The sequence below is a fragment of the Phyllostomus hastatus genome, unplaced genomic scaffold (genome assembly GCF_019186645.2).
Source record: "Phyllostomus hastatus isolate PE091 unplaced genomic scaffold, TTU_PhHast_1.1 phas_scaffold_93, whole genome shotgun sequence".
Classification (NCBI taxonomy): domain Eukaryota; kingdom Metazoa; phylum Chordata; class Mammalia; order Chiroptera; family Phyllostomidae; genus Phyllostomus; species Phyllostomus hastatus.
In genome coordinates, this window is record NW_025334042.1 from 22,429,203 (window position 1) to 22,570,129 (window position 140,927).

The 140,927-nt window shown below is 42.3% G+C and overlaps 3 protein-coding genes, 1 long non-coding RNA gene, 1 other non-coding gene and 1 pseudogene across 9 annotated transcripts; 4 read left to right on the forward strand and 2 right to left on the reverse strand.

The window, feature by feature from the left end:
- Positions 1-12,327: 12,327 nt before the first annotated feature.
- LOC123812866 lies at positions 12,328-90,045 on the reverse strand. Its single transcript, XR_006784629.1, has 4 exons — positions 89,970-90,045; positions 21,662-21,737; positions 14,677-14,784; positions 12,328-12,426 (listed from the first exon to the last, which is right to left on the reverse strand). It is a non-coding gene; the product is annotated as an uncharacterized LOC123812866 (long non-coding RNA).
- LOC123813133 lies at positions 36,112-36,212 on the reverse strand. The gene has a single exon (XR_006784649.1). It is a non-coding gene; the product is annotated as a small nucleolar RNA SNORD16 (small nucleolar RNA).
- Positions 61,591-97,193, forward strand: LOC123812863 (tubulin alpha-1B chain). 2 transcript variants are annotated; one of them, XM_045829763.1, is made up of 4 exons: positions 61,591-61,732; positions 95,144-95,366; positions 95,523-95,671; positions 96,049-97,193. In XM_045829763.1, exons 1-4 carry the CDS (start codon positions 61,730-61,732, stop codon positions 97,027-97,029), a joined length of 1,356 nt encoding a protein of 451 aa, XP_045685719.1. In that variant the 5' UTR covers positions 61,591-61,729; the 3' UTR covers positions 97,030-97,193. The 2 variants fall into 2 exon arrangements, with proteins under 2 accessions (XP_045685719.1, XP_045685718.1); XM_045829762.1 differs by lacking the exon at positions 61,591-61,732 and adding an exon at positions 93,625-93,775.
- Positions 62,169-65,871, forward strand: LOC123812865 (annotated as a pseudogene).
- Positions 97,194-111,775: 14,582 nt separating the features above from the next.
- LMBR1L (limb development membrane protein 1 like) lies at positions 111,776-124,702 on the forward strand. 3 transcript variants are annotated; one of them, XM_045829726.1, is made up of 17 exons: positions 111,778-112,189; positions 114,738-114,822; positions 115,840-115,873; positions 116,903-117,042; positions 117,225-117,328; positions 117,927-118,050; positions 118,503-118,571; positions 118,713-118,777; positions 119,062-119,134; positions 119,210-119,293; positions 119,390-119,466; positions 120,013-120,090; positions 120,238-120,311; positions 120,546-120,636; positions 120,737-120,803; positions 123,767-123,928; positions 124,117-124,702. In XM_045829726.1, the coding sequence occupies exons 1-17, from the start codon at positions 112,118-112,120 to the stop codon at positions 124,182-124,184; spliced, it is 1,467 nt and encodes a 488-aa protein (XP_045685682.1). In that variant the 5' UTR covers positions 111,778-112,117; the 3' UTR covers positions 124,185-124,702. The 3 variants fall into 3 exon arrangements, with proteins under 3 accessions (XP_045685681.1, XP_045685682.1, XP_045685683.1); XM_045829725.1 differs by having other exon boundaries at positions 111,776-112,189; positions 119,062-119,293; XM_045829727.1 differs by lacking the exon at positions 115,840-115,873.
- Positions 124,703-126,120: 1,418 nt separating this feature from the next.
- On the forward strand, positions 126,121-131,089 carry DHH (desert hedgehog signaling molecule). Of its 2 annotated transcripts, XM_045829758.1 has the most exons (4): positions 126,121-126,182; positions 126,841-127,196; positions 129,849-130,110; positions 130,375-131,089. In XM_045829758.1, exons 2-4 carry the CDS (start codon positions 126,894-126,896, stop codon positions 130,998-131,000), a joined length of 1,191 nt encoding a protein of 396 aa, XP_045685714.1. In that variant the 5' UTR covers positions 126,121-126,182; positions 126,841-126,893; the 3' UTR covers positions 131,001-131,089. The 2 variants fall into 2 exon arrangements, with proteins under 2 accessions (XP_045685714.1, XP_045685713.1); XM_045829757.1 differs by lacking the exon at positions 126,121-126,182 and having other exon boundaries at positions 126,717-127,196.
- The last annotated feature ends 9,838 nt before the right edge of the window (positions 131,090-140,927 follow it).

Below are 140,927 nucleotides of genomic sequence, written 5' to 3' on the forward strand. Positions count from 1 at the left end.
ATTGCATGCTCCCAACCAGGGAACCTGGCCTGAAACCCAGGCATGTGCCCTGACTGGGGGGTCAAACCTTTCTGTTCACAAGCCAGCACATAACCCACTGAGCCACACCGGTCAGGGTTGTTCTTTAAATATATTTTTTAAAGATTTTATTTATTTATTTTTAGAGAGGAAAGGGAGGGAGGAGGGAGAGAGAGAGAGAGAGAGAGAGAGAGAGAGAGAGAGAGAGAGAGAGAGAGAGAGAGAGAGAGAGAGAGGGAGAGAAACATTAATGTGCGGTTGCTGTGGGTCATGGCCTGCAACCCAGGCATATACCCTGACTGGGAATCGAACCTGCGACACTTCTTCTTTAAATATTTAATTAGGATCCACCAGTGAAGCCATCTGGGACTGGGTTCTTCCTTGTGGAAAGATTTTAAAATACTAAATCTTTTTTTTTTCACTTGATGTTAGTCTTTTTAGGTTTCTATTTCTTTTGAGTTGACCTTGGTAATATGTATCTTCCTAGGGATTTTTCTTTTTTTAATTGTATTTTATTGATTATGCTATTACAGTTGTCCCAGTTTTTCTCCTTTTGATCCCCTCCACCCGATTCCCTCAGACAGTCCCCGCACCATTGTTCATGCCCATGGGTCATATGTATAAGTTCTTTGGCTACTCCATTTCCTACACTGTAGTTTACACCCCCAGGGCTATTCCATACCGATTTGTACTCCTTAATCCCCTCATCTCTTTACCCATTCCCCCACAATCCCCTCCCATCTGGCTACTGGCAAAATGCTCTGTGTCCCTGATTCTATCTCTGTTATTGTTTGCTTAATTTGCTTTTTAGATTCAATTGTTGATAGATATGTATTTTTGTCATTTTATTGTTCATAGTTTTGATCATCTTTTTCTTAAATAAGTCTCTTTAATATTTCATATAATAATGGTTTGCTGATAATGAACTCTTTTAGTTTTTTTTCTTCTCTGGAAGCTCTTTATCTGTTTTTCAATTCTAAATAATAGCTTTGCTGGGTAGAGCAGTCATGGCTGTAGGTTCTTGCTTTTCATGACTTTGAATATTTCTTGCCATTCCTTCTAGCCTGCAAGGTTTCTTTTTAGAAATCATCTGACAGTCTTATGGGAACTCCCCTGTTGTTGGGAACCTCCCTGCCTGGTTTCAGAAGCTGTAACCCCCACCAAGGCTAAGGCTGAGGGAACAACCTTGGACCATAAGCCACCAAGGAGACAAAAGCTTATCTCCCTGGCAGGAGCACTGCTTCTGCTCCTTTTACTTCATTCATAACTGGCCCCTAATGCTTGGTCGGTTAGCCAATGATGAGTAAGATTCCCCAAGGGGGGAACAATCTAAGACAGGCATGATCACGTGAGAGGCCCCCAAGGAAGGACTTTGGGGGCTACAGCAAAAGGGGGTGATGGACCCTCTCCCCTCGGCTTTGACAAAGCCTGAGTCCTCACTGACTGCGACAAATCTGCTAATCTCTTGGCTGCCTCACTTCCCTTGCTCCACCTAGGCCTGAAACAATGACAGAGGGTGGTACAGCCCTGTGCTGGAAAGGGCGGGTTCCCCAGGCAATCAGGCCTAAGAAAGAAAATGTAAAATCCTGTGAAACCTGCTTTGTTTAGAATGCTCTCATTTAAATAATAAGGGTCCAAGCAAGAAGTAAGTTTGTTCCTCAACATTTTACAGCTCTCTAGCTATCTGACTCTGACTCAAAATAGGCCCTCAGAGTTCTTTGTTATCTATTGTTTGATTTTTACTGCCTGGCAATGATTAATGAGCTTTACCTGAATTCTTGTGTAAACGAACCCAATAAAAGCCCACTGAGGAACAGACTCTTGGCCCTTTTCCTTTGAGAGATCTTCTACCTTTCCTCCCCAAGCAAATCATGTCTTGGTAGACTTATTCTCATCCACGGTGGCTGGGGGAGGCCTGTGGGCAGAGCCCCCCGACACCTTGTAGGTAACTACTATACATTGTCATGTACAATGTGCACCCACAGCTTTATGTGCATTATACATGGGATTATATACCCATTATTACACCCATGGTATATAATCATTATACCCATATATAATGCATATCCTTATTTTTCTTTCAAAAATTTGTGCAAAAAGTGCACATTATACATAGCAAAACATGGTAATTTCTTTTCTCTTGCTGCTTTTAAGAATCTCTTTATTTTATTTTATTTTTTTAAAGATTTTATTTATTTTTAGAGAGGGAAGGGAGGGAGAAAGAGAGAGAGAGAAACATCAATGTGTGGTTGCTGGGGGTCATGGCCTGCAACCCAGGCATGTACCCTGACTGGGAATCGAACCTGCAACACTTTGGTTCACAGCCCGAGCTCAATCCACTGAGCTACGCCAGCCAGGGCTAAGAATCTCTTTATTTTTAACCTTTAATCTTAATTATGATGTGTCTTAGAGTGGGCCTCTTCACATTCATCTTGCTTAAGACTCTCTGTGCTTCCTGGACTTGCATGTCTATCTCCTTCACCAAATTAGGGAAGTTTTCTTTCATTATTTTTTCAAATAGATATCCAATATCTTGCTCTCTCTCTTCTCCTTCTGGCACCCCTACGGTGCAAATGTTGGACCTCTTAAAGTTGTCACAGAGGCTGCTTATACTATCCTCATTTGGGGGGACTTTTTTTCTTCTTGTTCTGATTGGTTGTTTATTGCTTCCTTATGTTCCAAATCATTGATTTGATTCTTGGCTTCAACCACTCTACTGTTGTTTCCCTGTAAATTGTTCTTTATTTCAGGTAGTGGATCCTGTGTTTCTGACTGGATCTTTTTTATGCTGTTGAGGTCCTCACTAAGTTTCTTGAGCATCCTTATAACCCATGTTCTGAGCTCTGCATCTGATAGATTGCTTATCTCCATTTTGTTTAGTTCTTTTTCTGGAGTATTTATTTGCTCTTTCATTTGGGCCATGTTTCTTTGTTCCCTCATTTTGGCAGCCTCCCTGTGTTTATTTCTATGTATTAGGTGAGCTGCTATGACTCCCTGTCTTGGTAGCATGGCCTAATATGGTAGGTGTCCTGTAGGGTCCAGTGGCACAGCCTCCCCTATCACCCAAGCTGGGTACTTGAGGTGCGCCCTTGTTGTGGGCTGAGTACACCCAACTCTTGTAGTTGTGCCTTGATTACTGTTGGCAGGTCAATGGGAGGGATTTACTCAGGCCAGTCAGCTATAAGGACTGGCTGTGACCACTTACTACCAACCTTTGCCCTCTGTGGAGGGTCAGCTGTACAGGGGCTGGGGATGGCACTCTGACATGGTCTATAGTTGTTCACTGGGTATATAAGCTCTGGGTTTTCCTGGGAGGTGCAGGCCAAGGTCAACCTCCACCTATGTTTTGCCTAGGGTTCCCTTGCCTGAGCTATAGAGCAATCTGAGATGGCTGCTACTTGTGCTGGGCTTGGAGATTCCCAGGTGAAGCCAAGTTGTGAATCTAGGCTGGTTGCTGCTAGTGCAGGCTGCTGGGTTCCCTTAGCAAGAGGTATGGGGGCCTGGGGACTCACGGAGGCTGGCTATTGCTTATTTGATAGGATTTAGGAAGTTGTCAATCATGCAAGCTTGAATCAAGACCAGTCATTCATATGTAAAAGCGGCTTGGGTGGGGCACAGTCTCTGGGGAATCTCCAGGGTGCAGCCAACAGTGTTAGCTGGGTTGATGGAATTTCAGTTATGGTGCCAGCTTGCTTGCTCTGTGGCACTGTGTAGACTCAGAAAAGGGACAATGGCCCACCTTTCTGTCTGGGAGAAGGCTGTTCTCCAGCTCTTATCTTTTTTTTTAAGATTTTATTTATTTATTTTTTAGAGAGGGAAGGGAGGGAGAAAGAGAGAGAGAAACATCAATGTGTGGTTGCTGGGGGCCGTGGCCTGCAACCCAGGCATGTGCCCTGACTGGGAATCGAACCTGCAATACTTTGGTTCGCAGCCTGCGCTCAACCCACTGAGCTATGCCAGCCAGGGCTCCAGCTCTTATCTTGATGCCAGATACTTCAGGTCCCCCCTGTATGACACTGGTGCCTTTCAAGCTGCTACACCAGTGCTGGAGCTCAGAGGGAGTGAGTCTGATTAAGTCCATATGTGGGTTCCTCAAGGGGAACTGCTTGGGACTCTAGCAGCTTCTTCCACCAACTCAATCCCTGCTGGTTTTTGCATCCACAAGTTATGGGGTCTCATCTGGCACTGGAACCCTGGGCTTGGTGGCCTAGTATGGAGCCGGAACTCCTTACTCCAGGGGTATCCCTCCCAAATTTGTATCCACCATGCGTGGATGTAGGACCTGCATGTTCCACATCCACCCCTCCTACTAGTCTGGATGGTTTGGTTTCTTTAATTCTGTAGTTGTTAAACTTCCATTCAACTCAATTTCTGATGGTTCTAAGTAATGGTTGTTCTATATTTTAGTTGTAATTTTGATGTGGTTGTGTGAAGAGGCAAGCCATGTTTGTGCTGCCATCTTGACTGGAAGTCTAGGGATTTTTCTATTTCATTTAAGTTGTCTAACTTATTGGTATAAAGTTATTCATAACATACACTTATTTTAATTTTTGTAGGCTGGACACTTATGTTCCCTTTTTTATTCCATATATTGGTATTTGTATCTTCTGTCTCTCTCTGTTCCTCTCCTTCCCCCTTTGGTTAATCTAACTAAAAGTTTGTTGATTTTGCCCTGGCTCTGTGGCTCATTTGGTTGGAGCATCATCCCATACACCAAAAGGTTGTGAGTTCAGTTCCTAGTCAGGGCACATAACTAGGTTGCAGGTGTGTGTGTGTCTCTCTCTTCCTTCCCCTCTCTCTAAGTCAATAAACATATCATTGAGTGACTATTAAAAAAAAGGTTGTTGATCTTTTCAAAGAACCAATAATGCAGAAGTGTTTTTCTGTTTTTTTAAATTTCATTGATTTCTCTTCTAATCTTTATTTCCCCTTTTCTGCTTGCCTTGGGTTTAATTTTCACTTATTTTTATTTTTTACTTTCTTAAGGCAGAAGCTTAGGTTACTGATTAGGTTACTGATTAGGTTACTTCTTTTTTTCTGACATAAGACCCTCTGTAAAAGCACCTCTTATCTGTATTCCAAAAACTGTTATATGTTCTGTTTTCATTTTTATTCAGTTCAAAATATTTTAAAATTTCCCTGGTGATATCTTCTTTGACCTATGGACTATTTAGAAATCTGTTTAACTTCCAAATACTTGGGGATTTTTCAGATTTCTTTCTGTTGTTGGTTCCTAATTTAAGTCCATTGTGGTCAGAGGACATAGTTTGTATGATTTGAATTACTTTCAATTTATTGAATGCTAGTTTTGTATCCTGAATTATGACCTCTTCTGGAGAATGTTCCATGCACACTTGCAAAAATGTCTATTCTCCAGTCCTTGACTGGAATTCTACAGATGTCAATCAAGTCAAATTGGTTGATAGTGTTGTTCAAGTATTCTCTATCCCTGCTGATTTTCTTCTCTAAACATTTTCTTTTATTAATTGCCCAGCCAATCTGACTCAGTTGGTTGGAGCATTGTCCCATACACTGAAAGGTTGTGAGTTCAATTCCTGTTCAGGGCACATACCTAGGGTGTGGGTTTGATCCCCCGTCAGGATGCATACAGGAGACAACCAATCAATGTTTCTCTCTCCTTTTCTTTCTCTCTCTAAGCAATGAAACAATGTTCTCAGGTGAGGACAATTTTATTGATTGATTGATGTGAGAGGGAGAACCATTGATTTGTTGCTCTACTTATTTGTGCATCCATGGGCTGATTCTTGTATGTGCCATGACCTGGGATCAAACCCCCAACTTGGTGTATCAGGATGACACTCTAACCAAATGAGCTACCCAGCCAGGGCTATCCTTGTTGATTTTCTATCTGGTTGTTTTATTCATTAATGAGAATGGGGTATTGAAATCTCCAGCTATCATTGTTGAATTTCTCCCTTCAATTCTGTCCATTTTTCTTCTGTATTTTGCAGATCTGTTTATATATATATGTGTATAATTATTAAATTTTCCTGATGAATTGATTTATCATTATTAAATGTCCCTGTTTATGTCTAGTAACATTTTTTTAAACATCTTTTTTTTAAAAGATTTTATTTATTTATTTTTAGAGAGGGAGGGAAGGAGAAAGAGAGAGAGAGAAACATCAATGTGTGGTTGCTGGGGGCCATGGCCTGCAACCCAGGCATGTGCCCTGACTGGGAATCGAACCTGCGATGCTTTGGTTCGCAGCCCACACTCAATCCACTGAGCTACGCCAGCCAGGGCATAGTAACAGTTTTTAAACTATTTTGTCTACAATTAATATAGCTATCCAGCTCTCTTATGGTTACTATAGCCCTTGTATATCTTTTTTTCATCCTTTTAATTTATCTATGTAGTCAAATCTAAGGTGTCTCTTATAGACATCTCATAGTTAGTTCTTGCTTTCTTATCTACCTGTCAATTTCTTCTTTTTTAAATATATTTTATTGATTATGCTATTACAGTTGTTGCATTTTCCCCCTTCATTCCCCTCCACCCTGTATACCCTCTCCCACCCACATCCCCCCCTTTAGTTCATGTCCATGTGTCATACTTGTAAGTTCTTTAGCTTCTACATTTCTCATACTATTCTTACCCTCCCTATATGTATTTTCAACCTACAATCTATGCTATTTATTCTCTGTACCTTTTCCCCCCTCTCTCGTCCTCCCACTCCCCTGTTGCTAACCCTCCATGTGATCTCCATTTCTGTGGTTCTGTTCCTGTTCTAGTTGTTTGCTTAGTTTCTTTTGGTTTTGCTTTAGGTGTGGTTGTTAATAATTGTGAGTTTGCTGTCCTTTTACTATACATGCTTTTTTTTAATCTTCTTTTCTTAGATAAGTCCCTTTAACATTTCATATAATAAGGGCTTGGTGATGATGAACTCCTTTAACTTGACCTTATCTGAGAAGCATTTTATCTGCCCTTCCATTCTAAATGAAAGTTTTGCTGGATAGAGCAATCTGGGATATAGGTCTTTGTCTTTCATGACTTGGAATACTTCTTTCCAGCCCCTTCTTGCCTGTAAGGTCTCTTTTGAGAAATCAGCTGACAGTCTGATGGGAACTCCTTTGTCCCCTTATCTCTTGCTGCTTCTAGGATTCTCTCCTTCATTTTCACCTTGGCTAATGTAATTATGATGTGCCTTGGTGTGTTTCTTCTTGGGTTCAACTTCTTTGGGACTCTGAGCTTCCTGGACTTCCTGGAAGTCTATTTCCTTTGCCAGAATGGGGAAGTTCTCCTTTATTATTTGTTCAAATACGTTTTCAATCTGTTGCTCTTTCTTTTCTCCTTCTGGTACCCCTATAATTCGGATGTTGGAACGTTTAAACATGTCCTGGAGGTTCCTAAGCTTCTTCTTGTTTTTTTTTGAATTCTTATTTCCCCATTCTTTCCTGTTTGGTTGTTTCTTTCTTCCTTCTGGTCCACTCTATTGTTTTGAGTCCCGGATTCCTTTCCATCACTATTGGTTCCCTGTGCATTTTCCTTCATTTCTTTTATCATAACCTGCATTTGTTCATCTAATTTGTGACCAAAATCAACCAATTCTGTCAGCTTCCTGATCACCAGTGTTTTGAACACCCGTGTTCATCTGATAGGTTGGCTATCTCTTCCATCACTTAGTTGTATTTTTTCTGGAGCTGTGATCTGTTCTTTCATTTGAGCCTCCCCCCCGCCCCCGCCCTTGATGTGCCTGTTATGTAGCAAGGGGCGGAGCCTTAGGTATTCACCAGGGCAGGGCAACCCATGTTGCTGTGTTATGACACTGTGTGTGGGGGCGGGGTCCAAGAGGGAACAATGGTGCTTGCTCCACTCTGTCGGATTTCAGTCACTTCCCCCACTTTCCACAAGCAAATTGGGCCCTTCTGGTGCTGATTCCTGGGTGGGTGGGTTTGTGTACATTCTAGGACCCTGTGGGTCTCTCCAATAGACTCTCCCGTGAGGCTGGAAATTTCTCCCACTGCTGCCTCAGCCCCCACAGGTATTTTCAATCAGTGGTTTGAGGCTTTATTTCCCCAAGCTGGGACCCTGGGTTGCTCAGTCTGTCCCGCTCCCCAGTTGTTTCTCCCAGTTTATCTGCGCACAAATGTGGAAATGCCCAGTTGGCAATCCGCCGCCTCACAGGGTCTGCCAGCCACTGCTTTGCCATGAGTCCTCTCTGCCTGGCTGCCCATCTCCACCCCTCCTACTGGTCTGGATGAATGTTTCTTCTTTAACTCCTTGGTTGTTGGACTTCCATACAGTTCGATTTTCTGTTCTGTTTTTTTTGTTTGTTTGTTTTTAAATTGTTGTTGTCCTTCTTTTGGTTGTGCAAGGAGGCACAATGTGTCTACCTACGCCTCTATCTTGGCTGGAAGTCCTTGTCTTGTTTTTATTTTAAAATCTGGTTTCCTGCAGGTCACCCCTGGGTCTAAGTGGCCTAATGGTCAGCCAATGATGGGACAGAAATTGTGCTCAAACACCTCAAGCTAGTAAGAATTCCGTCCTCTGATAATGGGTTAGTGTGTGGGCAGGGGAACATATTCAAAGTTCAGGCTGTTTTCAATTCTGTTTGGGCTTTTACTTTTACTGTCCACTGGCCCTTTCACAACTCCTGTTTGCATGAACCCTCAGGGTTAGCCAGGAGAATATGGCTATCTTACACCCTATGTTCCCAGCTGTAACTGTGTACAAACCTCAGCCAGGAATACACTTGCCCCAGCCACAACTGTAACTTCAGGCCAGTAGAATCATTGGCCCTTTCCCTTGTTCCAAATCAAGTGACCCCTCTTTGACTGTGGCAGCAAAGCTGTTGGTCCTTACAGCAAACCCCCACTGGGCAAAATCTTCATGCTGACTGGACTGGGGGGAGGGCCAGGAAACAGGAAAATTCCCAAGCAAGGATGCCACAGATTCCTGTTGTTATTACTGAACTTCAGTAGCTGTTCAAGCATGAACACTTCTCAGATTATTGTATGTCCTTGGCTGATTTCCAGAATATTAAAAATGGCTGTTTTCATCATTTTTATTTTCCAGCTCTACAGTTGCTTCCTGGGGGAGTGGATTTGCCCACTTCCTCATTTGCCATAGCTGGAAGTCCCACCCTCCTCAATAAACATTTGATAAGTAAGTAAATAAAGCCCACATAATCTTTCTTCTACTTCTACCACTCTACTGAGACTATCCCACCAAAAATTATCAGTTGTTACCTAGGCATTAAAACAGGCTCTGGGTAAGACAGGCCTGTATTGAATTCCAGCTGTCCTTAGTAATTGTGCAATTGATAGGTATACTTATCTTATCCTAGTCTTGTTTTTTTCTTCTGTTAAATGGCTAAAATAATGCCTGTGGTGTTACTGGGAGGAGGGTGGGGTCTGAGTAAGTGCCTGGGTGGGCACTGCAGGGTTCTTTTCCGACATAGTGTTTACTAGGAGGCCTGAGCTCCTGTTCAGGCTGGGAGTCTGGGTTGTCTCTCGGCCTCTGTTATCACCCTTACACTCAATGGAGCCATGGCTGGTGGGAAGGCAAGGGTAGGATCATGGAAATCCTTTGAGACTGGATCTATTACACACAACTAAAAGGTATTATTATGCCTTATTATGAGGTTCTTTGGGAACTTTGTAAAAATCCCCCTCTTTGGGAAATTTTGGTCAGAGTAGAATTTCTAAAAATAGGGAAGCTCCTGAAATTACTCCCCTAACTTCCTTTTTCCCTGGATATTGTAACCATTATAATGTTGAGATCTTCTGAAAGACCAGGATTACAGAAGTAAATCCTTCTAAATCACCAACTCACATTTTTAGATGTTTCTTTTTCTAAGAACTAAAATACATCGCCCCCCAGATCAAAAATAAAATGTCAATTTAGTGGTTAAAAATGGAGAAGGAACATGACCAAACAGAATGCTTGGAATTTGAAATAAAAATAGTGTAGTGAGGCTATCACCATTTAGGGCCTTGCTGGAAATTCATCTTTTTCTGCAGGAAATGCATGTTTAAAAAGAGAAGAAAAAACAATTGTTCTTTGCATGTTCCCCGAAATTTCTTCCTTACTGTCCTTTCTTTAAGTAGCTATGCACCATGTACCATGCACTATTGTTACTCGTTTTCTCATGAGCAGCCAGGCGGTCAGCTGTGAAGGCAGGCATGGTAGTTCACTCTCTGCATCCTCCTCGATGCCTGGCACTGGCTCTTGCTATCACCTGCAGTCAGCAATTTCGCTCATTTTTACTTCCTTACTCAGAAACCTTCGGTGGCTCTATACTGTCCCTAAAAGTGGTCCTCGAATTTTTTTTGGTTACATGTGCCTATCACTAAACCAATGTTTACATAGCCTCTCTAATACACACATAATTTATTTTGAAATTATTCATATACTATTATACTTTAATTTTATGTAAATTATAAACATTTACCAAAATAGAAAGTTTGAGAGGATGACATGGAAAAGTATAAACAGTTTGTAATATTTTCTCTCTGTACCTCTTATAGAGCCCACTCATTAGGATAAAATCCAGGTTCTTTAGAACCAGTCTTCAAACGTGAGAGTACACAGCATGGATGGGACTAAGGGGCTCAACTTCCAGATTGTGAACTACCAAATGTCCCCTCTTCTTGAAGTGAGCTGCCTGGGAACGGTGGGCATTGAGCCGATTTCTCTTTTCCAGCCGCCCTTTCCCAACTGCTCTGGCTTTTCATGACAGAAAGGCAACCCTCAGCCACCCTGAACTGTGCTTTGTCCCCAGAGGACTGGATGACTTGAGAATGCATCACGCCTGAGGGAGAATCTCTTGAGAGCCAAGTAAGAAACACTGGCAGGGCAGTGCCTTATTTCATTCCCTGGACAAATTCCTGGCAGGCCTCTGTGCCTTGGACAATGCTATCTTAGAATTGGAAGTCACTAGTGAGGTTGTGGAAGAACCTGTAGTAATATAGTGTTTTTAATTATAAAATGAAGTTAAACTTTTTCTGATACAAAATAAGTTTAATTAACTGATTAAGTTGACTCTCTGTATAGACTGGTTTTGCCAATTAAGTCATATTTTCTACCAGTGGAATGGGCTAGATCTATGGCTCTACATTTTTTATGAAAATATATGCAAAACACATTGTTAAAGCAACTCCTTTGTGAAATCAGCATTTTGACTGTAAGAGACATATATACCTAACCCTAGGGTCCAGATACAAATGATATACAATATACCAGAAATGTCATCATTTGCAACTATTTCAACTTCTGATGACCACTACCTTAAACTAACATTCACAATATTCAGAGCCACCTCAGACTCCTTCCCGTCTGGCCTCCTCTCAGGCCCCTCAGGCCCCTCAGGCTTTGGCTGACCCACACTCATGCTCCTAGGCACTCCACCTGCGCATGTGTTTAAGCCAACTCGTCCATCAGAAATACTGTCCCTCCCTTCTCTGTGTGTTGAATTCCTACCTAACACTTGCTTGATCTGTGGTACTAATTAGGCACTGAGGATGCAAAATGAATATAATAATAGCCTTGACCCCATTTTCATAGGTTATAAGATTCTAGTATGGGAGACAGACAGATAAGCATTGACAATGTGGTATTCCAGAGCTATGATGGGGAACCATGAGGTGTTAGGAACTCAGCAGAGAATACCCCCTTTTTTGGGGGGGATATCACAGAAATCTCAGAGGAGTGGCCAAAAATCCAAGACTTACTAATAATGTGCAGGAGTCAGCCTGACGTTTTGCAGGGAGGGGAAAGAAGACTACTGGTCTACGCTGAGAGAACAAAAGTGAATTGAATTGGCACTGCTAAAGCAATTCCTCTGTGAAATCAGGGTTTTGATGGTAAGAGACACACTTTCCTAACCCTGGGGTCCAGATATAAATTTCTACCACTTCAATCTATGCCATGTTTTTGAGAGAATTGTCACATTCTAGCAAAGGCCCGATTTAGAACAGGCCAAAAGTCAAGGGAGAGGTCATCTCTAGAAAAATTTTCCCTCACTATTTGCCAAACACAAAATATCTGAACCCCAACCTCGGTTTCTGGGCAAATGGGTAGTCTTTTTATATTGGGTTAACCAGAAATAGCACTCAGTGAATACTCTCAGGACATCTGTGAAGAAACTGACAGGTAGTTTGTATATGTAGCTTGTTCTGAGGGTGGAATCACCCCCTAAACAAACAAAATGAAGTCAGGAGAAGCACAGAAGAGAAAGCATTTGGTTTCCAGGAACTGCCTTGGGCCGTACCAGAGAAAGAGCCTGGGAGGACTCAAGGTACCTGGTTCTCACTGCCGCACCTCTGATCCCCAAGCACGAGGCCTTGGGAGCGCCTTCCGTGAGATGTGCAACTCTCCACTTCATGCCATCACTGACGGTGCTGGTTTGCTATCGAGCTACTGGTGTCTACGAACGACTCTCCTCTACAAATACATTAATAGAAGAGAGATGAGATAGATGTAGCATCAGCCCTCAAATATTTTCTTTACTGCTCATGATTTGGTACCCAGTGACTCTGTTCATTCAAAATAAAAAATATACTTGCTTTTCTAGTTCTCTATACAGACCACCCATGTATTATCACAATGGAATTTTATTTTATTTTTCATCCTGTTTTCTTAGTTATCTTCTTCGAGCACCCACAAGGGTTGACATTTTCTCTGACACTATTCACCGTGGCAGTAGAATCACTAGGTCTCACTCATAATGGCTTAGTTATTGAAGCATCAAAGGATATCTTTATATATGCCGACTGTACAGGGTCCAGCAGAAGTTAACACCTGCTTGAGTGTGGCTGGTAGGGCAATAATATGAGTGTAGTAATTTGTAGCTTTAATTTGAACATTTCACCTAAAATGTTATATGGTGTGCTTGAGTGTGATATTGCTATGTTACAGAATTACATGTTACAGAATTGTTATTATAAAAATTACATGCTTATGGTATTGTAATAAAAGGCTTTGTAATAAAAAAGGGGTGTTACCTGTGCCGGACCCTGTATATGGAAATCATGTGGCATGGGCCCCAAGGACTACATAACCAGTGAGGTCCCAATAGGCTAAATTGTTGGTAAAGTTACTTCTTCTCTTTCAGGAAAACCATTATAAGCTCATTCCAGAACACAAAAACTTACTTTTGTTAGAAAGTTATTATCAAGTTTTAAGGGTCAGAACCATGTTTGATAACATTTCCACTACAAATGTTACCATCAGTAATACTACATTTTTCCAGATGGGTGGGCCAACTGTAATTCTGCTTTAAAATTCTGATTTCTACTAGTTCCCCAAGCATTTCCTGATTATGACCTTTGTATTTTTTTCATTATTATTTTTTTAACACTGAAAGCCAGGGCTTTATTTTGGTCATTAGCATCCAGTAGCACACCCCTGGGTAAGGGTCATGAGTCTCTCACCTCTTCGATGGTACACATTTGATATTAGTACACCTGGGAGGCTAAACCTAGGTAACAAAGGATAATACAAAGGACAGATGATGGGCATCCTTTCAGCCCACAGCAGAGTCCCATACCCCTTGTCTCACTGCTGGCCCCACCAGCCATGCAGTCTGTTTGCTATGGGGAGGAACATGGAGGGACAGATGAGGCCTGACCAAGTGGGCTGGAATCAAAACCAGGTAATCGTGCCTTAAAATGGGCTTGGCTTGGACTTGGGAGATTGGTTCCTCCTCCTAGCACACCTGACCAGCATCTCTTCTAAGTTTGGACAGCTAGCAGCAGAGAGGGCCAGGGCAGGGGTGAGGCAAATTCTGCCCACCAGTGGGACTCAAGAACTCTTCTGACATCCTCCCTGGGGTCTAAGAATTCAGTGAAAGTGAAGGACCCAGAAACATGCACATTCATATAAGATGGGGAATATACGCTGCAAATCCAAGGGGGGAAAGCAGCCAAATTGGAAGCCAATGTCGGGCAGTACAGGAGGAAAGGGATTCCTTTTCTTTTCTTTTCTTTTTTTTTTTTCAGTTTTATTGAGATCATTGACATGCAGCACTGTATAAGTTTAAGGTGGACAGTATAATGGTCCGACTTAGGTGTAGTATGAAATGATCTGATTATGGCCTTTGAAAAGTTTGCAACAATGGTGAAGGCAGGTTTATGTTGATGTATATAAATGTGTTTGCAAATGGGCTTAGACCTTTGTGTGGAAAGGGTCTCAAGTCTCCTAAAAGAAAATCCTCAAGTAGATCAGAACAGACTTAAGTGTTTGGAAAACGGTAGCAGAGATTAGTGACTATAACCATGGCCATGGACACCTATTAACACCTCTTCGGTCCCAGATTAATTTTGTTTCTGTCACCCTTTTCACTTTTAAAAGTGCTTTCATTCAGCAAAATCAGTCCCATTCAGGAGAACAAATACACTGTGACTTGTGTTCCTAATACTTTTCTGTGTACAGTGATGAAAAATACAGTTTCAGTTTCAGCCTTGCACCTGATAGACATGTGGGTGTAACGAAATGAATTATGCCTCCTCTTCTCCCAAAGCCTCAGGTTTTCCTAAGAAGACACCTAAAAAACATGTCACTTCATTTACGCCCAAGGGCTCCTCAAAAATGACGTAATTTTCCTGCAGAGGTTCAGTTTAGTCTCATGTTTGATGGGTTCATTGCAAGTGAATGCTACCGTGGTGCCAGGGTCTTACCCCGCATGAGCCTCACCTGCGACACAATCTCTCCTTCCTGGGAGGGGCCATGCAGCGTCGCAGGGCGTCCAGCAGATGGCGTCGCAGCTGAATTTACGGGAGCTGCTTTCTGTGCTGGCAGAGTCTGGAATAAACAGGAAGGGGAATTTTTATAAAGCATTCTAATTTTCAACACATATTGCCTTTTCTCTCTTTCTCGAGTCAGAGGTTATATTTATTTTACTAAGTTGAAATTAATTTGAGTTGTTTAAAAATTCAGTGATTACACAATCCCAAATACTTTATTTATTTATTTATTTTAGAATTTCCACTCTTTCAAAGCACCCAACAAGCAAGTTTTCAAGTATCAGAAACTATCACAAAGGCATAATGGTTCAGAAATGTTAGCAGGCAGTGCTGGCTGCCTTAAAAAAGATCAGCAAGGCGTGCCAAAACACAGCTTCGCTGGGCCACAGCGGAAATGACTTCCGTGGTGAGCAGGGCGGTGGCAGGGGAAGCCCGGGAAACAGCGCCGTCTGCTGGTGGAAACGGGGAGCCAACGCCTGCAGCGTGCTCCTGGCCACGGAACAGGCCCGCCAGACGTTCCAAACATGGTTGCACTCCAGGCGCAGCACGGTGTGCCTCCACCAAACAAAACGGAAAGTCATGGGCCCAACCAGAGTAGCCTTTGTGTTGAGAAAAGAAACCTGGAGGTCCATAATGATTTTAGTATACAACGTTTCAAAGGATTTGATTGTTTTTAATGCTTCCTAAAGCTTATTAAACAGGGTGGATTTGATTTTTGTGGTATAATAATTACTTAGGACAATCCTAAAGGAGAGTCAAAATAGAACCTGATAGGGAGTCTCTTTTATTTATCATATCCTGCTTTAAGTTATTTACAAAATATTGAAAGAGATTATCAGGAGCAAAATGGGAAAAAAAAAAAAAAACCCAACAGGCAGGGGTTTGAGTTTTAAGGTGGTTGTGCTTATTTCTCACCATGGCCCCTCATTTTTATTCCAGGACTGTTGCAGTGCCATTTTAGAGTCCCTCCTTCTCTCCCCACTTCCTTGTTCTCTTCACTCATTTGACAGGAGCCTCTGCAACCATCTGCTTAGAACACGTCATCACCATCCACTGGGAGAGAATTGTGGTACCACCCTTCTCCCCCTATGGCTGAGCACACAGAAAGATGAATTGCGCTTCTGCTCTTGAGCCAGCGCGATTGTTGGGAATTGTAACCTGCAAGATGATGCCAAAGTGCAGCTTCTCTGTTTTTATACTGCATAGAGCTTTACGTTGCCCTTCATTAAGCTGATGCTTTCTTTTACAAAGCTCTGTCCTTCAGCTTGCCCAGATGATGTGCTGATACCTTCTTGCCCCTTCCACATACAGAGACTCAGTGCATTAAGGGTAAGAATCGTCCATCTGTTTTTCTTCTAGTAAGGGATAGAAGACCAATGAGTGGACATGTTATAGAAAGCTACCTGCAAGAAAGCCATGGGGGCCCGGATCCTAACACAAAGCCAGAATAACAGCATACCGTTTCTCCCCCCATCAATGAAAACACAGGGCTAGGAATCCTTTCCACTGAAGAACCGATATGATCAGGCTAAAGGAAAGTCCCTAAAACTGCACTGTGCAGTAGCTCTTAAGACTACATCCTTTTGAGCTATCCCGGGTGGAGATTTAAAAGGCTAATGAGACACGTACAGTCTCTGGGCATGAAGACCCGCTGCACTTTCGCCGGCTCACCAAAGGAGAGACCTGAAAGATCAACCAGGGAACGGACTCATCCAGGGCTTAGTGTTTCTCTCTCACATCACTGTTTTTCTCTCTCTTTCTCTCTCTTCCCTTCTCTCTAAAAATGAATAAATAAAATCTTTAGAAAAATAACGCAGCCTCGGCAGAGGTTCAGGAGTCACATCCGTTTTCAGTGTGCACTCCCTGAATGCATCAAGGTTTGGTCTCTTCCATCTAAAAGCCTAATGAACATTTTCTGTTCTATCATCACCTCCCATGATTTATATCTGGAGAAAGACAAGACCCTACACTTCTTCGGTTGGTAACAATTTGGACTAGTCATGCTGTTTATCATTTCTTCGTTCTTTGACATGAAGATTCCCGTCTCCCGAGAGGGCATAGCTGTAGGCATGAATTATAGGCCTTGGTTCAAAACAGGTCCCTCTCCCTCATCCAGTAGCACAAGAAACACCATAATTAGGAGCCCAGCTGGACCTGAAGGCTTCGAGGCTGGGCTCCCGTGTCCTGTACGTGACCACTTAGGCTGTAGTCTTCACAATCTGGATCCAAGCAGATGAGCATGGAGAACTCAATGTTTGGAGGACAAAGAGGAATGGACATATAGTAACTTGGTGAATCAGGGTGTTAAACTAAAATTTTAACTTCCGCAGCTGAAAGCCTATTTAAAAGAAAGGGTTTATTATGCCATTGGTAGCAAAAGAAGAAAGAGGAGAGGGAGAAGGAGACTGATTTTAGGGCATAGACTCTAAACCACCAGTAGTCTGGCTAATAAAAAAAACAGTATGATCATTATCCTGGAGTTTTGCAGATGTCTTTATACATCAAGTATGCAGGAGAAAGATGTAAGTCATCCTGAAAAGATTTACATTAGTTATAGACAAAGGGATGGGAGAAGGTGAAGTGGGGCTAGTTCTAGGGTAGGTGTGGCAGAGTCCTCAAGGAAGCAGTGTCCACGCCTGTGAATTAGCTGTGGGTAGCAGATTGGAAAGTTTGTGTGTAAATAAGTGTAAATGAGAAGCGGAGGCTCCTGGGGTTCAATGGCACCTGGCTATCCTCTCTTTTGGATAATCTCAGAAATAACCACCTAAAAATAAATCATAAATTTCAACAGCTATATAGGAAATGTGAGCAGTCTTTTGTCAGAGCTGGTCTATAGCTATTAACAGGCTAAATATTCTGTCTCTCGCTCTCAGGCCATTGTAATTTTAATTTAGAATATCTCTGATGGTTTTTTTTTTTCCTTGTCCTGAGACAGGACCCAAGACAATGCCTGACATTTGCTTATTTACAGGAAACCTGAAGTAAAGGAGAGGAATGTCTCCCTAAGTGTTACTATATTATGAAAGTGTCCTTTGGAAGAAGAGACATGAACAGGGCAGCTGATAACAGTAATATTGAGCAGGCAGGCACACATCTTCCCACATCCCCAGGATGGCTAAGCCAAGTGTTACTGAACTAATCCGTGGGGACCCAGCTCTAAGCCTCTCCTTGCTGCAGTCCTCAGAGGGAGTCGGCTCAGACAAAGCAAGCCGGCTTCTCCAAGGGGGAGGGGTGCCTGCCTTCTCTTTGTTCTTCCTTAGAAAATGGGCTCTCTCTCAAGTTTCACACACCAGGTACATTTACCTCTTGCAAGAGGGCAAAATAAATTCATTGCTAATAATGATTTGAAAAGCATATTTCAGGGGCCCTGAACTCTTGCCTGTGAAAAGCAGGGCTGATCTTTACAATTCTAACATGCTGTACATTTTTATTCTGGGTTTCAAGGCAAAAATTTCAGAAAGTTGCACCTCTTTACCAAATAAAGCTAAAAACAAAAAGATTACCTGTTTTCAGAAAGGGTGGTAGAATCCCAATTAACCTAATCATTACATGTCCTGCTCCTTAGACTTAAGAATGTTTTCTTCACAGAGGTATGATTTAACGAGTGGATTCCTTTGTCCACTAAGAAATCCCTTCAGCAGTAAAAGGGCTCTCTGAAAAATAACACCTTTTCACACTGTGATTTTTTTTTCTCATAAGAATGATTTAACATAGCTCCTTTAAACAATAAGAACAGTCTATCCCCAATTTAGGTGTGGAATTAAGACAAAGGGTGCTTGTTCTTACATCAGCAATAAGCCTGTCACTCTCAAGCACTCAGAGCATCTGCTGCCTGGACTGATTCTTAAATCAAAAGCTACATGTGGCTTCTGCGCTTGGCAGTTGAGGTGGTGCTTTATGTCCAGCTAGGCCTTCTGGAATGGGTTACACACACAATGGAAAATGGGCTCTGTGGGTCTGAGAAAGCGTCCTGGACTGAGAGGGGTGAGGCTGAACTTTTGGAAATACTGTAGGTTTATTTCCTGGGAATATACCATCCCCCACCCCCAATAGGACTTTTCAGTCCCTTTCATGTGGCATCCTCAGGCACTTAATGACAGTTCCTACTCTTTGGGGATTTTAATCCACTCCCTAAATACCAGCTATTTTCTCTGGAATAACAGACTATCTGCACGTTTCTACTCAACCAAGCCTTAGACTGCGTGGGGAGCAGCTGCTCACCAGCTTCTGGCGGCCGCGCTTCCACACTCTCGAGGGGAAGTGAGAGCAACCCCCAGCCAGGAAACCAGCCCTGTGTTTGCTTATTATCTAATGGTTCAAGTACTTCAGATGAGACCCAGGCTGGCTTCTAAAATAATTCTGAAGCTAGATAAGGAACACATAAGCAGGAGTTCAAGGTAATTAGTGGAAAATTTTCATAAAATAGCCACTGGGCATGCATAGCCATAATACCACCCTGTGGTTATGTTATTATCTGTCAGCCAGAGAGCATATTACAGAATGTCTCTCATTTAACAGGTACAAAGTTCTTCCCAGCGCTACCCTCGTACAGTAAGTCCCTTCACTGTGATTCCTGTGAGCACTCCCTTATGTTTCACGCAGTACTCAGCAAGGTATTAGACATGCAGCAGGCACTCAGGGAATACTTGTTTTTTAAAAAACTATGGACTGAAGGAACAATGAATGGCTGTGCTTTAATCCTGAAATTAGGCCTTTCTTTATTGTCACATCTGAGGAACCTGGAAGTGATACTTTATAGACAGAAAACCGAAGTGAGTGCACTGCGACTTCTCTGACTGACTTTCCTATGTGCCAGAAATTGTATGAATCCTTTACATGCATGACCTCCTTTAAACCTCACCACAACTCTACAGGCTAAGTTTACTATTATTACTACCCTTATTTTACATATGACAAAACATCACCCAAGTCACACAACTAATAAACAGCCACGTCAGGACTCGAATCCAGAGACCTGTCAGTCTCCAGAGCCCCTGCCTTTAGGCACATTCCTGCTCCAGAATATCTAACACAACATTCCTAGCTCCACGTACCAACCATCCTTCTTTGAGGAACTGCTTCCCAACATGATATCTGAAGAGGGATGGAAGGAGGGAGACAGAGAAAAGGGTAAGCAAACACAATTCATACATGTGAATTCATACATTCATACATGTCTCAGTATACGTGGTTTTGGTGGTTTTTCCTCTGCATTATCATTTCATCTTCACGGCACCCTGTCAAGTATGTTATTACTATTTCTTACATATAAGAAATGTATTTCTAGAGAACTGGTGGGTTAAAAAAAAAATAAATGCTAAACTTCTGCACCTGAGAGGTAACAGATCTGCTGAGGACACTGTATCTGCCCTAGGCTCTCTCCTCAGCTCGGAGTGCTGCGGTCGGTGCTTTTTACATTTCCTTCCTTCCCCACTTATTAACACTCCAATAAGCCAGAAAGCTTATGCCCATCTCTACGTACCCCATAAAACAACCATGGTTAAATGCTGGCTTGTGTCACTAAGGGATTTCAAAAGCAGAGGCGATGTAGAGAGGGAACAGTAAAATGACAGCACATAGGATGCTATGTAACAGTTGAAAACAGTGAATTAGTTGTAAACACACTGCCGTGAAAAGATCTCCTGGAGGCACAGTAAGTTAAAAATTAAAAAAAAAAAGGCACATTGCAGAATAGGAAGTACAGCATGGTACCATATGTGTGTTTAAAAGTCACACACACACAAATGATGCAAACACACAGCGAAAACAAGTAGGTTATACCCCAAATTGATAACTGGTTTCTCTGGGGAGAGGACTGGGTCCAGGGTGAGGTGCACAGCATTGGCAGACTCTTCCTTTATCTCTATATAGGATAATTTATTCAAATATGTATGTGTAAAAGGAAAAAAAAAGGACAGAAAAGAAACGAGTGATGCTGTTAAAAAATAAAAGGTGAACAGCGTGCAGTAAAGGTAAGTGGTACAAACACACCACACTGAAATCCACCGCCTCATCAGGTCCATAAAAGATCAAAGATTAGAAGAGAGTTCTCATGGTGGCATTATTATAATAAATTAGATGGTGTTTAAAGTGTGATATTTCCTGACTCCACCAGAAATGCAGTGCTGAGAAGCACTGGGAGCCAGATGATCTGGGTTCAAGGCCTGAGTCTGCATTTCTCTGTATCCTTAGGCTAACTTCCCGGGGCCTTACTATCCTTAGTCTATGGAGTGAAGGTAACAGTGACATACTTCACAGGGTTCTTCAAGGATTAAATGAGATAACACATAGGAAAAAATAGCAAAATCATGCCAACTGAGACTTATAACTTATAAGTTGTTTGTGTTTACTCTTTTCTCATTCCTTCTCTCCCACTTCAGAGAATTTTTTCTCTCACACTTTTACGATGTCTGAGCGCCCCACTCCGAGGCACTGTTAAGTGAATAAGCCATTAGTCTTCAGGATAAGGTTTCCTGATGACAGACAGGCCTCTGCTATTTGAGTCTTTAGATTATGCACAGACAGAGCTTTTAAGCTTCAATAACCTGTATTCAGGTATTTTATTTATCTTAGGGAAGATATTTTATTTGATTCCATTTATAAAATATGCCCTTTTCCTGTGAAACCCACTTCTCATGCAAGAACTAAAATATCCAAATCAGGTAGGCCATTGAAAAGCTGAAAATAAAATTTAAATTTTTTGCATTTTAAATTAAGCTTATTTGTGGTCTTACTGAAACTTCAGGCTGCTCTGAAATTTCAAGAATCCAGTTATAAGCCTTTTAATGAAAAGGGTTATGAAAGTAATAAGAGAAATGTTAATACTACCAATATAATTAAACACAAGAAACATGAACAAATTAATAAATATAAGTTGCATGCACGCAGCACAATGTCACACTACATGATGTAACTATTTTCAATTACAGCCTCACCTTTGAAACACAGCCATGTCCTCTTCTGCTTTTTCTGGGTGTACATATGTTAAAAAGCTCAGGGACCTGAAGATTCCTGGTGTAGTAAATAAGAATCTAGTTTAAGTTGTCTTGCAGTTTGAGTCCAGCAAAGATACATCTGAAGGAACCAATTCCAAGCACACAAAGCCCACAGCCCTCCCAAGCTCCTCCACCCTGTTAAACTGAGCTGTCATTTTAGAGCTGGGCGCCCATTGTTCACTTTCTCCTACTCTAATTAGACTTGACAGATTGCTCTTTCTAGCTAGGCTGGCTATTACCAAGAACAGACAGAAGAGATGAGGCTGACCTTGTCATCATGCCCTTGGGACTGGTGCCCCCTCCTCTCAGCCTAGCCCACAGACACTGAAATGCAGAGCCAGCAGCTCAAATCTGTTCCCCTTCTCCTCCACCAGCCTCATTCTTCTATGGCCCCTGGCAGTCTCAGCACAAATGACTTTTCTTACTTTCAGTACTGTGAGACTCAAACCCTCATAGGCTATGGGAGTAGAATAGTGTGCTCTAATATTTTTCATGTTAATATTCTGACCTTGTATTTTTCTGTAAGCCTTGGGAACAAAGCAGACCAGCTTTTCTAAAGGGAAAGATACTGCAGTTGCCCCTGGAGCCAAGAAGTATTGATTGCTAATGAAACAGGGCTCGGGAAACACTGAGACCCCTGAGCTGCCTTCACATGTCCCTTGCCCTGCTGCCCTCAGTTTCCACATCTGTAAAATACCATAGGTAATTCTTAAACCTTTACCATATCAAACACATGTTATAGTGGTATTACATAAGAATTAGATAATAAAATGATAGAGCTGGAAATGATCTTAGAGATCATCTACTCCAATATCTTCACTTGGGAGATTAAAAAACACAGGCCAAAAGAGGGAGGTGACATGAAATTAGTTCACAGACTTTAAACACCTGGCACTGAACAAATAGCCTGCTAATCAGCATTTTTCCAGTTATGCTATTCTTGACAATAAATCATATTGGCCAGGAAAGCAACTTTGTTTGGGAAAGAAGTTCTCCTTATCCAAGGACTATGTTTTCAGAAATGTTTCCCCTTACTGAGAATCCATGGTCTTGTAATAGAACCTGAGTCACCCAAAGCCACAGGACTCTCGTAGGCACAGTATGCAACTCCACAGGCTGGAGGTCTGGGGCCCTGCTATGTGAGTCTGGCCTCAAGAACTGTGAGCAGCCTGGCTAGTGTGGCTCAGTGGATTGAACACTGGCCTGAGAACCAAAGGTCGGCAGTTCGATTCCCAATTAGGGCACATGCCTGGGTTGTGGGCCAGGTCCCAAGTTGGGGGATGAGTGATGTCTTACACATTGATGGTTCTCTCACTCTCTTCCCCTCTCTCTAAAAGTAAATAAAATCTTTAAGAAAAAAAAGAGCTATGAGCAGGAGACACTGTTAGGAATTTCTTCTGGGAACAAATCTATTATTTCCCAGGTTGCAATGTAAACCTATTCATTTATTGTTAATTCACCTACTCATAAGCATTTATTAAATGCCCATTTTTTTCCAGCACACCCAGGGGCTGATAAGACTGGTACAACGAATAGGACCCAGCCTTAAGGGGCCTCAGAAAGAGCCAGCAATGCAAACACTTATGTGCAGCTGGACACTGGGGGTGCCAGGATGGAAGAAGGAGATGGTCAATTTTCCTTTGTTGGAATTTAAGGAATCAGAAAAACATCATAGTGGAGGTGGTACTTGAGCTGAGCTTTGGGAAGTAAAGGTTGTTTTCCAGGTGGAAGTGAGGTAAATAGATGGTATTCAGACAGAGAGTGAGCCCCGGGTTTTGAGGGCAAAAAGTATTTTGGCTTGCAAAGTATGAGGACAAAGATGAGATTGGAAATTTAGGTAGGAATCAGTGAAAATATTATATGACAAAGGAAAAGTCTGAATTTTATTGTGGCAGTTCATGGGAACCATTGGAGAGTTTCAAGCAGGAAAGTAGCATGATCCAAACTACATTTTGGAGAGGTGGCTCTGATGGCAGTGTGGAAGACTGACTGGGGAAGGGGTGGGAAGGAGCAAGACCCAAGGCAAAGAGTCTGTCCGACTGCAAAACCCGAGGTAAGACGAGACAGCTGACCTGATCTCCTTAACAAGTCAAGGGGGAGGGTCAAAGGAAGAGACTATTTTTGTTTCCTCTTGGAAACTATGTGCAATGTGTGGCCCTTGTTTGGATCCTAATTCAAACCAACCAACTGTAAAGAGAAAATTTGGAAGACAGAGTTTTAGATACTATTAAGGCATTCTTGTTAATGTTGTTAGGTGTGACTATGGTAATATAATAAAATAACATAGTGAAGTGTTTATGAGTCAGATGTCACAATGTCTGGATTTGCTATAAAATACGGTAGAAAGAATAGATTAATTATGGCAAAAGGTTAATAATTATTAAATCTAGATGATGGAAATATAGAGTTCATTATATTCTATGCATATTTGAAATTTTTCAAAATGAAAAACTAACCTTTTATGCAAAAGGTAATGAGAACCTAAATTAAATAAGTTACAGTGAAAATGGAGAGGAGGACAGAACTATGAGAGAGAAGAAAGGCAGAATTAACAACACTCAGTGACTGGTTAAAAGTGGTCACTGAAGTTGGGAGTCACAGTGACTTCTGGGTTTTGGTTTGGGTGCCTGGGTAGATGGAAAAGGGTCTACGCTGTTGGGAATGTGGAATTGGAGTTTCAGTGAAGCATTGAGTTAGTGCTGTCCAGCAGGCAGTTGGACTCAAAAGTGTGAAACTCAGGAGAGAGCCTGGGGCTGGTAGCGTGGATTTGTGAGCTGCCAGCTCACCAGCTCATAAGAGGTGAGTCAAACCATTGGAAGAGCATTGAAGGTGAGAAGGGAAGACAGCTGAGGAATAAGTCCAAGGCATACTTACATTTAAGAGGTGGGGAAGAGGAAGAAATTGCGAAAGAGACTGAGAAAAAATGGCCAGAGGGTTATAAGGAGAAACAGGAAAAAATAATTTCTAATGAATCTGTCAAGAAACAATGGATCACACCTCATGGTATGTCTCAGTTGGTCGGGTGTTGTCCAGCAAACAGAAAGGTTGCCAGCAGGTTCAGTCCCCTACCAGAGCGTGTATTAGAGGCAACTAATCGATGTTTCTGTCTCCCTCTCTTTCTCCCTCCCTTTCCTTCTCTCTAAAAATAAATAAATAAATAAATAAATATATTTTAAAAAAAAGAAACAATGGGTCGAGAGAAGCAAATGCCCCAAGTTAAGACATGAAACCCGATGGATTCAGCATCTAAGTGACAACTACCAAAGAACTTTCAGGAGAGTGTAATGTGTTAAAAGTGAATGAGGGGAGAGTAGTGAAGCCTGGAAGATGGGGGAGGGCTGGACTGCATGTTCCTCACAGGAAGAGGGAGTTGGCGGGGAGGGGCTAGCAATGGTTGGCAAATGGGCAAGCTCTGAGTCCAATGGGATGACCAATGGCCTCTGCTCAACAGAGCTCAGTAGAAGTGGATCGCTGAGCAGGGATGGGAGTGGGGCTGAGGGAAACTTATAAATTTCAGTCAGTTAAGGCAAGGAGGAGGAGGAGGGTAAAGAGGTTAAGAATACAGGGATGGTACAAATGAAACCGTTCCAGAGGGCACTGTGGAGAGCGTTTACAAGAGTGCCAGGAGTATATGAGAATCCAGAGGGCAGAAGTGTATTCTTTTGACCTCTGGCTGGTGTACCTTCACAACCTCTTCAGTGGTCTTCCACATGCAGTTTTCTCCACTCCATGTCATCTTGCAGGTATTAAATCTGGAAAGCACAGCCTTTCTCATGTCAAACTCTTGCCCCAAAACTTTCATTAGCTGAATTAAGTATAATACAGATTTTGAAAGCCCTTCCATAATCTGATCCCAACCTGCCCGATCGTTTTGGGTTTGTTTGCTTGTTTTGTTCTGTTTGCTTTTTCATGAATCTTCCTTCAAGAATGCCAGGCTACTCACTATTCTCTGGACATATTAATTACATAAAGTACAGACAAAGTTTGAGACGTGTCTAGCATATATATGTTAGTTTTTAGATACTGAACTATATGATGCCCCTCCAACCATTGCATGCGGTTTTCTTTGTCCTAAAGTCTCTTTTCACATTTCTCCACGTCATACAGGAAGATCAGCCCAGGTGTCACCTGCTCGAGGAAGTCTTTCTTGGGTTCTCAGGCTGGGCTGTGGGTGCCCTTGTCTGGGCTTCCTGCAGCACTCCTACCTCGCTTGACACTCAGCCTATTTGGGCACTTATATGTCTGTTTCTCTCATTAGAGTATAAGTTTCCTGAAAACCAAGGCTGTTTTTCAGTTTGTTTTACCGAGCACAATACATGCTACTATATATAGTTAAAAATATATATGTATAAATGTGTGTGTGTATATATATATATATAAAACAGAACTTTGTTCCCTTTTCTCTTTTCTTTAACTGCATTTTTATATAATGTATGATAATGTTTTCTTATGTGATATTCTCACTCTACTCCTGGATGGCAGTGGACATTATTTTTGTCACCCCAGTGTCCCTTCCTGTTCTTCTGGCAAAAGGCCTGATTTTCTTTGCTAATTCTCTGCTCTTGGTCTTTGTGATCTGGATGGGGCTCCTCCCACCCATTGCCCTCCAGGGTGGAGGACAAGACACACACCTAAATCAGCCAGTTATCGTCCATTCCTGAGGCCTCACTGATTGGTTTAGGTGAGCATGAGCTCTAAGCTTTCCCAATCCCAGCAAATCACAAGACTTTCTTCAGAGTTACTGGAAGAGGGGTTCTCTTCTCTTTCTCTTTCTGCCGGACAAGGATGGAGTGAATAGGAGGGCAGGGCTGCTGTAGTCATTTTGATGCCTCAAGGAATAAGCTTGTTTGAGAACGAAAGCAATATTGGAGAGAAAACAAGCAAGAGAAAGAGAGATGGAAACAGACTCCTAGTGATGGAAATAGAGCTGAATTCAGCCATGAATTCAGGGGGAAAAAAACCCCCACCAAACTATTGCTTGTCAGTTTGTGTTGGGTTTTCTGTAATTTGCAACGAAACCATCTTAACTGATAAAACATTTATGGATATCTAGTACATTGCTTGACACATGAGGCACATTTAATGACTTGTATGTTTAATGGATAAATAAGTTGTTGTGAGGAATAACAATTATTTATTTCTATAGGACAACTTGGCAATATGTACCGACAGCCTTAAAAAAGATTATCCGAATATACTTAATGCCACTGAACCATATACTTAAAGATGGTTAAAATGGTGAACTTTATGTTATACAGGGGTTGGTGAAAGTAGGTTTACAGTTGTAAATGACATTCTTTTGAGTTAATAAAGCTATTGTAACAATCATAACTTGTATGTCTTTTTCCATTTGAACATCTGTAAATCTACTTTTACCCACCCCTGTATATTTTATCACAATAAAAAATAAGTAAAGAAAAGGGTTATCATTAGACCAGAAATTAAGGCTTATAGTCCAGCTGGTACATGAAAACATAAGGTAGGAAAGCTTGCTGCACTTGACCAGTAATACTAGTAATTATTCTCTACTGTTAAAAATGTATCATAGGACAACAGTGCTGGCAAGGATGTGGAGAAAGGGGGACTCTTCTGCACTGTTAGTGGGAATACAGATTAATGCAGCCACTGTGGAAAACAGTATGGAAATATCTCAAAAAATTAAAAATAAATCTGCCTTTTCAGCCAGCAATCTTACTCCTTGGAATATATCCAAAGGAACCCAAAACAATAATTTGAAAGAACATAAGCACCCCTATGTTCATTGCGGCGTTACTTACCATCACCAAGATGTGGAAGCAGCCCAAGTGTCCATCAGTAGATTAGTGAATAAAAGAATTATGGGACATTTACACAATGGAATACTACTTGACCGTAAAAAAGAAGAAAATTTTACATTTGTGACAGTATGGATGGACTTGAAGAATATTATACTAAATGAAATAAGCCAGTCAGAGAAAGACAAATACCATATGATTCCACTCATATGTGGAATCTAATAAACAAACTGAACTAACAAGGAAAATAGAGACAGACTCATAGATAGAGAGCGGGATGACAGCTATTGTGGTGGGGAGGTTAGCAGGTAGAGGGATCGAGCAAAAAGGAAAAGGACTCATGGACATGGACAACAGTGTGGTGATTGCTGGGGGGAAGGGGTACAAGGGGACTAAATGGTATTGGAAAAAAATACAATAAAATAAAAAAGAAAAAACTAAAAAAAGAAATGTATCACAGGGAAATAACTATATAAATATACAAAGTATGTTTATCTAAGCATTATTTATAACATCAATAGGGATTGGCTAATAAAATTATGATACATTCAAATAATTGAATATTGTAGAGTCATTAAAATGATTAAATAGATTTATATATAACTTTTTATGAATATACATATCAGATGTTAGAAATATTGGAATTATATTAATGTCAAATTATTTCACAAAAATAAGGCAAAACTTCTTATAAGATTTATGAATTGGAGCCAAATGGTTGGAAGGAAGGACACCACTTAGTAATTGGTAGGTGGTAAAATGCTCATTCAGAAAGAACTTCCTGTGTTTCATTGAATTTTAGATACCATTGGTTGTAAGATGCTTCCTGGTTTCAGGGCTGTTAAAAAGTGAAAGAGTATATATAATAGAAACAACCAAATATAATACATTTAGGGGAAGAAAACTATGCGTGGACATGAGTGGGACAGAGGCAAATGGAACGTGGAAATGATTGGGTAAGGCACACTCAAGAATAAGTGTTTTAAGGTTTATAGAATAAAATTATTTCACACCTAGTGAAAAGAAGCTAGAGAAAGGCTTTGGGGAGTGGGCTATAAAATGGGCACAGAAACGTGCACTGAAGGTTAATTTTGTAACTAAACTGAAGGAAGCAAGCAGCTCTCCAGCTAATTTGGGTAACAGTGAGTGTTAATTCACCTCCTTTTGTGAGGTTTCTTTCTCTATTTTTGCTTAAGTGGAAGCCAGGCTTGTAATTTTAGTTTCCCCCTCCCCTGTTTCAAGAAGGGGTTTGACAGCTGATGAGAGATAAAAAGGCATGGGAGCAATGAATGGCTACTACTCAAGGAGAAGGATTATACTGTATGTCTATAGAATATAGGGAACTCAAGACTTCCTCTAAGGAGTGTTCTGTATCACTTCCATCTTATGCAAAGCTTTCAGTGAGCATTATTCTGTTACAAAACTACTTCTATCCAAGCAGCCTCACAAGTTAGGAATCTGACCAGCTGTTCATTAGGAAGTGGGTTAAAAAAATGTCAAGCATTCCTTCTCCCTCACCCTCTCTGCCTCCCTCTCACAGATTTCAGGGCTTAGCAATACACCATATATATGCTATTTACTCACAAAGTCTGTTCCTTATTTTCAGTTACTTCTGTCTTCTGTAACATGGAAAGCATTAGGGAAGACAAATTGCTCTTAGTTATTACTGACTCATAGTGAGTTCAAGCCAGGAGCCCAGGGCCACTGCCTCCAGCAACTGCTGCATCTAAAGCATCATCTTAGGGTCCTACTACTTGATATAATTACTGACCGCAGACAGAGGGACTTAAAAAGCCACAGGTGTAGCTCTAGGCAAAATGCATTGGTAAATAAATTTACCTCATAGGATGTCAAGCCTAGAAGGAAACCTAAAGAACATGTAAGCCCTGAAATTTCTAATCTTTTATAGGTAACAGACTCACATTAGGAGCTTTTGAAACATCTCAGATAAGGTCTCAGGTTATGTTTTTTTCAAAAAGCTTCACAGGAAATTCTGCTGTACATTAAAGGCTGAGAATCACTGTTCTAAACCTATTCCTCTTATTTTACAGATGGTAACCTGGGGCCCAGAGAGCCTGCTGGCTTGCCCAAGATCACATACCTGGTTAAAAGCAGAACTGAGACTAGAACTCAGACTTCCTGATTCCTGGCCCAGGATCTTAATTCTCACCCTAGCATCCTGTCCCACTGACTGTTCCCCATATATTTACTATATTTACTACTATTATTCCTTCCTAGTACATTTCAAAATATATAGTTTAACCATTGGTTATTTAACCAAATCATAGTTTCAAATTCAAGTCTAGTATTTTTTAAAGAACCAGTCTCAAAAGACCATGTACTATATAATTCCATTTATATTGAAATGTCCAGAACTATTAATTCCATAGTGAGAGTGATCATTAAATTACCAGGAGCTATGGGGAGGGGATGGAAAAGGTTTTCTTTTTAGGGTAATGAAAATATTCTAAAATTAATTGTGCCCTGGCCGGTATGGCTCAGTTGGTTGGAGTATCATCTCATAGACCAAAGGGTCGAGAGTTCTATTCCCCATCAAGACATATACCCAGGTTTCAAGTTCGATGCTTTGTCAGGGTGTATACAAGAAGGCAGCCAATCAGTGTTTCTCTCTCACATTGATGTCTGTCTGTCTGTCTGCCTCTTTCTCCCTGCTTCTGTCTCTGGAAGCAATGAAAAAAATATCCTCGGGTGAGGATAAAAAAATTAGTTGTGATGATTGCACAAGTCTGTGGATATACTAAAACAACATCGAATCATATGCTTTTAAAAAGTGAATTATATGGTATATAAATTATATTTCAATAAAGCTGTTTAAAATCTAGCACTAACTTCTCACTGGATTCTGAAAACTAATTTAAAACTTTTATTTCTTTCATTCTTCAACACTTCTCTAAAAGTACAGTCTCCAAATGAGTCTTATTCTTAAGTTTTGATTCCTACTTAGGTCCATTTCCCAGCACTCTATACCCCAGCAACAGATTAATCTTTCTAGAGCTTAGTCTGGCATTTAGGATCCTTGCTATTCATACCCCCAGGCTCTGTGCCTTTTCCAAAATTGTTCCCTTCACAGAGAAGGCCAATTTGTGTGTTCAAGGCCCATGCCACCTCTTCAAGGGCCTTTCCTCTCCACCAAACCGGAAGTGGCCTGCCTCCCAGCATAGAAATGGTGACTTTTTGACCAAATGTTTTGATATCACGTAAAAAGGATCATTAGCCTTCCAGCTTGAAATCTTTGGGCCCTTACCACCCATTAGTGACCCCTTTCAGTAAGTTAATGCCACATTCAATTTTTCTTATTTCAGCACCCCAGTCTAGCACCAAATTCTGTATCTGTTGTTTTGTTTGCTTGTTTTTTACTTTCTTCTGCCCATTACGCTATCCCTTATTGCCTTTTTCCCACTCTCTCACTCCCATCCCTCTTCCTACCTCCCCCTTTCCAATTTGGCTGACTCTTGCTAAGTATTAGGACTCTGGGAAAATGTATCCTTTCTGGGAAAGCTTCTCTGACACCTCCCCTCACCCTTAGAATGGTGGCCAAACTAAAGTACTGTAATGGCAAGGGAAGTATAGAGAAACAGGTAAATTTAAAAAGTATTAAGGAGACAAAATTGGTAGAATTTGTTGATGTGAAATAAATGTAAAAATAAATCATAAAGCCCTGCCTGGTATGGCTCAGCAGATTCAGCACCAGCCTGTGAGCCAAAGGGCACCAGTTTGATTCCCAGTTGGGAAGAATGCCTGGGTTGCAGGCCTGGCCCCTGGTTTGGGGGCATGCAAGGGGCAGCCAACTGATGTTTCTCTTATATATCGATGTTTCTCTCCCTCTCTTTCTCCCTCCCTTCCCCTCTCTTTGAAAAGAAATAAATTTTAAAAAAGATTAAAAATAAATAAATAAATCATAAAGATCAAACTGAATAAACAGTGACTTGGGAACAAGAATTGGTAACAATTTAGAGTAATTTCATAGTATGTTTTTCCAAGCTTTATGTCATCTAAAATTTTAATAAGATAGATGAATCCTCTCTATCCTGCCAAACACATCCCTTTCCTAATATTGCTTTATTGATCCAAGGCGTTTAATGACTCCTTGCTAATGCACCAAGCCTAAACTCTGCTTTGCTTCAAAGGTCCTCAGAGCTGGTCCAGCCCTTCCCATTGGCTCTCCCCAGCTGTGGCCAGGCTGGCTGCTTCATCCTCCTGTACAGGTCTTGCTCACTCCTGTTTCTAGCACTGTTTTGACCCCCTTGCCTGGGCAGTCCTTTCCCTACACACATCTCAGGGACCATTCAAAACTCAGCTACATGAAATCCTGCCTGCCAGGTCTATGCTTCCCTGTGCCTCTGAACTCCTGAAACATTCATAGTTGATAGCATCCAATTTAGCACTTAATTATATGTGCTCATCTATCATAGTTTACAGCTGTTTTAATGTGAGTTAGTCATGTTTCCCCAACTAGATTATAAATTTATTGAGGGTGGGAACCATGAATTATATTCTTTAAGACCCTAAATTCTGGTATCAAACTATGCTCAAATCCCAGGTCTTCAGCTTGTTAGCTATGTGACATTAGACAAATGGCTTAATTTCTCTATGACTTAGTTCCAAATATTTAAAATGGAGATAATAAAAAGGCCCATCTTATATGGGGTGGCTGTATGACTACATGAAGCAATTTATGTGCAGTGCCCAGCAGATGCCTGACACATTGTAAGAACTCAATAAACATTAGCTATTACTATATATTATCTCTTATATTACTTAGCATATCATTGAACATTGAGTAGATGCCTAAAAATTATTTTTGGTTCATTTAGTAGGTTGCATATGCATCTCTTTTAGATGTCTAAAAGAATCTGAGCCCTGGCCAGGTAGCTCAGTTGGTTAGAGCATCATCCAGATCACTAAGGTTGGCAGTTTGATCCTGGCACATACAAGAACCAACAATGAATACATAAGTTAAGTGGAACAGCAAATCGATGTTTCTCTCCTTCTCTCTCCCTTCCTCTCTCTCTCTAAAAATTAATAAGTGAAAATTTTAAAAAAAGAAGCTTGCACTGACTGATGTCACTCAGTTGATTGGGTGTTATCCCACAAAGTGAAGGGTCGCTGATTTGATTCCCAGTCAGGGCACATGCCTGGGTTGTGGCCTGGTCAGGGCGCATGCGAGAGGCAATCGATCAATGTTTCTCTGACACATCCATGTTTCCCTCCCTCTCTTTGTCTCTCCCTTCTCTTCTCTCTAAGAATAAATAAAAATAAATAAAATCTTTTAAAAAACCTGAAACTCTTGTGTTTGGGCATAAAGGGTGCGTTTGTACAGACGATAATTATTTCTAAATGTTTATCAGGACAATTTTACTTTCCAAGTTTTGAGGAGGATCTTATCATTGCTTTCATCTGTTCCATCACCTGGGTCCTGGGGCCCAGTGAGGAAATCAAGAGGATTATCTCCTTCACTTCCTAAGGAAACAAGGGATGGGTATTAAATGGCAAGATAGAATTCAGGTGCCTCGAGTATTCTGGGTGTCAAGTACGAGTTGTCTGCTAAGAGTCTCCATTTGTGTAGTTTTCTGTGTTTGATTGTATATACCTCAAAAAAACAAACATAAATTGGCTTGTTGGTAGCTGAGGCGACAGTATGTCTAGTAAAGTACAAGACAATAATCAAGGTGAGAAGATAATTAAAGACCCAAGACAGAGCTCTAGACACACACTATTATTATATTTTATAATATACCAATTACCATGTATGCCCCTCCCCCAGTATGCTACAAATGAAATGGCTTCAACCTCTTTATCTGGAAGAGCCTAAGCCTGAGTCCAAGTAGTCCCTGGAAGCATCCTGGTAAAATCTTGGGACTCAGATTGCTATGGAGAAAATAAATTATCATTATGGGGAAGGAATAGGAGACTACAGCAGCTGCTACTGCCTAGACAGTCATCCATACTATCACAAAAGATCACAGAATGTGAATTGCTTGGTAAAAAAAATTCTTTGTTCTTTTCCTCTTCTTTTACATCTAAGTGTCATATTTTCCAAATGAAAGATTAAAATGTAAGGGCTGATTGGAAAATGGAACTGATTTATTTACTTTAGGATGTGAAGATGCAAGGCACCGTAGCTAGAAGGCAATTGCACTGAATCACAATCCCACCTGCTGCTGATGGTTCCCTTTGTCCAGCACCTCTTAAAGTGATGGATGAGAGGCCACAGCTGTTGTGCAAGGTGCGAATCGTATGCATATATGGGCAGAGGCTAGAGATATCAGGAGAAGAGTGAGCACACCTGGCATCCAGCTTGGTTCCGTCACCAACCTGGTGTTGCCTCTTTGGATAGGTCACTGAACTTTTCTGGCCCAAGTTTCCTCATCAGTAAGATGAGAGTGAGAAACAGGGATATTGTCTCTAAAGCTCTTTAAGTCCTGGTATCTTATGATTCTGTTGAGTCGAAGAAAATCTATGCATTATTCTGCACTTTAGATTACTATTTCCCATCCACCTTTCTCTCTCCCCTCCTCCCCTTTCTCCCCGCCAAACCTTCCCAGCAGTCACACCATGTCCCCTTCTCCCTTTGATTTCAGTTCAGAATTTCAAAAATATTTCCAAGCCTAAAAATATTGGTTACAATGATGTGCTCCTTACAGTTTTTCCCGCTGATGTTGTCTAAAAAGCATTTAGTGGAATTTGAATTAAAATTTTTACTTTCAAATGAACAGAGTGGATGCTGACACTGAATGGCTAGCCATGGAACTGTCTCAGGGCAATTTCCGTACATGAGCTGAGCAGTAGTTCCACACAAAGCTAATGAATATACTGCTTCTCTATCTCCCTTAAAATGGTTCCGTAGAATGAGGATTTCTCTAAAGTCTCCATAATTGTTCTAAACCATACTAGGTCTTTCAATACTGTCCTCTGATGTAATTTCTGAGCAGGCAGTCAGCATGAAAAAGGACTAGGTCAGCTTTCTTTGTGTGTCAGTGCTTGGCAGCGCAGCTCCTTTGGGATGTCTCCTGGCGTCCACCCAGCCTAGCTATCAACAATAAAAGCTTCTCTTTGTGCTTCCAGTAAGTCATAAATAAATCTCCTCCATCCCACCTGTTTTCTGAGAAGAGCTTCAGTGTGTCCTTTACTTTGGATTAAAAAAAGAGACATGATTGCTGCTTTAAATGTCCACTAAGCAATTATTCCTTTTCATTGTTTCCCTACTCCCAACATTTAGATGTGTAATTTGAGTTACAGTCCCTTTGGTGGCCAGGTTCTGAGGCTGGACTGCTTTCCCACTTTATGCTAATTGCCTTTTTGAAGCTGCTCAGCCCTAAGCAATCCCCCTGTGCATGGAAAGTGTTCATTGTAGAAGAAGGGCTCGTTACCTGAGCAGCCAGGAAGGCATACCCTTCAGTGAGGCAACACCACACAAGGAGCTGGGGCAGTGACCTACCTGGCAATGGCTCCGAGAACTCTAGTAAACATCCCCAAAGGGTGAGAAGGCCAGGACTATTGGCCTCCGAGGGAGTACCAGGCACCAGGCCGGTATTAAAGGAAGAACAAAATAGAGTTCCTGTTTAACTAAACAAGAAAATAGTCAATCTGAGTTGCAGCCCAAACAGGTTGGATTTCTTAAACACCTTTCATGAAAAACCTCCACTGAAACATTAAGCCTCACATTACTATTCTGAGGTAAACATTAATCCTATTTTCCAGCAAAATGTAGACTGAGGTCAAGAACATTATTTTCTACTGAAGTCAATATTGGAATTAAAGAGATCTGCTGAATTAATTCTCCATACTATATAAATTAGTCATTCCAGCTGATTTAACGTTGCGGTCATAGGAGCAACATGTTTCCTGCGGCATTAAAAATGAAAGCAGGGGTTTTTCCTCCCTCTATCACATTCCACCGGCCAAGTAAGGGGCCCAGAAGGACCAGAAGTTAATATTACCAAAGAAAATCTCCTTCAATCCCTATAAAGGGAATAGATTTCTGTGTTTGTCCATACTTCCTTGTCTTGTAATGCCAAACTTTGCAAGAACACTTTGCACACATTCCCACAATTCAGACAGATTTTTACATGATCTTTTTAAAAAAGATTGTCTTTATTTTTAGAGAGAAGGAAAGGGAGGGAGAAAGAGAGGGAGAGAAACATCAACTGGTTGCCTCTTGTATGCACTCCAACCTGCCCAGCCAGGGACTGAACCAGCAACCCAGGTATGTGCCTTGATTGGAATCAAACTGGCAACCTTTCGCTTTGCAAGACAATGACCAACTAACTGAACCACACTAGTCAGGACAATATGACCTTTTTAAAAGTTATAAAATATTTTATATAAGCAAAAGATATAAGTAATATAAAATACTTTTTTTTTCTCAGTAAGAATTTTCGTCACCCGCCCTGGCTGGTATAGCTCAGTGGGTTGAGCACGGGCCTGCGAACCAAAGTGTTACCAGTTCAATTCCCAGTTGGGTCACATGCCTGGGTTGTGGGCCAGGTCCCCAGTTGGGGGGGGGGTGTGAGAGGCAACCACACATTGATGTTTCATTCCCTCTCTTTCTCCTTCCCTTCCCCTCTCTCTAAAAATAAATAAATAAAATCTTTAAGAAGAAAAAAAATATTTTCATCACCCTTCTGAACCAGCTTACTGACAGCAGGCAACTGTCACTGAGAACAGAGTAAGATGCAAATTATGACATCATAGCAAATAAAATTCATTTTAAATCATAATAATAAAACCAGTGTTCATGAACCCACCACTATCTCAAGAGGTAAATCACGAAGCTCCCTGTGGTTTCCCTGTATGGCACCCCCTGTCTCCCCCACAGAAGAATGTGCTTCTCTGCCTCTAAATTGTTGTTGTTCTAATCTTGGTTGTGCGTGGAGGTACGGTGCATCCACCTTTGCCTCCATCTTGCCGGAAGTCAAGAATGTGCTTCTCATTGTCTTGCTTTTCTTGGTATCTTTGATACATATATATGCATCCCTGGACAAAAGTGTTTAGTTATGCTTGTTGTCTGTATTAGTTTGCTAGGACTGTTATAACAAAGTACCACAAACTGTATGCCTTAAACAATGGAAATTTATTGTTTCACAGTTCTGGAAGTTAGAAGTCCAAGATCAACGTGTTGGCAGGGTTAGTTGTTTCTGAGGACCGTGAAGGAGCAAGCTATTCCAGGTCTTGCTCCTTGACTTGTAGATAGCCATCATCTCCCTGTGTCTATTTGTATCATCTTCCTTCTTAGCATGACTGTCTCTGTGTTCAAATTTCCCCTTTTTATAAGACACTAGTTATTGGATTAGGGCCCATCCTAATGACCTCACTTTAACTTGGTTACCTCATTAGAGACATAGTCTCTAAATAAGATCACATCCTGTGGCACTGGAGGTTAGGACATCAACATATGAATTTTAGAGGGACATAATTCTACCCATTAAACTGTCACAAATAGGGTTCTCAGGGAAGTAGACTCTGAGACGGGGTTTAGCATGTGCAATGTTTATTAAGGGATCAGCATCTGGGAAAGAGAGGGTATGGAAGCAGGATCGAGCAGACAGATGCGTCAGGTTGTGATGCAGGCCCAACAACTGCCTTAGCTGACCCAATAGGGCACTCTGGAGCAACAATGCACTTTTGGAGTTGTCCCAAGTTGGGCCAAAATGGCCCAGGCTTTAAACTACCACATTAATCAGTCATCAGACCTAGCCACCTTAGGAAGGGCATGACCTTGGGCAAGAAAGCACTCTGCAGTTGAGGCAGTCTCTGAAGGGGCTGATGGCTGGGATCTACCTAGGTAGCACATCATAGAGCCTACCACACTAGCTTTGAATTTTATAAAAATGGAATATGTTTTCTGCAACTTGTTCCAAAATGTTTTTGAATATTTTCAAACATATTCAAAAGTAGAAAGAATAGTATGGTTAACCCCTACATTGTCATCTTCTAGATAACATGAATTATCAGGACTTTATAACACTTGCATCATCTATTCCTTTCTCTCTCTCTCTCTTTATTATGTACTGGTTTTAGGTGTACAGCTGAGTGATTAGATAACCATATGCTTTACATAGGGTTCCCCTGAATATTTCCAGTTCTGCACCTGGTACTATACAATTAGTTATCACAATATTATTGACTATATTTCCTATGCTTTACTTACTTCCCCATGACTATTTTGTAGTTATCAATTTGTGCTTCGTAGTCCCTTCATCTCTTTCACCCAGTGCCCCAACGCCCCTCCCCTCTGGCAACCACTAGTTCTCTCTCTGCACCTGTGAGTCTTTACAATTTTGTTTATTCATTTATTTTGTTCTTTATTTTCCACATATAAGTAAAAGCATATGGTATTTGTCCTCCTCTAACTTATTTCACTAGGCATAATACCCTCTAGGTCCATCCATGCCACCACAAATAGTAAGATTTCACACTTTTTATGGCCAAGTAATATTCCATTATATATATATCAAAGCTTTTTTTATCCACTGCTCCAAAGGTGGGCACTTGAGTTGGTTCCATTGCTTGACTATTATAAATAATGCTGCAATTAACATAGGGGTGCATATATTCTTTCAAATTAGGGTTTTGGATTTTTCAGATAAATCCCCAAAAGTGGAATAACTGGATCGTAAGGCAGGTCCATTTTTAATCTTTTGAGGAAACTCCGTATCATTTTCCATAGTGGCTGCACCAATCTGGACTCCTATCAACAGTGCACTAGGGTTTCCTTTTTTCCTCATCAGCACATGGCATTTGTGGATTTATTGATGATAGCCATTCTAACAGGTGTGAGGTAATATTACACAGTAGTTTCATTTTTATTTTTTTTAAGATTTTTAAAATTTATTTATTTTTAGAGAGGGAATGGAGGGAGAAAGAGAGAGAGAGAAACATCAATGTGCGGTTGCTGGGGGTCATGGCCTGCAACCCAGGCATGTGCCCTGACTGGGAATCGAACCTACAATGCTTTGGTTCGCAGCCCGAGCTCAGTCCACTGAGCTATGCCAGCCAGGGCTACAGTGTAGTTTTAATTTGTATTTCATATGTCTATTGGCCATCTGTATGTCTTCTTTGGAGAAGTGTTTATTCAGATCCTCTGTCCATTTTTTAATTGGATTGTTTGCTTTTTTGGGTGTTGAGTAGTAAGAAAGTTCCTTATAAACTTTGGATATTAAACCCTTAACAGATATATCATTGGCGAATGTTCTCCCATTTAGTATGCTGCCTCTTTGGGTTTTTTGATGGTTTCCTTTGCTGTACAAAAACTTTTTAGTTTGATGTAATCCCATTTGTTCATTTTTTTTCTTTTGTTCCCTTGTTTGAAGAAATATATCAGAAAAAATATTGCTATGAGAAATGTCCAAAATTTTCCTGCCTATGTTTTCTTCTAGGATTTTTATGGTTTTCAGTCTAACACCATTTTGAGTTTACTCGTCTTTAATCCATTTTGAGTTTGTTCTTGTGTAGTGAAAGGAAGTGGTCTAGTTTTCATTGTTTTGCATGTATCTGTATAATTTTCCCAACACCATTTATTTAATAGACTGTCTTTACCATATTGTATGTTCTTGCCTCCTTTGTCAAGTATTAATTGACTACAAAAGTGTAGGTTTATTTGGGGCTCTCTAGTCTGTTCCATTGATCTATACATTTGTTTTTATGCCAGTACTATGTCATTTTGATTATTATAGACTTGTAGTAAAGTTTTACATCAGGTAATATGGTATCTCTGATTTTGTTCTTCTTTCTTAACATTGCTGAGGCTATTCGGGGTTTTTTGTGGCCTTTTTCTCTTTTTTGATTTATTATTTTAAAGCAGATTTCATATCACTTCACCCCTACATACCTCAGTATCCATCTCTAACAAATATGAACATTTTCTTACAGAACCTCAATGCCATTATCATACCTAATAAATAACAATTCCTTGGTCCATATTCAGATTTTTTTGATTATCTAAAAAAATTATCTCTAGAACTGGTTTGTTTTAATTAAGATCGAAACAAGGGGAATGGATTGTTATATCTTGTGTCTTAATCTAAAGCAATTTCTTTTCCCTTTTATCCTCATGTCATTGTCTTGTTGAATGATTAAAATAAAAATAAACAAATTAAGAATATGGGTCAGGTTGTGACAGCCTGATCCCTCCATCTTAAAATACCCTCTGAAACCTTCTTGCAACAGTATCATCCTTTGATGATCTCTGTCTAAATCAATGATTTAACACTGAAATGCAAAGTAGTGATTTTGTACTTTTTAAGATTTATTAGCTAAAATTATTTTATAAAAAAGTACTATTGTTTTCTTAAACAGTTCATATGGAAAAGATAGGATAAAGCTTAGTTCTTTCCCTTTTAAGTTGCCTATTTTCAGAATGTAGTGACAAATGTTTTTTGTTCTTTCTCTTAATATCTCATTATGAAAGCATTATTTTATTTCATTTTAGTCATTATTGCTTTAAAGGAAAGCATTCAAAGTTAATAGAAACCAAAAATGTGATGGGCAGAGGGAACAACCAGCAGGGACAAACCTTAGGGGCAATAGAAGTGACCTTATTTCTGCTTTATCTGAGCTAAGAATGGTGTTGATGGTGAAGTTTCATGAGGCTGTTGCCACACACAGATATGCCAAAATTCAGAGCAATGGAGAAAGAGACTCCATTGATTTTTATCCCTAGTGAGGACTTGTGAGGGCCTCCACCCTGCCTGCAGAACTACCCCTTTAGTTTTTGTCCAGGGAGGGCACAAGCTTAACACAGATCACTCCCTCCCCAGACCTCTGGGTTCTGGTTCTCTATGCAGATGGTTTGTTGAATTGGGGTAGGTGTTCATTTGTTTTTTTCTGAAGGCAGTGTGAGCTTCAAGGGCTGCATGAGGGTAGGCATTCCTTAATTTCTGAGACTAGCCAGCAAAGTTTTAGGGGCCAAGGACAATGGCCACCCAATGAATCTAGCCCACTATTCACTGCTTGTATGCATTCCTTTTCTCCCTCTTAAAAAACAAACAAACAAACAAACAAACAAACAAAAAACCCCTAAAAAAACGTAAGTAGATAGTGTGGAACATTTTAGCTCAGGGATCTTGGTTAGTTCCCCACACTACCTCTGCAGTAGTCTGGGAAAGTGGAATTTAGTGAAGCAGTACTTTCAGTTTGGGATGAGATCCAATAAGTGGGGCCAGATCAGAGGCCTCATACTTTCTTCCTCCCTTTCTGAGATCTCACCTTCCACCTATCACAAGGCTAACAGGGAGATGCTGAGGGTACCAAGGAACACACTTGGCAAAGCATCATGCTTTGCAGATCGGGGTTCTTGGGCTAAAAGTAGAATGCTATTCCCGAGGAAGAGCCACAAAACTGCCTAATTTGAGCTCATTTCTAGCCCTGCTGATGAGTGACTTGAGAGTTCTTGGTTTTCTCTTCTGGTCCGTCTCCCCTGTACTCTGTGTCCTTCCGTGGAATGGAAAAGGTATTTCTGATAGTTTGACTTCCAAAGCACCTGGCCTTTTCACTCCACAGTCTCAAGTGGCAGTTTTATCTAGAATGCCAAGTAGAACATCTGTGGTGTATCTTTTCTACATGTTTTATAAAGCTTTACATATGAGGGGGTATAGGAAGGTGTTTGTGAAACACCTTGGAATTTTTTTCCTTAATATCAGAAATCAAAAGCAAACAAACCCATAGTTAAGATTTGCCTTTCAAACCCTCAGCTGCTGCCTCTAACCAGGTAGCCCAGTCACTATCAGAGTACTGGAACCAAGGAGACTTTGTTCCTTTGTGTTTGTTCAGGACTCCTGGAGTGGGAATGAGCTTGTTCCTACTGGAGTTTAGTTCCATTGCATTTGCCTCCAGAAAGACCCCAAGTGCCATTTCACAATGGCCAGGTTTTTCCTATTTCCTGCCAGTCTTTCTCAAAGGAAACTCATTCCAAATACTTACCTTTTCCATTGGGGTTTTAGAAGGAAACGAAATTCTGGTTCATACTGTAGTCCCTTGTAACCTTAGGTTTTTAATGTGATCACTTCAAATTTAAAAGATCCAGGTGGAAATATTTTTATTATGCTGTCAATAACCCTACAGAATACCTGAATTCTTAACACTTATGTTTCAGTGTAAGTGGTGACTTTTCTTTTCATGTCTTTGATCTGGTTTTGTTCCTGTAATACAGCTACTCACTTTTGTGCAGTGGAATAATAATATGTAGTTTTTGTAAAAAAAATCATTATTTAAAAAATATGATTACTATGTTTCAATCAATGGCAGTAATTGTTCTTTTAAAGGCTTATCGTGTTCTGTTTTTGACCAATCAGAGCCTCTTCATGTTAGCTCCTGTGTCCTTGTGACACAGTCCCACTAATTTTTTGAGAACTTCATTGCTTTCTGGCACAACAAGATGTCTCAGGCTTATCTTGTTCATTTTATGCTCCAGATCAGGAATTAGCCACTTCTCCAAGAAGTCCTGATTTCTTTTTTAGTAGAAAATATTTTTTAAAATAAACTTTTTGTTGTAAAAGTTTTAGACTTACAGAAAAATTATGAAGATAGAACAGAGAAATCACATGTACCCCACATCCAGTTCCCCCTATTATTAACATCTTAAAATACTATGATGCATTTGTCATAATTAATGAATCAATATTGCCACATCATTACTAACTGAAGTCCATACTTTATTCAGATTTCCTTAGTTTTTCCCAATGTCTTTCACTGTTCCAGGATGCCATCCATGATACCACATTATATTTAGTCATCACGTTTCTTCAGGTGTCTCTCAGCTGTGACAGTTTCTCAGACTTTCCTGGTTTGTGATGACTTTTACAGTTTTGAGGAAAGTGCAATTCTTATCACATCACATCAGGAGGACATGGTATCAATGCAACTTATCACTGAAGATGTTAACCTTGATCATCTGGCTGAGGTAATGTTTGTCAGGTTTTTCCACTGCAAACTCACTCTTTTCTTCTCTTTTCACACTGTCTTTATAAAGAAGTTATTATGCAAAATCTACACTTAAAGATGGTTAAATTATGCTCCATCTCCTTAAGTAGGGAGTACAGTATCTATATAAATTACTTGAAATTTTTGTGCATAGTAGCTTTATCTACTAGCCTCCATTTATTTATTTGTTCAATTATTTATTTATATCAGTATATACTGATATTTATTTTATATCCTAGGTTTTAATCTAATAATATTCGTCAATTGCTCAAATTGCTCCAACTTTGGACACTGGGCTCCTTCAGTTGGCTCCTGTGTCCTTTTGACTAGCCCCATTATCGTGAGGTGTTTTGGGGGTTTTTTGGCACTTCATTACTTTCTGGCACTAAAAGATGCTCCAGTATCATCTTGTATATTTATCATCATGGTCCTAGAATAATCTATTTCTCCAAAGAACCCTGGTTCCTTTTATTAGAGAATGTTATCAGAAACATAAAATCCCTTTACAATGGGGGGACCCAAAAAATGAAATTATTTTCTGGAGGGTGGGCCCCCTGTAGCACAGGTTTCCCCTGCTAGGTGGGTGTTCTAGGAACCCTCCTATATCAGTGTATGGACTGGCATTGTTGTAAGAGGCTGCAATCGGCTTCAGTGAATTTTTTTTTGAAGATTCTTTCAACGTGTTTGTTCATTTCATGATGGTGTTCATCAGTTTTTGACCAAAAAACAGCATGACCCCCAACCCTGTGCCCCACTCTCCCTATTCACTCAATCTTGCCTCATGGGACATTTTTCTTCATTTCCCTGATGAGAAAAGGCCTCAAAGGAAAACATTTTGCCTATGTGAAAGAGGTAAAACAAAAAAAACAGAAGAAGCTCTAAAAGGCATCAAAATTGATGAGTTCAAAAACTGTTTTGAGTGGGAAAAATGTCTCAGTATATGTATTGCATCAAATGGAGAGTACTTTGAAGGTGAATGGTGTTTAAACATGTGAGAATAGATACACAATTTTTTTTTTATAAATTGTGGGTTTTTTTGGCTCCCCCCTCTTTGTTGCTCTTGGGGTGTCAGTGAGAACCATCCACTTGAAGACCCTATAGGGTGTTATTACATACTGAATAATCTAGTATGTAGGGTGTTATTACATACTGAATAATCTAGATTCAGAGAAATGCAAGGATGGTGATTTGCAGTGTTCTGGAGGATTGTCCTGGTACGGCCTTTACAGCAAAGCCAACCTCAGAGGGAGCAGACTTTCTGAATCTCAACTATCCTATAAGGGGAGAGAGGGACTCCACAGCCTGTGCTCTTCATCTAAACACAATGATGTACTACACAATTTATTCCCATATAAAAAGCATTCTCTTTTAAACAGAATACACAGAGTAGCGGTTCAGAGTCAAACACTAGAGCTGGATAGATTCATGTTTGAGTTTTCATTTTGCCACTTATTAGCTCTGGGAGATCTTAAGCATATTATTTAACTCTTCTGAGTCTCTGGACCAATTTTCTCAACCAAGGGAAAACTGAATGTAATTGTAGCTACTTTCTAGAATTACTTTTAGGATTAAATTAGATAATCCAGCACTTAGCCTTAGGTGCTTAAAAATTAGTAATAATCACAACAATACATATTTAGACTAACTTTTATTTCTATTTTTTAAATAATTTTGTTTAGTGTTTAGCCTTGGCTGGTGTAGCTCAGTGGATTGAGCACTGGCCTGCGAAACAAAGGGTCGCCAGTTCGATTCCCAGTCAGAGCACATTCCTGGGTTGTGGGCCAGGTCCCTAGTAGGGGGCATTCAAGAGGCAACCACACATTGATGTTTCTCTCCCTCCCTTTCCCCTCTCTAAAAATAAATAAATAAAATCTTAAAAAAACCATTTTGCTTAGTTTTTATTTGGATTGCCAGGAAAGTGAACTGTTTGTTAAGGAGGAAGATTTTGCTTGTTTGTGAGGCTTTTTGTTCTCACCTGAGGACATGCTCATTGATTCTAGAGAGCAGGGAAGGAAAGGAGACAGAGGGGGAGAAAAACATCGACAAGAGAAATATCGATGAGTTGTCTCTTGCATGTGCACTCTGACTGGGACTGAACCGGCTACCTAGGCATATGCCCTGATCAAAAATGGAACCCTCAAACTTTCAGTTTATGGGATGACATTCCAACCAACTAATCCACACTGGCAAGGGTTAGACTCACTTTTAGAGGCCAAACACCTAATATAAGTAAATATTAATGTCATCTCAGCACCAATTTTTACTTAATATCAGCTGAGATTTGAAGTTGTTCCCAGGTAAGTTCAGAGCTATAACTATCTACATCTGCACATATATGAAAAACAAAATTTGGCCCTGGCTGATGTAGCTCAGTTGTTTGGAATGTCATTCTATAAACCAAAAGGTCTCAGGTTTGATTCCCAGTCAGGGCACAAGCCTAGGTAGTGGGTTCAGTTTCAGTTAGGGTGCATGTGAGAGAGACATGCCTGGGTTGCAAGTTCATCCCCAGTTGGTGCACGGAGGAGAGGCAACCCATCATTGTTTCTCTCTCACATCAATGTTTCTCTCCCTCTCTTCCTCCTTTCCCCTTGCTCTAGAACCAATGAGCACATCACCTATGAGGGAAGGAGGGAGGAAGGGAGAGAGGGGAAGGGGTGGGGATGGGAGAAAGGAAGGAAGGAAAGAAGGAAGGAAGGGAGGAAAAAAGAAAAAAATTTAGTCTGCATTTGCACAAAATGGCTTAAGTGGGCTGTACTAATTTGTGAGGTTCATCTGTGAACAAACATTTAATTTCAAGGGATGATGTCAGTTATTTTGGGGGATAATGCTGGCATGAAACTTTATCAAAATCTTCTGGACTCCTATTTGAAATGGCACCATCATTTTTACCATGGCTTCTGTGGTCACTAAGGACGGTCTCAAGTGGTCAGCAAATGTTGACAAGTCCTTCCTGCCTTCAGAACTGAAAGTCATCTAAATCTGACAAAAAATTATTTTCTGTGCTCCTTGTCTCAGGCTTTTATGTATTAGTTAAAGCTGGTGAGCCTGGCCCGGTGGCTCATTTGATTAGTGCTTTGTCCCTGGTCTGGGAACATACAAGAATCAACCAATGAATGCACAAACAGGTGAAACAACAAGTTTATGTTTCTCTCTCCCTGCCCCCTCCCTCTGCCCCCTCCTCTCTCTATCTCAAATCAATAAATAAAAATTAAAAAATAAAACTAGTGACACCAAAATATAAACCTTATTTTAATTGAACCATCCCCCAGCGTTCTCTCAGTCCTCTGTGCTTGGCATTCATGAAGAGGAAGCTGAGGATGAACTCTGTGTGAAGCCTCCATTTTACACCGATTTTCACTGAACACAAGCTGGACTGTTTGCAGTCGGACCATTGAGGATAACAGACGCTGAATTCTCTGCAATGATTTTTATCTCTGGTGTTTCTGGCACTGATTAAGGTTTCAGGCAAATAGAGGCACTGAGGACCTAGCGACAATCGCTAGGCAGCTTCCTGGTTGCCAGCAACAGTAAATGCCACGGAGACACAAAGACTCAACCTTTCACATGCTCACAATGAAACCTGGAGCCTGGTTTCTTATTTCAGATACAACAGAGTCCTCCAGGTAGAGCACAACAGCTTCTTCTTTCCCCCTTTCATATTAGATTTTTAAATTTTTGTACAGAAACACCTATGGCCGTGGAACCAAGAACACTTATATTCCAGCCTCCCTCTTAATACTGTCCTTGTTTACTCTTCTGAGGGAGAAATGAAAGGAAATAGTGTTGTATACCTGAATTTGGAATTTTAAATAATGTGTGACTTGTTTAATGTGTTTGTAATTGTTAGTCTTCTGTAGCTTACAATTGAGTTCCACCCTTCTGAAAATATTCAGGAATCCTATATGAAAAACCATTCTAAGTTTATTCTTTAATTTTTTTTAAAGAAAAGGTAGAAGCATACAGAATTTAGAGCATTGACAATTTAAGGTTTTTCCATGACTCAATCAAGGAAATTGCATAATAGCCTTCATCTGCCAACTTTACACACTGGTCTTCTCAAATACCTTGCTATTTTCCTTCTTCTATTTCCTCATTCTTGTCTCTTTTTCCCCATCTTTTGTACATGCCATTAACTTTTGTCTTTTTTCTGTAAGGCTGTAAAACACTCTAGGGTATAGTCATGTGGTATGCAAGGTGATAAGGAAAAACTGAAATACCCCCAAGCTTGTGAGTCTGTTTCCTAGCAACTGTGTGATACGTTGCTTAGTAACATGAGAGGTGAGAGTAAAGTCTCACTTACATATCTAAAAATACTGAAATCATTTTAAAAATTAATAGTAGGACTTACCTATTAAAATACACTAAATTCAGAGACAATCTTACCATGGAGGAGACTTATTTCAGGCCATGGTATCTTGAATAAACCTCCATCCACACACTCTTACAGGGTGTACACTAGAATAACAGATTGCTGTTCTTAAAACAGATGCAGAATAAACCCACTGCCTTTTCTAATCCTTTCTCTTCAATTTATGCATAATCAATGTTTAAGAGGAATGAAGAAATATTTTCTAAGCCCTGGCTGGCGTAGCTCAGTGGATTGAGCGCGGGCTGGGAACCAAAGTGTCCCAGGTTTGATTCCCAGCTAGGGTACATTCCTGGGTTGCAGGCCATAACCCCCAGCAACCGCACATTGATGTTTCTCTCTCTCTCTCTCTCTCTCTCTCTCCACCCCCCCACCTCCCTGCCTCCCTTCCCTCTCTAAAAATAAATAAATAAAATCTTTAAAAAAAAAAGAAATATTTTCTAAATGATATTCTAAGCTAGGCAGATGAAGAAAAATGTAGACTTTCCTTTCATCTGCATATGTATAGTTGATTTTTAAATCTAAAGGAAGATGGAGAAATGTTTCCTAAAACACCTTTTTAGGCTGGGTGCCATTGGGAGTTGTGCGTTTCAGGATTACAACTGCCTGGAGAGTAATTCTCTGTCAACTTACCCAGGAGTTATCAGAATTTAGAGGTAGCTGAACCATACCAACTGGAAGCATTACAACTCTTTAGTTCCAAAGTTGTAAATTATTAATTCTAAGAAAATTTGACTTAGTATTTCTAAGAGAATTAGACCTTCTAAATCAGATGCTTTGTTGCCGGAACTAGAAATCAGTATTTTTAACAAGCACCCAAGTTACTTCAGCACATGTAGGAAACTCTGGTGTAGAGATGATTCCAGCATGCTACAAAGGTTATATTCTATGTTTCTGGGTCTTGGACTTCTAACATATAAAGTTTAAAGAAGAAGATTCAAAGACCAAGTCCTAGATATGTCACATTCTCTCCCTGAACTAGGCCCTTTGGCTAATAAAATTGGTCAAGCTTTAGAAGATTAGTCACTCATTCATTCTGCAAATATTTGTTGAGACAATTTTAAAATATAATTGACAGAATTTAGTGATCAGTTGGGACTAACTTAAATGAGTTAATATACATAAAGTGCTAAACATGGTGCCTGACACATAGTATTATATGAGGTTATTATTATTTTAATCTAGCTGAGTGGACTAGAAAGATGGCAACAGTGAACTGATAGTGAGAAGATAGAATAATTTAGATTATAGAACAGTAAAGAGGGTAATGGACAAAAGTAACTAATTCCATTTGGATATACTCAGTTTGAGATGCCTACAGGTCATCCAGGAGGATAAAATCAGTAACAAATATGTCTTGAAGATGGGGGCATGTTGCATAAGACATTTTAAAAATAAATTCTTACTTTTTGTGTGGCTAGCTCTACATAAAAGTTGGCCAGTTATAATTCCTCAATATTTTACTTCTAACAATAGCAATACATCTATAAACACTTTAGGAAACATTAACTTTATTTTTGTTGTTCACTGGTAAATGAATCTCATCTTGGTTATCTATAACATGGAGTTAATCAAGGCAAGGATCTGAGAGAAAAAAAGAGAAATACACATTTGAATGCTTGGGGGAGGGGACTCTGGAGCTTCTTTTGATTACTATTAAATCCCTGTAGCCAGTGCACCATGGCAACCTTTCCAGTCTGCCACCTAATTTCCATCTGCTTTGGGAAGGAAGGGAGGAACAGGATAGAGGTGGTTCAGTGTGCATTCTTGTGAGTGTGTGTAGATGAGTTAATGAAATGCAACCAAATTATAAACTGTGTTTTGTGGAAAACTGAGATTATGTACTGTCTTTTCCACTTCTTTCCCCTTCTTCTCCTCTCAGGATGCTTCTGAGCCTCTTCAAGTTTTATTCCTTTTTCAGAATGACAGATTTCATCAGTAGGCTTAGGTAAACCACTTCCCCAGAGAAAAATCACAAATTAAAATGTGTAGCTCAGGACATAAATATTTCATTAAGGAGAGTGGTTCAGCCCTGGCTGGTGTGGCTCAGTGGATTGAGTGCCGACCTGAGAATCAACGGTTGCTGGTTCGATTCCCAGTCAGGGCACATGCCTGAGTTGTGGGCCAGGTCTCTGGTAGGGGCATGCAAGAGGCAACCACACATTGATGTTTCTCTCCCTCTCTTTCTCACTTCTTTCACCTCTCTCCAAAAATAAATAAATAAAATCTTTTTTTCAAAGAATGGTTCAGTAAATTACTAAACATCAATGAGTAACCTGAAAGCATTTTATTACAATACCAGAGACATATTTTTATATTACAGAGTACAAATATTAATTGCATTGTTTTATGTCTTACTTCTGAAAGAGAAATTCATTAATACTTATCTTTGCTATACACATAAAAGTCCTCCCTAAAATAGATGAAACTCAATTACCAAAATCACCACAGACAATTCTTACCATCATTATTAAAAAAAAACCCAAAACTATTATTTAGTAATATTGCATTGTGTTGACCAGAGTTTGAGAAAGATAATATTAAGCTTTATTTTTCTTTAAGATTTTATTTATTTGTTTTTAGAGAGAGGGGAAAGGAGGGAGAGAGAGAGGGAGCGAAACATCAATGTGTGGTTGACTCTTTTACACCTCCAACTGGGGACTTGGCCTGCAACCCAGGCATATACACTGACTGGGAATAGAACCAGTGACTCTTCGCAGGCCAGTCCTCAATCCACTGAGCCACACCAGCCAGGGCATTATTAAGCTGTAAATAAAGTTCTGAATTTAGATGTGGGTCATACTCTTACCTAAACTGTTAATGTTGGAATTTGGCCAATGTGAACGCAGTCTTTAAAGGCCATACTATAGTGAGAAACAATTCACTCAACATATGGGTCAGTATTGACCTCTAAAATAAAGATAAATGTAAATTCATCATGTCAGCATAACCATCTCCACCTCCCTGTTTAAATTTAGAGTTTGAGGTGTGTTTTTATTAGAGAATTTAAGGAAAACCTACGTGCTTGAACCATTCTTTTATACTCAAACCTGCAAGGGGAAGGCAGTGTAAGGTGGGTAAGTATGGTCATTTCTCAAACGATGCAGAGACAGTGATATGGCACAAGACAATGAACACCATAGTGCGATGAATGTTGGGAGATGTGACCCAATTCTTTGTGTCCGGCAGCTCCTGCATGAACCTTGCTCTCACAGCACTCAATACAATATACTGTAATAAGTGTCTATTCTTGGACCTTGAACTCCTCTGGATCAGGAAACACGTTTTATGCCTTTTTTTTTTTCGTATCGAGCCCTCACTGTATACTTCTTTTCGCTAACTCCAATGAACATTCTTCTGTCCTTATTAACAATCTCTCTGCAGTAGTTGATATTTCTCAGCACTCTATCTGGACACTGTCCTTCCTTTGTTTCTGTGACATCAGTGGTTTCTGCTTTTCCTCCTCCTCCTTTAGCCAGTCTTTCTTTGTTTCCTTCTCTGACACTTCCTTTTCTTGCAGTTCTTTACTGGCTCCAATTTATTAAGTCTGCTCCTGAATCTGATAAGTTGGCCTCCTAAATATCTCCCTAAATCCATCTCTCTCCTTCCATTCCATTTCTTCTATTAGGCTTGGGTCCTCATCATGAAGTTTAGATGACTGAAATAGCCTCCTGAATAATTTCCTTGCCTCCCATCTCAAACTGTCTGATCCGTTCTTTAAAGATCTAACAATCTTTCTAATCTGGTATAAATCATGACAAAAAAGAACTGAACCCATGTTTGATTAACGCTAGAGCTGGTGACCCCATCATTCACTCTTTACTGCTCCTCATTCCTACACATCACCAGCTCCTCTAGACCCAACTTTCCATATATTTCCCAAATACATCTACTTTCCATTGCCATTACAACTTCTTTAAATCAGTCTTATCATATTAACCAGCAATCTTCTAACCATCTCCCTGTCTTACAGTTCCCATCCCCAACTCTACTGTATCTATTCTCTCTGCACAGAGCAGTCAGAAGGATCTTTGTGAAATGCAAAGGTCATTATTCCTCTTTCCTTTAATGGCTCTCAGTAAGTTTGGAATAAGGTCCTTTCATAATGGACTCTTTGCATAATCCTCCAACCTCATGGCTTCCCAGTACTCTTTTCTAACACTTTATGTAACAAACCACCTCCAGTTTCTGAAACTCACCCAGTAGTCTTTGTGTTTGCATATGCATGCTCTTTCCCGTTTTTACCTACTACTCCTATTTATTTTTCAAGACAGTCCCAGTATCACCTCTTCCAGAAACCCTTCCTGCATTCTCTACACCAGAACATCCCACAAAGACCTGGAATTTATAGGTAATATGTATCTCTTTGATCGGGTTCATGCCATGCCTCTCCCTTGGAACTTATCAGAACGTATTACATCCATTTAAATCTTAGTCAAACAAATACCTATTAATACCCTAGACTATGCCTGGCTCAATACATGTACCTTAGCAGGCAACTAATATTTGTTTCCAAAAAGAAGGAATGAATAAACAAATGTTTGAAACATGTAGGGTTGATCATCCATATGAGCTAATTACTTGGTTTTAAAAAAGAATATAATCATTTTTAAAATAATAAAGTTGAAATATGTATGAGCTAGAAAGAGAGAAGTTACTTTGATTTATGTATGACAAAAGTGTCATTCCATTCCAGTGGGGAAAGGGTGGTCTTCTAAATAAATAGTGCTTGGTCAACTGGACTTCTATATAGGGAAAAATAAATCTTGATCCCTACATCACACCAAACACACACACAAATATCAATTCCCATGTGCATTATGCAATGAAATGTAAAACATTAAACAATAACTCTTTTAGAAAAAATAAACCCTTTAGGAGAATATGTCCATAACCTTGTAGGAAGGCAAAGATTTTAACACTGTAACATTAAAATTAATAACTTCTGTTCACCAAATGATACCACTGAGAGAGTGAAAAGGCAAGCTACAGAGTGGGAAAATATATTTTTAATCTTCAAATGCAACAAAAAACTCTTATTCATAATACAGAATGCACTCCTACCAATTCCTAAGATAAAGACAGGCAACCCATGAGAAAATATGAAAAAGACTTGAACAGGCATTTTACTAAAGAGGATATATCCAAATGAACAATGAACAAAACAAAGGGTGTCAACCTTATTAGTTAACAAATGAAAGTCACAATGTGATAAATATTACTATAAACTCTCCTGAATGGCTACAATGAAGGAGGATGAGGAATGACCAGAACTCTCCTACACTGCCAGTGGGAGTGTGCATAGTAATTACAACCGCTCTGGAAAAACTGCAGTTTTTCTATTAAAGGTGAACATATACATGCTGTATTATCCCACCATTCCACTTCTAGGTATATAGCAGTAGAAAGACATACAACAGGCCTTGGCTCAGTTGGTTGGAGTGTCATCCCGTGCACCAAGGGGTTGCAGGTTTGATCCCCAGTCAGGGCAATACTTAGGTTGTGGCTCAATCCCCAGTCAGAGTATATACAGGAGGTAACTTATCTGTTTCTCTCTGACATCGACATTCCTCTCTCTCTCTCTCTCCCTGCTCCATCTGCCCCTCTCTTCCTCTAAAGTCAATAAGCATATCTTCAGGTGAGGATTAAATAAAAAGAAATACATACAGCAGAAATTTGTAAATATGTTCACCCAAACACATGTACAAGCATGCTGGAAAATGCAAATATCCATTAACATTGGAAATGTATGAATTATGGTGTAGTCTATACACCATAACAATGGGGTACTACAGAACAATGAGAATAATTTACAGTTACACTCAATGGTCTGAATAAATTTCACAGACATAATACTGAGTGAAAAAAGCCATATATAAAAGGCTATTCCATCTATATAAAGTTTAATAACAGGCAAAATTGATCGATTGTGTTAGAATTTAGTGGGCATTACCTTTTGAGAGCAGATAGTGAGTGGATAGGAAAACAAAGGAGAGCTCTCTCAGGTAGTGATACTGTTCTGTTTCTTGATCTGCACGCTGGTTACACTAGTAATAATGTTAAGTTTGCAAAAATTCATCAAATTGTACATTTATGATTGGTGAAAATTTATGTGTGTGTTATACTTCAATAACAAGTTTTCAAAATGAAGAATGAAAAAGAAAGCAAGCCTTCCCACTTAGTAAACATAATTACACCTAAATCATGTTTCCCAGTCAGTGGCATAACTTGAAATTCTGGGTTACACTTGGGGAATTCTATTCTCTTACTATACCACCAGCATATAATGCTGTTGTCATTAAGTTCTAAATATACATCTCCACTCCCTCTAATCCTGACCTTTCTACTTGAAATGTCAATCTCAGATTCCCAGTGGCCTCCAATACTTCAGCCCTCAATCCCTCTATCACCTCATACTGTGTAACATTTAACATGTGAGATTACATCACTGATTGGTCCTGCCCTCAACACCCTCCGCACAACACACACAAACACTCTTCCTGCTCATACTTACATCCCTTCTCAATGTCCTCATTTCAGTAAAGAGCACCACTTACCATTTCATTCTCTTAGCTCTCCAGGTTCAAAACATCAAGGGTTAGTTTTGATTCTTTCCTTTTACCTCATGTCCAAACAATCACCACTGGATTCTTCCTTTGGGTAGTCTCTTTCATTATCCCTTTCAATCCATTCCCACTGTAATTACTATGGTCTGACACCTTCTGCTTAGATTATTCAACAACCTCCTTTTTGGTCCGCTTATCTCCAGTCTCTTTCCCTATTGCACTTACCTGTCAGATTAATTTTATGAAAATGCTGTTCCTTTCCCTTTACTCTTTAAAAAAAGTAAAATTATAAAAGCTTTACACTGTCTGTGGACTCAAGCCCAAACTCCTTCTTCAGACTGCAGTTCAAAATACTTCATTAACTAGCTCCACTTTCCCCATATAACAAACATATCACCCACAATTCCTTTGAATGCCCAAATCAAGTAAATTTCTTTGCCTTCCTTTATACAGGCACTAGATCATCATCATACTATGTCTTTACTAATATTATTTTCCCTACTCACTCTACTCTCATTCCATTCAGTCAAAAGCCACCGTTCCTATTGAAGTCTTCCATGATAAACCATAAGTCATAATATAAGGTCTTTTTTCTTCCTTTGAAATTTCTACAATTTTCTATTCACGGCAGCATGGAATAAATTATGAAGAAAATAAAACTAGTTTTTAACATCCACAATATCCTCTTTCCATATCCTTTAAAAATTTATTAAGGGATTTTCAAACATACTAAAAAAGAGAAAACAGTAGAATAAACTCCATATACCCATCATTAAAATTCAACAACTACCAAATTTTTGCCACAATCTTTTATCTACCATTTTTCCCTTTTTTCTTTCCTGGGGCATTTTAAAACAAATCTTATACCTTATTTCATTTAACCTACCATATTTCTGCATGCATCTCTTAAAATCGTAAAAAATTTCTTATGTGATATTACCATTATTGGTTAATAAAAATAACAATTTGTTGGTACTATTTAATAACCAGTCCATATTAAAATTTTCCTGGTTATCTACAAAACGTTTTACATTTATTTTGTTTGGATCAAGGTCCAAACAACATCCATTGTTATATTTATATGGCAGTTGTCAAACATCTCTTCTAACCCAGAGCAGGCCCCTCTCCCACCTCTTTAACCCCACCCCACCACTGACTTCTTGCAGAAACAAGATAATTTGTCCTGTCACTGTCCCACACTCTGCATTGGTCTATAGTCTCCCTGCGATGCCTTGTTCTTACTCCTCATGTGTCTTGTTCATCTATACCCTGCATTTCCTATAAGTGGAAGTTAAGAGTCTCTAAAAGCTCTAAAGATTTTATTAGATTCAGCACAGTTGTTTCTTGTAGATCACTTCATAGATGATGCCATACACTTCCTAGTGGCTTACATCATAGGTTCACAAGGTCTGGTTGTCTATTTTTAATGATACTAACATTAATCAGTAAGTTCAGAGTGTAATAGCCTAATCTTTCTATTTAAAATATCCCCATCAATATTGTATCTGAATTTTCATCCCCTTATTATATTTGCCTGACTAAATTATTTCATTAGAGGATGTAAAGGGTGATTTTTCTAATTCTATTTTTACTTTCGTATTTCCTATCTGGCATTTCATATTCTACAAAAGAATGATTTCCCCTAGTTAACTAGGGTCATTTGGTTACCCTAAAATACAGTTTGTACAGGAAATGCAGGACAAATGCGCAATTATTTATTTAATTATTTGATTGTCATTATGTAGAGTTGGCATCCTAGTTACTTCCAATACTGCAATGATATCACATGGGTATTTTTAATTCACTTTTTAAATCTTTTTTATTTTTCTTTTGTGTTGTGGGGACATCTTTGTGAACTTATGTGTTTATATTGTTAAAACTTTTATTATAAAATTGCATTAAAACAATAATACATAAAATATAACTTTATTGCATAACAAATAATTACTAAATGAACATTCAGCTTTTATACCATTTACCTCCCTTTTCCCTATCAAAATCTCGGGAAATTATCTTTACAGGAACTTTAATGTAATATAAAATCAATATGTCTTCTAGGGGATTTTTAAATAGAAGATTTAATTCTATTATAAAACTTAAAAGGAGCAATATTAAAGATTTGGTATCTTTATCATTTTTTATCTTATTATTTTTTATTATTTTTAGTATATTTTATTGATTATGCTATTACAGTTGTCCCACTTTTTTTCTCTCCTTTATCATCCTCTGCCCTGCACCACCCCTTCCACTACCATTCCCCCTCCTTAGTTCACATCCATGGGTCATACGTATAAGTTCTTTGGCTTTTCCATTTCCCATACTATTCTTAACCTCCCCCTGTCTATTTTGTACCTACCATTTATGCTTCTTATTCCCTGTACCTTCCCCTCCATTCTCCCCACTCCCTCTCCCTGTTGATAACTCTCCATGTGATCTCCATTTCTGTGATTCTGTTCCTGTTCTAGTTGTTTGCTTAGTCTGTCTGTGTTTTTTAGGCTCAGTTGTTGATAGCTGGGAGTTTGTTGTCATTTTACTGTTCAGTTTTTTTTAAGATTTTATTTATTTATTCTTAGACAGAGGGGAAGCAGGGGAGAGAGGGAGTGAAACATCAATGTGTGGTTGCCTCTCATGCACCCTCCTGCTGGGGACCTGGCCCACAACCCAGGCACATGCCCTGACTGGGAATGGAAATGGTTATCTTTTGGTTTGAAGGCTGGCACTCAAACCATTGAGCCACACCAGCCAGGGCCTACTATTCATAGTTTTGATCTTCTTTTTCTTAGATAAGTCTCTTTAACGTTTCAGATAATAAGGGCTTGGTGATGATGAACTCCTTTAACTTGACCTTATCTGGGAAGCACTTTATCTGCCCTTCCATTTTAAATGATAGCTTTGCTGAATAGAGTAATCTTGGATGAAGGTCCTTGCCTTTCATGACTTTGAATACTTTCTTTCCAGCCCCTTCTTGCCTATAAGGATTCTTTGTAGAAATCAGCTGATTGTCTTATGGGAACTCCTTTGTAGATAACTGTCTCCTTTCCTCTCGCTGCTTTTAAGATTCTCTCCTACCTTTAATCTTGGATGATTTAATTATGATGTGTCTTGGTGTGTTCTTTCTTGGGTCCAATTTCTTTGGGACTCTCTGAGCTTCCTGGACTTCCTGGAAGTCTATTTCCTTCACCAGATTGGAGTTTTCCTTCATTATTTTTTCAAATAAGTTTTCGATTTCTTTTTTTTTAAGGTTTTATTTATTTATTTTTAGAGAGGGAAGGGAGGGGGGAGAGAGAGAGAGAGAGAGAAACATCAATGTGTGGTTGCTGGGGGTTATGGCCTGCAACCCAGGAATGTACCCTGGCTGGGAATCGAACCTGGGACACTTTGGTTCCCAGTCCGCGCTCAATCCACTGAGCTACGCCAGCCAGGGCTAGTTTTCAATTTCTTGCTCTTCCTCTTCTCCTTCTTGCACCCATGATTTGGATGCTGGAACATTTAAGGTTGTCCCAGAGGTTCCTAAGCCTCTCAATTTTTTGGATTCTTGTTTCTTCATTCATTTAGGTTGAATGTTCATTTCTTCCTTCTGTTCCAAATCGTTGATTTGAGTCCTGGTTTCCTTCCCTTCTCTGTTGGTTCCCTGTATATTTTTATTTCACTTTGTATAGTCTTCACTTCTTCCTCTATTTTGTGTCTGTATGCAATCATTTCTGTGAGCATCCTGATTACCAGAGTTTTGAACTTTGTATCTGATAGGTTGTCTATCTCCTTGTCACTTAGTTCTTTTTCTGGAGGTTTGAGCTGTTCTTTCATTTGGGCCATATTTCTTTGTCTCAGCACACTTGTTATGTAGTAAGGGGTCGAGCCTTAGGCATTCACCAGGGTGGGGGAACCCACTTTGCTGTGCTGTGGGGGAGGGTCAGAGAGGGAACAACGATGCTTGCTTGGCTCTCACCTGCTTTCAGTCACTTCCCCTGCTACCCGCAAGCAAATTGGGCCCTTCCAGTGCTGATTCCTGGGTGGGTGGGTTTGTGTATGTTCTAGGACCCTGTGGATTTCTCCAATGAGCTCTCCTGTGAGACTGGGAGTTTCTCCCACCACTACAACCCCCACAGGATTTTATAGCCAGAGTTTTTGAAGCTTTATTTTCCTGATGCTGGAACTCTGGGTTGTGTGGTCTGTCTTGTTCCCCTGTTGTTCCTCCTGGCTTATCTGCCTGTGAATGTGGTACCACCTGGTCTGCCAGCTGCCACTTCACCCACCCAGTCATTGCCTTGCACGTCTTCTCCGCTCTGGCTGCCCCTCTCTGTCCTTCCTACCAGTCTGGATGAATGTTTCTTCTCTAACTCCTTGGTTGTCAGACTTCCACACAGTTCAATTTTCTGTTAGTACTGGTTGTTTTTTATTTTTAAACTTGTTGTCCTTTTGGTTGTGGGAGGAAGCAAAGTGTCTACCTATACCTCCATCTTGGCCAGAAGTCTGGTGTCTTTATCTTAAAACAAACAGGCATTGATCTGATTTACACAGTGGAGTGACATGATATATATTATGTGACATGATATGTAATATATATTATAATAAGATCACCACCTGTGTGTGGAGACTGGACTGGGCAGGGGTAGGAGTGAATATAGAGGAAATGTAGGAGGGCACTGAAGTTGTCCAGACTAGAGATGATGTACTTACTAGAGTTGAAGCAGTAGAGATGGAAAGAAAAGGATAAGATTTGAGAAATATTTAGGAGGTGGATTTAACAGGATTTAGTGACTGACTCTATGGTAATGAGAAAAGAAAAGGACAGATGTTAAAGGTAATTCTCATTTCTGACATGAGAAGCCAAGTTGCTTCATTTACTGAGCAAGAAAACTTGTAAGAAGCACATGTTTGTGTGAAGATAAGTAGTTCAATTTGGGATACCTGTGAGTAATCCAGCAAGAGATTGAAAGTATACTATATGATCTGGATCTAAGAAGAGATGATAAGACATCATTAGCATATAGAAAAGATCTTCGGCCTTGGGGATAAATGCACTTATCATCCACTGAAGTGGTTGAGGTCACATAGAATAAAACAAAGAAAAGGTCTAGGATTGAACCTTGAGAAACATCAACACTTAAAGATTAGGAGAGGAGGAAAAACCAGCATAGACTGAGATAAAAATGTAGGAGGGAAACCTGGAAAATGTAGCATTTTTAAGGCCAAGGGGAGAAAATGTCTCAAAAAGGAGGTAACAGTCAACTGTAACAAAGCTTTCATAGGTCAACAAGAACTAAAAAGTATCATGTGGATTTAACAACAATTTTTTGGTTTGGGAACCAAACCAAACATGAAGGGAATTTGGTTTTAAGGGATGGTAGGGGCAGAATCCAGATTGGAATAAATTTAGGGATAAGTAGGAGGTGAAGAAGTAGGAAAAAAAAGTGTTGGACAATTCCTCTTTCCTAAGTTATGATACATAGGGTCATGCAGCGGAGTCTACAAGGCTCCTCTCCATACATACACAACACACACCATTCTCAAGTCTATATACATGTATTTGTTTTATTCTTCAATTAGATTGGAAGATCCTGGTAAAAGGAGACCATGCTACTACCTGTGATTCTCACAGTATTTAGAATGGTCCAGGGTTTACAATAGACATTCAGTAAATGCTTTGTCTATGAAAAAAAGTTACTTTATTAACTACCTTTAAATTAGTAATCATGATAATAGTTATTGAAAATATGCACAGAGATAAGCTATTGACTTAATTCAACAAACATGTATCAATATACGTCTAGTATATGCTTAGGCACTTTGCCAGGGACTAGGATTCACATTTTAATGGAGGAGAGGTATAGACATACAAATAAATAATTTAAATTCCACAATATTATGAAAGGGGAAAAATGTTTTATGCTAATCTTTTTTATGCTAATCATACTGCAGACAAGAATGAATCCATTAGTGAAATAGTTGATGTAAGCTAAAAAAATTGGCAGTAAAAATAAATAATTAAACTAGAATAAAATTTTTTGTCTCATAGTTTGCATGCTATTAAATAAGATGAGGAACAAAAAGAATAGATTAGTTATTTCCCTTGCTCTCCTATTTATATATTTAAGATTATCAGTACTCAAACAGTCTATTTCTGACCTAGATCTTATTGTTACTTATGCCCAGGGGAAGAAAAAAAAATCCTCATTTACATAAGGAACAGAATGGCTCTGAGATAGAATTACACAGAATCAATTGCATGAACCCTCCTCTTTTTTAAAATTTAATCTTCAGTGTAAATTGCATAAAGAATTGAGACTATTGGGCATATTTCTTTTACATTGTAAAGAAAATAAAATTTAAGACTGTGCCTCTCATTTCCAAAAGATCTGTACACTTTACCATGGCCTAGTAATGTCTAATTTATTTCATTATTAAAACATTGAAAGAAGTATTTTCAATGAGCTACTTAATTAATCCTAATACTTCCCTATGCATTGAAATCTTACTTTTGTTAAAAGTACTTCTGAGTTTAGAAAGAAGCATTCAAGTTGTCCTTAATTTTGCTGTCTCTTTACTGAAATATACTTTTATTTACTAAAGAAAGATAAGATGATGTTGAAGATTATTTTTTCTAGGAAATATGCAAGAAGTAGATAAAATAATTTGTATGTTAGGTTTTTCACCCCTAGGGAAGACTACTGAAGCAAATTTGAAAAAGTAAAACAGAGCTATGCAGAGCAGGCTAATAAATTCCATGGCCAAGGGCCACTGTTGTTAACACCACAACCTGTAGCAACTGTCTCAAGTCCCTCCCTCCCATGCCCTGTTTTGTCTGCTAGTCCAGCACGAATGAATGGGCTCTGCAGAGCACTGTAAATGGTGCTGCAAACCCTAAAAATAAGTCACTGAAAACTGAAGGGAAAATACAAATTTTCAACTTTGTGACCATTACAAACCTCTTTATCTCTGAAATTTCATAGTAGTGTCAGGAAGCACCCAGTCTAACGTCTTATTCTCCATAGCTTATCTTTGTTGATAATGGAGCCTTTCTAAGCAGCAACAGCAACAAAAAAAAATGTTACTGCAATCCATTTCCTAGGGAGTGAAAGCAAACCCTTTTTGTCCCAAGAGGCAATTGAGCAACCACCAGTCTCTAGTTGAATAGAAACGGTGTGAAACTGGCTACAATTCCCACAGTTCCCTCTCACAGATATACTAAATTCACATGAGATACATAAAAAAGAAATGCAGTTATTGGGGTAACCTCACACAGTTGTCTCTGGCTGGAGGCAACATTACAAAATGATCATCCTTTCATGCTACACAGCTCTCCTTTTTTATTTGGTATCTCAGTTATTTTTCTCATTACAGAAATTAGAACAATGCAGAATGTAACTATGCACAGGTAGTATTAGCTTTTGAACGCAATTCTTTCTCCTTGCGTTTTTTCAGTTCTTTATCAGGAAAGATAATTCATTGTAAGGAACAATACACTACATAAAATATATTGCATAGACTTCTGGCAAAGAAATATTTCTTGTAAACTACAGTATGTTCATTATATCTTAATTATTGCCACGTTTGAACTATTTGTGTGCTTCCATATTTAGATGGTTACTCTTTCCATCTTTCGTTTTTGTTTAGATACTTGAGGGAAGGCTGCAAAAAAAAGATCTGAAAATAAGTTACTTGAACCTGAGAAACCATTTTGGATGGCTGTTATTGAACCTTTAAAAATTTGTTTTAAAAGGCACATTTACCCCAAGCCATTTTAAGCATCATTCCCATCGTCTCTCCTACTTTATTTTTACAGCAATTACAGTAGAGATGTTGAATCCTCACTGAATGTAGTCGAGTTTATTATACTTTGACGGAGGAACTGGGAGTAATTTTCCATTAAATATTTCATCTCAACACAAATTCTGCTATTAAGTTTTGGGAAACCCTTACATTGGTGGTTTTAACTGTAGTTTGAGATTCAAGCAACATAAACTCATCCAACCCCAATTCTCTTTCTTCCTTTTTGCACCCCCTGCCTAGCCCCACCCCATCATGGATGCTCGGCTGACTGTTTTTTCTCGGTCTCTTTGTCTGAAGGATGCAAACAGTCTATGGATGCTAGGGAAAAGGGGGTGGAGGAAAGATTACCTCATCCCATGTCGTTTGCACCAATCACAACTCTCCTGTTGTGGCTTCTCTGGGCAGATTGAGGGGTCTGGACCAACAGGAACAGGCCCCAGCCCATCCCCATGGTGACTGAGTTGTATATAGGGAGCTGCATCCGCCCATGTGCCGCAGGTTCTCTTACATCGACCGCCTAAGAGTCGCGCTGTAAGAAGCAACAACTTTTCTTCCTCTCCGCCATCCTCTCAGCAGCCGCAAAGCAGCAACCATGGTAAGAATCTGTTTTCTCTGGCTCTTTGCGACCGTTGGGTGGGGTCAGTCTCCCGGGGTCTGCTTGAAGAATCTGAAACCCTTTTCCCTTTACAATTTCTTTGGTGAAGGTAGTCTTACGCTTTATTAGCGAGATTAAGCCTCGTCTGTCCCGAATCCTTGAGCTGGCCGCTGCAGCAGTGCGGGGCGCAGGAGCCCAGCAAGAACTGCGCCCAGGGCGGGGCAGAACTGTGGGGAAGAACAAAGGCGTGGAAGGGCTTTTTGTTACCCGAGCCTTTCCGAGCTGCAAGCAGCCCATCAGTTGATGTTGAAAGGGTCTGGGGCAGGGAAAGACGGTCGTGGCTTCTCCTGCTTAGCCCTCGTGTATGGGCATTACGTGTCTGTGTGGCGCAGAGAGGCCCTCTTCCTCCTCCAGTGTTTCCCCAAACAAGAAGACAAGTCTCGCCAAAAGACGAGGGATCGGTGGGTATAGCTGGAAGGCGTGGGGGTTGAAAAGGACTGGGACAAAGTGGCGCCTTGGGTTAGCAGAGGGAAAAAAAGTTTTCCTTGCCGCTTCTCTGGCATTTTAGAAAGATACCGTATATTAACGGGGAAAAGTGGTTAGTTTCTGTTGGAGGCGGTGGTAGCTGTCGGTAGCCGGAGTCAGGGCGGCACTGGGGTGGAGTTGTTTGTTTCTGGCTTCTCTGGCCTTGGAGCCATTGGGCGGGGTTCGCTCTTGCTAAACCTCTTCTGTCAGAAGAAGACTTTTAATAAGTCTCATAATTGCAGAACTGTAGGTGTTAAAAGGTTTTTCACTCACTCTAAAACGTAGACGAAATATTTTTTGGGGGGGAGCAAAAACACAATTCACTTGACAAGCCCTTTAAAGTCTTGCCCAGGGCTATCCCGACGTGACTGACTCATCTGAGTGTCTGTCTGTCTCTGTTGCATGTGCCCAGAGGGAGAAAGACCACTGTGCAAGCCAGGGTACCCCAATCAATGTTCAGGACCCAGGGAAACGCCCTTCCCTCCCCTCCCCTCCCCCCATATGTCAGTGAAGAGACAATGATAGACAATAGAAATTGTAGCCATAAAGATCATAGAGGAGAAAATATCTACTGAATGTGATGAGAATGAACATTCTGTGGTGGGTAGAAAAATCTCAGAATGAAAATAGGTATTATTTTGTTGTTTTAAATAAATACTTCATTTTCTTTTCACTGGGCTTTTATTCTTTGTTTCATAGCTTCTCATGTGATATTTGTTTCTAATTTAGGAACTGTTCTTTTAAAGATACTCGTAATTTTTCCAGTTTTTTACAGTGGAGAAGATTCTGGAGAAACTTAAAAAAAAAAGAAATTGCTGCAGACAAAGAAGAATTATACTGTGACCAGCTGTCTTTTGTTCTCATGCATCTTCATTAATTCATTTCAATTTAGGCATATGGTCCCAGCCTGGCTCAGAGGAGGAAAACTGGCAGAAAGGCACAATGAGATCATGTAGGCAGTTTCTGGAAATAGAGCTTGCTCTGTTAAATAATGTAGCAGACAGTACAGGCTAGCACCAGGCACAGCAAATGCGGCAATGCAGGAGTTAGCCCTTGTTGAGCTTCCAACTCCCTAAATACAGATGGATTCTGCAGATAGACTGCAGAAGGGTGTGGCTTCTGGCCTCAGCTGCAGTACAGATGTCCAAGTTGAAATACCAAATCATATTTAGAAGAAACTCATCTTTATTTAAAGGGGAAGGATTCTAATTAATTAATTATTGAATTTAACTTTATAAAATCTGTGCTTTGAATATTTTTAAAGTATGAAAAGCCTATTCAAGCATGCCTGTGACAATGGGCTTGGACCACGGTGAACAGTGCAGCGTATTCAGGCCACACCCCTCTGCAGCATTAGTAGCAGGTGCTTTTCTTTAATTATTTCTGGCGTTAGGGATATGACCTCAAATGAATTTGAAGAATATCTGTATATTCCTAAAAATATTTTTAGATAACTACCCAAAATTCAAAATGCTAACACAACCTAATTTTACAATTTTTCTCATTTCCTTCCAACAGCGTGAGTGCATCTCCATCCACGTTGGGCAGGCTGGTGTCCAGATCGGCAATGCCTGCTGGGAGCTCTACTGCCTGGAACATGGCATCCAGCCCGATGGCCAGATGCCAAGTGACAAGACCATTGGCGGGGGAGATGACTCCTTCAACACCTTCTTCAGTGAGACAGGCGCTGGCAAGCATGTGCCCAGGGCAGTGTTTGTAGACCTGGAACCCACAGTCATTGGTGAGTTGCCCTCAGTGACCCAAGTGAGATCCCAGGGGTCTGGGGCAGGAGGTGTGTCCTGGGGCCTCTGTGGATCGGGGCCCCCTGGGCTCCAGGGGGGTTTGTGGGGGGGGGGTTGTTAGTGATGGGTGGCTGCTTTGTTTCCCTCCTCCAGATGAAGTTCGCACTGGTACCCTACCGCCAGCTCTTCCACCCTGAGCAGCTGATCACAGGCAAGGAAGATGCTGCCAATAACTATGCCCGTGGGCACTACACCATTGGCAAGGAGATCATTGACCTCGTCCCTGGACCGAATTCGGAAACTGGTAAATACTACATTTGAGTCTATATATTTACATGAACCGACGTCACCCTGGTGAATTCAATTTTTAAAAAGATGCCAGAATATACATGAGTTAAGATAATGAATAAAATCATCAACAAGTAAACATTCAAATGGGTTGAGGGGGGTTCTGTGGCAAATTAAGTGGAAAGCCAAACTGTAGCATTCATTCTTTGGTGCATGCCAAATGTGGGATACACTGCTCACTGTGTTAATTGGAGTCCCCAAGTTATGGGACTCTTTTGCCACTCTTCATGCTTACATCAATCTCTTATGTTCACGATTTAAAGAAATAGAAATTCTACATAAGATAAGTATCCTGGCATTAGAGAATTACATTTTCTTTTTCCTTTCTCTACAGGCCGACCAGTGCACAGGTCTTCAGGGCTTCTTGGTTTTCCACAGCTTTGGTGGGGGGAACCGGCTCTGGGTTCACCTCCCTGCTGATGGAGCGTCTCTCTGTCGATTATGGCAAGAAGTCCAAGCTGGAGTTCTCCATTTACCCAGCCCCCCAGGTTTCCACAGCTGTAGTGGAGCCCTACAACTCCATCCTCACCACCCACACCACCCTGGAGCACTCTGATTGTGCCTTCATGGTTGACAACGAGGCCATCTATGACATCTGTCGTAGAAACCTCGATATTGAGCGCCCAACCTACACTAACCTGAATAGGTTGATAGGTCAGATTGTGTCCTCCATCACTGCTTCCCTCAGGTTTGATGGAGCCCTGAATGTGGATCTGACCGAATTCCAGACCAACCTGGTGCCCTATCCCCGCATCCACTTCCCTCTGGCCACATATGCCCCTGTCATCTCTGCTGAGAAAGCCTACCATGAACAGCTTTCTGTAGCAGAGATCACCAATGCATGCTTTGAGCCAGCAAACCAGATGGTGAAATGTGACCCTCGCCACGGTAAATACATGGCTTGCTGCCTGTTGTACCGTGGTGACGTGGTTCCCAAAGATGTCAATGCTGCCATTGCCACCATCAAGACCAAGCGTACCATCCAGTTTGTGGACTGGTGCCCCACTGGCTTCAAAGTCGGCATTAACTACCAGCCTCCCACTGTGGTGCCTGGTGGAGACCTGGCCAAAGTACAGCGAGCTGTGTGCATGCTGAGCAACACCACAGCTATTGCTGAGGCCTGGGCTCGCCTGGATCACAAATTTGACCTGATGTACGCCAAGCGTGCCTTTGTCCACTGGTACGTGGGTGAGGGCATGGAGGAAGGAGAGTTTTCTGAGGCCCGTGAGGACATGGCTGCCCTAGAGAAGGATTATGAGGAGGTTGGTGTGGATTCTGTTGAAGGAGAGGGTGAGGAAGAAGGAGAGGAATACTAAAGTTAAAATGTCACAACGGTGCTGCTTTTACAGGGAAGCTTATTCTGTTTTAAACATGGAAAAGTTGTGGTCTGATCAGTTACATTTGTATGTAGCAGTGTATACTCATATACAATTACTGGCCTGTGCTTTAAAACATGACGCTTTGTTACAGACCCAACCAGTTCATCTCTCTGATGGGTTTGAATAAAGTATTCCCTGTCTTAAATGAGTTCAGACTTGTCTTTTCTCTTTGGGTGTCTCTAAATTTTTATGTATTTAGTACATTGAGTAGAAAGTATAACTATTGACTGTGGTATATACATATATTATGAAGTGACTTTTAAAATATCTTACTACATTATAAAACTTATAAAATGTATATCTAAATATTATTAGATAACATCCATGCTATTAAGTTTGACTCCATTATAATAGTTACTTAAAATACTAGTACTCTTTAGAATGAATAAATTGCTAATACACAGCCAATGGTCTGATTGGCTGCTAAGTATTACGAATGCATCATCAGGTCTTAAAACAAGTCTCCAAGCAATTATCCCTTATGCTAGATCTTATTCTTTCCAAATTCATTTTCAGCTGAATGTGACAAGGGGAAATCCTGATAAACTCACTCTAATATATTAGTTGTATATGTGAATTTTAACTCTCCAAAGATATTACTTTAATATGGGCCAATCACATCAATGAACAAAACTAATAGTGGAATTGCAGGCATCAGCACTAACAGTAAGAAAAACAGTTTGAGCGAAATGGTTTCTTCAACAATAGAGTTCACCTGCTAGTCCAACTGATCAAAGGGCTAAGAATCCAAGGATAACAAATTGCCTTGCAGTTTCAAGTTACCTTGTTCTGGTAAAATAATCCAGTGGTGATTTTTTTGTTTTAGTATCAATTGCCTATTTAATCTATCTTTATCTTTGACACTATCAACCAATGGGTAAATAGTATTGTAGTTACTGAAATCTTGGGTTTAACATAAGTTAAGGGAAATACAGTCATGTGCCACATAACATTTTAGTGAGGGACAGACTGTATATAAGACTGGTTCCATAATATAATGAAGCTGAAAGATTCCTGTCACTCAGTGATGTAGCCATTGTAACATCCCAGCACACCACATTACATGTTTGTAGTGATGCTGGTGAAAATCATTTTGCTGCCAATTATATAAAAGTATAGCATAGTACATAATATTTTATAATAACCATGTTACTGGTTTATGTATTTACTATACTTTTTATCATTATTTTAGAGTATACACTTTACTTTAAAAAGTTTGTTGTAAAACAGTATGTTGTGTCACACCAGCAGCAGCTTCACACATTTTTACTGTATCTCTTTGATTAGCTAATTTTCTGTTGTGCTTGATTTGATCTTGGTTGTTTTGTAGAGTAACATGGCTTGTAGTCTGTGAGAACATAGCTTAGTTGTGTGGTAGACTATACCATCTAGTTTTGTGTAAGTTCATTCTGTAGTGTTCACACACTGACACAATTGTCTGACAAAGCATTTCTCAACTCATCCTGTTTGAATGACTAGTGCAATGAATGAATGTAAAATAAAAAATAAGCCGTGAATAACTAAACCCAATCTAATACTGCTCAGCAGTCTTAACTAGAAGCCAATGCAAATAGATCTGATGAACAAAAAGTAAAAGTCCTCATCCAGATAAAAAGCAATAGAAACTAGATCAACTTTAAGTTTTTAATGTACATTCCCAGAAACTAGCAAAGTATAAGGGATATGGTAGGTATACAATGATTATTGGTTCAATGAGTAAAGTATAGGATAAAAGAGATACAAGTATAAAATCAAAGGGGAAAAAAACTCTATGATCCTAATTTTTAAAAGACATATTGAATAGCTTTGTCCACTGACAAGGCCTAAGACCACTGTAGCAATGAGTATCCCTAGCATTTAGGTGGTAGTCTCTAAATATCATTTTCCACTAAAAGAAACTGGAATGTTTTAGAGAAGAGACTGGCTCCAAGCTTGAAGCAGGAAATATATAAGTTCAGTCTCAATTTCTCATTCCAGAAAGCAAGGAAGACAAAAAACTAGTCATAACAGGAGTCAGGTTGAAGGGGCGCTCATTGATGGTAATGTGAGCATTGAAAACCATAGTGAGTGCAATAGCTTGAACCATATAAAATACATAAAATCAATGAGCTCATAGTATTTTGTGTTAAACAAGGGAAAACAGTATGACAGCTACTTAAAAATATTAAATACAGAACTACCATATGATCCAGCAACTCCATTTCTTGAGTATATACCCAAAACAACTGAAAGCAGGGAGTTGGATAGATATTTGTATATCCATGCTCCTAGGAGCATTATTCACAATAACCAAAAAGTGAAAGCAACTCTAATGTCTATTAATTGATAAATGAATAAACAAAATGTGGTATATACATACAATGGAATATTATTCAGCCTTAAAAAAAATTAAATTCTTCCCTGTCTGATGTGACTGGGTTGGCATCGTCCCTGAAAGCAAAAAATTGTGGTTTGATTCCAGTCAGGACACATGCCTAGATTGTGAGTTTAGTCCCCAGTAGATGTTTCTCATATCCATGTTTCTCTCTCTTTCTCCCTCCCTCCCCTCCTCACCTCTCTCTCTCTCTAAATTAAAAAAAAAGTAAGTAAATAAATAAAATTCTGACACATACTACAACATGGATAAACTTTGAAAACATTAAACTAGGTGAAACAGGCCAAACAAAAGAACCAGTGTTGACTGATTCTACTTACATGAGGTACCTAGAATAATCAAATTCATTAACACTGAAAGAATAGTGGTTACCAGGGACTGGGGGTAAGGATATAATGAGAAGTTACTGTTTAACAGATTCAGTTTGGAATGATGAAAAAGTTCTAGAGATAGTGGTGATTGTTGCAAAACAATGAAAGTATACTTAATGATACTGAACTATACACTTAAAAAGGGTTAAAGTGGTACATTTTTTTAAAAGATTTTATTTATTTTTAGACAGAAGGAAAGGGAGGGAGAAAGAGAGGGAGAGAAACATCAATGTGTGGTTGCTTTTCACATGTTCCCTACTGGGGACCTGGCCTGCAACCCAGGCTTGTGCCCTCACTGGGAATTGAACCAGAAACCCTTTGGTTCGCAGGCTGGCGTTCGATCCACTGAGCCACACCAGTCAGGGCAAATTTTATGTATATTTTGCTACAATTTCAAAAACAAACACTGAAAACATAAGTCAAGAAGTTAAACAAATGTTTACAGTGGTACCTCGGTACTCGTTAATTCATTCCAAAACTCGTGATCAGTGCCCAAATGACAAGTGCCAAACAATGAAGCATTTTATTTTATCTTGTGGGGCGGTGCCGTGACTCATACAAGTTCTGGCAAGTGTGATGAGTCCTGACCAAGTGCCAAGTGATGAAACATTTTTTTTTCTTATCAAAGTGAGACAAGTACAGGGTTTGACTAGTTCTGAAGCTGACGAGTACTGAGGTATGACTGTACCTTTTGGGGAAAACACGGTCTAACCAAACTTTGAATGTATTGTTGTATCATTTTACTATAGAAATATGTAACTGTATTACAAAATTATAATAAATAATTAAAGTAGAAAATATCTCTAAAAATTAAGCAAAAGGAAACAAATTAATTTAACCAAGTATCAAGTACAGAGTGGGGAATTATTTCACTTGACTTTAAAACATAGTGATTTGGTTGTATATTCCTAGAGAGATATATTTTAATAAAAAAAGAAATGCTAAAAATAATAAACTTTTCAGTAATAATATTGCTAGTAATAATATAGTTATTTTAAAACTTTATCAGATTAAATAAAATAATTCATTAATTTTATTAGCATACAAAACCTTAAAAGTTGTATCACATATGTTCAAAAAAGTGGATGAATTTTAAGTGGATATATTGGAAAAATTCCAAATCAAAATTCTAGAGAAGAAAAATATACCTGAGGCCCTGGCCAGGTAACTCAGTTGGTTAGAGCATTGTCCCCATTTTCCAAGGTTGCAGGTTCCATTCCCAGTCAGTGCACATACAAGAATCAACCAATGAATGGATAAATAGGTGAAACAACAAATTGATGTCTGTTGCACTCTCTCTCTCTCAAATCAATCAATCAATAAAAACTTTTTAAAGAATTACAGCCCTGACTGGTGTAGGTCAGTTGGTTGGGTATCGTCCTGGTGCTGGTTCCACTCCCTGTCAGGGCACATGCCTGGGTTGGGGGCCAGGCCCCTGGCTGGGGGCATGTGAGAAGCAAACATTCAATGTTTCTCTCGCACATTGATGTTTCTTAGCCTCTCTTTCTTTCTCCCTTCCTCTCCCGCTAAAAATAAATAAATAAAATCATTTAAAAAATATAAATGAACTGTACAATGTTAAAATACTTAGTTTTGTTTATTTACATATATTTCATGTAAATTTATTTTACTTTTTATTTAATTGTAGAAAACTATATATAGCATAAAATTTACCATCTTAATCATTTTTTAAGTATACAGTTCAGTAGTATGATGTGCATCCAAATGGTTATGCAACCAATCTCCAGAGCTCTTTTTATCTCATCTTGAAAAATTAAAACACTACTCCCATTAAATAATTCCTATTCCCTGTTGAGGCTAGACTTGTTCTATGACAGAGATTGCTTCCCATAAATTCTCTCAGAGACTGTTTGATCCATCCCTTCCCTATGCCCCACATAGGGCATAGGGAAGGGATGGAACAGGCTTTTGTCCAACTCTAGGCAAGCAGGTAAGGTGTTTTCTCCTTATATGGAGTGGGTCACAGACCAGTACCCCTATCCATCCTGCACTGTTCTATATAATTCTTTAGTGCCTACTACATGGCTGCACCTAACACACACCTCATATGTAAGTTCCCTTAATAAATTTTTGATGTAATGCTGGAGTTGTCAGAATTACATCAAGGTACTCAATTGTCTTTGGTCTTTACCTGCCCTCTGCTTATGGAGGCAGATTTTCAGGCTTACCCCACGGTCTGCATCTATGAACATCCTCCCTTCTCCTAGCCTCTGGCAACCACCATTCTACTTTCTGTCTATCAATATGACTATGCTAGATACCTCAAATGATAGAATCAGGCAGTATTTATCTGTTTGTAACTAGCTTATTTCACTTAGTATAATGTCAATGTACATCCATGTTTAGCATGTGTCAGAAATTCCTTCCTTTTTAAGGCTGAATAATATTCCATTGTATATACAGCATTGTTCATATGGAAAGTAGTACAATAATAACAACAAGAATAAACTCTGTGATTTGCATACTCACAACTGTAAATCTACTCTTGCCCTACCCTGCATATAGCACATTTCCTTATGGACATTATGGTTTCTTCCACTTTTTGGCTATTGTGAATTATCCTGTTACAGCCCTGACTGGCGCAGGTTCAGTCCCTGGTCAGGGTGCATACAAGAGGCAACTGATTGATGTTTCTCTCTCACATTTGTTTCTCTTTCTCCGTCCCACTAAAAATAAATAAATAAAATCCTTTAAAAATTGCTGTTGTAAATATGGGTAGACAAATACCTCTTCCAGATCCTGCTTTCAATTCTTTTGGGATATACCCAGAAGTGGAATTGTGAGATCACATGGTAATTCCATGTTTAATTTTTTTTGACTGACCTAAATTGTTTATTAGGTAAGAATTTTACAAACATTACTTATATTAGCAGTAATGGGGAACTGGAAAGTATTATGCCTTCTCCAAGCTGCATAGCGAGAATCACCAATAGTGTGTGGTGGAACTTGTGTCCTTTCTAAGGTCATGGCACTTGAGGCTCACAGATGTCAGCCCTGGCATCTCCCCGGGTTTGTGGGGTGGTTTGGTGATCCAGTAGGTGTCAGGATTCCTTCTGATAGCTGTATGGAATGGATCAAAGAGGATAACCTCAAAGAATTTGTATGTGGAATCTTCACCAACCCAGTAAGAATTCAGGACTCTCAGAGCCCCACAATGGAGCCCAGCTCACTCCTTGGCAACAGATGAGGCTTGAGGCTTGCTGTACATCACACCCTAGGAACAGGGCATTTGCAGCCACCACAGCACACTTGAGTAGGATATATGACATAACTTTGCTTGGCCTTGTATCCTAGCCTATGTGCTTTATCAGGCAAGGTGGGGGCGGTAGGCCCTGTGGAGCACAGGGAGCTGGCAGTAATACCAGCAGTATACACTGAGAAGGACATTACATCAGACTACTTCTTCCTCCATAGCTCCCAGATGTACTTGTAAGCACCCATCTTGGCTTACCTGATGGCTGCGGCCAAACGGAAAGGAAGAGCCTTTCTTCTATGTTTAATTTTTATGAGGAACTGCCATACGGTTTTCCATAGAGGCTACAACATTTTACATTCCTGACAACACTGTACATGGTTTCTAATTTTTCCATATCCTTGGCAACACTTGTTACCCTGTTTTGTTTTTTGATAGTAGCCATTTTAATGTGTGAGGTGGTATCTTGTGGTTTTAATTTGCATTCCCCTAATGATTAGTGATATTGAGTATCTTTTAATGTTTTTTTTTTAAAATGTGCTCTTTGGCCATTTGGATAGCTTCATTGGAGAAATGTCTATTCAAGTCTTTTGCGCACTTTCTTTAATACAAGTTTTTAGCAAGGTATAATTGACATATTATAATTGTCATATTATAATTAACATAACACTATATTAGTTTCAAGTGTATAAAATAATGATTCAAGATGTGTATATATTGCTAAATGGTCACCACAATAAGTCTAGTTAGGATCCACCACCATTCAGTTACAATTTTCTTCTAGTAATGACAACTTTTAAGATTTACTGTTTTAGCAACTTTCAAATATGCAATACAATAATACTAACTATAGTAACCATGCTATAGATTATATTCTCATGACTTACTTATTTTATAACTGAAAATTTATACCTTTTGACCCCTTCACTCATTTTGCCCACCCCCACCTCACTTCTGCCTCCAGCAACCACTAATCAGTTCTCTGTATCTATCATTTGCTCCCTTTAAATTGGGTTGTTAAGGTTAGGGTTAGGGTTAGAAAAATAAAAAAATAAAATAAATTGAGTTGTTAATATTAAAACATTTTTATCCCACTATTTAATCTATGAGGTTATAAGAACCTTAAGATAACTAAAATGTAAAAAATAAAAAACTGACAGCAGGCCCTGCCTAGGTAGCTCAGTTGGTCAGAGCATCGTCCCGATAACCCAAGGCTGCCAGTATGATGCCCAGTCAGGGCACATACAAGAATCAACCAGTGGGCTTCAGTCCTTCCTAAATCCCTTCACACAACCAGCAGCTGAGCCCAGCTCCCATACGTCTCGCTGAGTGGCCCCACGCCTGGCACTAACAGCAGCAATCTGCAGATTGATTTATAGCTTATGCCAAGGGGCACCAGACAGAACGCAGGTAGAGACTGACCTTGACTTGCACCACCTGGGAAACCCCAGAGTCTGCATACCCAGCAGACAGTTACAGACCATGTCAGAGCACCACACAATGACCTCCAAAAGTCACAGAGGGAGGTGGTAGCTAGCCAGGGATCACAGCCAGTCCTACCAGCTGTGTGGACTAGGTAAATCCCTCCCAATGATATACTGACAGCAATCAAGACAGCTATAAGAGGAGGGAATACTCGGTCCACACAGAGGGTGCCCCTTGAGTACCCAGCTTGGGAGACAGGGGAGGCTGTGCCACTGGACCCTACAAGACACCTATTACATTAGGCCATAAAACCAAGACATGGAGTCAAGCAGCTCTACCTAATGCATAGAAACAAACACAGGGAGGCTGCCAAAATGAGGATACAAAAAAAAATATGTTCTTTTGCTAATCCCTTCATCTTTTTTCAACCAGTCCCTATGTCCTCACTACCCTCTTACAGCTGTCAGTCTGTTCCATGTTTCTATGACAGCAAAAGAATATTTTATCCAGAGACCATCATATAAATTTTATAATTCTCCTGTGTGTATTAATTCATTCCTATTAAAAGATAAAAATATAATAATATAATAATAGAGGCTATGATGCTCATCTCATCCTTCTTTTTCTTTTTAATTGTATTTTATTGATTATGCTATTACAGTTGTCCTGATTTTCCCCCTTTGCGCCCCCCCACCCAGTACCCCCAACTCCCTCAGGCAATCCACCCACCATTGTTCATGGCCATGGATCATGCATATAAGTTCTTTGGCGACTCCATTTCCTATACTGCAGCTATTCTGTAACTATCTGTTTGTAATGATTAATACCCTCACCTCCTCACCCATTCCCCCACAACCTCCTCTCATCTGGCAACCATCAAAAGGCTCTTTATACCCATGATTCTATCTCTATTCTTGTTTGTTTAGTTTGTTTTTTATTTTACTTTTTTATTTCCCCCCATGGGTCTTTTATATATGTTCATTAAAAAGTAAATAGAAATAGGCAAAAATATTTTTAATAATTATTTTATTGTTGTTCAATACTTTTTTAGATTTAACTGTTGATAGATATGTGTTTATCATTTTATTGTTCATAGTTTTGATCTACATTTTCTTAAATAAGTCCCTTTAACATTTCATGTAATGATGGTTTGGTGATGACTAAGTCCTTTAGTTTTTTCTTATCTGGGAAGCTCTTTATATGCCCTTCAATTCTAAATATCCTTGCTAAGTAGAACAATCTTCACTGTAGTTCCCTGATTTTCATGACTTTGAATATTTCTTGCCAATCCTTTCTAGCCTGCAAAGTTTCTTTTGAGAAATCAGCTGACAGTCTTATGGGAAATCCCCTGTAGGTAATTAACTTCTTTTCTCTTGCTGCTTTTAAGATTCTCTCTTTATCTTTAACCTTTGGCATTTTAACTATGATGTGTCTTGGAGTGGGCCTCTTTGCATCTATCTGGTTTGGGACTCTCTGTGCTTCCTGGACTTGCATGTCTATTTCCTTCACAAAATTAGGGAAGTTTTCTCTCATTATCTTTTCAAATAAATTTCTAATATCTTGCTGTTTGTCTTCTCCTGGTACCCCCTATGATGTGAATGTTGGACCTCTTTAAGTTGTCATAGAGGCTCCTTACACTATCCTCATTTTTTTTTAATTTTTTTCACCTTGTTGTTCCCATTGGTTGTTCTTTGCTTCCTTATGCTCCAAATCATTGATATGGTTCTCAGCTTTATCCACTCTATTCTTATTGCCCTGCAATTTTTCTTTATTTCAATTACTGTATCCTTCATTCCTGAATGGATCTTTTTATGCTGTTGAGGTCCTTGCTAAGTTCCTTGAGCATCCTTATAACCAGTGTTCTGAGCTCTGCCTCTCCATTGTTTATCTCCATTTTGTTTAGTTCTTTTTCTGGAGTTTTGATTTGTTCTTTCATTTGGGCCATGTTTCTTTGTCTCCTCATTGGCAACCTCCCTGTGTTTGTTTCTATGTATTAGGTGGAGCTACTTTGACTCTGTGTCTTGGTAGTGTGGACTAACATAGTAGGTGTCTTGTAGGGTCCAGTGGCACAGCCTCCCCTATCACCCAAGCTGGGTACTTAAGGTGTGCCCTTGTTGTGGGCTGAGTACACCCTCCTCTTGTAGTTGAGACTTGGTTGCTGTTGGCAGATCAATGGGAAGGATTTACTCAGGCCAGTCAGCTGCAAGGATTGGCTGTGACCACTGACCACCAACCTCCTCCCTCCATGGAGGATCATCTGTGAAGGGGCAGCGTGGTGGTGCTCCAACATGGTCTATAGCTATACACTGAGTGCACTGGCCCTGGGGTTTCCTGGGTGATGCAGGCCAAGGTCAGCTTTCATCTGTGTTTTGCCCTCCCCCTACCCCTGCCTGAGCAATAAAGCAATCTGAGATGGCTGCTACTTGTGCTGGGCTGGGAGACTCCCAGGCAAAGCCAAGTTATGAATCCAGGCTGGCTGTTGGAAGTGCCAGGCCTGGGGTTCACTGAAGCCAACTGTTGCTTGTTTGAGAGGACTTAGAAAGTTGTATAGCATGAGCCAAGACCAGCCATTCATATGGGAAAGCAGCTTGGGTGAGTCTGTAATTTGGGTGCAGCAGTCTCTGAGGATTTCAAAGGAGGGTCAAACAGTGTTAGCCAGGGTTGATGGAGTCTCAGATATGGCACCAGCTTGCTGGCTTTGTGGGGAGAGAGCTTAGAAAAGGGACAATGGCCCCTGCTTGCCTTGATGCCAGACACTTCAGTTTCTCCTTGTATGCCACTAGTGCCTTTCAAGCTGCTACCTGGGTGCTGGAGCTCAGAGGGAGTGAGTCTGAGTAGGTAAGTCCATGTGTTATTCTTTAGGAGGAACTGCTGGGGGCTTCAGAAGTTTCTTCCAGTGACTCAATCCCTACTGGTTTTTGTAGCCAGAAGTTGCGGAGACTTATCTTCCTGACACTGGAACTTTGGGCTGAGGGGCCTGGTGTGGGGCTGGTACTCTTCACTCCTTAGATATCCCTCCCGAATTTTTATCCACCACACACGGGTGAGGGACCATCCTGTTCTGTGTGTGTGCCCCTTCTACCAGTCTGGATGGATGTGGTTTCTTTAATTCCATAGTTGTCAGCTCGACATCTGATGGTTCTGAGTGATGGTTGTTCTGTATTTTAGTTGTAATCTTGATGTGATTGTGAGAAGAGGAGAGCAATGTCTACCTATGCCACCATCTTAACTGGAAGTCCTCCTATCCTTTTTTCTAGCTTTAATTGGAATGTAGCTTTCACCTTGAGACATATTTCTTATGTTTTTATCAATATATGAAAAGGATACAGATTAGTATAAGTGTTTCTATATTATTTATATATTTTAAGGTTTTTTTATCAGAACTGATGTAGAATTTTATTAAATGTCTTTTTAAAAAATATGGTTTTTTATTTATTTTTGGAGAAAGGGAGAGAGAAAGAGAGGGAGAGAAATATCAGTGTGTGGTTGCCTCTCATGCACCCCCAGCTGGGGACCCAGCCTGCAACCCAAGCATATGCCCTGACTGGGAATCGATCCAGAGACTCTTTGATTCACAGCACGGCACTCAATCCACCAAGCCACACCAGCTAGGGCTATTAAATATCTTTTCAGTAAAATTTAGAGATTGATGTTTTTCTCCTTCAACACATTATGATGACTTTTAAAGCTTTTCTAATGTTGAATCATCATTGCATTTCCAGAAAAAAAAAAACCTTGGTCACAGTGATTATTTTAGTAATATGTTGCCAGATTCTATTTGATATGTAAATTTTCAGTCCCACCGGCAGTGTATGTGAGTATATGGCTGAGTCTTAAATTATTTTTCAATGTAGACAGTGGCATCATATCAGAGTATATTCCAGGAAAATAAAAGGTGATTCCACCAGGAGTCTGTATTGTACAGTCCTGTATTATACAGGAGTCTGTATTGTACAGTGAGTAGGCCTTCAATGATCTAGCTTAATTCAGAGAAAAAATTTAAAGGAAATGATGAAGAGTAGATCATTCTTGATGACTAGAGGTGGTTAGAGCAGATACCCTCATCTTGTTTCCAATCTTAGAGAATGTTTAATATTTCACCACCAAGTAGAATGTTAGCTGTCAGTTTTTTATAGATATTCTTTATCACAGTAAGTTTCCTTCTATTCCTAATGTGCTGAGAGGTTGTTTTTTTTTTTAAATAAATGGATGTTGTATTTTGTAAAATTCTTTTTCTGCATGTACCTATTGAGATGATTATGCTTTTTTGTCTTTATTCTATTCATATAGTGAATTGGATTCATTGCCTTTTGAATACGAAACTAACTTTGCATTCCTGGGACAAACTACATATAGTTGGCTTACATTTTAAAGCAGGAATTCCAAGTCCAGGGCTCTGGAAAGCTTAGGGTACTTCCTAGATGATTTTCATGGATTGGCGAACTTGCTGATGTTGTAGGCAGAATTCTGTGAATTTGCTCATGGTAGATTGTTTCCAAAGATAGCCACTAACCATTTCTCTCATCTGTGTAGGTACGTAATACTTTTCCCATCAAGAGGTGGAGTCTATTCCTCTCTCCTTAAATCTCATTTGGCCTTGTGATTTTGCTGACTAATAAAATGTGACAAAGAGAATTTGTGCCAGATCCAGGTCAAGCCTTTAAGAAGCCTGGCAGCCTGTTTCACTCAGAGAGATCATGTAAAAAAGAACCAGGGCACCCCGCCCAACAGCCAGCACAAAGGCCCCAGATGTGTGAGTGCAAATATCCTAGGCATTACAGCCCTAGCTGAGATCCCAGCTGAATGCAACTGCATGAGTGAACTAGATAACACCACATGGAACAAATGAACTGTCCTGAACCTGTTGGGGCCTGCCCTACCTGGTCTCAGGAAGCTGTAACCCCCCATGATTTAGGCTGAGTGACAGACCTCCAAACCAGGAGCCACTAAGGAGACAAAACTTATTTCCCTGGCATGAACGCTGCCTGTTCTGTGCCTTGCCTCCAATACTTGATCAGTTAGCCAATGACGGGTAAGATTTCCCAAGGAGGGAATCGCCTAAGACAGACATAAACACGTGGAGGCCTCAGGAAAGACACTCAGGGAGCTGTGGAAATGAAGGGGTGATGGACATCAACCCCTGCCCCCTCAGCTTTGTCAAAGCCTGAGTCCTTGTTCTTAGTTGTGAGAAATCCAAGTCTCCTGGCTGCCTTTGTCTCCTCTGCCCATCTCAGGCCTGTGGAAATAACAGGGGTGGTGCAGCCCAGACCAGAGTCGGCAGACCCCCGGGGTAATCAGGCCTGGGACATAGAATATGCAAGATCCTGTGAGATCTGCTTGCTGGAGGATGCTATTGAATTAGAATATGAAGGCAAAGGCAGGAAAACGGGACTAGCCTTTTAGGTCTTATAGTGATAAAACCCCAAACTCTGCCCAGAATCCCAGCAGGAGTTCTGTTAGCACCTTTGAAAATTACCTACTTGTTTAATCTTCCCTGCCAGACTGGAATCCACAAACTGTGTCTGTATTCTGAATAAAACCCTATTTAGGTGAGGGCTCGGGGCACTCTCCACTAGAGAGAGTGGCCATTTTGTCCCTATTTCCCCACAGGACTCAGTTGTCTCTGTGTATGTTTTTCTCGTGTTTAGACGAGCCATCTGCAGCATTCCATAGTCACTGCAGGCCAGTGGCTGCATCATGAATCCATGGGTCAGGAGAATAAATAATCATTGTTTTAAGTCAGTAAATTTTAGGGTGGTTTGATACATACCAATAGATAACTAAAACAAGGCTTATACACACATGTGGAGAGATGACAGATATTTTCATCGGATTCTACAAAATGATTAAAACTACTAGAGGAATGAAATACTGAAAATACATCAGGAAATACACAAGCTCCTCAACATATTATGGGGTTACATCAAGATAAATCAATCATTAAGTTGAAAATATCATTAAGTCTAAAATGCTTTTACCCTGGCTGGTATGGTTCAGTGGATTGAGTGCTGGCCTGAGAACCAAAAGGTTGCAGGTTCGATTCCCAGTGGGCTGTGGGCCAGGTCCCCAGCTGGGGGCATTCAAGAGGCAGTCAATTGATATATCTTTCATACATTGATCTTTCCCTTTCTTTCTCCCTCCTGTCTCCTCTAAGAAGTAAATAAGTAGTCTTAAAAAATAATAAAAATATTAGGACATTTCTTAATGATGCATTCTCTTAGTTTTACAAGTGTATTTATTTATTATTTTACAAGTCTATTTATAGCTGATACTAGCATGTTCTAGACAGCACTAGATAAGAACCTCCCCAAATCATTATTTTTTATAACTCACTTTGGTAATGAGTCAGGAAGCAATTTCCTCCAAAGAATGCATTAAAGGTGCTAAGCAAATGTCTCATCTAGGCAACCACTAGCCCACTGAACCTGAGCAATTCTCATTTTTGTTTTGCATTTTTATCTTTTTGTAAAGAGGAAAATATCTTAATTTTATTAAGAGTGTATGATTTAGGCAATGTAATCTAATATCACCTATTTTAGGAATACTCTGATATAGATTACATTTTCTTCTAATGACCTCAAATCCTTACTAAGCATTTCGTTTTCTGGTACTGGCCACTCTCAACCCTTACACATACCCTCCTGTATCCCATTTGGTTTCTTTACCCAAAGCTTTAATTTCTACCAATAGTCCACTAATATCTGTAAAAATAGTCATTGATTACTTAAGATGTAATATTTCCCTAAAGTACTGGCATTTTATACAGGGAATTTTTAGGAACGAAAGGTTTGACTTTTAAGGGAATCATCTGGAAAACACAATTTCAAGCACTATCTAAGGCAAAGCAAGTAATATTTTGGATAGCTATATTAAGTGCTCCCAGCCATTAAAATCAGAGTACGCAGTAATGGACTAATAGTCACTCTTCCTACTCCAAGGCTAACCCTGCCTCTTACACTTTACGTTTTGTTTTTATTTCTAACATATTTATTGAAATGTAATTCACATATTATAAAATTCACCCATGTACCTATCAGGTGTTTAGTATATTCACAGAGTTGTGCAACCATCATCACAATCAATTTAGACCACTTCATCACCCCCAAAAGAAACTCTAACCTAGGCAACCACTAATCTATTTTCTGTCTCAATGGATTTGCCTATTCTGGACATGTCATGTAAATGGAATCATACAATATGCAGCTTCTCTCACTTAACATAATGTTTTCAAATTCATCTATGTTGTAGCATATATCAGTACTTCACTTCTTTTTATTGCCAAATAACATTCCATTGTATTAGCATACAATATTATCTTTATCTATTAATCATTTCATGGACTTCAGGGTTGTTTCCATTTTTTGGCTATTATGAATAATTCTTTGAAGAACAGAAGAATTTGCCATTCCAAAACATGCATCTTTGGATTATTTTGAACTGAAGGCAATTGAAAAGAAGCAGATAAAATAAAAAATAAAAAGCTCTCTGCTTTCCCCCATTTGCCTAACAGCAGGATATAGATTTGTACATGTTAATCACTAGCAATCTTAAACTTTTATCAGCCCAGAGACAATGCCAGAGGACTCCATATAGCAAACTTTACTGACTAGCCGTTATCTTCCATTAGTCCCCCCATATATTTGCCTTCCCACAATCTGCCTCCCTTAGACACACAATGTCCTTTTCCTTTACCTTGTGACTTCTCTAAATATTTACTGTTTCTTCACTAAAATGCTATATAAGCCTGAGTTTTTAACCTTTGAGTTACTATCCCTGAGTTTCTCCCATATACATAAGCGATACACATGTTCATAAACTTCTATTTGTTTTTCTCTTGTTAATCTGTGTTTTGTTACAGAGCCCCAGCCAAGAACCTAGAAAGGCAGAAAGAAAAATATTTATATACACACTGTGGCAATGATCATTTGAAGATTTCATTTATTTATTCTTAGAGAGAGGGAAACTGAGGGAGGAAGAGAAGGAGAGAAACATCAACCTGTTGCCTCTGATACATACCCACAACCAGGGACCTGGCCTGCAACGCAGGCATGTGCCCTGACTGGGAATCAAACCAGTGACCTTTCCACTTGTGGGATGATGCCCAAGCCACTGAGCCACACCAGCCAGGATGGCAACAAACATTTGTATGTCAGTTTTTGTGTGGCTATATGTTTTCTTTCCTTTTGGGTATATATTTAGAAGTGGAATTTCTGGGTTATAGAGTAGATAATATTACCCTATATTATCTTAATGCTTAATATTTTATGGAACTGCCAAACTGATTTCCAAAGTGGTTACAGCATTCACATTCCTACTAGCAGTGTATGAGAGTTTGAATTTTTTCCAAATTCTCACCAAGATTTGTTATTGCATGTCTTTTTGATGGTAGCCACCTAGTGGGTGTGAAGTAATATTTTACTGGGGTTTTGATTTGCATTTCCCTGATGGCTAATGATATTGGGACTTTTTCATATGCTAATCGGCCATTCATATATCTTCTTTAGAGAAGTGTATATTTAGATTCCTTGCCCATTTTAAATTGGATTATTTCTTGTTTATTGTTGAGTTGTAAGAGCTCTTTATATGTTCTATATACAAGTATCTTATAATATTTATAAGTATTTACAAGTATTTTCTCCCATTCTGTGAGTTGTCTTTTCACTTTCTTGACAGAGTCTTTTTAAGTACAGAAGTTTTAGCCCTGGCTGGTGTGGCTCAGGGGACTGAGTGCCAGTCTGAGAGCAGGTGGAAGGCTGGGGGGTTGCTGGTTTGATTCCCAGTCAGGGCACATGCCTGGGTTGCAGGCCATGTCCCCAGTTGGGGGTGTACAAGAGGCAACCGATCAATGTATCTCTTGCACATTAATATTTCTCTCCCTTCTCTTATCTCTAAAAATAAATAAATGAAATCTTTTTACAAATTGTGGGTTCTGAAGTACAGAAGTTTTAAATTTTGAAAAGTCCAGTGTATCTATTTTTTTTCTTTTTTTTTGCTTACACTTTGGGTGTCATATCTGAGGTTTTGCCTAACCCAAGGTCATTAAGATTTACTTCTATATTTTCTTTCAAGAGTTTTTAAGTTTTATCTATTACATTAGGTCTATGATCTATTTTGAGTTAATTTTTGTATATGCGTCAGGAAAGGTTTCAATTTTAGTTTTTGGATATAGATATCCAGTTGTCCCAGTACTATATGTTGAAAAGACTATTCTTTCCTTACTGATTTATCTTGGCATCCTTTTTTTAAAAATTAATTGACCACAACTGTGAAAGTTTACTTCTGGACTCTCAATTCTATTCCATTGATTATGTCTATCCTTATGCTGGAACCACAATATTGATTACTGTTGCTTTGCAGAAAATTTTTAAATCAGAAAGTGAGAGTCTTCTAACTTTGTTCTTCTTTTTCAAGGCTGCTGGCTATTCTAGGTCCCTTGAATTTTCATATGAATTTTAGGATCAGTTTATTAATTTCTGCAGAAAAGCCAACTGGGGATTTTGATAGAAATTGTGTTGCAGCTGTGTATCAATTTGGCAAATATTGTCATCTTAACAACGTTGTCTTCCAATCCTTAAACATGAAATATCTTTCCATTTATTTACATCATCTATAATTTCTTTCAACAATAATTTGTAGTTAGTCCATGATTTTAATTGCAATTATTACCAATTGTTAGGGAAAAAGGAATAATTGTAATTCAGCTCTCTTGGTTCTTTTTCAAGATTTTGAAGAGAGATTTATTTGCTATATGGAAACAACCATTTTTTTATCCTGGGTGGGTCCTCAATCTAATTAATTTTTTCATTTCAGGACTATCAAATCTTCCATGAGAATAAGGTAGGTTTCTTATTTTTGCTCAGTCTTACTTCCTCAAAGATACATTACTGTGCTATACAATATATTCTCTATTCTCATTAGGGATCCAATGTGCTTGTTATTTGTTCCCCTGGGATGGATTTTTATATCTGTGATAAAATGCAGGGATTTGGACTCCGGCCAAGATGGAGGCATAGGTAGACACACTGTGCCTCCTCACACAACCAAAATGAGAACAACAACAATTTAGAAACAAAATAACAACCAGAACTGACAGAAAATTGAACTGTATGGAAGTCGGACAACCAAGGAGTTAAAATGGACACATTCATCCAGATCGGTAGGAAGGGCAGAGTCAGGTGGCTGGGCAGAGAGGGGTCATGGCACAAAAAGCAATGGCACCAGGCATGCCAGACAGCAGCAGTGGGCAGACCCTGGGCACACAGGTGGTGGCTGGCAGACCCTGGGTGCAGGGTGGCAATGGGCAGACCCAGCAAGGCAGCAATTGTGAAGCAAGGCACAGTGCCCAAGGTGTCTGGATGATTGGGCGGTCCCACATCCGCATGCAGATAAACCAGACAAAACTAGGGAGTGAGACAGACCACGCAACCCAGGGTCCCAGCACTGAGAAATAAAGCCTCAAAACACCGATTGAAAACACCTGTGGGGGTTGAGGCGTAGGGAGAGACTCCCAGCCTCACAGGAGAGTTCGTTGGAGAGACCCACAGGGTCCTAGAATGCACACAGGCCCACCCACATGGGAATCAGCACCAGAAGGGCCCAATTTGCTTGGGGGAAGCCGCGGAAGGAACTGAAATCCAACAGAGAGTGGAGCAAGCACCATTGTTCCTTCTCAGACTCCAACCCCACATAAGCATCACAACCCAGTCAGTGACTGGGTTGCCCTGCCCTGGTGAACACCTAAGGCTCCGCCCCTCATACATAACAGGCGTGACAAGACAAAAGAAAAATGGCCCAAATGGAAAAACAGATTAATGCTCCAGAGCAAATACAACTAAGGGACGAAGAGATAGCCAACATATCAGATGCACAGTTCAAAGCACTGGTGATCAGGATACTCAAAGAATTGGTTGAATTTGGTCACAAATTAGATGAAAAAATGAAGGCTACAATAAGTGAGATGAAGGAAAATGCACAGGGAACCAATAGTGATGGGAAGGAAACTGGGACTCAAATCAATGGAGTGGACCAGAAGGAAGAAAGAAACAACCAAACAGAAAAGAATGAAGAAACAAGAATTCAAAAAAATGAAGAGAGACTTAGGAACCTCCAGGACATCTTTAAATGTTCCAACATCTGAATTATACGGGTACCAGAAGGGGAAGAGGAAGAACAACAAGTGGAAATGTTATTTGAACAAATAATGAAGGAGAACTTCCCCAGTCTGGCAAAGAAAACAGACTTCTTGGGAAGTCCAGGAAGCTCAAAGAGTCCCAAAGAAGTTGGACCCAAGGAGGAACACACCAAGGCACATCATCATTACATTACCCAAGATTAAAAAGAAGGAGAGAATCCTAGAAGCAGCAAGAGATAAGGAGACAGTCACCTACAAAGGAGCTCCCAAAAGAGACCTTACAGGCAAGAAGGGGCTGGAAAGAAGTATTCCAAGTCATGAAAGGCAAGGACCTACATCCAAGATTGCTCTATCCAGCAAAGCTTTCATTTAGAATGGAAGGGCAGATAAAGTGGTTCTCAGATAAGGTCAAGTTAGAGTTCATCATCACCAAGGCCTTATTTTATGAAATGTTAAAGGGACTTATCTAAGAAAAGAAGATAAAAAACATGTGTAGTAAAATGACAGCAAACTCACAATTACTAACAACCACACCTAAAACAAAAACAAAAACAAACTAAGCAAACAACTAGAACAGGAACAGAACCACAGACATGAAGATCACATGGAGGGTTAGCAACGGGAGTGGGAGAAGGAGAGAGAGGGAAAAGATACAGAGAATAAGTGGCATAGATGGTAGGTAGAAAATAGACAGGGGGAAGGCAAGAATAGTATGGGAAATATAGAAGCTAAAGAACTTATGACACATAGACATGAACCAAAGGGGGGAATGTGGGTGGGAGAAGGTGGGCAGAGGGGAGGGGAATGAAGGGGGGAAAATGGGACAACCGTAATAGCATAATCAATAAAATAATTTTAAAAAACCCACAGGGATTCCCCCCCTTAGATTTATAATTAAGTAAAACATCTTATTCTGCAGCTGCCATAGAAAATAGTATTAATATACCTTCTGTAGATCTTAAATAGGGCAAGGTATGTTTCTAATTTGTTACAAAGAAAGTTTACTTTTTTTAAAAATCCTCGACAGAGGATGTATCCACTATTCCAGAGGGCAAGGGAGAGAGAGAGAAAAAGGGAAGGGGGAAGGGAAGGAGTGGGGGGAGAGGGAGGGAGAGAGGGACATTGATTGTCCTGGTTCCTAGGTATGTCCTCTGACTGGAAATTGAACCCGTGACCTTTCTGTTTACTGAATAATGCTCCAAACAACCGAGCCACACTGGCCAGGGCAGGAGAGAGTTAACTTTAAAGAATCCTTATTAAATATTCTGAACCTGAAGTTCTGCCAGATGGGAAATTTAAGTGCAGCACCATTTTCTTCCTAATGTTGTATATAAATATAGAAGCAGATTATCTGCTTCTCCTCCAGAATTATATGATGGTTGGTTGAACATATGCCAACATTCTTCATAACTTACATGGCTTCAGCTGTACATATTTTGTATCTCCCAGTTTATGCTTTTTAGGGGTATTTAAGCTAATATAGTCAAAGATACAGATTTCACTAATTTTTAAAAAAAACTATCTTAGATAATTTCCCCTAAAAAAATTTACAGAACTAAACACTGATTCTCTTCCATCACATATAAAATACATTGTTTCAAAATTTTATTAAAGGTAATTTAATTCAAATGAGTACTTCAAAATTACTAGTTTCTCATCCATTTTAATAGCTTGTCCTCCCTTCAAAAACACCAGAGTTAAAATCAGCATTCTTTACTACCAACCCAACATAACTGCTATTCTTTCTAAATTACTAAAGTCAATTGACATTTTTAGTTAAAAAAAAAATCCTTGTTTACCATGCAGAAATGAGTACTATTTGGCAAGTATACATGAGAATTAGTTATTTTTTTTCTTTGTGCACTAAGACAATGTATTAATACTTTTTTTGAGAACTAGTTCTTGAACCTGGATCATGCTAAAGATGAATCACTTTATAATATTTTCTGTGGAACCAAAGTTTTTATGTTATAGGCAAGAAAAGTGGTCCAAGGGCAACTAAATTAATTTAGAAGGCAAAGGAGCAAAAATACTATAAAGTAAATCTAAACTCTAAAAATCTAAAAAATAATACATTATTTGACCTTAAAATTTCTCAGTGGGAAAGCTTTCTGTAGAACCATTCTCCTCACTGTTATAAGTTAAAGAATGGAGACCAGAAAGAGTCATTTGTGGTGCTGAAGAGTGAGAACCTCGGTTGCTATCTGAAAGCTCAACAGGGTAAAAAGAAACTAGTTTTTACACTATGCAAAATGTAATCTTCCCATACAAAAGGGAACAATACAGTACAATACAAGGGTGATACTATATCCATACACTCATCCATTTAATACCTTTGCCATACCAAATATATAACAGCCCTATGGTAGGCACTTGAGGATATACATTTATACATTCATTTCATAGTCAACACATTTATTCACTACTTACTACATAAGACTGGAGCTAAAGCAATGAAAAAAAAAACAGATAAGATCCTTCCCTTTTAGAACTCATTTTCTAGTGAGGAGACAGAAATAAGCAAATATATAATAAATGTGATAATATGAAAAAGAAAGCAGATTAAGGGGGAAAGGAAAGGGATGAAGGACACTATTTTAGAAAGGTCAAGGCCTCTTTGAGGTGATAATATTGGAAGTGAGCCAGTGGAAACCTGGGGGAAGAAGAGCAAATTAGGCAAAAGGAACAGGTGGAGAGCCTTGAGACAAAGTAGCACAATCACTGTGTCAAAGGTACAGTAAGAGGGCCAGTGCAGTGGAAATTGAATGAGTGAAGGGTAAAATGATATAAAATGAAACCGGAAGCCAGACCACTACAATCTTTTAGAACATTGTAAGAATTTAGATATTATTCTAAAAATGAAAAGAAGCCTCCAGAGTAGGCATAATCAAAGTTATATTTTTAAAGGATCATTAAAAAAAAAAAGACAGCAAGAATAGAAACAGGGATGAAATAGGGAGAGAAGTAGACTATTTTTGTGTCTAGGAGAGAGATGACAGATAATTCTGGATATATTTCATAAGTAGACCTGACAGGATTTGCTGGTGCATTCGATGTTGAATATTTTAAAAAGAAAGAAGTCAAGAATAACTCAGAAGTCTTTGGACAGAGCAACTGGATGACTAGAGGTAGCATTCACTCAGATGAAGAAACCCTAGGAGAAGAAAGGAGCAGATTGTGTGCATGTGAGTCTGGGAAAGGGGTAGAATTCAAGAATTCTGTTTTGGACAGGATAAATGTTAAGTAGGCAGCTAAATATGTGCTTCAGGGAAAAGAGGAAAAGTCTGAGCAGGAGACATAAATTCAGTAGTCACCAGTATATAGATAATATTTAAAGCCAAGTGTCCTGGCTGACGTAGCTCAGTGGATTGAGCGCGGGCTGCGAACCAAAGTGTCGAAGGTTTGATTCCCAGTTCCCGAAGGTTCGATTACATGCCTGGTTGCAGGCCATGGCCCCCAGCAACCACACATTGATTTTTCTCCCTCTCTCTCTATCTCCCTCCCTTCCCTCTCTAAAAATAAATAAATAAAATATTTTTTAAAAATTTCTTTAAAAAAAAAAGCCAAGAGACTAGATGGACATAGATGCCTTTTTATAGTTATGTGACCATTTCTTTGTATCAGTGGTATTTATATTTTTGTTTGTGTACCACCTAAAATTCTTTTGAAAATTACATATATCTTTAGACATTTTTAAGTTGATATATAAAATTTAAGTTTAAATGATTTTTTAAAAATGTACTTTTAAACATATTGTAAATTTTGACATTTAAAAAGAACTCTTGCACCTTTCTGTTACATCTAGTGAGTCTAAAAACACAGTAATTTGAAACTTATAATTCACATAAGGAAGCAAAAAACAACCAATCAGAACAACAAGAAGGTCCTGGCTGGTGTGGCTCAGTGGGTTTAGTGCAGGCTTGTGACTGAAAGGTCACTGGTTCAATTCCCAGTCAAGGCACAAGCCTGGGCTGCAGGCCAGGTACCCAGCTATGGCAACTGATCAGTGTTTCTCTCTTATTCTTTCTCCCTTCCTTCCCTTCTTTCTGAAAATAATTTAAAACAACAAGATGAAAAAAGAATCCAAAAAAAATGAGGAGAATATAAGTAGCCTCTGTGACAACTTAAAAGAGGTCCAACATTCACATAATAGGGGGTACCACGAGAAGACAAACAGCAAGAAATTGGAAATCTATTTGAAAAGATAATGAAAGAAAACTTCCCTAATTTTGTGAAGGAAATAGACATATAAGTCCAGGGAAGCACAGAGAGTCCCAAACCAGATAGATGCAAAGAGGCCCACTCCAAGACACATCATAGTTAAAATGCCAAAGATTAAAGATAAAGAGAGAATCTTAAAAGCAGCAAGAGAAAAGAAGTTAGTTACCTACAGGGGATTTCCCATAAGACTGTCAGCTGATTTCTCAAAAGAAACTTTGCAGGCTAGAAGGGATTGGCAAGAAATACTCAAAGTCATGAAAAGGGGGACCTACAGCCAAGACTGTTGTACCTAGCAAAGATATCATTTAGAATTGAAGGGCAGATAAAGAGCTTCCCAGATAAGAAAAAACTAAAGGACTTAGTCATCACCAAACCATCATTACATGAAATGTTAAAGGGACTTATTTAAGAAAATGTAGATCAAAACTATGAACAATAGAATGGCAAAAATACTTATCAACAATTGAATCTAAAAAACAAACTAAACAAACAAGAACAGAGACAGAATCATGCATACAGACAACGTTTTGATGGCTGCCAGATGAGAGGGGTGTGGGGGAGTAGGTGAAGAAGTGAGGGGATTAAGAAGTACAAATAGGTAGTTACAGCATAGCCATGGGGATGTAAAGTACAGTATAGGAAATGGAGTAGCCAAAGATCTTATACACATGACCCACGGACATGAACAGTGGTGGGGGGATTGCCTGAGGGAATAGAGAGTACTGGGTTGAGGGGGACAAAAAGGGGAAAATCAGGACAACTATAATAGCATAATCAACAAAATATAATTAAAATAAATGAAGTACTGATAGATGAACACTGAAAACATAAAGCCAAAGTAAAATAAGCCACTGATTGTATGGTCTGTTCACATGAAATGTCCAGAATAGACAAATGCAGAGAAACATAAAGCAGATTAGTGGTTGTTAGGGGCTTGGAGAGGGGTAAATGAGGAGTTATTGCTCATTGATACCAAATTTCTTTTAGGGTGATAAAAATTTTCTGGAGTTAGAGTGTGGTGACAGTTGCAGAACTCTATAAATATGGTTTAAAAACAAACACGGAATTGTACACTTTATTATTTTTAAGATTTTTAAATTTTATTTATTTTTAGAGAGAGGGATGGGAGGAAGAAAGAAAGGGAGAGAAACATCAATAGGTTGTCTCTTGCATGTGCCCCAACCAGGGACTAGGCCCACAACCCAGGTATGTGCCTTGACCGGGAATCAAACCAGCAACCTGACACTCAATAACTGAATCACGCCTGTCATGACTGAATTGTACACTTTAGAAGGATGGAGTTTATAAAACGTGATAACTCAATGAAGTTTTTTTACAAAGTCAAAAACACATACTTCTATCTCTTAGAGCCTTAACCCACTATTTTACTTTTTATTGACTTTTTAATATTGATTCTAATTATAAAAATAATACATCTGGGTTAAAGAAACTCTTAAATAAAGAAAAGCAGAAAAAAAAAAACAATTTAAATCACCACAAATCTTACCATTCAATATTAAGATTTCTATTTTCTTTTCACAGGGTGTTACCAGAAAGAAGACCTGGCCCTGAGCAGGCCTGCCTGGGGCCAGTGGGTAGTGTGGGTTCTTGACTTTCTGTAGGAAAAATTTCACAATATGAGTCCAAGTGATCTTTTAGAGGATGTTTATTAAATCTGGGAACAGTAAACAAGGAAGGGCCTAGAACAGAAGAAGCAACAAGTGAAGGACTATGTGGGGAAATGAGCCTCAACTGGGCTGCTTTGGCTCTCTAAGAAGTTGGAGAAAGGGGGCCGTGGGGATAGGGTCAGGGAGTTAAACCATGAGGAGCTGCCACTGCCCATTGCTCCCTGGCTCTTGCAAGACTCATGGGTCCCTCAGAATTTAGGAGATGCATGCCTGTGGGTGAAGAGGGAGAAGGCAAAGGCATGGGCATGCTCCAGGGAGGGAGAGCACACTGGCACCTTCATTTAGAGGGCTTTAAAGACTGGGGGTTTAGTGGCAATCTTGGGAGGATCTCAGTAGGATATTCCTCTGCTTTATGCTGAAGTGCCAAATGAGACTTGCTCCCCTGATTTCATCTGTCCTTGGGTGTGGTTGGCAAATGGCGTAAATTAAATTTCTGCTCTCTATCTTCCTGAGTAGTGTGATTTAAACTTATTTACCCTCTGGTTGGGGAAGTGCAAACCATTTACTCTTGTGTCCTTCATTTAAGGAAGATAGCATTTACTAGCTGGCTTCAAACTGCTTGTTAACTATCTGTCTCATTTTCCTTATTATACTTGCCCCCACTTACTGGCCTGTCTCAATTCCAAGCTAATATTGATTCCCATTCATAAATTAAGCTCAACAAAGATAATCAAGAATCTAAAGTCATCACTATTAACTGACAAATTTAGAATTGAATTTAACACTATCTAAAATTAAAGTCCATTTTCTTTCCCCTATACTATCTGAAGAAAAACAGAACAAAGTGGCATATATAAATTTATAACACTGCAATAAATAGAAGGCCAAATATTTGAAATTTTTTGAGGGTTGATAAGTTGTTGCTATTTGTTATGTCTTTCCTTGTAGAAGTGGTTAAAAGTTCACAAGATACTATGAAACTATCAACCAATGTTACCGACAGCTTAGAACAGTAACAAATGGTCATGATATTAAGTAGCAAAGATGGAAGGGGCTCAAATTAGCAACACAAGATTTCCCACTACATCAAAGATTCAAAGCAAGTAGTTACAGGCCCTAAAACAATCCAAGAAAAGAAAAACCTATGTATAAGTTAAAATGTTAAGATGCCGGGTAATACTGTGTATATATTTCAGCAAGTTAACAACTACTGTTCAGTTGTTAAACAGAGACAAATTGTATACATCCATGAATAATATAAACATATAGTCCCATGCAAGTTTAGTATGGGTAAAAAAGGAAAAAATGCCAGCCTTTCCTCTCAGGTACTGAAAGGTAGAAAAAATTAATTAACTTAGCATTATTCAATATTTTTCTGGTATAAAGATACCAAACTAGGTTATATTTAAACATCCCTTTGGCTCTACTATTTTCTGAAATCTGAGGTATCATCAGGGACCTAAAATTAATTAATTAATTAATTAATTAATTAATTAAAAAAGAAAAGCTCGAGCTGTGGCTGGATAGCTCAGCTGGTTAGAGCATTGCTCCATATACCAAAAAGGTTGCGTGTTCAATTCCTGATCAAGGCATACACCTAGGTTGCAGGTTCAATACCTGGCTATGGCACATATGGGAAGCAAACTATCAATGTTTCCATTTCTCTCTCTCTCTCTCTCAAATCAATAAAAAACATCAAATACTTCCTTATTCACAACAAGGGAATTCACAAATAACAAGGCTAGCAATGCTAATAGTTTTAAGAAGGTATCTGGGGAGACACCTAGGCCCACAGAAGCAAATCCCTGCAGTGAAAGCTCTAAGGCTCTGCAGAGATCTAGGAGGGAGGTGCCTGCTTTCAAATGGCTTTCATCCAGAGCAGACAGCAAAATGGAGTTCAGCTAGGTGGTTCCCTAACATTCACACTTCCAGTGAAGACAAGCTTAATGACAAGCATTCCTTGGAGGTATTGTGGGTTCAGTTCCAGACTCCTGCAATAAGGCTAGTTGTAATCTTTTTACTGGTGGACAGCCTTGCCTTCAATTTGTAAAAAGTGTAGTATCTGTGATGCACAACAAAGCAAAGCACATAAAATGTACGTGCATTTTCCAACTCCTTTTGAGAATAAGTGGGACAAATAAATTTTCAAAGAAATGTGTGTGGCAACCTTAAACTAATAGGATATTATATGTCAAGAATAAGTGAGAAAATATTCAAATATATTCTTTTCCCCTATACCAGTTTGGAAAGTGTGTGCAAATTTGGGGTTTTGACAGGACTGATAAAATATTTATGAGAAATAAATAAGCACCTCTTTGTTTGCATTCCAGGTTCATAGGAATATGAATGAAAAAACATATATCCTTACAAACTGCACACACATATTAACAGTGTACATTTTTTTTTGCATGATATGAAGGGTGAAAGCTTAAAAAAATCTGAATCAGGTAAAACTGAATATGAACTGTGAATTTTTACTGTTTTATGTTTATCTTTTTTGTTACTAATACACTATTACTGGGAGGATATTTTGAATAGCGTAGTAACAATAATAAATTTCTGCTATAACCATTTAAAAGCCACACTTTAACCCTAACTAACCTCCTTATGCATTTCCAAGGGTTAGCAATGGTCTTGAAATAGTCTGCTGAAAGGAGAGGGAGAAAAAAAATCTACTCTCTATAATCTGGGCCTCCTACCACTAAACTATAACCAACTGATCTATCTTGACACAACAGAACGCAGTTATTAATTATATAAAAAGTTTTACGAAACTAACAGAAGGAATCCCTACTTTCAAATATCCTTCTGTGTCAAATTCATCCCTACCCGTTTCCATCCTCACTTCTTCAGTTCAGCTACCACATTTGAAATGCGTGTTTAAACCTCCCTTTTTAAAAGTCCCTAGGGTTACCCTATAAAGTTGGTGGTTGAGATCCAAAAATGAGGCCCTTTTAACAGTTTGGATGTACCGTAATACTCTTGAATAACTGTCTTTTGCTCAACCTTTGGCACCTTTAGTTTAAAGAACAAGTCATTATAGTAAACCAAATAGAACTATTCTGTTTTCTAAACCTCGCGTACTCCACATTATCAGGGGTGTACAGTATGAATGCGCTGCTTTTAAAGAAACTGAGAAAAGGAAAAGGCAAAACTCACTGACAAATTGTGGCAACATGAAAATAATCAGCTTAGCTAACCGGACCAGAAGTTGCTGTATTTCATGGTGCTTCCTCTTTAAAACTGTATACACTTCTTAAGTCTAAGAGTTCGTCCAAATTAAGGCTAGCTTCCTCTCGCATTCCCAGGATGGTTTGTTTCCGAACCCAGCCCGCCCTTTGCCCAGGCCCCGGCAGCCATCACCGCAGACTGCAGCACCCGAGCTCGCGGCCCGCAGGCGCGGAGGCCCCCGCCCCTCTGGGCCGGCGCGGGGAGGGGGCTCCGGGCTTGGAGCCCGCCTCTGCGGCGGCCGAGCCCGGCAACGAGTGGGCGCGCCGGGCCGGAGGAGGGGCCCGCGGCCGCGGCACCGCCTGTGCCCGCCGCCCCTCCCCGAACCGCTACTTAAGCGACTCTGGCACCTCCCCCGCCTTAGTGCGTTACTTACCTCGACTCTTAGCTTGTCGGGGACAGTAACCGGGACCCGCTGTCTTCTCCTGCTGCTTGCGCCTTCTAACCTGCAGCCATGGTGAGTGGGCCGCGTGCGACGCCGCCCTCGCTAGGGATCTCGGAGGGCCTCTAACTACAGAGCGCTGGGACCAGCGCTGTCTATTTGGAGGGCAAAAAATGAGGCGAGAGCCAAGGGTGGGTATAGATGGATTCCGGTTTGTGGAGAAAAGCTGGTGCCCGGAAAGGGGGGCCCCCACCTCTTCTTCTTGGACTCTGGTAGGGGATGGTGGCGTGCCGGTTCCCTCCACCGTGGTTAGGGCTCTTATTTAGCCCTTGGACCCCGGATGCCGCGCGCTAAGACCCTGCAGGCTTTTCCCGCGCGTTCCCATCCCCCTTTCCTTCCACTGCCTTTGGCGGGCACGCGCGCGCTCTCCCCGCCCTCACTTCCTCCTCGGCGCGAAAAGCAGAGGCGGGAAGGAACCTGACAAAAGCGCACGCGCGACCGTTACCTTCCCGCCGGGGAGCGGCGGGAGACAGCCACTGCAGTCTGCGCGTGCGCGCTAGGGCGCTGCGGGTCTGTGACTGGAGAGTGTCTCCTGTTACCTGGAGTTTCTGTTTAAAGATGAAAAGAAGATGAACGTAAAGGAAGGCACCTTGTCAGTGTGTTGCACAATGCCAGCGTATTAGAAATATTACCCCCCAACAACCCGTAGAGACCATCTGTCCCTCTGTGGCCTCTCTGCTACGTCAGGCATGCTTGTGAGAACAGGTGGTGGTGGTGGTGAGGGATTTTGAGGGAAGGGAAATACTATCTTGGTCCAGATATGTGCTGCGGATAATCCCCTGAAGTGCCTTAACAGATGCGGAGGTGCTTGGTTGAGCCCAACTCCTGTGGGGAGCTTAGGATGGTTGGCCATGGCAGTGCTTCTGCCTACGTGGCTGGGCCTGTTACGTGTCTGCAGCTGCGCGGTCCCGCTGACCGCAGCGGGCGCGGTCACGCACACCCAGAATTGCTCATTCATCCTGTGCCGCAGAGCCCTGCCCCTCGGGGGGGGCCGGTGGCCAGACACTTCCTGTTCCCTGCTCTGGACACGTGCTTCCTATACTGGGAGCTGCCCGGAAGTCTTAGCACCTAGTCTGGAATAGTATTCTGGGGCCTGACTGCTGGACGAATGGCCTCCTTCCTGTCTTGGTCCTTCAAAGGAGGAAGCTGTAACTAAAGTCTTTACTTGGTTTGGAAAGAGGTCTTCCTAAATTAGAGGGGGAAAGGAAATTCATTTAAAGCAATGTGGGTAAAAAATATATAACAGTAGCCCCCTAGAAAAGTTTACATTTTAATTCATCTTAAGAGGCAATCTGTAAAATTTAAAATTTCATACGTATATTGTTCTTCACATTCATTACCAGATTGCTTTCATCCTTATAATTTTTTTTTTCTTTTCCACAGCGTGAGTGCATCTCCATCCACGTTGGGCAGGCTGGTGTCCAGATCGGCAATGCCTGCTGGGAGCTCTACTGCCTGGAACATGGCATCCAGCCCGATGGCCAGATGCCAAGTGACAAGACCATTGGCGGGGGAGATGACTCCTTCAACACCTTCTTCAGTGAGACAGGCGCTGGCAAGCATGTGCCCAGGGCAGTGTTTGTAGACCTGGAACCCACAGTCATTGGTGAGTTGCCCTCAGTGACCCAAGTGAGATCCCAGGGGTCTGGGGCAGGAGGTGTGTCCTGGGGCCTCTGTGGCTCCAGGCTCTGGGCTCCCTGGGCTCCAGGGGGTTTGTGGGGGGTTGTTAGTGATGGGTGGCTGCTTTGTTTCCCTCCTCCAGATGAAGTTCGCACTGGTACCTACCGCCAGCTCTTCCACCCTGAGCAGCTGATCACAGGCAAGGAAGATGCTGCCAATAACTATGCCCGTGGGCACTACACCATTGGCAAGGAGATCATTGACCTCGTCCTGGACCGAATTCGGAAACTGGTAAATACTACATTTGAGTCTATATATTTACATGAACCGACGTCACCCTGGTGAATTCAATTTTTAAAAAGATGCCAGAATATACATGAGTTAAGATAATGAATAAAATCATCAACAAGTAAACATTCAAATGGGTTGAGGGGGTTCTGTGGCAAATTAAGTGGAAAGCCAAACTGTAGCATTCATTCTTTGGTGCATGCCAAATGTGGGATACACTGCTCACTGTGTTAATTGGAGTCCCCAAGTTATGGGACTCTTTTGCCACTCTTCATGCTTACATCAATCTCTTATGTTCACGATTTAAAGAAATAGAAATTCTACATAAGATAAGTATCCTGGCATTAGAGAATTACATTTTCTTTTTCCTTTCTCTACAGGCCGACCAGTGCACAGGTCTTCAGGGCTTCTTGGTTTTCCACAGCTTTGGTGGGGGAACCGGCTCTGGGTTCACCTCCCTGCTGATGGAGCGTCTCTCTGTCGATTATGGCAAGAAGTCCAAGCTGGAGTTCTCCATTTACCCAGCCCCCCAGGTTTCCACAGCTGTAGTGGAGCCCTACAACTCCATCCTCACCACCCACACCACCCTGGAGCACTCTGATTGTGCCTTCATGGTTGACAACGAGGCCATCTATGACATCTGTCGTAGAAACCTCGATATTGAGCGCCCAACCTACACTAACCTTAACCGCCTTATCAGCCAGATTGTGTCCTCCATCACTGCTTCCCTCAGGTTTGATGGAGCCCTGAATGTGGATCTGACCGAATTCCAGACCAACCTGGTGCCCTATCCCCGCATCCACTTCCCTCTGGCTACATACGCCCCTGTCATCTCTGCTGAGAAAGCCTACCATGAACAGCTTTCTGTAGCAGAGATCACCAATGCATGCTTTGAGCCAGCAAACCAGATGGTGAAATGTGACCCTCGCCACGGTAAATACATGGCTTGCTGCCTGTTGTACCGTGGTGACGTGGTTCCCAAAGATGTCAATGCTGCCATTGCCACCATCAAGACCAAGCGCAGCATCCAGTTTGTGGACTGGTGCCCCACTGGCTTCAAAGTCGGCATTAACTACCAGCCTCCCACTGTGGTGCCTGGTGGAGACCTGGCCAAAGTACAGCGAGCTGTGTGCATGCTGAGCAACACCACAGCTATTGCTGAGGCCTGGGCTCGCCTGGACCACAAATTTGACCTGATGTACGCCAAGCGTGCCTTTGTCCACTGGTACGTGGGTGAGGGCATGGAGGAAGGAGAGTTTTCTGAGGCCCGTGAGGACATGGCTGCCCTAGAGAAGGATTATGAGGAGGTTGGTGTGGATTCTGTTGAAGGAGAGGGTGAGGAAGAAGGAGAGGAATACTAATTACCATTCCTTTTCATCCTGCAACATGTCATACTCAGAATTTCAGGTTCAGCAGCTGCTCTCTGATTAGATTTTCTTTGCTTTTACCTGTAATCATGTCTGTCTTTTTCATGTATACCTGTAAGATTGCTCATATTTCAAAGTAAAGGCATTGAGAAAGAAAAGTTTGGCTTTGGTCTTTGTTCTACACTGATTTCTCTACACTTGGAGGATAGGGTGTCTGCAACAGGGTGGTAATATCCAGGAACCCACATGTGTCTAGCTGCTTCTCAGGAGAAAAGGGAGCACATAGCTCTGGAAAAGCAGAGCATGATTCTGTTGTACTGAAAGTCATTCGGCTAATCTAGTTCCTGAAATCAGATAATTACTCAAGATTTAGGAACAGTAAGTACAGATACACCTGGTCTTACTGCATTTCAGAAACATTGTTTAAATTGAACATAAGACCATCCAGCCAAAAAACTTCAATTCCCTTGTGGTTTGTTATGATCTGGACCCAAGCCCACAATATCTCTAAGGTATGCCTGGCGATCTGCAAATGTGACTGCTGGTAAACTGTGCATTTGTTAAGAGTACTGCTCTACTACAGAGGGTTAAGTGGGAACATTTCTAAAGGATAAGAGCTTACATTATTCCAAGTATATCATTTGTCTACATCCAAAGGAATCGAGATACATAGAGGATTTAAACTAAGAGAAAATGTTTCAAATTCAGAAAGCATTGGGATAATTAAGTTTTGAAAATGTTGATGGAATAAACTTGTCCCACTCTGTATTAACAAAATAATTGTTCTAGCTTCTACCCTGGCTGGCATAGCTCAGTGGATTGAGCGCGGGCTGCAAACCAAAGTGTCGCAGGTTTGATTCCCAGTCAGGGCACATGCCTGGGTTGCAGGCCACGGCCCCCAGCAACTGTACATTGATGTTTCTCTCTCCCTCCCCTCTCTAAAAATAGTCTTTTTTAAAAATCGTCATAACTTCTGAAAGAAATTTGATTTGGCAGAGATTTGAGAGAGTTCTGTTGGGGGACACTGCAGGCCTAGCATAGCCACACAAATGTGGCCACCACAGTCCACAGACGAAGGTAATTGCCAGTGCTTTAAATTGGATTAATAGCCAAATGGGAATTAACTTTTTTAGTTGATGCCCATCTCCCAAAGGGAAGATAATTTTGAGAGATATTTGAAGACCCTTTGAAATGTTCCTTTTATTTTTGTAAAATGAGGGTAAGAGAGCTAGGCCAGAACCTGGAAAGCAGCAACAAACCAGTGCAGAAAAGAGCTTGCTTTTCAGGCAAGCAATACTCAATGCAGAGGGTGCCATGATGTTTTTTCAGAGTTATGAGGCACAAAGCAGGGACAGGATTAAGCCAGTGTTTAGACTGTAATGTTTTATTTTGGAGAGAGGGGGAACAAAGCTTTTTTTTTTTTTTAAAGAAAATTAGAGTAAGGCAAATGTTAAACTGACAAGCTTGGGTGGTAAGTACATAGGTGTTTGTGATCTATCTGTTACTGCAAAGCAAATTGACTGACAATTCTGTGGCTTAAAACAGCATATGGCCCTGGCCCGTGGTTCATTTGGTTGAACCAACACCAAGGTGGCGGACTCGATCCCCAGTCAGGGCATTTAAAGGAGTTAACTAGTGAATGAATGAATGAATGAATGGGTAGAACAAACTGATGTTGACTTCTCAAATCAATAAAGAAAAATTTAAAAACAGTATATGTGTATTACCTCATGTAATTTCTGAGGGTCAGGAATTCAGAAGTAGCTTAACTGGGTGGTCTGTCTTGGGGTTTATCATAAGACTGCAGTCTTCTGATGCTTGATGGGCTGGAGGACTCACTTCCAAGGTGGTTCACTCACATACCTGACAGGTTAGTGCTGGTTGTTTGCTGGCAGCCTTAGTTCTTCACCTTGATCTCTCAAAAGGGATCCTCGAGTGTCCTAATGACATGGCAGCAGGCTTCCCCCAGAGTGAGTGATCCAAGAGATGGCAAGTTAGAAACCATGTCTTATGACATAACCTTAAAAGTTGCACTGTCATTTTACCAGTATTCTGTATATTACACATCAGTACTATTGTGCGAGGAAACTGCAATAACAGGAGGTAGGAATCAGTGGGAGTTTATAATTTTTATGTTGCCTAGAACAACATGATAGTTACAATCTCCTATTTTCTGTAGGCTTCAAATATTTTATTTTTTAAAAGGAGGGAAACCTGTAATTTAGAAAAGTTTTTCCATTTTCTACAGTTCAAACTCGAATTTCAGTATTTTAAAATATATTTTACTGATTATGCTATTACAGTTGTCCCAATTTTCCCCCTTTGTCCCCTTCCATCTGGTACCCCCCATTCCCTCTACTATTTCCCCTTGCCCCTTGGCTCATGTCCACGGGTCATGCATATAAGTTCTTTGGCTTCTTCATTTCCTAGACTCTTCTTACCATCCTCCTGTCTATTCTGTACCTACCAATTTATACTTCTTAATCCCTGTACCTTTTCCCCCATTCTCTCTTCTCCCTCTAAACTCCCCCTAAAAGATCTCCATATCTATGGCTCTATTTCTGTTCTGCTTGTTTACTTAGTTTGTTTTTTAGATTCAATTGTTGATAGTTGTGAATTTATTGCCATTTTAATGTTCATAGTTTTTATCATATTTTTCTTAAATAAGTCCCTTTAATATTTCATATAATGGTGGCTTGGTGATGATGAACTCCTTTAGCTTTACCTTGTCTGGGACACACTTTATCTGCCCTTCCATTCTAAATGATAGCTTTGCTGGATAGAGTGATCTAGGTTGTAAGTCCTTGATTTATATCACTTTGAACACTTCTTGATAGTCCCTTCTAGCCTGCAAAGTTTCTTTTGAGAAATCAGCTGACAGTCTTATGGGAACCTTTGCAGGTAACTCTGCTTTTCTCTTGCAGCTTTTAAGATTCCCTCTTTATCTTTAACCTTTGGCATTTAATTATGATGTGTCTTGGTATGGTCCTTTTTGTGTCCACCTGGTTTGGGACTCTCTGTGCTTCCTGGACTTGTATGTCTGTTTCCTTCACCAAATTAGGGAAGTTTTCTTTCATTATTTTTTGAAATAGAGTTCCAATTTCTTGCTCTTTCTCTTCTCCTTCCAGCACCCTTATGATTTAAATGTTGGTACATTTAAAGTTGTCCCAGAGGCTCCTTGGTCTATCCTTGGTTTTTAGGATTCATTTTTCTTCTTGCTGTTCTGATTGAATTTTTTTTCTCCCTTATGTTCCAAATAATTGATTTGATTCTTGCCTTCATCTACTCCACTGTGGATTCCCGGTAAATTTTTCTTTATTTCACTTAGTATAATCTTCATTTCTGCCTGAGTCTTCTTTATACTGTCGAAGTACCTAATGAGTTCCTTGAGCAACCTAATAACTAGTGGTTTGAACTCTGCATCTGATAGGGCCCTTGAAGAGGAGACTCCTGAGACTCTCAAAATTTCTTCCCCACCCCCTACTGATTTTTACAGCCAGAAGTTATGGGGACTTATCTTCCTGGCACTGGAACCCTGGTCTGGGTGGTCTGGTGTGGGGCTAGAATCCCTTGCTCCTGAAGTATTCCTCCCAATTTTTATCTACCACAAGTGGGTGTGGGACTACTCATTCCATGCCTCCATGCCTCTCCATGCATCTCCATGTCTCTGCCCCTCCTACCTGTCTGGATGAATGCAGCGTCTTTAATTCTTTGATTGTCAGTCTTTCATACAGCTCAATTTTCTGACAATTCTGGGTGACATTTGTTTTGTAGTATAGTTGTAATTTTGCCATGGTTGTGTGAGGAGGCAAAGTTTGTTTACCTGGAAGTCTCAAATTTCAGTATTTTTATTGCCTTGTGAGCTGTCCTTTACAATAGACACCTATCTACAATCCTGAGCTATCCTATCCCTTTTATACCTTAATTATTTGGTTCTTGATCAAAATAGTTGCTAAAATTCAGAATTTACTTCTGTCTCCTCTGTTCCCAAACATTTTTTATGTCAAGACAATGACTAGTAGTTGATTAGTAGTAATCAAAGCCTTTGGTGACATGAGATGCCAAGTGTGTGACATGGCAAGGATGGCCATAATGAAATGCTAAGACACCCAGGAAATGCCACCAAGCATTCCTTTAGGGGAGTACTAGGGTCTTATCATCTACATCTGTGCCCCAGCAGCAAGCACAGTGCCTGGTAATCCTTATGGCCCACATATTGCTCCCATGGAAGTAAAAATAAGTAATGATCATTTCCCTCTTAGGCCAGATTCTTTATTGTTCTAGTCAATGTGAACATTTAACCCTCGAGTTTTGTAAAACACTCACCTTCTTTCTAGGCCCAGGTCTCTTCAAGCACCTCCTAGAAGATGAGTCTCAGGGTGGCAAGTCCCAGGGAACAGAGAGAGACACTTGACTTCTTGTTCTGTTACTAGTCAGGCTGTCAACCTTCTGGCCCTATTTTCCCTTTAGTACTACAGACTTCCATCCTGCCTTTCTCAGAAGAGGATGGTAAATAGGGCAGTCAAATCTTGGAGGACTTATAAGCTTAGAGATGTAGGTCTGGGCTTGGGAGGTGAGGAGCAGGGCACCTCAAGCCAGGACATTACAGCTCTGCTCAGGGTTACCCTGAGCCATTGCCAATGGAGAATGAGAGTCATTTACTCAGAAAAGAAAAAAATATAAGTAAAAGCATAAGGAGGGCTTACTTAGAGATAGTGAGGATAATAATAATGATAAGTAACAGCAACACCTTCAGTTTACTACCCAACCACTTTTTTTTAAACACCAGAGCACTTAAATACTTCCACAACCCAGCATTCTTGGCCTCATTTTTTTTACAGAGGGCAGATTTTTAATTGGGATGGAAGAAGGGAAGTGATACCACAGCCCAGTATCCTGCTTTGTATCCTCCCTTAAATGTTGCCTGCCACAAGATCAGAGGCAATAGGGATCTTTAGGCCCTATGAAGGACCAGGGCTGTGATTTAAGGACATGCTCAGACTGAGGCTTGAGGGAGGAAAGAAAGAGATGCCATTTTCCCCTCCCAATTCCATCAAATTCCTGGCAAATTCCTTAATGCCCTGCAGATGGCACCACTGACAAGGAGTTCTCTGCCCAGAAGTGCTGAGCTCAGATTTGTGAACTCCGCCCTGGCTGTCACCTGGGAGCTGAGCCTAAAAGATATAGAACAAACTGGCATCCCTAGCATCCCTAGCATCCCTAGCATTCGCATGCTTGTCACTTTTTGTTCTGTCCATTCCTGGAGCCAGCTGAACCCCATGCTAGGCCAGTGTGAATCAGGCAGACACAGGAAACCCCACACCCATGGAGCTCTTGACCTCAGCTCCTCTTCTGGGTGCTTCCCAGGGCAGATGGTTATAAAAACATGGCCTTGGGGTCAACAAGGGGTAAGAAAGGAGTGTGTTGCCAGATTAAACTAAACTCAATATTGATACAAAATCAATAACCACCCAAGTATGAGGATATCATCATGTAGATACTGATATCATTGTGTTGCAAGGGCCAGGTTTTCCTTTCTTCTGTCTGGTCCATAAACTAGAATAAATGCCCTACCCTACCCACCCTGCAACTGATGAAGCCATCTCCTAACTGACAGCCTGCTGAATGTTACTGTGTCCAACTCTGATGGAATCAACCTTATCACTTCAGTCCTGCCCGGGGCCTTCAAACACTATTCTCTCTGTCGATATGTAATACTTGTTCCAGCCACAACAGACCCCACCCCCTTTGCCCAGTTAACTCACACTCTTCCTTCAACAATGAAAACCCATGTGTCACCTCATCAAAGATTTGAAGACTAGGTCAAACCAGATAAGATTTTCTAGTATATATTTTTATAGAATTATCTACTTTTCTCTGAAATTAAATAATTTCAGAATAATTAAGTAATTGTATTTTGGGGTTACATATTTATTTGTGTGATTATTTATTTAATTAATGTATTTCCCCACCAGATTTTATAAGCTCCATGTCTATTATACAGTTACCATCCTTATCAACAGTACCTAGCTTAGTGTTTAGTATGTGACCGACACTTAACAAATATTCCAAGAATTAATTATGGAAAAGAACATAGATTCAAACTTTTAACTCTGTAAGCTAGCAAAGACTGCCTTCCTCTTTCCCCACTTTCCCAGTCCCAAAGATCTAAGATACCTGAGGAAGGCAGTGACATCAAATGAAGGTGAAAGAAAAAAATTGCTTCTCTGTTCTAAAGATTCTTCTTCAATAAGAAGAAATCCCTTAGCCTCTCTCTGGCCCAACTCTAGTATTTCACGATGCTAATACTCAGGAATTTCTGCTGGCTCACATTGACCAGATGAATGTGTGCCATGAGACAGGTGTGACTCGGCTGCCAGAACAGGCTGATGTCACCTAAGACATTCCTTCTCTACAACAGAACACAAAGCTAGGTAGGTAGGTATTCCCACCATCCTCTTCACTAGTTACCCTACAATGCAAACTATTGTCCACTTCTGTGCACCTTAAGAAGGATATGTACAGGCAAGACAGTTTCCTCCAAGGGGTGAGTGGAGTGGGTAAGTAAGGGGTCCTGGGTACAGCAACTCAGAAAACTGAGGTTTTTTAGATTAGAAAAGAGAAATCCAAGGAAGAGCTCCTATCCAGAAATGACAGCAAACTCATTCCTCAAAACCCCAAAGGTCAGGGAAAATGATGGGAAGAGCATTACAGCTCACTTTCTAATAATTAGCTAGGTCCCACAATGGACCACTATGCCATCCACGTGGTGAAAAGCAAAGAGGTAGAACTGAAGACTTCTAAGATTCTGCCTCATTTCCAGAGTCTAGGATTTCCAAATTTTCCAACTATCTCAAGCCAATCTTTCATTATGTCTCTTCTCTCAAATATTTTTTGGAGAGGTCAAGATAGGTAGGGGCAAAGGAACAGGGTCTCTCAAAGCATGTTTCTTAAACCTTTCCCCCTAATCCTGCCAATAACAATAACAACAAAAAGTTCTGCTTGGGAAGCCTTGACTAAGAGGAACCTCTGGTTTCCCTACAACAGGGACATTCCAAAATTGTTGGTTTATTTCTAGAAATTGGTCCAGTTTCCATCAGAAAGAAGGGAAAAAAGTTTACAGCCTGTCTTAGTTTGGGCTGCTATAACAAAAACATCATAGACTAGAAGGCTTAAACAACAAACATTTATGCCTCACACTTCTGGTAGCTGGGAAATCTAAGATCAAAGTGCTGGCAGATTGAGCTTTGTGAGAGCCCTCTTCCTAGCTTTCACGAGGCCCACTGCCTTCATGCTGTGTCCTCATATGGCTGAGAGAGAAAAATTCCTAGTCTCTTTCTCATCTTATATGACATTAATCCCACAATGGGGGCTGTACCTTACGACATCATTTAAACCTAAGTACCTCCCAAAGGCCCCACCATCACATTTGGGGTTGGGTGTTAACATGTGAATTTAGGTTTGGGAGGACAAAAACACTTTGTTCAAAGCACAGCATTTAGTATTTTCACCTTAGAATTGGATGGGTAATTTCAGAAGACCCAGAAAGTCCTGGGAATAAAACCACCCTAAAGCTACTAGTCGTAGAGTGAGCAGGAATTTTTCTGTACTCTTTTTAAGTTTTCTGTGGGAAAATTGAGACATGTAAATAAGAACAGAAAAAATTAAAATAACCCATAATCTAAATGCTGAAAATTTTGTTTTTTTTTTAAACGGTAACTTTTGAGTGCCTTCCAGTTAAGATGGTGGCATAGGTAAACATGGCTCGCCTCCTTGAATAACCACATGAAATTTACAACTAAAATATAGAACAACCAACAGAAATCAAGTTGAATGGAAGTCTTACAACTATGGAATTAAGAAACCACATCTAACTCTGGCTGGTGTGGCTCAGTGGATTGAGCGCAGGCCTGTGAACCAAAGGGTCTTGGTTCAACTCCCAATCAGTGCACATAACTGGGTTGCTGGCCAGGTCCCCAGTAGGGGACATGCAAGGGGCAACCACACATTGATGTTTCTTTCCCTCTCTTTCTCCTTCTCTTCCCCTCTGTCTAAAAATAAATAAAATCTAAAAAAAAAAAAAAGAAAGAAAGGAAAGGAAAGAGAAAAGAAAAGAAAAGAAAAAAAAGAAAAGAAAAGAAAAGAAAAGAAACCACCTCTATGCAAACTGGTAGGAGAGGCAGGGATGGGAAATGGGCTGGTCCCACACCCACATGTGGAGGATAAATATCCAGGAGGGAAAGCTCAGGAGTGAAGAGTCCCAGCCCCACACTAGGCACCCCCAGCCCAGGATTCCAATGCCAGGAAGAGAAGTCCCCATAACTTCTACCTGGAAAAACCAGTGGGAGTCAGTGGAAGAAACTTCTAGACTCCCAAGCAGATCCCTTTGAAGAACCCACACAGGGACTTATTCAGACTCATTTCCTTTGAGCTCCAGCATAAGGTAGCAGCTTGAAAGGCACCAGTGGCATACGGGGAGAAACTAAAGTGTCTGACATCAAAGTGAAAGCTGAGGGGCAGCTTTTTCCCGGACAAAAAGGTGAGCAGAGGCCATTGTCTCTTTTCTGAGCCCTACATACACAGAGCTACAGAGTAGGCAGGCTGGTGCTATATCTGAGACTCCACCAACCTGGCTAACACTGTCTGCCCCACCCTGGAGAATCCTGAGACTCTGTCCCACCCAATTTACAGGCCCACCCAAACTGTTAAACCTTGACTTTTTCATATGAATGGCTGGTCTTAGCTCATGCTTCACAACGTCCTAAATCCTATCAAACAAGCAACAGCTGGCCTCAGTAAGCCCCCAGCCCTGTACCTATTGCTAAGTGGCCCCAGGCCCGTACTAGCAGCAACCAGCCTAGATTCACAACTTGGCTTTGCTTGAGAATCTCCAAACCCAGCACAAGAAGCAGCCATCTCAGATTGCTTTATAGCTCAGGCAGGGTGGCCCCAGCAGAACACAGATTGGGCTGACTTTGGCCTGAACCACCCAGGAAACCCCACAACCTACACATCCAGTGGACAGATACAGACTATGTTGAAGAACCACCACAGATGGCAGAGGTTGGTGGTCAGTGGTCACAACCAGTCCTTGCAACTGACTGGCCTGTATAAATCCCTCCCATTAACCTGCCAACAGCAATCAAGGCTCTACTACCAGAAGAGGGTGTATTCAGCCCACAACAAGGGCATACCTCGAGTACCCAGCTTGGGTGATAGGGGAGGCTGTGCCACTGGATCATACATGACACCTACTACATTAGGCCACACTACTAAAACAGGGATTCATAGCAGCTCTACCTAATACATAGAAATGCAGGGATTCTGCCAAAATGAGGAACCAAAGAAATATGGCTCAAATGAAAGAACAGATGAAAACTTCAGAAAAAGAACTAAACAAAATGGAGATAATCAATCTATTGGATGCAGAATTCAAAGCACTGGTTATAAGGATGCTCAAGGAACTTAGTGAGGACCTCAACAGCATAAAAAAAATCCAGTCAGAAATGAAGGATACACTAGTTAAAATAAAGAACAATTTACAGAGAAACAACAGAAGAGTGGATGAAGCCGAGAATCAAATAAATGATGTGGAAAATAAGGAAGAAAAAAAAACATTCACTTAGAACAATGAGAAGACAAATGAATCCAAACAAAGCAAGGATCAGCCTCAATGACAACTTCAAGAGGTCCAACATTTATATCATAGAGGGTACCAGGAGAGGAGAAAGAGCAGGATATTAGAAGTCTGTTTGAAAAAATAGTGAAAGATGGGGATGGCTGGGGTGGGGGCAGTGGTGGAGGAGAAATGCAGACAACTGCAGTTGAACAAAAATAAAATAAATTTTTAAAAGATTTTATTTATTTATCTTTAGAGGGGAAGGAAAGGAGAGAGGGAGAGAAACATCAATATATCGTTGCATCTCATGCGCACCCTACTGGGAACTGGCCTGCAACCCAGGCATGTGCCCTGACTGGGAACTGAACTGTGACCCTTTGGTTTGCATGCCCATGCTCAGTCCACTGAGCCACACCAGCCGGGGCAATATATATATATACATACATACATACATACATACATACATATACATTTTTTTTTTAAAGAAGAAATAGTAAAAGAAAACTTCCCTAATTTGGTGAAGGAAATAGACATGCAAGTCCAGGAAGCACAGGGAGTCTTAAACAAGATGGATGCAAAGAGGCCCACTCTAAGACATCGTAGTTAAAATGCCAAAGGTTAAAGATAAAGAGAGAATCTTACCTGGCTGGTGTAGCTCAGTGGATTGAGTGCAGGCTGCGAACCAAAGTGTCGCAGGTTCGATTCCCAGTCAGGACACATGCCTAGGTTGCAGGCCACAGCCCCCAGCAACCGCACATTGATGTTTCTCTCTCTCTCTCTCTCTCTCTCTCTCTCTCTCTCTCTCTCTCTCCTTCCCTTCCCTCTCTAAAAATAAATAAATAAAATCTTTAAAAAAGAGAGAGAGAATCTTAAAAGCAGTAAGAGAAAAGCAGATCACTACTTATAAAGGAGTTCCCATAAGACTGTCAGCTGATTTCTCCAAAGAAACTTTGTAGGCTAGAAGGGATTGGCAAGAAATACTCAGTCATGAAAAACAGGGACCTACAGCCAAGATTACTCTACCCAGCTATCATTTAGAAGTGAAAGGCAGATAAAGAGCTTCCCAGATAAGAAAAAAACTAAAGGAATTCATCCACTAAGCCATTATTATATGAAATGTTTCTTAATGTTTTAAAATATTTTATTTATTTATTTTTAGATAGAGGGGAAGGGAGGGAGAAAAAGAGGGAGAGAAACATCAATGTGTGGTTGCCTCTCATGTGCCCCCCACTGGGAACCTGGCCTACAACCTAGGCAGGTGCCCTGACTGGGAATTGAACCAGTGACCCTTTGGTTCGCTGGCTGGCATTCAATCCACTGAGCCACACCAGCCAGGGCAAGCTTTTGAAATAAATGGTTTATCTTTGCTTTAAGCAAGGCTTGTCCATTGTTTTTGTGCATCTAGGTTAACATATCTTTTTATTTCTTAGCTTTGAGAGTAAGTTTATTAAAGCTGGGAACAGTGAAACAAGGAAGGGCTTAGGATAGAAGCAGCAAATGGAAAGAGAGCCTAGGTGGGACTGCTTTGGCTCTCTGGAAAGTGAGAGAAAAGGAGGTCCTTGGGCTAGGTTGAGGTGGTTAGTGTGGGATGACCTGCCACTGTCTGTTAGTCCCCTGGTTTCACGTCCCTGAGGTCCCTTAGAGTTTATGAGATGCACACCTGTGGAGGAAGAAGAGTGGGAAGGGAAAGGCAAGGGCGTACTCCTGGGAGGGAGAGTCCCCTTGGTTAACATACCTTTGAAATCAGCTGAATCATCCTCAAGAAAGCACATAATGCTATTAACTACCTGTAAACCCATCCCACCTTGCTTTCTTTCACCCTCATGTAATCTTCCTTATGTTCCCTTGTTAATTTCAAATGCATAAAAGAAACTGCAGAACTGTCATCAGTTTGGGCTCCAATAAACTTATAAAAATTCTCTGCAGGTTTGGATGCTTCTCTGTTGACAAATGCAATTCTCTTTATTTATTTTTATTTTTATTTTATTTGAGAGAGACATCAATTTGTTGTTCCACTTATTTATGTAGTTATTGGATCTCTTTTTAAGTAAAAATGTGTATTTATTTATTCATTTATTTACAGAGTGAGGAAGATTAAAAGAGGAAGACAAACATCAATGTGAGAAACACCATTTGGTTGCCTCCCATATGTACTCCTACCAGGGACCAAACCTGAAACCCAGGCATGTACCCTGACCAGGAATCAAACTGGCGACATTTTGCTTTGTGGGGTGATGCCCAATCAATTGAGCCACACGAGTCAGGATGGTGGTTGCTTCTTTGTCTTCTTCTCTCTCTTTTTTTTAAAAGATTTTATTCATTTATCCTTAGAGAGAGGGGAAGGGAGAGAGAAAGAAAGGGAGAGAAACATCAATGTGGGAGAGATACATCAATCTGTTGACTCTCACATGCCCCCACCTGGGGACCTGGCCTGCAACACAGGCATGTGCCCTGACTGGGAATTGAACCAGCAACCCTTTGGTTTGTAGGCCAGTGCTCAATCCACTGAGCCACACCAGCCAGGGCAGGACATTGGTTGATTCTTATATGTACCCTGACCAGGGATAAAATGTACAACCTTGGGGTATTAGAACAATGATCTAACCAACTGAACTAGCAGTCCAGGGCATAATTCTTTTACTTTAGGAGCCTAGATGGAGGAGACATAAAAATGCAAACTAAGTTAAGGCAACTTATAATAAATGTGACAAAAATAGATTGCTTTAGATAAGGCAGTGGGGGTGGGGGAGACTCCTCTGAGCAAACATTTAAGTTCAAACCTGAAGAAAATAGGAACTAGCCAAAAGTGAATTGGGAAGGAGGAGAGGAAGTAAGAGCTCTCTTAGGCAAAGGAAACAGCAAGTGCAGAGTCCTGAGAAAGAAAAGAGCTTGGCAGGGTCCTCCAGGGACTGACCAAAGGCCAGGGTGAAGAGGATGCCAAGTCAAAGCAGTAGAGACGGGACTGCTCACAGGTCACAAACTCAAATGCACAAGTGAGCTGACAATATAAATGGAAATTGGTGAGGTATAAGTGCTTACCCAAGTAACAGGAGCTGTGGAAGTCTAGTACATCCTCCTCCGTCTACAGAGCCACATGTCCTTGTTGCCTATGTCTGCCAGATCTTCTATTTAAGAGACAGAAATCTGAATTTTTAAGGTGTCATCTCCTGATTTTTAAACCTTTGCTCAAATTTGTTAAAAATGCTGTGAGCCAAACAAAACATAACATGTCTAATGTAGTCCAAAGGTGAAATTTTTAAGATTTTATTTATTTATTTTTAGAGAGAGAGAAAGGAAAGAAGAAAGAGAGGGAGAGAAATATAGATGTACAAGAGATACAGTGATCCCCTAACTGGGGACCCAGTCCACAACCCAGGCATGTGCTCTGACTAGGAATCGAACCGTCTTTCAGTTCGTAAGCAGGCACTCAATCCACGGAGCCACACCAGCCAGAGCAAAGGGACATGAATTTTTAAGTGCAAGTGGATGACTTTTGAGAGCCTTTGAGCTACGACAAGATCTAATCTGTGTTATAATAAGATCATTAAAGCACATAGGCTTGAAATTAAGATCTGAGAAGTGTTAAGCTCAAGACTACCTCTCCCTGACAAGTCTGTGAATTCCTCCAAGCCAGGGTCTTGACCCATTCATGTTTGTTCCTACAACATGCTCAGTAGACCCCAGCCACCTCTTTCCTTGCATCAGAGCTGAGCACCCAGCCAGCTAGCTATCTTCTTTGAAACTGTGTCTATTTTCTCCCTTCCTGTTGAAGTTCTGTTTACTTCAAGCTTGGTTGCTAAAAGGGAAATAAATCCTTTCTTCAGGTTCTCTCATTATTGTGCTATCACCAAAGGCGGATATATAAGTATGTAAGTCTGTATGTATGTATGTATGTATGAACAAATGCATGCTTTTTATTTCCCAGGTTCTACTGCAAATCACTGGGAACAGAAAACAGATAAAAATAACTTGCCCCAAGAAGTTACAAAGGTACAGAATTCAGTTGTTAATTCTGACCCCTGACTCTTGTTCAGATAGTAACTGGGTGCAGCCTAAGGCGTTTAAAATTGGGCTATTACTCTTTAATAGAAGGCTTTGCAAATCTCAGCCCTTCTTTTGAGTTTTTCTGCACTGCTCCCTCCAATTTAGAGGATTTAACTTCACCATGGTGAGACTTTTCAAACAGTAGTTATACCAACATCTCAGGAAGGTAACTTGCATTCCTTAATTATGTTGCCTTGGGCAAATGACAACCTCTCATCTTTTCCTAATCTCTAAAATACTAGTCGCAACACGTTCTTCTTAACGGTTATGATATTAAAATATAGAGGATTGAGCGCGGGCTGGGAACCAAAGTGTCCCAGGTTCGATTCCCAGCCAGGGTACATTCCTGGGTTGCAGGCCATGGCCCCCAGCAACCGCACATTGGTGTTTCTCTCTCTCTCTCTCTCTCTCTCTCTCTCTCTCTCCCTCCCTTCCCTCTCTAAAAATAAATAAATAAAATCTTTAAAAAAAACAAAAACAAAATATAGATGAAGTGTGTAAAGTGCATGGCACATACATCGGCAAATGTTTGATTCAGCCCCACTCAACAATGTTCCCTTACAGGCATTTCCTCACAAAGTTTGGGAAGAATATTTCTGTAGTTCTCTATTCAGTTTTTGTTTTTGTTTTTTTGTTTTTGTTTTTTTTGTTTTTTTTTGCTCTAGCACACACTTGGCCATCCACAAAAGTGACTTGAGTGAAAACTGGCCGCAAAGGAGTGCCCCACTCCATCAGGACACACTTTCAGAAAATGGTGCTATGGGCCTTGGGTTCCTGGGCAGTCGTACCTTTCAGAACCCCCACAGAACTCTCACATCCTGCCTGCTCCAAACGGTTCATTTACGTAAGTACGGCCAAACTAAAATTTTGGTCGCTATACTATAATGCAGTAATCCTCCCTTCTTAACTGCGGGAGGTAAGGGAGTCGGTTAGTTGCAGAATGAGCAGCGATTGGTCTGAAAAATCCCGCCTCCTTTCTCAGGGAAAGCCTATCAGCGTTCCTCTCGCTATGAGCGGCAGCTCTCTAGGAGCCAATGAGTTCTGCTCTCTCAAAGGAACCCGCCCTTCCCTTGTGTGGTCGCTCGGTCTCCTGTAGAAAAGAATGAGGACCGACGCTTCTTTACAGCCAACCTAGAGGCGGGTGTTTGCGTCGGAACGTGACCTAGGCCCGACCTTAAAGGGGAGGGAGAGGAGGGGGCCCGGGCAGGGGCCCTTAAAGTGGGGCTTGCTGGTGCCTGCCCCTTTAAGGGCGGGGCGTCCAGACGACTGAATCTCAACCTCAGATTACCCTGAGTTTCCGGCGCAGGCTGCGAGGAAAGCCTCTTAGGCTGGGTCCGGGTGTTTGGCGGCGGCGGCTTTATCCCCGCTCGTCCTCCCCGGGCCCAGAGACACCCCCACCTCAGTCATGCTGAGCAGAGTATGGAAGCAGCTGACTACGAAGTGCTATCTGAGCGAGAGCAGCTATTCCACGAGAGGGTCCGCGAATGTATTGTGAGTATGGGACCCGGGCAGGAACGTTAGGACCAAAGGGAGGAGAAGAACGCGTGTTGTGGGAGAGGTTCAGGTCAGAGTACGACCACCTGGGCTCAGAGCACCTTCAGACTCTGCCTGGACCAGGGGTGAGCAACGAAGGGCCCCGGCCCGACCGAAGAACTGGTGCCACAGCTGGTGAACCACTAAGTGGGATCTGCTGGGTAGCTGTGCGGTAAACAAAGCCGGTCGGTTTCCGTTCCTCCCCTCTGCACGCCCCTCCCCCTCCCTCCCTTCTGTCCCTCAACACTCCCACCGTTGTTCTGGGTCCTTCGGGATCTGAGAGTCTGGTGCATCTGCCCATCTTAGTTCGAGAGGGATGGGTTTGATTAAGAGAGGGCTTATTTGCATTTACTCTCCTCCCCCAACCCCAACTAATGTTTGTTGAAAGGGGACTTTGGTGGGTCTCCCCCCTTTGGAAGAAGGAACTCTTGTTGGGGTGGATTCTACTAAGTGGAGGTGGAGAACAACTAAAGTACCCCCCCGCCCCACCCCATCACCACCCCTTTATGGGTGTTTGTTAGGAATCCTGCGAGGCCAGGTTTCTAGCTAGCTACCCAGCCATTTAGGGATTTCCCCTGTATAGTGGTTCCTCTCAGTGTTCTAGAGGGCACCTGGCTTCCTTCCTTACTCCCTGACTGCCCCCTAGAGAGTCAGCTGAACCTGCCACCACAGATGGGATTCCTCAGTTCTGGGCAGTGGGCACCCAGGGGCGCTTAGGAAGTCGAATCTTCCTCAGGCCTGCCTTGAACTCTTATCTCTCTCCTTTCTCCTCAGTCTTCTTCCTCTGGAGCTCCCCAGGGTAGCCCTCTCTTCTATATACTTGGTGGGAAGGAAAAGAACGGTTTGGAAGAGTAGAAGTGTTACTGAGTGGGCTCATCCTTGGTTTTTCTCAGGCTGGTCTCTAGTCTGCCCTGGGCAGCCTCAGATTGGTGGAGGGATAAAGTGAGCCGCGACTTAAGTGGATCTGTCCTTATCTGTGAGGACTGAAAAGTAGGAAGTATATCAGTCCACGTGTGGAATGCCTTATCTGCCTTCAGGAAGCCTTTCTCGTGTGTCCCTTAGCGAATAGTCCCACATGGTGAGGTTGGGCATATCATTGAGGCTCCCCCAGGCCTTGAGACAATGTGTGGCCAGAGGCCCACATTCTTAGAGAACAGGGAGGGATGTGACCTTGGACAGAGAAGCAATCCTGGGTGTCTCCCCCATCCTTTAGTCCCATTAGCTGAGGACATCAGTGCTGGCCAAGGGCAGCCTGAACGCTTCTGGTAGCTCCTCCACCTGACTCCCATCCCCTACTCTAGAGAATGGACTAGGCTCTGCTGGAACTGGGTGGAACTTCAGCCTGACCTTTTGAGCCCTCCTACCTTCCTGGCTATTACGCAAGCCAAGGGCAGAGCACTAGGCTGTAAAAATTCTGCAGTTACTGTCTGAGTGGCTCATTCTACTCTGCTTCCCTAATGTCAAAAGCTACAGCTTTGTCCTAGACCCATGGCTCTCCTGGAGTCTCTCTGACTTCTTCCCTCTTTGGTTAGCTATGTACAGATTTTCTGTGAGGACTGGAGGACCCACGAGACTGATCCTGTCTTTGACTACTTGCAGTACTGTCTCTTCTCAAGACTCCCTGATTGTGGAGACAAGCTGAGCAGTGGCTTCTCCCCTTAGAGATAGCAGTTTACCTGGGGTGGGGTAGGGTAGGGAGGCGTGCATGTGCGGAGTATTTTGGCCAAGTCCTACCTTAACTGTCAGTTGGAGGTCCAGTCACCCAGAGGCACAGGACAGGCCTTGAGAGGCCCAGCCCTAGTGTTGGGAAGTCACTTGTGGAAGGAACCAGGGCTTGGCAGCCTTTAAAGGGGCTGATGCTGACTCTAGAGACTTTGTAGATGTTGGGCCCAACTAAGTCCTCCTCTTAGGGGCAGAGTGTTAAATGAGGCTCTGGTTTGGCCCAGAGCAGACCTGATCTTTCAGGGTCCCTGAATAAACACTGTAGAAGTTCTGATTTGATCTAGTGACATGATTCCTACTTACTCTCTCCTGGAGCTTGGGTCAAGGTGGCAGTGGGGGAGGAGGTAAAATGTGGGAGGAGTGAAGTGTTAGGACAATGCAGATATCCCCTTCTTCCCCTTAAACTTACTCCCCCGTCTAGTAATGTGCTAGAAGTAATTCCCTCTGGTTCTGTGTCCCGTTTCAGGTATGTGTTCATGTGTATCTTTAGTTTTTTCTGCCCATTTACCAACCAGTGTTCGGCCATTGCTATTTTATCCCAGGAATACCCTTGTAGGGGCTGTCCCTTGCTGTTTCTCCAGGTGCATGGGACAGTCCCTGTCTGTGGCTTCTTAGAGGCTCCTGAGGCCCTGACTAGAGGAAGTACCAGGGAGAAAGATGGAACCCCTGGAAATATGGAGACTTTTTGGGGGGAATTGATCCCATGGAGTTAACAGAGAGGCCATGGGGGCTGTGGATGTGCTGGGGGTTAGAATTTCTCATCCCAGCTCACACTCTGCCACAGATCTCAACACTTCTGTTTGCGACACTCTACATCCTCTGCCATATCGCCCTGACTCGCTTCAAGAAGCCTGCCGAGTTCACCACAGGTACCCGTGATTTCCCTGCCTTCTGCTTACCCTCTGCCAGTGTTCCTGTTGCCATGGGGCCAGCCTCAGGAGAATGGGCCGGTAGTGCCTACTGGGAAGGGAAAGGTGGCTGTTCTGGAGCCTGTGCCTCTTCTGCCTCTATACCTCCGCAGGGAGGCACAATGTGGTATAGTGGAAAGTCTAGATAGAAGTGTCCACAACTGAAAAAGCCACTTGGAAAGTCCTGTAACTTTTCTGACTTTTAGTTTCACCATCTACAAAGTGGGCCTAATCCCTACACAGTCCATTGTCATTGTGTGGACCAAACAAGATGTAAATGTAAAAGCCCTCTGTAAACCTGAAGTGGGCAACTGCAAGGCGAATGTTATCATGGGCACAAGCTCTGTCACCACCTCTCCTAGTGCTCCCAAACCCAGGACCAGAGACCTCTTTGACCACTGGGACCCCAGGACCTGGTGGTGGTGGCATTTCTCTAGAGCCAAAGTGTGCTCACATTGGAGCTTTCCTTTCTGTAGGCATTGTGTGACTTGTCAGGGGGTGGCACACTTGTCCCAGTTCCTAGCCTGTCCTCCCTTCCAGATGGCTTCATGAGCCCCCACCTGGGAAGGCAGCTACTCAGTGTAATTCTCCTGGGGACTTTTTCTGTGAATCTCTCCTCCTCCCACTCGCTGCATTTCTCTTTGCTGCACCCAGCCACTGATGTAACCAACCTCACAGACCAGTTGTTTACCATATGTTGAGCTTACAAAGAGGAACCTGTGATAGGAGACGTCATGGGGAGGGAGAGAAGTGAGGGAGTTTCTAGCCTGTACTGTCTCCACCTGGGACTGCTGCCACCTTGGCCAGAGAACATGTTGTGGGGTTCATAGCATGAGCTCTCCCAGAGCCTCCTGTCCAGCTCTGCCCCTGCGGGTGAAGGCCCTTCTTTTGGGGGCAGGAAGGCACACAGCAACACAAACTGTTCCCAGAGCTGCCCACTGATGTCCTGCTTCTTCCCCATGCTTCTGTTTCTTATAGTGGATGATGAAGATGCCACAGTCAACAAGATTGCGTAAGTGTTGCTGCCTGAGCACCTGGCACCAGTAGCATTTAGAAGCTGAGATCTAGTGAGGTTCTGGAGCTGGCGGAGAGAGTGGGGTGTCACAAAGTAAAAAGAGTTTCTGCTTCCACCCTATTTCTGGCTTCTTCCGGCTTTACCCCACCCTGGGGATGCTTGGAAAAAGCTGCTCTTCCTGTCTCCCTGGTTAGTCCAGGAGCTTCTGGGATCCACATGGCCAGGAACTGTCAGCTGGGACCTGAGTCACCGGAAATGGCTTCAGCTTCGCTTCACCTCCCAGCAGCCATTGGGAAGGGAGTAGGGTAGGATGAAGGCTAATGAAAACAGCAGGAGATAGGGAAGGTGGAACCCCCCAAAGGGGAGGCATGCTTGGTTCTAAGAGGATGGCCCTTGTTCCAGGCTGCTATTATTCACTAGCAAGTATAAAGAAAAAGAAGAGATGTCCCCTCTGGGTCAGCAGACTACAAGAAGGCAACCTTCCCGCCTTGATGGACCAAATCAATAAAAGTGTCCCTTCTTTTCAACAGATGCGGTCCAGGACACAGACCCTGGCTACAAAGCTAGGTTTTAGCTCCCTTTTCCCTCTTTGTCCTAGTGCCTTGTGCAGGGCATAGCTATATGGGGTGACCCTGCTATTATGTGGGCTGAAGAAGGCAAGCTCAGAAATCCGCATCTCTGAGCAGAGAAGCCAGGCCCCAAAGGTTGGCATCATGCCTGGTGTACCCTACAGGCATGTGTGGGAGGATCACATTCCTGGGGACAGTCTGGGCAAGTGACCTGGCAGGTGACCAGGTTCTCATGAATGCCTGAGATATGCCCATCACATATGTCAAGGCTTCCCTTAAGGTAAGGGCCAGGATGGGGAAGTAGTGGGTATAGCCCCAGCTGATGGCTCCTTCCCTTGGTCTGTCACTATTCCAGTCAGTTCCAGGAGAAACCACAGGCGCTCACAGGGATGGACAGGGCTTTCAGGCCCAGGGAAGTGTCTGAGCTAACCAAGGGCACTACCTCTTCTCTGCCCAGGCTCGAGCTCTGCACCTTTACCCTGGCAGTTTCCCTGGGTGCTGTCCTCCTCCTGCCCTTCTCCATCATCAGCAATGAGGTGTTGCTCTCACTGCCTCGGAACTACTACATCCAGTGGCTCAATGGCTCCCTCATCCATGGTATGTGGCTCCTGGTTGCAGCTTGGGGTGGTGATAGGGAGCAGAAAGCATCAGGCAGATATAGACAGCCTTGGACTCATCAGTCAGAATCACCCCATCCCTGGATCCCTGATCATATGGTTGGTCCCCAGTGAGTTTGGCCTCCTTTCCTGACCACCCTTGCCTTTCTTTTTTTGCCCTAGGCCTCTGGAACCTTGTTTTTCTCTTCTCCAACCTGTCCCTCATCTTCCTCATGCCCTTTGCATACTTCTTCACTGAGTCTGAGGGCTTTGCTGGCTCCAGAAAGGTGAGTGAAGCATGCGTTAGTCAGTCCAGGGGGGGGACAGAATTCCACTCAGATGTTTCAAGTAAACAGATTTTAATGAAGAGACTATTTGCAGGGGTATTTTCAGAGTTGAGGAGACCAAAAAGGAGTTTGAGATGCTAATGACAGCAGGAAGTCAGTACCACTCTAGGCTTGTGGGAACAGAGGGAAGAGATAGCTTCTGGAAGCCACTGATAGTTCATGCTGGGGAGGTGCAACCATCTAGCAGAGGAGTGGCTGGTCCTTCCCACTGGGCAAGCTGAACAGGAACCCCAAGGACAAAGGGGTTGTGTTATGCAGACTTCAGGGGTCAGCCTGCCAGGTCAAGACAAGGATGGGGAAAGGACCCAGGGAGGGGGGTTACAAAAGAAGAATATCCAGGATAAAGAGTGGCCCCAGATTATGGGGTTGGAGGACAAAGTGGTCTAGCAGAATAAGAGGGAGATGCTTTTCCTGTCTCCCAAATCCAGTTCTCTGGTTCCCCAGGCCAGGCTGCTTTCCCCAGTGTTTCCTTCTTTCCCTGCACTGCCCAGATGTTGGGATTTCTCTCACACTCCACACCTGTTGCCTTCTTCCATAGGGTGTCCTGGGCCGAGTCTACGAGACGGTGGTAATGTTGGTGCTGCTCACCCTGCTGGTGTTGGGCATGGTGTGGGTGGCATCAGCCATCGTGGACAACAAGGCCAGCAGAGAGTCACTCTATGGTGAGAGGGCCCACTTCCTTCCCGCCCTCCAGGCTGAGTGGCTCTTTAGTTGGCTGATGTTACCCTGCCCAAAACAACTGTATCCCTCTAAGATGGAGAAAGTTGGGATCATGTCAGTCATTAGGCTGAAGTTTCGAAATGATAGGCTTCAGGCCAAATCTAACCTGCAGAAATGTTTCGTTGGGCCCATGTAATGATGTAAAAATATATACGAGTCAGTTGCTGACATGTTAAAGTTGGGAGGTTTTACATTAATGTCCAGGTCTCTGGCTTTGCTTGACAAGGCTGAGGATCTGGCTACACTAGTCCCTGGTGACTGTGGCTGAATAGCCATTGTGCCCTGATTTGTGTTACTGGCCTAACCCCTGTAGGTTTTATGTTGTCTCTGTGGCCTGTCAGTCCCAGTAAGCAGGAAAGAGATGGGTTGAGAGTATTTCTTGTTTCACCCACAGACTTCTGGGAGTACTACCTCCCCTACCTCTACTCCTGCATTTCCTTCCTTGGGGTCCTGCTGCTCCTGGGTGAGTGCTCATGGTCTGGGAGAGAATGAGAGAGGTCCTTGGGCCAGAGCCACCAAGGTCGGAGAGAAAGGGAATGGAGGGGTGGGTGGGGGGAATGATGGAGGGAAGGGTCTGGCAGGTGACTGGCTTCTGTCCCCACAGTGTGTACTCCGCTAGGTCTCGCCCGCATGTTTTCGGTTACTGGGAAGCTGCTGGTCAAGCCCCGGGTATGTATTGCTCCTTGTCCTTTGATCCTGCGAGGTGAGCTTCCTGCAAAGCTGAAGCCAGACAACCTTGCAGAGGGCCACAGCCTTTGTTGGCTCCTGTATCCTTCACCCCCATCATCTGGAGGGGGTTCCCAGACATACAAAGCAGAACACAAGGCAGTCAGGCAGGATGGATAAAATTGCTGACCACAGGGTGGTGAATGAGAGGTAGGGGAAGGAATGGGACTCTTGAGCCCCAGGGCAGGAGCCTCTTACTGTGAGTCCCTTCCTTTCCACTGCCCCAGCTGCTAGAAGACCTGGAGGAGCAGCTGTACTGCTCAGCCTTTGAGGAAGCAGCTTTGACTCGCAGGATTTGCAGTGAGTTGCAATTCTTCCTAGGTGGGATGGTGGGTATGGCTCAGACAGGGATAGCATCATCTTCTCTGCCCTCAGATCCCACCTCCTGCTGGCTGCCTTTGGACATGGAGCTGCTGCACAGACAGGTCCTGGCTCTACAGACACAGAGGGTCTTGCTGGGTATGTGGGTTGGTAGGGATGGGAATGCCTGGGTTTTTCCAAGGAGAGTAGCCCTCAGTTCAAGGACCTTGCTGACCACTTCCCATTCCTACACAGAGAAGCGGCGGAAGGCTTCAGCCTGGCAGCGGAACTTAGGCTATCCCCTGGCCATGCTGTGCTTGCTGGTATTGACGGTGGGTACACCAGCCTTGGTGGGGAGGGAGTAGTAGGCCTTCTCAGGGAAGAGGGAAGAGATGCAGGGACCTGGTTATCCTCAGTAATAGTAGTTGCTTCTCACTGAGTGTCTACTTTGTGTCTTGCCCCTGTTGAGCACATCAGTCCCCATTTTGTAAATGAAGAAACAGAGAAGTTAAGTTTTCCCAAGTTCACACAGGGCCACTGAGTAGTTACCCAGGTTTGCTCTGGAGTGAAAATAAAAGTTGAAATCCAGTCTGTCCCCCCACCTGTCACAACCTGGACTTGGGGATAAGTCTTACTAGTCTAGAAGAAGAGATCCATTTTTCTATTTGGCTTTTTTTTTTTTCAATCCTTCCACCTGGAGAAGGCTCCCTTAGCATACCCTCAAAGGTTCTCTGTTCCTAGCACTAGCCATGAGGAGGTCCCATACAGCTACTTGGGAACTGAAAATGTTGGACCAGAGTGTCTGCTCTTAACATTCAACTCTGGGTACAGCTGTGGGTGGGGCTAGAGATGGGAACGAGTGACCTTGTCTCACACAGGGCCTGTCTGTGCTCATTGTGGCCATCCACATCCTGGAGCTGCTCATTGATGAGGCTGCCATGCCCCGGGGCATGCAGGTACTGGGCTTCCCTCCCACCACGTCTTTTGGGGAGGGCCTGAGAAAGACTGGGGTGAGGGGCCAGAAACTAAGGCCAGAGGGAAGGCTGAGCACTGGGTGGTGCTGATGGTGGAGTGCTCCACAGTGACACTGCTTCATCTCTCAGGATGCCTCCCTGGGCCAGGTCTCCTTCTCCAAGCTGGGCTCCTTTGGTGCCGTCATTCAGGTCGTACTCATCTTGTATCCTTCTGGAAACCCACAATTGCCTCTGTGCACTGACTCTGTCTTCTTTGGGACTCTGGACAGGACTGCGGTAGGAGTGGGGGGTAGGGGGCAAGTCCTCACCAACCTGAGGTTCACAAAGAAAGAAAAGACTTGCTTTTGAAAGGAGGGCTGGGGGAAAGGGGTTCTTCCCTTTGAGATGAGGCATTAATCCTTGGGAGCCAGGCAGTTCTTCCCTAACCCCAGTGACAGTTACCTGATGATATCCTCGGTCGTGGGATTCTACAGTTCTCCACTCTTCTGGAGGCTGCGGCCCAGATGGCATGACACAGCCATGACGCAGGTAGCTGGGTGAGAGTAGAGAAGGTATTCTGGGGGCATGCATGGGGGCTTGGTACTGACGGCTCTGCTACCTCACCTCCCCTTTCCTTACTCCTACCCAGATAATCGGGAACTGTGTCTGTCTTCTAGTCCTAAGCTCAGCACTTCCTGTCTTCTCTCGTACTCTGGGTAAGTAGCAAAAGAAGGGTAATTGGCTTTTTTTTTTTTTTTAGTACCTTCTGGTGCTAACCAGGCACTTTATACACATGTTCTCCCTAATTTCCACAGTAGCCTTATGAGAAGGTGTTGTCCCCATGATACAGATCAAGAAACTGAGTCTCTGAAATACTTAGGCTGATTTAAGAGTAGTGTTGCTTCAAAGCTTGTACTTTTCCATTTGCTACATCACATAGCCTTCCTCATTTTTAAAAATTGTGTTTAAGCCCTGGCTGGTGTAGCTTAGTGGATTGAGCGCGGGCTGGGAACCAAAGTGTCCCAGGTTCGATTCCCAGCCAGGGTACATACTAGGGTTGTAGGCCATAACCCCCAGCAACCTCACAATGATGTGTCTGTCTCTCTCTCTCTCTCTCTCTCTCTCTCTCTCTCTCCCCCTCCTTCCTTTCCCTCTCTAAAAATAAATAAATAAAATCTTTTAAAAAAAGGCTACAATTCTTAAAAAAATTTTTTTCTTAAAAAAAATTGTGTTTAAATTTTAAAGGCAGGGAGAAGAGAGGGAGAGAGACATCAGTGTGTTATCTCTTGTACATGCCCCAACCAGAAACTGAACCTGCAACCTAGTTATGTGTCCTGAACAGGAATCAAACCTACAACGTTTTGCTTTGCGAGATGACACCCAAACAACTGATCCATACCGGTCAGAGCTAGCCTTCCCCATCTACTGCTGTTTGTTTTAGTGAAAAGGAACCACTTTTCCCCAAATCTTCATTTGTGCTGGATCATCTAATAAACATTCTCATTTTAAAAATGAGGCACAGAGAAGCTAATTGATTTACCCAGTTATACAGCTAGCTTGAGGCAAGGCCAGGTCTCCTTGCCTTAACCCTTGTCTCCTAAATTTATTTTTAGAGAGAGGAAGGGAGAGAAACACAGAAGAAAAACACCAATTTGTAGTTCCACTTATTTATGCACTCACTGCTTTTTTTTTAAGATTTTATTTGTTTTTAGACAGAGGGGAAGGGAGGGAGAAAGAGAGAAACATTAATGTGTGGTTGTGTTTCACACACCCCCTACTGGGGACCTGGCCTGAAACCCAGGCACACGCCCTGAGTGGGAATCTAACCAGCAGCCTTTTGGTTCTCAGGCCAGCACTCAATCCACTGAGCCACACCAGCCAAGCCTCGTTGATTGATTTTTGTATGGCACAGGTGGCAAACACAAGGCCCAAGGGCCGAATCCAGCCCTCCACCTTGTTTTGTCCACCCTGACGCCTTGTTTCTACCTGGCGGCAGTGCTGAGCTCCTTGCCCCTAGTTAAGGAGTAGTTATATTTACACAGTCCTAAAATTACATTCGGCCCTTTGAAGGCAACAGGAGGCTGATGTGGCCCCTGATGAAAATGAGTTTGACACCCCTGTTGTATGGTATATTGGGACAGCGCTCTAACCAACTGAACTATCCAACCAGGGCAACTTCTCCTATCTTTAGAGCTATGATCTAGAATTACCTGGTAAAAATATTCTTAAAAAATGTTTTAAAATGTAACTACTTCACTCCAGGATAGTGTGAGAGTTGCACAGGTAATTCCTCGCCCCTAACTACATCATCATCCATACATCATAAATGATTTGGTATTTAAATTAGTTCTACTTGGGCATGCTCCCTTTCTTGAGCATACTCATGCCCCCTTTCCTCAGGTGTGTACTTTTGCTTTCTTTCTCCTGAGCTCCAGGAGTTCCCATGAACTTTGTAACCCAGGGAGCGGTGGACAGCAGCAGTTTTTCCCAGGCTAAGCCCCTGAACTTGTCTCCAGGGACTCGCCTTTTGCCTTTGTAACTTCCTTTCCTGAGTCCATGCAGTCCAGTGTGGCTCACTTGTGTTACTCTGACTTCCTTTCCTGTGTCTAGACAGCCCAGTCTAGGCTCACTCCTGTTACCTTTTTATCTTAAGCCTTTCCTTTGTGTCACTGTCCCCAGCTTTTTTTTATGTTGTATGATGATGTTTTATTGTATTTTACTTATTGGGTTCATTGGGGTGTCATTGGTTAATAAGATTATATAGATTTCAAGTGTATAATTTTAAAATACATCATCTGTATGCTGTACTGTGTGTTCACCACCCCGTCAAGTCGCCCTGCAACACTATTTATCCCCTCATGCCCTATTCTACCTCCCCACACCCCCAATGTCCCCAGCTTTAATACATACACTCTCAAAATAAAAAAAAAGTTCTATCTGGTTTTAAAATCCATACTTTCTCCTGTACCACTTATACTTAAACCATGAGGATTTAGTAGTAAACTAGGCTTATAGGTCCACCAGTTAGTTCCTGTAAGTTGGATCCATGTAGGAATTGTTTTTAAATGGAGGATGGCCCCCCAGATCTTACTTGTGATGATGATATATTATTGTGAAGGGCTCAGTCAGTGTTAAAATAGTGCCCGGCACATACAGCACTTTGTGTGTTGTCTCGTTCTGTAATCACAGTCCCATTATTTTCTCTATATAATTTCATAGTTGAGGAAATTGAGGCACAGGTGTTTAAGGAATTGCCCCAGATCACACAGTTAGTTTGGGTGGAGTTTGGATGTGAACCAAAGCAACCCAATCAGTCAGAACTCTCAGCCTCCACACTGCTCTACCTACTGAAAAAATACTTGGTGACTAGCTTAAGGTTCCTGACCCAGAACAACTGCTGGACCCAGGGAGCTCTTTGGGACACCTGGAGCCAGAGGGATCCCCATTGGAGAACATGCCAGACTCTGGAAGGAAGGTTGCAGCAAGCCTGGCTGCTGACACTTTTTTCAGCAGCCCTGTAACCGCCCAAGACAGCTTGGGAGGTAGGAATAATTTGATAGGAGAGGCCAACCTATCAGTTGCAGTGTTGAGATCTAGCCACCAGGAGGCAGCACAAGCTGGGCTCTGAGCCAGGGAGGGGCTGGAGTGCCCACCTCTCATCCTGGTCTTTGTACATCAGGACTCACTCGCTTTGACCTGTTGGGTGATTTTGGACGCTTCAACTGGCTGGGCAATTTCTACATCGTGTTCCTCTACAATGCAACCTTCGCAGGCCTCACCACTCTCTGTCTGGTGAAGACGTTCACCGCAGCTGTGCGGGCAGAGCTGATCCGGGCTTTTGGTGAGAGGGAGTGGGGAGCACAAGTTGGTGGGGTGATTATGAGGTGGAGCCCTCTGGAACAGTGGTCATCCCAGCAGGGGAGGTGGCATGCTCTCCGCTTTGTTTGTAACCTCCCTCATCCATGCATTTTGTGGCCCAGAGTCTGGGTGTATATCCTACTTTTGATGGCCTTCCCCCCTCTTTTCCAGGGCTGGACAGACTGCCATTGCCTGTCTCTGGTTTCCCCAGGGCATCTAGGAAGACCCAGCACCAGTGACCTCCAGTTGGGAGTGGGAGGGAGAAAACTGGACACTGCCATCTGCTGCCCAGGCCTGGAGTGACACAGGAGTGGGTGGACCTTAGGACCTAGAATCTGAGAGGGGTGGGTGGCAGAGAGGAGCTGAGCACTCTGCACTGTTGCATAATCTGAGCCAGAGTTTGGGACCAGGGCCCCCTGCTTTTTCAAATTTAACTATGGGCCTCAGCATGGGGTGGGGCTGGGTAACTGGGTCTGGCTCCTGGTCCCAAATCCGTTTACACATCAATCTGCCTCACTGCTATTTCGGGCCATACCCGTAGCCATGTTTACATGATTTGATGTGCAATAGGGTGGGGTGGGGACAGGGGAGGGACTGAGCAGGGGCAGACTTGGGAGGTAGATTGTCTCCCTTTGCCTCTGGCCCAGAAGAACCTAAGCACTGTGCTATCCTGGAGGGGCTTTGGACCACCAGAGATATGAGGGCATGGGGAAGAAGAGGCCACAACCATCAGCAATAAAGTCAATCTCAAGGTTTGCTTTGTTGTTGTTGTTGTTTTTAAGATTTTACTTAGTTTTAGAGAGGGGAAGGGAGAGAGAAAGAGAGGGAGAGAAGTATCTATGTGTGGTTGCCTCTCACGTGGCCCCCACCGGGGACCTAGTCTGCAGTCCAGGCGTGTGCCCTGACTGGGAGTCGAATTGGCGACACTTTGGTTCACAGCCCGCACCCAGTCCACTGAGCTACACCAGCCAGGGCTGTTGTTTTTTTAAGGGCTTGTCTGTGTCTGTTTGAACATCATTGCTCTCTTCAGTCCTGAGTCTGTCAGCTGAAAGAAACAGGAGTCTTGTCCACCATCCTTTCCCTCCCCCTCCATCTGCATTCTTAATGTCCCTCCATCTGCATTCTTAATGTCCTTTGGAGACTTAAGTCTAGTGTTAGGACACACAATTAGGCAGCCTAGAGCTGGCTGGTCCCCTGCCTCTTCCTTATGCCCATGGCCTTGTTTCTGTGCCTTGGTTATTGGGGGTAGGTAGGCAGGCATCGAATGCAGGGATAGGATAACCTCCCCCTGTACACACATACACCCTCAGCCCTGTCCTCCCTGACTTGACTATTGGATGTGGAGTAAAAGAAGAGGCTGACTAACAAGGGTTTGAGGTCTACCTCAGAGAAAAAACTAATTCCATCTTTCCAGAGGCTATCAGCCCCTTAAATACTATGCAGACCCTTTACTACATTGAGGCTAGGGACAAAGTTCGTGCTCAAGGTTACACAACCTGTACATCATAGAGCTTTTAGGGCCACCATTCACCTTGTAATCTTATGTATAGTTACTATGACCTTTTTTTTTGCAAATGGCAGGTGTGAGGAAGGGGTGCTTTTTTTCCTACTATACACAAAGGTGCTATGGAGCTGCATGAGGGGTGAATATGAAATACCAAAAAAAAAAGTGTAGGTGTCATGAATACAGGCTGAGCACTTTACTATAGATAGGCCAGGCAATTAACTATGGGTTATGTGATAAGTAAGTTTGTGCTTAATTGCTTTGTCTAGTAAGGGTGACACATAATTCTAACCCCAAACCACAATGGATGGCAGTTAATTACTGGTTCTCAAGGAAACACAGGTGGGCAGTGTCAGGGCATGAGAGAATGCTACTTAGAGAAAGTGATTTCTCAAGGATAGTAATGGATGGGTGAAGTGCTCCAGGCTCAAAACCTCCGAGATAAAACTTGAGTGTCTGGAAGCAGAGCCCCAGGCAGTCCAGAGAGGTAGAAAGCTAGAAAAGTGGCTAGATGAAAGTTAAAAAGTGCTCATTAACATGTTAGAGACTTAATAAGTACCCACTGCCCTTCAGGACCTTCCAATTGACAAGTTACTCATTTGAAAAAAGAAGTTGGGTGTCTGGAGATGACAAAAGAGCAAATTTTGAAGTCCTAAACCAGAATAGAACTATGAGCTTCTTGGGGGAGCTTCCAAGCAGAAGACTGCAAAGCTACTAAGGAAAACAACCCCTGGTACCCACTCCTTCCAGTCCTGGTTACTGCTGAAGAAGAGAGGTGGAAAGGGCAGAGGTTTGGGGAGGCCCACAGACAAGGGAGGCTCTGGTTGTATGTATGCCCAAAGAACCTGGCTGGCCTTGGCAGAGACTGGAACCAATACTTCCTGGGTGGTAGCAGAGAACATGGCCTGCTAGGATAGGCTTTGGGAGAGCAAAGATCAATTCAAGTATCAGGAGGATGGTTTGGTGCCAAGCTTAGAACAGGCAACGGACTGGAAAGCTACTAGAATTTCATAGGCAGGTAACTGCCTAGTTTCCAAGATGGAACACACTTCAGTCTCAAACTGGACCAGTGGTGACCAGCTAGAGCCCCCGCCCTGGTGGGAGGGGGTGGGCCAGTCCTGGGCAGAGGGCGGGGCCAGGGGCCACTTAAGGCGGAGCCCCGGCGTTGTGGCAGCGCCGGAGCCTGGCGGCAGAGCCAGGCTGAGCTGGCACTCACCCACGACCCCCCTTTCCTGCTATGATGGCCAGACAGTAGCAGGTTCCAGACCCCCAGGGGGCATGCAGACAGAGCTAGCGGCAGCCAGGTGCGCAGAGCCACAAGAGCTCTAGGGCACTCTGGTGGCAGTTCTGCCTGCTGCGCTCACTGGTGCCGGGGGAATGTCCAACCGCAGGGCGTGCTGGTGAGGACAAGGACGTTCTCTTTTGGCCGGAGTCCGCTGCATCGATGGCGCTGCTGTCCAGTCTGGTGCCCCTGTGCTGCTTGGCACTTCTGGCGCTGCCAGCCCAGAGCTGCGGACCGGGCCGGGGGCCGGTTGGCCGGCGCCGCTACGTGCGCAAGCAGCTTGTGCCGCTGCTCTACAAGCAATTTGTGCCCAGCGTGCCAGAAAGGACCCTGGGCGCCAGTGGGCCGGCGGAGGGGATGGTTGCAAGGGGCTCAGAGCGCTTCCGGGACCTGGTGCCCAACTACAATCCCGACATCATCTTCAAGGATGAGGAGAACAGTGGCGCAGACCGCCTGATGACTGAGGTAAGGTGTGTCTCTCCTCACCTGCGCCAAGTTCTCTACTTTCCTATAGCAGCCCAGGAGGGGGAGCTGGGCTTCACCTATAGAGAGACCTTAATCTCAAAGACCTCCCCTTGCCCCACCCAAAATAAAACCTTTGCTGGCTGGACTGAGTGATCGGGAGAGATCAGAACAGGGGGAGAGGGAGGAGGGACTAGTGAGAGTGAGTCTGGGAGAGACTTAGAGGGTGAGGGCGGGGAAAGGGGGATGGCGGCAGGCGAGACGGGAAATGGCTGAGGCGTGGACCGGGGGTCAGCTACCCAGCCAGGCAGGAAGGGCTGGGGTGAGCTGGGGGCCAGGAGCTGGCGAGGCTTTGGACAGAGAGCTGTGCCCTTAGCCTGGCTTCTGACCTGATTGTGGAAAAGCTGAAGGGGGCTGGGAAAGGGTGGCCGGGCCTTACCTGAGCAGGGGCTGGCATGGGAGAGGCATCCTAGAACCAGGGCAAGGTTATTCAAGAGTCTACACAACTGTCGCAGGGGCGGGCGGTGGGGGGGGGGAGCAGTTCTCAATGGGAAGAACAGATGGGCGCACCTAAGAATCAAAGGGGTACTTGTGGCCCTCAAGCTCAGTTTAGCTCAGGACTTTCCTTGGAATCAAGTAACTAAAATAAATTCAACTGCCACATATTGAGCAACTGCTGCAGACCAGAACCTAAACCTAACCAACCGAGGGAGAAGTGAGCAATGCTGTGGGAGAGAAGGACCACCTCCAGCCAGTTATCTCAAATGTCAGAACTGGAAAGAAACTTGGAGATCACATTCTTCCACCATCACCCCACCCCTCATTTTACAGTGAAAGCTGGGCCCCAGGAGGAAAAGCGATTTAATCAAAGTCGTAAAACTAATTAGTGGCATGGCTGGGACTAGAATTCAGGACTCCTGATTCTAAGTCCTATACACTTTCCATTACACCACCTAATTGTGTATGGAGTGAGGAGGTGGGGGGAGAGGGAGGGGTACGGATTTCCTCTGATTAATTGCCATAGTTTTTCAGGTTACTTTGTTAGGAAAACCTGTCCAGGAGAGAAAGAATCCCTTCTTGTTCCTGCTTGAAGCCTTCCTCCCACCAGAGATTGGGAAGAGGACACCCCTTCCCTCCTTGGTCATGGAATGTTATGGCCCTTTCCTCTGGCTGCCACCTGCAGCAGAGCGGGCAGGACAAGGGACAGGTTCAGGAGGGGCTCTGACGGGCTTGGGAACCCTTTCGGTCCTGCTTATCTCCCACACCCTGGCTGCAAAAGGCCTCCATTGAGTAGGCTCTGCAAAGGGCTGCTGCCCCCGCAGGTCAAGGCCTCAAGGCCTCCGTAGGGGACACAACAACAAAAAGTTGGAAGGAGTCACCACTTTTTCTGTCTTACCCCTCCCTCCCTCTCCAACCCTGCGGAGATGTAGAAGACCCTGCAAGAAGAGCAGGGGGAAATTGTCCCCCTGGCAGTTAGGAAAAAACCAAGTTCCAGGTGAGAGGTCGGGGGGGGGGGGGCAGAAAAGGAAGCCGTCCTCTTTGCACCTCCTCCCGCGGTGTCCGTGCTATGGTGCGTGCCAAGGTCTCCGGCTCCCAAATTGGAGCGACCAAGATAACCGTGGTCTCACTCCCCCGGTGCAGGCTTCCAGCCGAGACTGCTTTTCCTCCTCTCTGCTCCCACCCTGCAGGGGGCCCCCCAGATCCGCACAAGGGCATCTCCGGCTGTTCTCAGGTGCTACTCCACGCCTCTCTGGGCTGCATCTGGACCAGAGATGGAGAGATGGCGGCTCTCAGGGCTGGCAGAGACTGAGCTGGAACCTGGAGGGCTGGCCGAGCTGGGGGAGGGGACTGGCGTGGCCGGGCAGAGATGGGGGGCGCGGCTTTCTGCCCTTCCCTCTCCCTGAGCCGGGGTGGCTGAAAAGCGCCTTTGTGGATGGAGCTGCTGAGTCCGCTTCTCCCAGCGCGTCCCCGGCCTCGGCCCGGGATTCTCGCTTGGTTAAGTCATCCCAGAGAATGGCCATTGTACTTCGTGCGGCCCCCGCCACCCTAACCCTTTTCCTAGCAGCCTTGATCCCCGCACAGCTCCGCTAGGTCACCTCTGTGGGGGGCACTAGCACTGTGAAGGGGTTAATGCTAGGGGCCGAAAGGAGGAGGAGGAAGGAAGGAAGGAAGCGATGCCCGGTGCCAGAGAAGGCAACGAAACAAAAGATGAATCAGGCAGAGGGAGGGCAGCCAGGGCTTGCAGTGGGGTCCAGGCTCAAACAGGGGCTCCTCTTGGGGAGCCAAGCTACTCAACCACTCCCTGACCAAGCTTCCACCGCCCCCCCCTCTCAACTTTGCCCTCTCCCAGGTTGAGCCGATTCTCCAGGATGAGCAGGGGTTAGGGGCGGGCATTAAAAACGGGGAAAGAGCTAGGTATAGGCACCCCCCTCTCAACCTCAGACGTGACCCCGCAGCTCTGCCACGATGCTTTGGGAAGGGAGTGCAATTTGGCGACTACACCTATGCAGATTCTCACTTCCCCAGGGCATTCAAAGCTGAGAGCGAGTGGAGTGCGGACGGGAAAACAGAAGTCTACCCTCCTATCCAGGTCCGGTTTGCCCCCATAGTGGTAGTAGTGATAGTGAGGAGACTGATTCCTTTATTCCCTGACAGCGCTGTAAAGAGCGGGTGAACGCTCTGGCCATTGCTGTGATGAACATGTGGCCTGGAGTGCGCCTGCGGGTGACCGAGGGCTGGGACGAGGACGGCCACCATGCTCAGGACTCACTCCACTACGAAGGCCGTGCCTTGGACATCACCACATCCGACCGCGACCGCAATAAGTATGGGTTGCTGGCGCGCCTGGCAGTGGAAGCCGGCTTCGACTGGGTCTACTATGAGTCCCGCAACCACGTCCACGTGTCGGTCAAAGCCGGTACAGTAGGGGGTGGGTGGTGAGGTTCACCCAAAAGGGGTCTCTCTGGGAAAGTCTGCACAGCCCTGTTGCGACTCTAGGGGGTGACCAAGGTGGGCGTTAATGTTATAAACCACCCTTCCACTTCTGCCCAGGCTGGGACCAGATCCGTGGGAAACTGTAGTTGTGCTGGGCCTGGCGAGGTCTGCGCTGGGCTTGACCCACATCTTTGAGAATCTGTACTAACATTCTTCACCCGATCCTCTCTGTGCTTGTTCCCTGCAGATAACTCACTGGCGGTCAGAGCGGGCGGCTGCTTTCCGGGAAATGCCACCGTGCGCCTTCGGAGTGGCGAGCGAAAGGGGCTGCGGGAACTGCATCGCGGGGACTGGGTGCTGGCGGCAGACTCGGCAGGCCGGGTGGTGCCAACGCCAGTGCTGCTTTTCCTGGACCGGGACTTGCAGCGCCGGGCCTCTTTCGTGGCTGTGGAGACCGAGCGGCCCCCGCGCAAACTGTTGCTCACACCCTGGCACCTAGTATTTGCTGCTCGAGGGCCAGCGCCAGCACCTGGCGACTTTGCACCAGTATTCGCGCGCCGGCTGCGTGCGGGGGACTCGGTGCTGGCGCCCGGAGGAGACGCGCTACGGCCGGCGCGCGTGGCCCGTGTGGCTCGAGAGGAAGCTGTGGGCGTGTTCGCGCCTCTCACAGCGCATGGGACTGTGCTGGTGAATGACGTCCTGGCCTCCTGCTACGCGGTTCTGGAGAGTCACCAGTGGGCGCACCGCGCCTTTGCTCCTTTGCGCCTGCTGCATGCGCTGGGGGCGCTGCTTCCCGGAGGGGCTGTCCAGCCCACAGGCATGCATTGGTACTCTCGGTTCCTCTATCGGTTGGCGGAGGAGCTGCTGGGCTGAGTGCTGTAGGCATAGAAACCTCGAGGCGCCCGCCCCCCCAAAGTGGGCTGGGGGCTGAGATCTAGGGCTGCGAGCTGCGGCTGACGTTGATTGGGGCGGGGGGGGGGGTGATGGGGAGGGAAATGGAGTCTATGTGGGACTGTCTAGTTTAGGGGCAACCTCCAACTGAAGAGGTGGGCCCCAGTCCTAGGCAGATGGAGTTGATAGTGGGTACTCCTTGACAAGGGCTATTTCACCTCTTGTTCCCCAATGCCTCAGCCCTAACCGATTATTTTATTTTATTTTCTATTTATAAATCATAATATAATTATCTGTTTGCCTAGCCTGGCAGGATGAGGGGCTGGGGCACGGCGTTAACCCTGTCTTACACAGTCAGCCAATCTGACGTTGACATTTTCCTGCAGGGGGGCTAATAAAGGGAAAGCTTCTGGGAGATTATTGGAAAATATCTCTATCTCGAGGGTGATTTACCTCCAGAGTTGGGAGAAAAGGGACATATCCAGAGTCAATATCTTACATCCTCCTTCCTTCCCTCCTTCCCCAGCAGGTTTTCCTGCCCCGATTCTTCCCCTCAGAGGGGGAAGCCCTAATCAATCAGCAAAAGACCAAAAAAAGTCATGCCTCTTTCTAAGCTGCTGGTCCCTTTTCTCACCCAAAGAGGACAGTATTCTGCATGCACAGTCATAGGAGTGTGCTGGCTGTTGCAAGGGCCAGTTGTTCAAGGAGCAAGAGGGCCCATGCACCTCATTCTCTGTTCATAGCTGCTCCAGTGGGGCTGAGACTATTGTGGGTACCGATACTCAATTCTGCCCCCCCCCCCACACACACACATTGTTAGCCTGTAAGTCCTGGTCCCTTTCTCAAAGCCATGCATCAGTCTAGCCTCCTCCTACTCCTACCCTGGTGTAGGGTCTGGATGGAACCGGTTTGCTTGTTCGTTTCCTGGGATATCATTGGACCAACTGGCGACCCGTGGGAATTCCTAGCTAAATCATAACTGATAGTCCCCACACTCTTGGTCAAGACAAAGAAACTGAACAGAAGGCTGGAACCTATTCCTTCTGAAGGGCTGTGAGGGCGGAGAACCGCTTCAGCCCCGGTGTATGGGGAGGAAATAGGCACTCCAAGCAAGGGCAAACGGGTGTTACAACCCAAGCACCCTTCCTGATCGCCTGTCCTGGTTGTTGCCACAGGCTTCCATCACCATTTCTCTCTCTCCCCTCTCCCATTATTGCTGGCTCCGCTTCCTTGGCCTGAGTGTTTCTGGAGCCTTTGGCTTCCAACACAGCAGACGCCTCGAGTCCAGGCAGGCAGGTGCCCCTAAGTTAGGAATGGAAGGTCTGAGGAGGTTGGACTGTACTGGAAAGGGGAGTGTCTAGGGCATGGGGTGGGAGGTGGGGGGAGGCTGGTCGGAGGTGGGTGGTACTACCCGGAGCCCGCCCTTCCCGGTTGCGTCCGTTTCTTCCTAGCAGCCGGGTCTCTGCTGTACACCGCCCTCTGGTGGTCTTCAGTACCAATTCCCTTCTAGACCAAAGGAACGGAAACTATACAGTTGACCCTTGAACCACCACTGGCGTTAGGAGCGCCAACCTCCCGCGCAGTCGGAAATTACCTGTACCTGTGGAATGGGTGGACTGGACCGGCGCAAAAGAGCCTGTTTGCAGGAGTCAAGAGATGGTACGTGGGGCTTGGGGCTTGTTAAGCTGCCGGGACTGAGCCACAGGTGTCAGGGGCTGTTGAGAATCCCACCTGCCTGTCTTTGAGAATGCCCTTCCAAACTGTGGCATTAATGCATCTCTCGTACCTGATTTAACTCTGTGGCTCCTGGAAGCTGGAGGTGTAGCTGTTGCCTGCACTAGTCCAGATTTTCATGCCCATCCTAGTTGTCCCTTCATCTTCACCCTTGTGACCCTTGAGTTAATATCTGAAGGTGAAAGCATACTTAGGTTCCCAGGTAGTGCTTGATAAAGGCAGCATTTGAAAGTGGCTAAATTTACTTTTACCTTTAGTGTTCTTCCACCCGACTTTTCTTCAGTCCACACCAGGTGCCTATTTTTATCTCAGAAATGCACTTCCAGCTGTGGACCTTTTCTACTTGGTTTTTAAACCTGCCCTTGTCACCTTCTGTCAGATCTGATGTCCTCCAGTCATGTCACTTCAGGTGATTACTATTCTGATAAGCCAATTAGTCTTTTTCTGTAGATGGGCTCCTTGTTTTTACTACCCTTCCCAGGAAATGCATCTGTCTTAAATGTCTGCTGAAAACAAGCTCTTGAGACATAAAACCTGATTCCTAGTACCTTAATAAGTTGGGCAGGGCATGTTTGAGGACAAGGTTTCCCTTAGACTACATCCTATCAGCTCAGGCCTGAGACTCATCTCTCTCACACACCCCTTCCACCCCTTTTTATCCTTGTCCTCTGGAGGCTCTCCAGCTTCCAAAATAATAATAATAATAATAATAATAATAATAATAATAATAATAATAATAATAGTAATTTATCACCTGCCTGCAAGCAGCAAAGTGTATTATCTCCAGGAAGCTGGCCCAGAGGGCATATTCACTTTGTCACACAACATCTCCAATTGCAACACCTCTTTTCATCAATGAAAGAGGCAGTGCGGATTGGAGAAGAGGCAGGGCTTGGAAGTCAGGCCAACCCGGAGATGATGATACTTCCCTGACAGAGTGGTTGTCGAGATCAGTGTATGTGCCTGGTGTGGAGCAGACACTTAGTGAGTGTTTCTGTGCTCTGCATCCACATTTCACTCCCTTTGCTGCTTCTGATGCCTGTCTGCTTCTCTTCTTACCACTCCTGTAGAAGCATTATCAATGATTCACAAAATGTTTTGGAGGGAGGGGTTGTTGCCCCTATAATTATTTGATTTCATAACACTCCTTTCTCCAGAAGGCAGTGTGACACATTGGGTGTGTTTTAGAACTAAAGTGTAATTAAAAGTACTCTTGTTTTTAGAATTTACAGAGAATTTTGTGATAATCCTGGTAAGACCTCTCTGCATACTGGGAAACCATAGTTGAGAATCACTGCTTTAAGGTTCAGGTGACCTTTTTATTGTTCAGAATCCAGACCTTCCCCCCACCCTTCCTTTCTTTAGGCAGGATTTATTGAACATATGTAGTGTAGCACTGTATAAGACACCAAAAAACACACAAAACATTAGGGAACAGCTTTCCCTGCAGAAGTGGTCCTAAAGGTATAAGATGATTAACTACCACAGCAACATTTTTACTTAATCAGGGTGAGTTGAATAGGCAGTAGATATATGAATACAGAGAAAGCCTTGCGGAGAAATAGGATGTTGAACCACGTGTAGGTGAAGGAAACTGGAAAGGGCATTCTGGGCAGAACCGTGTGAGCAAGGCCTTGGAATCTGGGATGAAGATGTGCAAGCTGGTTGGAGCAGGAGAGGGGGAAGTGCAACTACATGGAGCTAATGTTTCCTGATCATTTACTACATGCCATGCCCTGCTCTAACACTTCACATGCATTCTCATTTAGTTTTCACAATTACTCTATGAGTTTGTATTACAGATGAGGGAACTGAGGCTAAGAGAGGTTTAAGTCACTTGCCCAAGTTACTGTGGCCAATAACTGGTGGAATTGGAACGAGAATTACAAGATATAAGACTGCCTTGATGGATGAGGCCATAGCTTATGGGATTTAAACTATTTTTGACTCTTCTTCATTTTCTTTCTTGAATCCTAATAAGTCCTAGCTTTCTGACAGTTATTTCTCTTTCATTTTCATTGCCTCTTCTTCTTCCTGCCTGGATGGCTGGTTTCCCCAACTAGAGCTACTTAGCCACCAGTTAAGGAAATATATATGCATAGGTGCAGGTTTCTGGCAGGAAAAACATGCAGGCTGGCACACCAGCACAGAAAGCATAAGAAGACTCTCAGCTGTTTTTGGATTAAAGAAGAGAGGAGTTGAGTTTTGTTATGGACTGAAGGTATGTGTCCCCCTAAAATTGTGTTGAAGCTCTAGTGCTTATGTGGCTGTATTTGGTGATGGGGCCTCAAAGGAAGTAATTAAGGTCAAATGAGGTTATAAGAGTAGGACCCTGATTTGATAGAATTAGTCTCCTTAAAAGAAGAGCTTGCTTTCTCTTTGCATGTACCAAGGAAAGGCCATGCCAGGACAATAGTGAGAAGGTGGCTGTCTTCAGGCCAGGAAGAGAGCTCTTTCCAGAAACCATATTGGCTGGAACCTTGACCTTGGACTTTCCTAACCTCCAAAACTGGGAGAAAACAAATGTTTGCTGTCTAAGGCACCCAGTCTGTGATATTTGGTTACGGCAGCCCTAGCAGACTAATAATACAAGCTTCCAGAAATGTTGAAGTAAGGAAAGGCTGCTGCTAAGACAGGGCCTTTACTTAGTGAAAATAATCAGCTCTGCTTGAACATAATGAGTGTTTGTGACCTAGAGCCTCCTTGACATGTTTATTCCTGACTGCACTTTTGTGGTCCCTGCTATGTTAGAGGAAACTTTCTTTTCTGGCTGGGAGACTAAGGAAGTTGTCTATGAGAAGAAGGCTATAGCTGGTCAGGGTATTTCCCTGTGGGGGATTTTGTAGCACATTCAAACCTCCTCTCCCTGTTATTGTCTCTATGTATGACTCAGGATACGTATATGTGTACAAATGAACCTCTCCCGTGAGAGGGTAAGGTGGGGGGCTATCTTCAATAAGGTTTTACAGTGTGCCAGACATTGTGCTGTGCCATGGGGATAAGGTGTTAAAGTCAAGCATGGCTCTTACAGTTCATATCTGGTAAGGCAGGCATAGGTTGTTAGAAGGTTGTTGAGTGTGACAAAAAAAATTGAGAAGTGACATTTCAGCTGAGACCTGGCTTATGTGTAAGAGTTGTTGAAGCCGAAGGAATAGCAGTGCAAAAGCCTGGAGTTGGGGAGCAAGAGTAGATGAATCTGAGCAGCATCAACATGTTCAGTATAGCAAGAGGGAGACTGATGCACTTCAAAGATTTTCAGTGTTGTCCTGATGATGAAAAGCAATTGTAGGATTTAGAACAGGTGAGGAGGGGGAAAAAATCAAACTTGCATCTTAAAAAGGAAATTGGCATTTGGGCAGGCTTTTGGGGTTGACTTTATCCCTCAGTAAGCTGGTCCTCATCTTAGCATATGAGTATTGCTAGTTCTGATCACAAGCACGGAATACCCCATCTTCACACAGTACATGTTATGGGAGCAGATGGTGGGGAGCAATGGGGGATATTGGAGCAGGACAGGAGGGGATAGGAACAGAATTGAAGGTGATACCTCCAGCCCTGACTTGGCTTTTCTCTGAAACTGAAACTAAACCTAAACCACCTCTCAACTTTTCTCCTTGGGACCACACAACCTAAAAACACAGTTGTATGATTTCAAACCACATGATGTCCAAACAGCAGTCCTTTGAAGGGGGACTTTTTTTTTTTTCTATTCTCTTTTGCTTTCCAACGATTCTTCCAGCAGAGCCTTGGCTTAGCTTGGACCTGATGGCCCTAAGCTGAGATGGAGCTGCCACCCTGAGAGCTGGGTCTGGGCTGAATATTGCAGCTGCCCAGGGAACAGCTGGTTAAGCCATCAGCAGCTGCAGCAGCTGGGATTCTACCCAACATGTGAGCTGAGATTAATCACATTTCCTCCACACACATCCCTTCCTTGTTCTAGTCCCTGGTGGGTCTATAGTATCTCGTAGAATATTTGAGACTAGATATTATTAATCTCTTTATGAACTAAGCTTAAGCCAAAGTCACCCACTTTCCTCTTCTCTTACAGGCAGCTGGCCCAAAGCACTTCAGGGCCACCGCAAGAAGAATGGTGTGGGTCTCTCTCACACACAGCCTCTCTTCTCTCCTTCTCTCTACCTTTTGATAAACAGGCTAGGGTAGATTATTCTTTGAAATGTCTGATTTTTCAGTAACCATTAGAACTGTCTAAAGATGAAGGGGCTTCTTTGATCGGGTGAGGAGGTGGATATCCTTATCTTTGAAAGACTCTATACTAAGGCTTGGAAACTTGGTGGGAGTGTTGCAGGAGGATCAAGCATCATACTAGTGGTTGTCACTTTTAAACTGTGATTGCTTCTCACTTAACTATAATTTGATAGTTAAGAACAATAGAGCTATGTATTCTATTTGGTGCTTATGCACCAGCTGTGTGACCTTGAGGAAATCACTTTATAAGAGATGCCAGAGACTACAATGAGGTACTTCTAAAAGGTTGGAAATAAGGAGGTGCTCTGAGATTTAAACAAAGCAAGGCAAAATTAATACGTAAAGGTATAAGGCAGTTCTTCCCAGGTCCAGAGACTTGACTCCCTCTTTTCAAGAAATTTTTATTAAACCCTAGGAATTACTAATAGGCATTGTATTATGCTAAGAATTTTTAATATTTTTCTACTGAAACAGGCAGTGATTTAAATGAATTAAATTAATCATGTTTTAGCATAGAAGAGTAGCCTGATCAATTTTGGGTTTTAAAAGGATCCCTCTAGCTCTGGCCAGTGTGGCTCAGTGGGTTGGGCATCATCCTGCAGACTGAAAGGTCACGGGTTCAGTTCCTGGTCAGGGCACATGCCTGGGTTGTGGGTTTGGTCCCCAGTAGTGGCACATGCAGGAGGCAACTGATTAATGTTTCTCTCTCACATTAGTGTTTCTCTCCCTCTCTTTCTCCCTCCCTTCCTCTTTCTCTGGAATCAATAGAAGAAAAAAATAACTAAAAAGAGGGCTCTAACTGCTGATTAGCAAATGGATTAGAAGGAGCTAGTGGGTACAAGGAGAAGAGCAGGCAAAAAGAATAATATAGAAGTGCAGATGAGAGATGATGGTGGCTTATATATATAAAGAGGTAACCATGGAAATGGAGGGAAAGGAGAGTTTCAGGACATATTTATGTTTGTGGGATTGATAGGATGTGATTGTTGATTGGAGGAAGGAGGAAGTGAAGAGTAAATAGGAGGAAAAGATTTCTTTCAGCTTTATCTACTTGATATTGATATATCCCAAATGTAAGAGTAGCCCTGGTTGGTGTGGCTCAGTGGATGGAGCGCTGGCCTGCAAACCAAAGATCTTGGGCTCGATTCCTAGTCAGGGCACATGCCTGGGTTGTGGGCCAATGTTTCTGTCCCTCTCTTTCTCCCTCCCTTCCCCTCTCTTGAAAAATAAATAAATAAAATCTTAAAAAAATAAAATGAAAGAGTAATCAATCAGCCAATGTCAATCTATTAATCCCAAAGGGAATGTGGCAAAGGGGCAACTCAGTCAATCGGAATTGTTACCGTGTGCCCAGAATTTTCCTGGGGAGGGAGATGCCCAATGTGGTCACTGGTGGGGCAGGGATGGTTTTTCAGACCTCTGTATGACCTGGTGGAGATACCCCACAGAGAGAGTCCTCTCCTTTTATCCTGAATTTATGCTTGTGGTTGCCTCACCAGAAAAGGTAATGCCCTAGAATCTAGGCCCTAGAGAGAGGACGCTGGCATCCTGGGTGATGGAAGAGAGAACAATGAATACATTGGCATGGTGGGACTCAGGTCAGGTGCTCATGTATTAGGGCGAGGCTTCCCTGGCACATGAGAATTTGGAGTTGTTATGAGCCATTCTCAGTGATGTCCAGGGAGGGAGCCAGGCCATCTGCCCTCCTCTGACAATCTCCCTCTAGCTAAACTGGGAATTCACTTTTAACATTTTATTTATTTATTCATTTATATTTATTTATTTTTTTTTAGTGATAGGGGAAAGTAGAAAGAAAGAAAGGGAGAGAAATATCGATTGGTTGTCTTTTTTACAACCTGACCTGCAACCCAGGTGTGTGCCCTGGCGAGTAATCGAACCAGTGACTTTTTGGTTCACAGTCCAGCACTCAATCTGCTGAGCCACACCAGCCAGGGCGGGAATTCACTTTTAAATGAATAATGATAATTATTATGGTGGCTTCAATGTGGTGAGTACCAACTGTTTCTTAATAGAGTGATAAGGATATCACATACATAATCTCATTTGCTTTTCACAACAGTTGTGCAAAAATAAGTGCTTGATTCCAGAAGGATTTAAACGGGTCACACATGGGGCTGAAGGCCTGGGTTCCAAGGGCATGTAGTCAGAAACAATACCTCAAATTATAGAACCAAGGCAGTTGGGGTACTTTGGCAACTGCCACTGAATGCTAGACACTGCAGTTGCAGGCCACTGCCCTGACACTGGGAGCTGGAAGGCACTGCTGACTCTGCTGCCACTGTCTGCCCTGGAACTCCATCTTTCTGTTGGTGGCCAGAAAGAATGGCAAACGTCTACCTTGTTGTTCTAGCCATTTCATAGAAGAGAAACTGAGGTTTAGAGTGGTTAAGTAGCCTGCTTGAGATCATGTAGTGAATAATCCAGGATTGAAAACCAGGTCTGTTTAACTGCCAAGTCCATGTTCTTTCCACTATGTTTTGCTGTCATGAAGCACTTAACTTTTCCAGGCTGCAGTTTCCCAACCTGTAGTCTGAAGAAGTTGTACTACATCAGTGATTCTCAAAGTGTAATCCTCAGACTGGCAACCTCATTATCACCTGGAAACCTGTTTAAATGCAAATTCTTGAGTTCTGCTTGGACCTACTGAATCAAAAACTTTAGTGTAGGGCCCAGCAATCTTTGCACTAACAAGTCCTACAGGTGACTCTGATGCATCCTCAAGTTTGGAAATACCTATACCAGATGATCATCAAGATCTCCTAGCTCTAAGAGCTTCTAATTCAATTATTTTGTGAGTTGCTGGTTGTGGTCCTTGGATTGAGCAAGATCCCCTGAGAGGAGCTAAGTACTTCCCATTTTCCTAAAATGGGTTGGTGTTTATCATATTACATGCTAACAGAAAGAGTAAGGGGAGAAGTAGACATATGGACTGTGCAAGAAGATGCCTGTATGTACATCCTGATTATTTTTCTGTGGCATGCCTATGTCCCTAACTGGCCCATTGACATGTGAACATTGGAGAAGTGCCCCAAAATCCACGAGTCAACAATAAATACAAGGGGGGAAGGGTATAAGGGGACTACATGGTAATGGAATAAAATACAATAAAGATTAAATTAAAAATACCTTAATTCAATTATTTCCCCATGCCCTCACTTAAAAATTCCTGTTCTTCTCATGTCCTCTGATTATATAAATGAAGTTGCCACCTTTCTTTACTGGATCTCCTTTAATCAGGTCATCAATTTCATAACTTCTACCTGGAGTACTCTTTGTATGAGCCTTCACCATCCTCTTTGTTACTACTCTCATCTGTCCCCTCATGGTATTGGTTCCCTAATAGGGCTTGCTGCCTCTGGCCCCCACCTCTCTCTCTACATTCTCTACAAGGCCACCAGTGTGATCCTTACAAAGCCCAGTTCTCCTCATGGCACTGTCCTCCCCACAACACCCCCCCCCCCGCAACACACACAAAAAAACACAGCAGAAGTTCCAATGCTTATTGCAGTGCTTTCCAAACCTTGTTGTTTCCATGAGGATGTCCACGGTCCCTTTCCATCCATATAATTATTTAATGTTTTTCTCTAATTCAACTAATTTGTCTTACTGCCAACTTTAACCTCTTCTAAGCAAGAATATTTATGATCTCATAGTTTTGGCATTATAGCTGTTATATTTTCTACCATGTGTTAAAATTACATAACAATTTTTTTAAGTTAAGTCATGTTGTATATCACTAGTGGTATATTTTGAGAACCCTGGGGGGATCAAATAAGGGTTAAATTCTTAAAGCTGGCATTCAAAGCCATCCCTGATCTGATCCCAGCCTAATTTCCAGTTGTAATTTTCACGCAGCCCACACACAGAGAGTGCTCCAAGTACAGTGTCCACTTGTTATTCCAGACACACTGTTTTCGCTCTTCCCTTAGCATTTTGTATTTTCCCTTA

Excerpts from the sequence above, each read along its gene's own strand:
- LOC123812863 (XM_045829763.1), top strand. Across the intron at positions 95,367-95,522 it reads CCTGGAACCCACAGTCATTG|ATGAAGTTCGCACTGGTACC; the intron begins GTGAGTTGCCCT and ends TCCCTCCTCCAG. Across the intron at positions 95,672-96,048 it reads TGGACCGAATTCGGAAACTG|GCCGACCAGTGCACAGGTCT; the intron begins GTAAATACTACA and ends CTTTCTCTACAG.
- LMBR1L (XM_045829725.1), top strand. The coding sequence starts at position 112,118 with ATGGAAGCAGCTGACTACGAAGTGCTATCTGAGCGAGAGCAGCTATTC. Across the intron at positions 112,190-114,737 it reads AGAGGGTCCGCGAATGTATT|ATCTCAACACTTCTGTTTGC; the intron begins GTGAGTATGGGA and ends ACTCTGCCACAG. Across the intron at positions 119,294-119,389 it reads GACACAGAGGGTCTTGCTGG|AGAAGCGGCGGAAGGCTTCA; the intron begins GTATGTGGGTTG and ends ATTCCTACACAG.
- DHH (XM_045829758.1), top strand. The coding sequence starts at position 126,894 with ATGGCGCTGCTGTCCAGTCTGGTGCCCCTGTGCTGCTTGGCACTTCTG. Across the intron at positions 127,197-129,848 it reads CAGACCGCCTGATGACTGAG|CGCTGTAAAGAGCGGGTGAA; the intron begins GTAAGGTGTGTC and ends ATTCCCTGACAG. Across the intron at positions 130,111-130,374 it reads CCACGTGTCGGTCAAAGCCG|ATAACTCACTGGCGGTCAGA; the intron begins GTACAGTAGGGG and ends TGTTCCCTGCAG.